This window comes from Orcinus orca, chromosome 12, assembly GCF_937001465.1.
Source record: "Orcinus orca chromosome 12, mOrcOrc1.1, whole genome shotgun sequence".
NCBI classification, from domain to species: domain Eukaryota; kingdom Metazoa; phylum Chordata; class Mammalia; order Artiodactyla; family Delphinidae; genus Orcinus; species Orcinus orca.
In genome coordinates this window covers 28,708,675-28,852,853 of record NC_064570.1, presented here as the reverse complement: position 1 = coordinate 28,852,853, position 144,179 = coordinate 28,708,675, and the positions used below count along the sequence as shown (strand labels likewise).

The following is a 144,179-nucleotide window of genomic DNA, read 5'->3' as shown; positions in this document are numbered from 1 at the left end:
TTATTTTTAAGATCTTTTTGATGTGGACCATTTTTAAAGTCTTTACTGAATTTGTTACAAATTGCTTCCGTTTTATGTTTTGGTTTTTTGGCCACGAGGCATGTGGGATCTTAGCTCCCCGACCAGGGATCGAACCCACACCCTCTGCATTGGAAGGTGAAGTCTTAACCACTAGACCACCAGGGAAGTCCCTTAACTAGCCCATTTTAAAGTAAAGCTAGAATGGGAGAGGTCCAGCAACTTGAAAAGACCTGCTATTGAAGATGGCAACTGAGTAAGAATGAGTTGGATTACTTGCTAAGGGGCCTAAACTATGACATTGGGAAGATAATTACCCCTCCACATACAAGTAGAGAAATCTTAAAACAGCAGCAGTTTCCCAAGGGATCCTATGTCATGATGAGGAGGGATTACAGGAAACTTCTACTAACACTTTATTTTCCTTCCTGGAGTGCCCGGAGAGGTTTCAGTAACTCGGTGGACAGGTCAATGGCTACTTACACTATAGAGTTACCCACAGCCCTCATGATAACTTATGCCTTGCCTACTCCTTTAAAAACCCTCTTTCTTTTTGTCAGAGGCATTTAAGTTTTGTGTTTCCACAAGTTTGCAACTCTCAGTTGAGTTTGGTTTGTGACCTGGTAGTTGTTCATTGAAATAGGACATCACACCAAACATGCCTTGAAAGGAAAACAACTATAGAAAGCCAGGAATAAAAGGATGAGTTGGCCAAATGGATCCCACTCTTTTGGATATAATTTTAAATGAAACAGCATTTTTATCACAAAATGGACAGACCTAAAGCTAAAATATAAGAAAAGAAAGCTAAAATATTCAAGATTTTTAAAAAATTTATAATTATGTTTGTGAAGCAGAGAAGGAAAGCAATTGGTTAGATAATTTAAGCGTGTTCCCGAAATACCAGTTTTGTCTCAGTTATCTTGATATTTCAGGAGAAAAATATTGGCATGGATTGTGCTAAAGATGAAAATTCTTCTAATTGTTTTGCATATGTACAAACAATGTAAGTGAAGTATATTAGTGTAGAGTTTAACATTCTAGGAGCAAGCAGTCAAAAAAAGACATTATCACTGTCAACATTTTCCTTGTAGAGAAAATTGTGAGATTACAGAGCACGTAGCCATATGACAAATAGCCATCAGCCTAGTTTGCATGACATTTTTCTTTTACATTATTAAAAAAAAAGAATCTAATCTCAACAGGTTTGAGTTTCTATGGCACCGAATTCTTTTTAAATAGACATCAGTTACTTGATTTAAAAATTCATGCGCTCTCTAGGATTTGAGAAAGAATGTTTTATTCTTACATGTCATTTATTTTCCATAGTGAAAGATATAATAATATCTACAGGGGCTTTAAGATAATATTATTCTTTTAACTAGTTTCACTTGGTATGTGTCAATACCACTGCAAGTATCAAAGATGGAAGTCTAATACAACGTGAGTTGTTTTTATATGCCAATGTTTTATCTTAAAACACACACACGTACATCTGAACCACATTACTAAATAATTTAGACATGATAGCGCACCTAGAAAATTCCTCAGGAAAGTCACTCTTAAACATTACTCCCACTGATTCAGTGGATTTCTATGTTAGTATAAGTTGCTGTTTAAGATCTAAATCAGTTCTCATATCTCACCAATGAACCCATAATAAAGAGAGAACTGTGGAAGAAAAGGGTTTGCTTGCCATCCATACCCTATATTCAACTCATCTAGGTCATGTGCTGAAATTATATTTTTCCAAAAGAGGGCAAAGCATTAAAATATACATTCAAAGAAGCCAGACAGCTCATTGTATGATGGCCCCATGCCCTATCTAGACCTCTCAAGGCATTCCATAATTCTTACAAACCTGCAGTGCAAACAAAGGACATTTGTCCAATAATACCTCCACAAGGAAAGAATAGAAACATACTTTTATTTCCATATTAAAATTGTAGAAAGCAGTCACAAAGGTTACTGCCACTAGAATCTGATCAAAATCATTACTAAATAATAATTTTAACAGATTATCATAAATGTCATAATTAAAGGTAAATACCAGAAGAAATATCTGTTCCCTTACTTTCAGACAATCCTTAAATTAATGTTTTGAAAACTTTTATTTTAGCAATGGAAACCTGGACTCAAAAACACCCTTCTCTCATTTGTAATTGTAACTATTTGATCTACTTATTTTCAGTTTTACAATAAATGATGCTTTTTAAAGAACAGATGCTCTTTCTTTTCTTAATGTGTATTTGTCAATGTTAAGAAGAAAATGTTGTGTACTCTAAAAGTTTGCTACATCCTGACAAAGAAGAGAAATTCAGGGTTAACTCTCTGCTGTTGAGTGGTGAATTGAGTGTGAGGGCAGAGACGGGACAGAATAGTCCTTGAGTAGGCAAAGCAGCTGGCTGGAGAGGACACAGGCCCTCACTGACTCTCACCTCCACCAAACATCCCAACAATAGGGACACTTCCCTGTGCCCAGAACAAATTCTCATTAGTTGTATCAGATTCATGTCGTCTTTTAAATTGAAGATTTATTTTAAAATCTTTAAAGGAGCGTATATATCTGACCTTTCAGGGTATGTGTAGAAGTAACAACACAAATCAAAACAACCCAAAGGAAAAAAGACATCTGTTTGATCAAGCATCTCTGTCTTCCACAGTGAGAAATATTATCATAAATAAGAAAAAAAAAAAAGAAATACCCCCTAATTTGCATAATTTAAGTAATGTTCTAAGGCTAACTCTTTACTGTTTGGGAAGTCTATGAGGCATTTGGTCCAATAGATAGAAGTCCACAAGGAATGGGAAGTGGCATTACATTTATTATAAGATTATCCAGCATCAGATATTGACTTCGAACACATTTTAAAGAAAGGCAATTAAAGGTGGATCTAAGAATGCAAACTAATTGGAATCAAGTAGAGTTACTTGGTAGAAATAAAATTTGAAAGTGAAACACTTAAGCCTTTCATGCTTTTCTTAACATTACAGTAGACGATAATTTTTTAAAATTTCTCCTATTGAAGGCAAAATGATGAACAATACATTCAATAATTGGTTCAGTTCTTAGATGATTTTTTAAGACTCGATCTTCTGTAAGACTTAAAATGTATATAAATATGAATACATATATGAAAATAAAAATTAAAAAGTATGTGTTTGAGTAACACTAAAATAGAGGTTTCATGATTCCGTTACTAGTCTCCATTTAATGAGAAATCATATGTATATATATTATTGGAGAGGCATGATGATTTTTTCCTCCTGTTCTAAAAGTTTAAAACCTTTATTCCACAGTGTCCTTTTAAAAAGCATTTGTGTGTGTGTGTTTGGTTGGTTTGTTGATTGGGGGTTTCCCCACCATCACCAGAAGTAAAGGTTGGCACCATTTTCCATCTGTATAACGATCCAATGTAAGTTGAAATGTCTTCATGATGCAAACTGGTGACTATGTGCTTTAACCCATTTTAATTCTCTCACTCCATGGAAACCCAACCTGAGACTTTTGCTCATGGTCGTATGTAGTGTAAGTCACAAAGTAAAAATGGAGACATGTTGAATAGTGTCCCCCGCAAAATTCATGTGCCACTCAGAATCTCAGAATGTGACCTTATTTGGGTATAAGATCTTTACAGATGTTAATTAAGGTAAGGATGGAAATGAGATCATACTGGATAAGGGTGGGCCCTAAATCCTATGAAACTATGCTTATAAAAGATGGGAAACAATACAGAAAGAGACACAGAGAGAAGCCCATGTAAAGATAAAGATGGAGATTGCAATAATGTGACTGAAAGCCAAGGAACATCTAGGGTCACCAGAAGCTGGAAGAGGCAATGAAGGACACTTCTCTAGAGCCTTCAGACAAAGCATGACCCTATGGACACCTTGATTTTGGACTTCTGGTCTTGAGAACTATGAGAGAGTAAATTTTCATTGTTTTAAGCCACACAATTTGTGGTAATTTGTTACAGCAGCCCTAGGAAATTAATACAAGACTTGTGCTTTAAAATCTCTAAGTTCATTCTTTAGTTATGAATTCAAAAGACAGGGGCTATTCAAGGTGTTGGCCTTTCTTAATAAGAATGAAATTTGAGGCCAGGATTATAGGATGTGGCCATGTTGGCTTTCAGTTAGAATAAATTTTTTTTACTGAGATCTAATTTTCAAAGTTTGTAATAGAATTGCCAAAGAATAGGCAGCAGATCATCTTCACTGTGAATAGTCCATTTTCTTTTCTAAGAAACTCGAGCAATTATTTAAAATTAGATCTATACCAAGGCAAAGAGGAAATCATTTATTAATAGAATTCCATCACAAAAAAGTCAAAACAGATGATAACGCAGCATCAATTTTAAAATAAGTATCCCAAATAAATATAGTTGTGTCTGCAACTATTATATATAAATATAGTTGTGTCTGTTAATCTTTGGCAACAACTTTTATATCAAAAGTGTAGTTACTTTCATGATAAAGAAAGTTGTGATTTTTACCTATAGAGTCAAACACTTGGTGATTTCTGTGACCTACTATGAGGCCTTTGCAAAACATGCTATATCATTATTCCACCATGGTCTAGACTTCCTAAATTTAATTTTGGGGAAAAAAGAATGATTGCTAATAAAGCAATCATTTAAATCACCAGAAAGTGAAGGGAAAGACTAAAGTAGTTATAGCTTAATACTGAATAGAGTTTTAATTTTGAGATTGCCATCATAAACTGCTTTTCATCCAAAATAATAGAATTCTAGATTTTATTGAAATTACTCCTGTCCTCCCCACATGTTTTTAGGGCTTAGTTGTTAAAAAGGGATTTCTTTGTTGTTGTTCTATGACTGTTGAAAGTCGTATCTTTTATAATCTTACCCCTAGCCTAAAGTGAAAATGGGGGGAAAAAATGGAATGCAACTATTGAAAAGGGCCATAGAAATAACTGTCATAGCAACAACCACCATCACAACAACAACCATTATTTATAAGTGTTTATCATATGTTAAGCACTAAACTAAGTCATTTTACATGTACCATCTCAATTAATACACCCTAAACACTATGGGACCCATCCCTGCTGTCATCAGGTTAAATAGGAGGACTCTGAGACCCAGTGAAGTTAAATTAAGGGACTTGTCCAAGTTCACACAACTAACTGGTTGTATAAGCAGAACTTAGTCCCAGTCCCTTAGTGTCGTACTTGCCACAATAACTTAAGAGAAAAACATGAACAAAAATCATAATTCTATTAAGAACATTCACATTTTATAATTTAACAGGATGTGAGCATTACACTATACATCCAACATTTAGTTCACTCTTCTGCCCAAATTCATTTGAGAAGTGTTATACCCTACCCTTCCTGGGTAGATTGTCTCACTGTGGTCAGTTCTGGAATTGAGTTAAAAGAAAAAAGAACTTATTCATGTGAGGGGCAGTTTAGTATTTGCCTAAAATTCTGGCTGAAAATAATACTGGCTTTATCTAAAATATGTCACAGTGACCAGTTAAAAAAAACCCAGTACAGTCAATCAACTGTTTGTTTTGTCTATTGAGTAACCCCCAAAAACACATTTAGCAAATTTCAGTACTGAATTGATCTAACCCATGTCTGTTTCTGTGTGGGAGCTATGTGGTATACTCAAATGCAATGGATGAAGAATTCCTAAATTCTTCTACTAATGGGTTCTTTAGAATTGATTTAGAGCTTCTAACTAAAGAATGGTCCTCCTTTCTCTAGGAGGATTGCCCTTTGTAAATTTTAAGAATAAGTATCAGATGACCCTTCTTGTCATAGACCATGGATTTAAAGCTCTTCATCCTAATGATTCCTCAGAAAAATAAAACAAAGACAAACAAAGCCTGAGGTGTGTTGTTCTTATTGTTGTAATTGTGGTTGGTATAACAACATTGGATGCAGTAAACCCTCAAATGACAGAAGAGTCCACGGCATATCCTGAGTAGATTGAAAGTTGGAAATAATAATAAATAAGAAAAACCATTTTCCAGTTGTAATTTCCAAAGATAACTGCTATGGGCTGATTTGTGTCCTCCCTGCCCCCAAATTCATGTCAAATTTGTAACTGTAACTGTATTTGGAGATAGGGCTTTTAGGAGTTAATTAAGGTTAGGTGAGGTCGTAAAGGTGGGGTCCAACAGCATCGGTGGACTTATAAGAAAAGGAAGAGAGAGAGACCACTCTCTTTCTCTCCCTCCTCAAAAGTACTCAGAAGGAAAACCATGTGAGGACACGGCAAGAAGGTGGCCACTTGCAAGCCAGGAAGAGAGTTCTCGCCAGAAACCAACCAGGCTGGTACCAGGATCGCTGACTTCCAGCGTCCAGAACAGTGAGAAAATAAATGTTTGTTGTTTAAGCCACCCAGTCTATGGTATTTTGCTGACTAAGATGATAAACTATTAGCAAACCTTAAAAATATGTCAGAAAAGTAAAAAAATTTTAAGAAGCTTTCCACTTGCTCTAACCCCTTATAAATTTACCTGCTGCGTGATCAGATTGATAGAAATTAAACAAGCAATTTACAGGGTTTCAGTTAGGGCCAATAGTAGGTAGTAAACAGCCTTAACAGCCTGCACATTTTTTCTGGCCATTTCTCAAAAGCAGTAACTTTAAAAAGTTATTTTACTGAGAGTAAGTTAACGACAACATTTGCTGGAACGGCTCATATTGATGAGTTTTCTCAGATGAGTAGTCAGAGGTAGATTGTTAAATATTTTTCAACTAATTCTGAGCTCCAAATAAGAAGTGAAGCCCACTGGTACTTTGAACAAATTATAAACTTCATAGAGAACTTGTGATCTGCCTTTTCTATCAGAATCAAACAAAATATTCTACTCTAGCTGTGGTTAACTTGATCCTTTATGCTACAAATACACTGGCAGAAAATAAATTGGCTCCCCTTGTTTCTACTAATGGATTCCCCTTATATTCAGAGACTATATTTCCAAAATTTCCTTGTACTAAAGAGGCTAATAGAATGGAAGCAGAAGTGATATGTATAACTTCTAGATCCCATTATTATAAAGAACCTGCTCGCCCTCTACCCTCTTTTTCCTCCCGAGGGCTGGTGAGGGTAAACTGACTTTACCTATGTATATGAAGTCATCCAGCTCCCAAAGGATTACAGAGTAACAAGACAGAAGGAACCTGGGTGCCTGGGTATCTTTGTGAAGTAGAGTCACCCATCCTGGACCACCTGCCAAGGTCTACACTATAAGGAAGAGAGAAGTAAATCTGTGACTTGTCTGAGCCACTGTACGTTGGAGTTGTGTTTAGTCCTCTAAATAATGTGCATATCTTACAGTTTACAGTGTGCCTTCCATATGCTATGTTCTAGAACATCCATCCATTCATTCAACAACTACTTTTTAAGTACATCTTATGTGTTAGCTCTACTCTAGGCTCTAAGCACACAACTAAGCCAAGCACACAAAGTCCCTGAACTCAGGAAAACTTTCATTACAGTGATGGGGGAACAAAGTAAATACAAATAAACACAATAATTTCAAAACAGTAACAGTTGTTTAAAGTGAAGGCTCTACACTCAGATTGGCCCATGTTTAAACCCAGATTTTGCCATTTATCCCCTGTAGTGGCCAGCCTCCAAGAATGACCCCCCCAAACAGAAATATGCACACTGAACCACACCTCCTCTTTTATAGACCCCTCCCCTTGAATCTGAGCAGGTTCCATGACTCACTTTTGACCAATAGAATGAGGCCAAAGTGATGCTGTGTGTCTTCCAAGGTTAGGTCGTAGAAGACTTTCAGCTTCCACCTGGATCTTATGGAATGCTCACCCAGAAAGGGGTCGGCTGTCATGTAACAAGATCAACTGCCTGAGACTGCCAGGCTGAGGAAGCCATGTGGAGAGGCTGTACAGAGAGAGATGCCCGGCCCGACCAACCCTAGCTGTTCTGCCCATGCCAGTGTGTGAATGAAGAAGTCATCTTTGATGTTCAGCCTAATCAAGCCTTCAGCTGACTCAGCTGCCTTCTGACTGCAACAGCATGAGAGACCCCAAGTGAGAACCAGCCAGCTGAGCCCAAGCAACCACAGAACCAAGAGAAATGACACTAACTTAAGCCACCAATTTGGGTTATAACACAGCAGGAGCCAACTGGATCACCAGCTTCATGAATTAAGCACATTTCTTACTCTCTCTGTGCCTCCACTTTATCACCTCCAAGGTTCCTATCTCATAAGGTTGCTACTAGAACTAAGTGAGTTAATCTGGAAAGTGCTTACAACAGTGCCTGGTTTGTGGTAAACATTTAGTAAATGTTGGCTATTGTTATTTATGATCAATAAATAAAATAGGATGATGGGACAGAAATATTCATAGTGGATGCTCAGGAAGTTCTTACCTAGAAGATGACCCTTGAACTTAGACCTGAAAAATAAGGACTCCACCACGCAGAGAGCCGGAGAGGAGCCTCCAAACAGAGAGAGGAGTGAGGACAAAGATCCTGGGGTGGCAATGATACAGTGTTTTTGAGAGATACAGACATGGCCAGTGTGATTGGAGGGTGGTGAGCCAAACAGAATCATGTAAGCCATGATAAGGAATTTGGATTTTGTATTAAACACAATAGAAAGCTTTGAGGGATTTTAAGAAGGGGAATGGCTTGGATCACTCTGTTGGAAGACAATTTTAGAAAGGCAAGAATGGAAGCAGAAAGAGCATTTAGAAGACTTTTGTAGTCATCTTAGTAAAAGACTTTGGTGACTTGAACTAGTGTTTAGCAGGGGAGATGGAGAGAAGAGGGCAGATTTGAGGATGTGTTCATTGAATGAGTGGCCCTTGGGCTGCCCATCAGGTCCCCATGGTAGAAATGAGATTTATTTTAACAAGGCCACTTCGGAACTTACATTACTTTAACCCCTTAGACAGAGTTCAGATCATTATACCCCAGGACGGCTCGAGTTTGTCTCATTTTGGATAGTTCAGGGTTCAGTTGCTACAGATTCTTGTTACTAAATAGGGGATGATAGAATATAAGTTTTCTCACCCATTTCTTATTATTATTCAAACAGGAAAAGCAATTCAAAGCAATCTAGCTTAGTGGAAGGAGCATTACAAGGCAAATCAGGACACAGGTTCAAGTGGCAATACTGTAGCTGACCACTTATGTGAGCCTGCACAGAATTCTTGACCACTTAGGGGCCTTCTTGATTCTCAGCCCCTTCCAATTCTGAGAGTCTAGCACTTTGGAGCTCTATTTTAAAATACTACATTACCTGGACATATTTTATGCTCATGAGGTCAGGAGTCACATTCTAAGTACTTTCTTGATGGTCCCAGGATCTAAACTCTATGACTCATGATTTTTTGCTCCTTGAGGCTAAAAGCACCTGCCACAAGGACATAATTACAAGTAGATCATCACCAGAAAGAAGCTGTGATTTTATTTTTTGCCCATCTTATCCTAACCTGATAGGAAGGGGCCTGACAGTAAGTTGGCCTCTTTGTTTTATTGCCATCAATAAGCCATATTTAACATAAAATGCTTTATAGGTATCTTTCAAATAATCCATAAAATTTATTATTTTTAGGAAAACTTGGGAGGTTTTGCTCAGGCTTTACACTAAGACACAGAAAAGTCATCACTCAAGCAAGTTTTTCTAAAACTTCATTGTTACGGGTGGAAAGCCTCTGGCACACATTTCTACTAGGATTTCCATTTCATAGACTCACAGACATAGAAATCAAACTTATGGTTACCAAAGGGGAAAGGGTGGGGAGGGATAAATTGGGAATTTGGAATTAACAGATACACACTACTATATATAAAATAAATAAGCAACAAGGACCTGCTGTATAGCACCGGGAACTATATTCAATATCTTGTAATGCCCTATAATAACCTTATATAACCTGTAATGGAAAATAATCTGGAAAAGAGATATATACTTGCTGTACACCTGAAACATTGTTAATCAACTAAAAATTGCAAATATAACTTTAAAAAAAAGATTTCTATTTCATATAGCAGCTCTTTCTTTAGTGGTGACAACAGAAAAGAGAGATTCTACATAAAATGGGAGAATGGAGGCACAGAACCTCACATGGCACCTGACAGGAGAGTTGTTCAGTTTCTTCTCTCTTTTCTCCTAATATTGAGCAGGTCTAATAAAATATGCTAGTGTTAGAAGACTTAGGATGACATCAAACTCGATTTGTAAAAATTTCACTTCTCACTATCTGCCTGAGTTTTTTTCAGCTCACTTGCCCCTTAAGGTAAACTCTGTCTTTCACGTGCACAGGCCTTGTTGCTTTCAGAGTTACATTTTGGAGCATGTGGGATGCAAGGTTAACTCTTGGATCTGAAAACCATAATGAGTCTTTCTTTGGACTTTATTGTTGCTGTCTGCCAGCTTTAAATTTTAGTGCTGTAGCACTGGATATACAATTCATTGAATTAAATGAAAAGGAGGGGACAGTAAGGTGAACACCAAGAGGACTTCTGAATACTGATCATAAATGGTGCCCCGTAGGAAAAGAATATGAAAAAGAATGTATATACGGTATATGTATAACCGAATCACTTTGCTTTACAGCAGAAATTAACACAACATTATAAACCAACTATATGTCAATAAAATAAATTTTTAAAAATGGTGCCAGGTAAAGATAATAGCATCACCATCACTGATGTCCTTACATAGCCACCAATCTCACTCACTGGTGCTGTATTCACTTTGGCTGCCAAAATATAACAGGCCAGCATCATTATAATTTGAAATCAGTAAGGGGAGATAATGCTCACCTGACAAAATAAGTTAAAATTTAACAAAATACAGTCAAATTCCAATAGTCTTATAAGCTGAAGATGGAAAATAATCAATTAGCAGCAAAGGATACAGTGGCAATTATGTCCAATGGAGAAAGAGGTGTCAATTTGCATAGAAGGTCAGCACATCGTTGAAGTGGTGTTGGTTACCATCAAACAAAGAGAATAACACATTTGGAGGTGTTAATTAAAAGCGAAGAAAGAAAGATAGAATTGGCAGTTTCGCCAGTTTGCCAGCCTGTGTGCCTCCTGGCCAACTAGTAGGGAGTATGAGAAAAGGACTAAAATTCGAGTTTAAAGACATACTTCCCTGCCCCCCGGAAAGAGAATGTGATGATGGTAGATGAAGTCAGTTCAAAAGAAGCCCTGATGTTTTTCTTCTCATAAAAAAGGAAGCAAATTATCCCATCCAAGTGCAACTGAATCAAATTTGAACTTCCTGAAAATTTATCAGTTGATAAACGAGGATTTACGTTCAAGGATACATTCCATGCCTAATCTTCATTTTACTACTTTTGGAGATAAATCTTCCTTAGCATTGAAATCTTTCAAAGATAGCCTTTCTTGCAGAACAAATTGTTAGAAGTGTGCAACAAATTGGCCAGATGTCGCTGAGGCATAAATTCTCTCTTAAAAGTAAGGTAAGAACTTTTAGTAACTACCTCATGCTCTCACACCACTAGTTTTCTACTTAGTTCTTTGAAACTGTAATGTTCAAAGGATTTCTTTTGTTATTGAAAGAGTTAATACAGTTTCTCAAAAATGCTTCTCTTCTCACAGAATTATAGTTTATATTTTGGGAGAATCTGGCACAGCTTAAGTTACAGCTTAACTGATTTTCTCAGTAGAATCCAACAATAAGTCATTTCCCCCACCCATCTGTCCCTAAGTGTTTATTAGTAGGGTAGACACAAAATGTCAAGAGGAAAAAGTATTATTCATCTTAATCTACTGTCTTCAAGACTGCACATCAGGTACCTAAATAACAGCCTTCTTCATAGCTTGCTCCCAAACAGGTAGCTATCGCTTAGAGGGTTTTTACAAATACCCCAAGTTCATTATCAACCCACTAGCCCTTCCCAGACTAACTGTATCACTGCAGGATAAGTGGACTTAATTCTTACTTATCTAAAAAATAATACTCATTGCAAGGCACAAAAAGCAGCTTGTGGCATGAAGCTAGTTTTGCTCCTTTCCAGAAATTTTTGTTTTTAAGTTTCAAACCTTAGAAAAATCAGAGAGCAGAAATCTATTCGGATGTATATATTACTATGATTGTTACTATCCCCCAAACAGCCTCAGCAGCTTACCAACTGAAGGGTAGCAGAAAATCAGACCTTCTCCCTCCAGTAAGAAAAGTACTCTAAGCAAAATCTTCCTAGCTTACTAGCCTGGTATGTGGTAAGGCCATAGTTCTGATTCTTAATTATCATCCCATTCCAGAGCCCAAATAAATAAATTACCTGTGGTTATTCCGCAGATATCTCAGTAGCTACACACACACACACACATGTTTCACAAAGTATTGGCCAATGCCCACTTTCACATAGCTCTTTTAGTCTAAAAATAACTTAAACTTTCATGTCTTACCAAGACTGAGAAAAGGGAGGGAAAATCAAAGAAAACTAATTTGGGAATCAGAGGGGAAACATTTAACAGGCCTGTTGGGTGTTCTCTTAATGCTGTCTTGAATCTCAGATTAAATTATTATACTTTCTGTGTTGTAGTGCTGGGTCATTTGTGCATGAGGACAAAGGCAACTTCAACTTGATATTTCTATCATCCCTGCTGTGTGAAGAGTCCTTTTCCTGGTTTATAACATCAATCACTCTCGCAATAAATCTTCGTAGTGGATATGGTCATTTAAATCTCCACCTGCACAAACAACAGAAAATAAGAGAGCCCATAAATCTCTACACCGGTGATTAACAAATTTTGGATCCTGGGCAAAGATATTATGGGGGCGGGGAGGGGTCTCACTAATTCATTAATAAAGACTGATTTGCTGACAATCTGTTTAGTTTACAGCATAGGGGGAAAGCAAACAAGACCCTGCTAACAAAACAAAATGTTAGAGGTTAGTGAATTCCCAGCTGAGCCCAGGATTAGAGATATGGTATCTTAACGTAGGAGAGGGGTGCAGATTCCGAGCCAAAAGCTCAGAATCCGCTCTTGCATTTTGCTCTAGCCCCTCATTGTCAATGCTTAATTGCAAGGAAATAAAACCTGGAGAACTAGTAAGAAATATTCATGCATTCTGTCTCTCTGATTTCATTTCATCAATGTCATTCAATCCCTTGGTTTCTGGTTCCCTTTGCTTTTCTACTGACTCCCCAGATTTTCTTCTTCTCCAGGAAAGATGGTTGGGGCTGGAGTTAGAGATGGAAAAAAGAACCTTCTGAACAGGACATTTTGCTTAACGTTTTGTAATGTCAGCTTTACATGCAGAACCGTGGTAGCCAAGAGGATGTAAGGAGAAGGCGAAGGCAGCAGGCAGCACTGGGAGGGAGGAAACCAGAAGTCCTGGACAAGGTGATGTCTGAGAGCAACTAACATTCTTAAGACAATATTAACTGCATTTCTAGAAAGAAATTTAGGGAGAAGTTTTAATTTCATTAAGAAAAGATTATAGGTTTTAGTTTCATTAAGAAAAGATTATCGACTAACAAAATGTTTTCCACACACCAGTATTACTCTATCTCATTTCCTCCACTCCCCCTAAACTGTGTGTGGTTGTGTGTGGGTGTGCAATGGTCATGTCTGTTCGTGTACACACCGGCAGTTCCTTGATATCTTTAACGTGACCAGGTGTAGATGGATTTTTTGGTACTTTCTCTGTCATCACCCTAATGATCCTAGAAAGCACTTATTGTCTTAATTCACCAGAGTTAAGGTGTGAAGATATCTTGGAAAAGCCACAGAGTCTTATAGGGTGTTGGCAGGAGGTGGTTGATCCCTGCCTGCATTTTAATTGGTGTTTTCTGGGGGGAAGCGGGGAGCCAGAGGATGCTAGTGAGATTTGTGGGTGGAAGGCCCAGAAACAGCAAAAGGATGTGGTCGTGTTCCTAAAGTTCTCAGTTTCAGGCAGCTATGACCTGTTAAGAAGGAAAGCGGGCCTTAGGAGATGGGCCCCCCCGGAGAAGGCGCTTCAGTAGGGCCCGCTCCTCCCCAGACCGGCCAAGAGTGGGAGAAGGTGACTGGTATTTGCGTCCTGCAATGTAGTTGATTCACATTGCAAGCTGGAAATCAGGGGCTGTGCGTGAGTTTCCCTCCGGTTGTGAAAGGGGTCTAAGAGAGTTGCTGGGGCCTCGGAGGCCCCTCCCCTGGGCTGCAAGGATCCGCCTCTATTCCCCAGATAAATTCCTAGTGTCCACCAAATTCCTCAGCGCTCTCTCACACTCCTCTACGGCCACGACTCCGGGGGTGGGGAAACAGCGTCGGCTTCCTGCCCGCATAAGCCCTCGCGGCTCCTTCTCAAGACTGCGAAGGGGAAAGGGGTGTGAGACCCAACCAGACCCGCAACTCCCGGCTCCCAAGCCGAGGTGGCTGCCCCACACTCCACGTTCGGGGGGTCCATTGGTTTCGGGGTCTCTCTCCTCTCTTCCCTTTCTCCTCTCTCCCTTCCCTGTCTCTCTCATCCTCTCCCCCAAACATGTCCACCGGCTCCCTCAGCGATGTGGACGACCTTCAAGAGGTGGAGATGCTGGACTGCGACGGGCTGAAAATGGACTCGAACAAGGAGTTTGTGACTTCCAACGAGAGCACCGAGGAGAGCTCCAACTGCGAGACCGGCTCTCCCCAGAAGGGCCGCGGCGGCCTGGGCAAGAGGAGGAAGGCTCCCACCAAGAAGAGCCCCTTGAGCGGGGTCAGCCAGGAAGGGAAGCAGGTCCAGCGCAATGCGGCCAACGCGCGCGAGCGGGCCCGGATGCGGGTGCTGAGCAAGGCCTTCTCCAGGCTCAAGACCACGCTGCCCTGGGTGCCCCCGGACACCAAGCTCTCCAAGCTGGACACGCTTAGGCTGGCGTCCAGCTACATCGCCCACTTGAGGCAGATCCTGGCCAACGACAAGTACGAGAATGGTTATATTCACCCGGTCAACCTGGTAAGTTCTCCGGTGCGGCGGCGGCGTCCCGGGGAGGGGGGCGGGGGCGACCCAGCGCGGCTGCACTGGGTCCCCGGTGAGAGGGTGCGCGCCAGCCTGGGAGCCGCGCATCTTAGTCACCGCCAGCCAGCGTCTCTAGGGAACCGGGGCAGGCGATCCCCACACGGCCCTCACTCTCTGCCTTCCAAGCCGCGGGAATGCGTTGATTTATGCGAGTATTTGACGTGGCAGCCCAATTAGGAGTTTGCAGGCGTATCGAGCTGGCAAAGAGGAGGGATCCCTCCGCACTCGCGCCAGCGCCTTCAGGGCCGGTGCGGGACAGCGAACACGGACAAGATGCTGCGCGCTGAGGCGGCATTTTAGTAATACTTTTATTCTTTCAGCTGAAGAGTAGAACTTGATTCCCCGCCCCCTCTAATTCCTGTAAATAAGAACAGCCAACTCTGTTTCTTTCCCAAGGATATGTAGAACCTTTACATATGGACACATCATGCCCCCCCATAATTGTCACATAAGTCCCCAACTGTTTAAATATTCTGCACTTCTCCTACAGATGGATTAACATTCTCGAATCCCAGAATTTCTAGCAAATACCAGCATAATCAGAACATTATCACGAGTATTAGTGTAATAAATAATATTAAAATAGGTCACTCTCCTTCAAGTTTAAGAACATGATACTTTTTATCTTAAAGAATAATGCTCATTGAGTCTAATATTTTTCTCAACCGCATTTTACTGTTTAAGAACTATATTTTAATTCCTTTTTCGTTTGATTTAATTTTAAGCCTTCCAGGGGCTAAAGAAAAACAAAAACTAACTACCACCTCTGTTTATATATGATAAGAAGGAGAGGTTTTCCTCTTAAAAGTCTTCTTATCGGTGGGCACTAGAGAGAGAGGTTTGAAGGTTTGAATTGTCTTCTCTCTGAATTGGTTTCAGGAATTGCAGGGGGGATGCAAAACCACATTTTGCTGTGAAAAATATTTTTCCTTCTAATTAAAAGTCAGGGTTTTTGAATGAGGAAACAGCTTTTTAAAATCTGGAACGAAAATGAAAGCAGTGCCTTCATTTACAACTGCTGCTGCCTTCATCTTTGAATAAGAAACTTAAGGGAGCTTTATTATACACAGAACGGGGAAGGGAAGAGAAAGCTATGCCTGCTCAGCCCAGTAGGAACACAATGTGAAAACACACGGCTATATTCTTTTTTTAACATTATTTGTTTTTAAGAGCTGGCGATTAATTTAGAAACTGTGGTTAAAACCGGCGTTTGTGATGGAGGAAACTAAAGATAGAAGTAGGGAAATCCATAGCGGTGAAAGAGAGAGGGCTGGGAAGCCTGACCAGCACGTCAGAAGAGGGCCAGCAGGGCGCTTCACCTTGAACCCGGCGCCCAGTGGCGCGAGGTCCTTCTCGGCTTCCCTGCTCCGTTCACCCTAGCATCTGCCTCCGGGCTGTGGCAGGGCAGGAACCACTTTGGGCTTTCCAAGGGTCTCCTCTCTTGGGTTTCACTTCAAACCCAGGGCGAGCCCCTCTTTGCTCTACCACCTCGAGCTGTGGCTTGGCGCCAACGCCGCTTTCTGCTTTACCCAGCCACAGGGCGCACTAGGTCACCGGGAAAACTGCAGAGATAACGGGCCTCTCCAACTCACTGCCTGCCCCCCACCGCGCCCTTTCCTTTGGGCGCCCTTTCCTTTGGTCTCGGGCTCCCGCCTCATCCCACCCCTCCTCCATGGCCACTTACCTCCTCCACCCTCTTCTCTCCTGCAGACGTGGCCCTTTATGGTGGCCGGGAAACCCGAGAGTGACCTGAAAGAAGTGGTGACCGCAAGCCGCTTATGTGGAACCACGGCGTCCTGACCTTGGAGGTGCGAGTCTGGGAAAGGCGCGCTCCCGGGGCGGGGGGGTGGGGGGGAGCGGGCCCCGGGAAGGCGACCCTTGCCCTCCCTGCTCTCTGTCTCTTCTTCCCCCTTGCAACTCTCCTCTCCCTTTCCCACCCCTCGAGAACACTTTACAGCGACGAGGAGATTCGTTTCCAAACCAGAGGACATCAATTGTACTTACAACGATTCCCATCTATTTAACTTTATTAACTTCTACCGTGAATGACTCTGCGAGCCTTGCTGGTCCAAGTGCAATATGTAATTATAAATATATAAATAGATAATGAGAGCCTATCAATGTGTATCTTTTGTACAATATGTTGTAAAATGTAGATCATAGAATAGCTGACTTTGACAGTCACATTTATAAAGTAATTCACTTAAAGATATATATTTTTTTCAAACAAGTTTTGCTACTTTCAAAAATAAATCTTTCTTTATATTGCTAAAAGCCCTGACATTTGGTGTGATTTTTTAAAATATATATTTGGAATAGAAAGATGGGGAACTATGGGGGAGCTATAAAATAAAAGTGGTTCTTTTGAATCTCAATCCAAACTTCTAGAGATAGTCAATGATTAAATACGATTTCCACTGTGAAGGTGCAGATCATATTTTGCACTGAAACCTCAAAAAGAAACTAGTCCCTCAAGTTTGCACGTTACTTTTCAGACAACTAGAAATAATGTAACTGTAAACAAAGAAAGGGAAGGATTAAAGTTATTAACAGTTACACGATTCAAGAGAAAAACGCACCAGAAAAGAAAAATCTGATTTTCAGTTATTCCACAGTTTAATTGCTAACACGAGCAGGAAGGTAAACTCCACATTCTATAACTTTCCAGGCGCGTGCGTGAACCCAAGCAACCCATAGCTGCAAAACAGTGAAGAAGTACTGGGAGCGATGAAGAACATAAATGCCATACCTTTGGAATGTGTTTTACGATTTTCAAAGGGCTGCAACGTGTATTTTATATTTCTTATTAATAATTGATGATTACTTATAACAACGCGCATGCCTGCCTTTCGGTTACATTAGCCAGCGCGTTCAGCTCCTCTCCACGACTTCCGGTGGATTGGGTTTTAATTTAAACATCTTCCAGGCTACGGAACAGCTCGTTGGGGAAGATTAAGTTGAGATAAACAGAGAGGCGCGTCCGAGGAGCCTGGGACCGGGTTCCCTCTCTGCCCCAGCGCAGCCAGCGGCGGCCGATGCGCCAGATGCCACCGGGGCTGTTTAATGTTCGGGGTTATGACCGCAGTGTTTACAAGACGTCTTCGGTTATTTATACTGTTATTCCTCGCAGAGGGCCTTGAAACTTCCGCTTCATTTGCTCTTTCTTTTCGATTTTTTTTTTTTTTTTTTCCTTTTTCTCGGCTCAGTTAGGTACCTTGAGTAAGGGCTCCCCCGCTCTTGCACTTACCTTCAACCAACACCAAAGGCCGCTTAGGGGGTGGAGCCCTCAGCCTGGACAGCAGGGAAGGAGCCGGCGATGCTCTTGACCCAGGGAACCGCTGTGCCAGGAGGGATGTTCTCTGCCAGAGACAGTTACCACGTTACCAAGTCCACATCTCCATTCTCCAAGCGCTGGGCACGCGGGTGACTCTTCATCCACGTACCTGCCATTCGCACGTCGGAGGACCTCTCAGGGTGTCAGGCTTCCCTCCCAGCCCCTTAACACCCTACCCGGACTTGACCCTCAAGAGAGCATTTTAAGCTCTGGCCACCTCCACCTTTCCCAAATTCGCTTCTACCAGAGCGATGGACCGTCTACCCTCACCTCACCGATCCACAGTTCAAGTCAGAGATGCGTCCCAACGTGATTCAGTTGTCTGCGTTTCACGTTCAGCAAATTTTCCAAGCTCCCACTCACGTTTTTACAATAAATACTCAAAATTCTGAGCACTCTACGCAGGCGGCCCCCTAGAGAAGAAATTTCTGCTTGCTCATTCTTTGACGACCCCCAACAGCAAAACAATTTGTTAAAAAAGTCCTCATGCCTCCCACCGACAACTTGCAGTCTGTGCTTTCAGCGCAAGGCCGGAAGCTGTGCACGCGGGACGCGCAAGTTAAGCCCTAGTTTTGCGTCCAGTTCTTTCCTCAAAGTGTTTGGATTCTCAGTTCTCTCATCTCCAAAAGTGGGGATAAACGTGATTATAATGATAATAATAATCGTACTCATACATTTCCTCTTTCACCTCACAAAGACTTAGTGGTGCTCAAATGAAGTTATAGTTTTGCAACTGCTTTGTAATGGAAAAGATCCGTGCACATATTGGTCACTTGTACTAAGTGGCTGGCGGTGAGCTGCCTATACTAGACCCGACCAGACCTGAAAGTACTCAGGCAGGAAGCTCGAGAGCATGCACAAGCTAGGGTCTTTTTACTGCAGGAACCAACACACCCCTTCAATGCAATGTTGAAGGTTACAACTTCTCTCTCTCTCTCTCTCTCTCTCTCTCTCTCTCTCTCTCTCTCACACACACACACACACACACACACACACACACACACAACCCTTTACCCCTCCTCCATGTTCTCCCATTTTGTCCAGAGCTTTATACCAATGTGACGATTTCCTAGAAATCCAGAGTCCAGAAAAATTCAGAGAACAAAGATACGGAGTGGGACCAGCAAATATACGGGCTACACTGGTGCCTGGCTGTCTGGAAACCCTGAGCACAGGGGTCTCAGCCTTTGAGCCTGGGCACACTAGGGGACCCAAAGGTTGTCCACAGAAAGGAGCAAGCAACATGGTGGGAATGACAGGGTTGTGGCTACCACTAGCCCCGGCGCAGGACCACCCCCCTCCACACACACATCCACAGTCTAAACATCTCTCCTTCCCATGGACCCTTCTCTTCTGCCAGATCGTCAGTCCTCCTGCACCCACCATGCCCTACGTCCCAATGTCTGGTGCTCTTCTCAAGCCTGTCCCAGCGGGGTGTGACTTTGAGCCTACCGTGCCAGCACAGGTCCTTGGCATGTCTCGATTGTAAAGGAGGCAAGCGGTATCGGAAGGAGTGGGGGACCCCCTTTACCACAAGCCAGATAGTTAGGGGTGAGGGAGGTGTGACCTCTGAGTTATAAAAAATATCTTAGAAGGTGCTTTCTAAGATAGTCTAGAAGAACAACCAAAGCAGGTTGTAGAAGCCTGGAAGGAAAATGACATGTTTCAAATAAGCATGTCTGTGTGTTCTCAGGAGGAGGAGACAGATACTGAAAGTGGACTGAAGCTGGGGAAGTCCCTTCTCCTCCCTTCTCTCTCTCTCTCTCTCTCTCTCTCTCTCTCTGTCTCTCTCTCTCTCTCTCCCCCCTTCTGATTGCTTCTATGACTTCTTATAGGCAACTCACTGTGCTTCCAGCAGTCTTCCCCACTGTCACGTCAGACTTCTTTCTAAACAGATAAGTAGTAAACAAGGTTGGTACCTGCTAGTTATATTTAGTGATCAGTGGGAAACACTGCCCAAGGAGGCTTTTGAGCCAGTGATTCCTGGGCGTGTATGGGAATCACCTGGACAGCTCCTGGAAGTAGAATGTTGGGCTCCATCCATCGAGTTCCAGATTCCAGAGGTGTGAGGTGGAGGTGAGGCCCCAGAATTTCTACTTCTAACAAGTTCCCAAAAGATGCTGAGGCTACTGGTCGGGAAACCACACTCAGAATCATTGTTTGGGGATCTGTCTCATTAAAGAAACAAAAGACGTTGAAGCGGAGAGAAAGAAAATATTTGGGAATTACTTTTTCTTAAGAGGCTGCATGTTCTGGGCTCCAGTTTCATTTACATTTCTACTTGCTCCACGGTGGCATGCAGTGTATTCTTAACGCTGAAATGCCGATCAAGACATCAAACCACTCGTCCTCAGAAAATATTAATAAAAGATTTGTGCAACCCTGGTGTATGGATGTGTGTGCGCGTCCGTCTTGAGCTCTCAAAGAGATTTCAGGTGATGGATTAAAGGCCTGGATGGATTAGGGCCCGGCTGCTCTTGGCTCCGTTGCGACCCCTAAGGGGGAGAGAAATCCGAGCGCGCGGGACTCATGCCCTTTACAACTTCTCGGTTGCGCAGAGGGTCCCCGCGGTCCAATCCAGGTCAGCAAAGCTTTCCCCTTCACTCCAGGGGGAGTATGAGGGTTTGCTCTGGCCTGGGGCCCTGTGCTTCCGGCTGGTGGGAAGTCAGCCTGGGGTTGAGGTGCAGGGTCTCGAGCTGGTAGGGAGAACGTGGCAAGCGCCGGGTGGGGCTCTCGGGCAGGAAAGGGCCCCGAGCCAAGAGGCGGAGTAGGGAACGGCTCCTCTGAGGCTTTTCTACCCGGGAGACAAGTTTCTGGAAGTGGGCGGGAGGAGAAGGATGGAGAATCCGATTTCGAGCCCCAGCCTACACTGCCTCCTGGGTCCGCATCCCTTTCCGGGAGCCGCCTCCGAGACAGCCGGGTGCGTGTGCCAATGCGGACTGACCCAGCGCAAAGACACCGCCCAGGGAAGCTTCTAGGATAATGACCCTGCTCAGCCAACAAGGAGAGGCGCAGACTCCAGCCAGCTGGCGAGAGGAACTTCCTTTCTTAGCTTTGCATCCTTTTCTCCAAATTCTGGCGATGCCCTAGGAAACTCGCACGGTGCCAGTGGCATTCTTGAGAGCCAGGCTGGCTTCCTCCAGGCGTCGGGGTTCCGGGCGCCTTTGATCTTTCTGTCTGGCAGGCTCAGCTGGTCCACCTCCAGCCCGTTCATGGGAATATTAACCACCCCAAGGACTAGGCTACAGATCCCTTCCCAGGGCAGAGGGAGGAGAAAGGGGTGGAAAGGGCAGAGAGAACAGTTGAGAATGTCTTCGAGTTATGAGACCAGACTCCTTGAGGCGACGTCATCTCATCCATTGTACCCAGCATCCAGCTTAGCGCCCGACACCTCAATACACGTTGAACCGCCAGTGAATCATTAACTCTCTGAGGCTATGGTGAAGGAAGAAGTTAAGATACAAGGCAGGTGGAGCAAAGAAACTGACAGTGGGGCTGTTGCCATGGTTAAATTGAAACAAACCGGGACGTCCCTGGTGGTCCAGTGGGTAAGACTCCGGGCTCCCAGTGCAGGGGGCCGGGGTTGGATCCCTGCTCAGTGAACTAGATCCCACATGCACGGCACAACTAAGAGTCCACATGCTGCAACTAAAAGATCCCGCGTGCTACAGTGAAGATGGTGCAGCCAAAATAAATAAATAAATAAATAAAATATTTAAAAAATAAAATTTCTGAAAAAAAAAAAGAGAAAGAAACGGAACCTTTTAGTTGAAATCTGGTTGTATATTTGAGAAAAGAATAAAGCAAGCAGACATCTTGGGACCAGATGGCATCAGCTGGGGATGGGTTGTTTGAATTGCCCTTGCCCCTGACACTCAGATGAAGTCTGTTCTTTCCCCTCCCAGTAGAAGATGACATTATTAGTTTTGAATTTATATGGCCCTTAGGTCAGAATCATTAGCTTAAAAGGTGCTTTGAAGAGTGGAGATAATTTGAGAGACTTTATAGGATAAAATGTAGACTATACAACTGAAAGGATCCTTATTTTAAAATTAATCCAGGTGGTGATAAGCAAGTAATTTGTTGCCATTTGTGCGGGTTAGATCTACATCTAGTGGAGGGTATAGCGGAAAAAGCTTTTGACGGAATTCTTGGGTAAGAAACTTGACCATTTAGGACCTAAGTTCTTCCATCTGAAAACATGGGTATAATAATGACTGCTTTGCAAATGCTACCCAAAAGGCAAAGATATACGAAGCAACCTAAGTGCCCATCAACAAATGACTGGATAAAGAAGATGTGGTATACATATACAATGGAATACTAGTCAGCCATACAAAGAATGAAAATTTACCATTTGCAGCAAAATGGACGGACTTGGAGGGCGTTATGCTAAGTGAAATAAGTCAGAGAAAGACAAATAGTGTGTGATGTCACTTGTATGTGGAATCTAAGAAACACAACAGACTAGTGAATATAACATAAAAGAGGCAGACTCACAGATATAAAGGACAAACTAGTGGTTACCAGTGGGGAAAGGGAGGAGAAGAGGGGCAATATAGGGGTAGGAGATTAAGAGGTACAAACTATTAGGTAGAAAATAAGCTACAAGGGTACATTGTACAACATGGTGAATATAGCCAATATTTTATAATAGCTATAGACAGTATAACCTTTAAAACTGTGAAGCACTATATTGTACACCTGAAACTTACATAATATTGTACATCAGCTATACTTCAATTTTAAAAATTATTTTTAAAAAGGTAATGATTGCTCTGGTAAGATAATGTATGTGGGCGATGTCTGGTACATCATGGGCACTAATTAATATTGGTTTTCTTCCTTTCCTCTCTTCTTCTTCTGGTCATTAAGTTATAAAAGTGCCTGAAAGAATGATATGCATCTCCCTTAAATAGTTATCTACCCAGTAGTAATTATTGAGTAGAATAATTATTATATAGAATTATTAAATTCTCAGGAGAACCCAGTTGCTTCAGGTCATCTTGAATGTGATCAAAGCAGACCTCACCACCTTGTCCACAGTGGATCCTGATCCTAATTTCCCCCATAACCCTGACCAGGGATCGAAGCCATGCCCCCTGCATTGGGAGTGTGGAGTCTTAACTGGATCACCAGGGAAGTCCCCGGTTCCTAACTCTGTATTTCAACATTTATAACATTATCAATAACAGGTAATCATTATTTTCTTTCATTTCTCTGTTTCTTTACTTAGTTTGTACTTATCCTCACTAGCTCCATGAGGGTAGGGACCATGTCTGACTGATCCACTTTTGTTTCCCAGCCCCTAGCAGAGTGACAGGCATGTGGTAAGTGTTTGAAGAGGACTGAATGTATAAAGCTTAATAATAGGCTTCTTAGAGATACCTCTGTTTTCTAGGTAAGTTCATATTGCATTGCTATAACCAAAGGTGGTTTAAATACATCATCTAATTTTAATTTTAGAATTTGGTAATGGACACGTATTCTAAAACTAAAAATAAATCTATAATGAAAAAATTCACCATCAATTCTGTTGATGGGGAATTAACCTGAAACATTAGTCCTCACCACATGCGGATTCTCCTTTTAGCACTAAATCCCAGGAAAATGTCTATAGTAAGTACTGTGTCTTTCAAAACAATGCATGTCTCCCTTCAGTATTCTTACTATCCCTGGGGACCAGTCACCTCTAAACTTTTCTGCTTGGTTCCTGGAATTATTCACTAATGAATCTTAATAGAAAGTTTTTGTTCTTCTTTTGCACTTTATGTGAATACCATCTTCTTCTGCTGCCCTCTAATCTCTCACTTTCAGGCATCTGTCACCCACTCAATAGCTCCTTCAACTTTTTTTTTTTTTCTTAACAAGCATTCTTTCTCTCCCCACCAAGGACTAAAAAGAAACCCAAGACATCTCTAAACCCAGGAGAATTTTTTAAACCAACAGGGGTCATTTGGTTACATGGAACAAAAATCCCTTCAAACTGGCTCAAATAAAAAGGGGAATGAGGCATTGTAAAGATAGTACAAGGACTCTGGCTGACATCTCCAGGCAAAAAATAAACAGTAGGGGAAAATCTATTGGGAAACTGAAAGTCAAGAGTACAACTCCCTTCCTCTCTCTCTGGAGCTCTCTGGACTCTTATCTCTGCTTTCTCTGCCAGTCTTCTGCATTTCCTCTTCTGATTTTCTGTGCTGACTTACTTTCTACTTCTCCTGAACTTTTTATTTCAGATGGAACTTGTTTGTTAGGTTGCTATGGCCCCAATTCTATAAGAACATGCAGTTGTAGGCTCTACTATCCAAAATTTTAGTCTCAGCACCTCTTAATTTGAATTCTTAAGATAAGGAATATGCATATGGACTACTATAGACTCGTTCTAAGAGGCTCTGATTAAATTCCCCAGGTCAGTTGTGCGCCTCTTGTCCTGTCAGCTCTGGTTGGCTGGGGATGGATGGACAGGTTGCCTGATGGCTGGGGCAGAGTCTTTTGAGATGTAGGCTCTGGGTGAGACAGGAATCCCAAATCTGTTTGCTACAAATGTAATCTAATGCAATCAGGGTTGAGGTGTCTGCATATGGGCCACCTGGTTTTATTCTGCTACACCAATGGTGAGCAACATGTGTTTGGAAAAAGGTCATGTTGTATTTGTAATGGGGGGAAAGGGTAGAGATACCAACATCAAGAAAACATATATACATATAACCAAATGATCTACTTTATGGAATAGAATAATTTTATTGAGAAAATCACCACTGGTATGCCAGTGCTATTACTGGGCATATTTAGGAAAATGCTAACTCGTATAGATTCAGCTTTATTAATTTTCTTCATCCATCTGCATTACACAGAGACCATTCATGTGAACAATCATATTTCATCTTCAAAACAACCCTAACTAGAAGGTATTATCATCCTTACTTTTCATGTAAAGCAGCTGAAACACAGAGAGGGGAAGTAAATCACCAGAAGATATACGGTGGATTAGTGGCAGAAAGCTGAGTATAGAATTTTTCTACTTAATTAAACTGAAATGGTCTCCTGCCTTGAAAATAGGAGACTCCCCGGGATAAAAGAAATTAAGGATGGGTTATGGGATAGCCCTATAAAAGAAAGAAATCCTTACAAGAAGGGCAGGACATGATGCTTTTTTCAATCAGAATTTTTGTTTTATACTCATTTAAAAAACTCTTTTAGACTTACTAATATTTTTTATCCTCTACCACTGTTAAAGATACAAAAAAGGAAACTATAAGCAAAATAAGTTAGTTAAAATAGTCCAAAAACCTGTTTTGTAGTCAGAGTGCAATTCATTCTGAATTATTTATTTACTCCATCATTAAAATCTAGTGATTTTCCACCCATTACGTATCAGTTTTTGTCATGTAATAAACTACCCCAGAACCCAATGGCTTAATGCTGTAAGCATTTGTTATTGCTCATGCGTCTACAAGTCAGCTGTGCAGTTCTGCTGATCTGGACAGGGCTATGCTGTTCTCACTCAGCTTGCTCATATATCTGTGGTTGGGGGGCAATTTGTCTGAGAGCTAGCTGGTCAAGGATAGCCTCACTCACATGTCTGATGGCAGGCTGGCTACTGGCTGAGGTGATGAGGGTGACAGAGCCACGTGTCTCTCATCATCCAATAGGCCCGCATGTACTTTCGTTCATGGTGACTGCGGAGGGAAGAGAAACTCACAAGCTTCTTGGACTTGGGTTCAAAACTTGCTAGTGTCCCTTTGGCTGCGTTGTATTGGCTAATGCCAGTCACAGAGCATCCTAGGTTCAAGAGGTGGGGAAATAGATGCTACTTCTTAATGGGAAAAGCTGCAGTCACATCGCATAGAGCATGGCTACAGAGAAGGGTGAGATTTGGGACCACTTTTATAATTAATCTGCCATATTAAGGTTTTCCTAAAACTTCTTCATATTCAGAGTCTAGCCTTTCTGAATTATTTCCCACTTTGAATTGTCAATATCTAGTGCTGTACCACCCATTTTGTCCTCTGGGTTACAAAGAATATTTCTTAGAAGATTTTTCCTCTATAATTACTGTGATTTTCTTCCAAGCCACTCATACACATTCTGCAAATTTCAGTGCTTACCCTTTCTTGATTTTGTCAGAAGGGAGGATAAAGAAAATACCAACAAAAGTTAATCATACCGGGCTTCCCTGGTGACGCAGTGGTTGAGAGTCCGCCTGCCGATGCAGGGGACGCGGGTTCGTGCCCCAGTTTGGGAGGGTCCCACATGCTGCGGAGCGGCTGGGCCCGTGAGCCATGGTCGCTGAGCCTGAGCGTCCGGAGCCTGTGCTCCGCAACAGGAGAGGCCACAGCAGTGAGAGGCCCACGTACCGAAAAAAAAAAAAAAAAAAAAAAAAAGTTAATCATACCCACCTTTCTTTTACCTATTCTTAGAAATTTGGAGGTTCTTCTGACACTAGTTTCATTACTTGACATGTATAAGAGGATGAATGGTGGCCTCAAAGACATCAGATCCTAATCCCTGAAAACTGTAACTATTATCATAATTGGAAAAAAGTCTTTGCAGATGCAATTAAGTTAAGGATGTTGAAATGGAGAGATTATCCTTGATTATTTGTGGGCCCTAAATGCCATTACAAGTGTCCTCATAAGAGAAAAGGAGAGGGAGATTAGATACACAGAGGAGGAAAAGGTCATGTGAAGACAGAGGTAGAGATTAGAGTGATGAAACCACCAGAGGCTGGAAGAGACAAGAAATGGATTCTCCCTTAGAACCTCCGGAGGGAGCGGGACCATACATACACCTTGATTTTGACCTAGTGAATCTGATGCTGAACTTCTGGCTGTCAGCCAAGAAAGGGTAAGTCTCTGTTGTGCTAAGGCACCAAGTTTGTGGTCCTTCGTTACAGCAGCCACAGGAAACTAATACAGCATGTGACAGGCAATCTGTTGCATGTATCTCAGTAACAAAATGTAACAGGGTTATCTACTTAGGGTTTACTTCCTTTCTTAAGCTCTATAAAGCATCTGCACGTGCCTTTGCAAGAAAGTACAGAATTATGGATATTCCTCCAATGAAAAATGCATTGGTTCCTATACTTTGGTTCTCTATTTCCATGCCTTGCTATGCATAACAAAATTATATTTATTATTGATATCTATATACCAAAATAAAATTTCTTCTGATGCAGTATAATCTTTTTTTTTTTTTTTTTTGCGGTACGTGGGCCTCTCACTGTTGTGGCCTCTCCCGTTGTGGAGCACAGGCTCCGGATGCGCAGGCTCAGTGGCCATGACTCACAGGCCCAGCCACTCCGCGGCATGTGGGATCTTCCCGGACCAGGGCACGAACCCGTGTCACCTGCATCGGCAGGCAGACTCTCAACCACTGCACCACCAGGGAAGCCCAGTATAATCTTTTAAAAGACATTTTCCATGGCAATTTAACCCAGCATGGATAATACCAACAATATAGAAAATTCAAACAAATAGACCAGTGTTAAGGTGCATCTCAATTTTAGAAATGTGAAAAATAATGCATCTCAGAATGATGATATACAGTAGCTCATTTCATCCCATGCATCATCACTGAGTACCCACTGTATGTAGGACCCCGTGTTACACACTGAAAATAGATAAGATGACACCTTTCTTATCTCCAGCTTAGGTCTTACTCTCCAGTAGTTGCAGACTTTCTTCTCTGCAAGGACCTGAAAGAGCAGGGCAGTCTTGTACCTGTTGTACCAGTTTCCGGAAGGGTGGGCTACTGGGACATACTGGCTGCTTCTGCCACACTCTAAGTTAGTGCTGCAGACAGCTCAGCCTGTCACTCATTAAGCTAGTCCAACATGGTGCACTGCCTCTACCCCAGACTAACCAATCTCCCAGGAGTGAACAAATATCTGGGGAAGTTATTTCAAAACGCCACTTTTTGCATCCAAGGTGGTTGTCCTGGAGGCTTTTATTTTCCCAAAGCTAGAACTGGATCTCAGGCCATTTGAAGGTTGGCTATATATAGTGGGCCACCTTTCTACCACACTGATATAGGAAGTCATTTTGCAAATATGTGCTCTCGGTCCAAAGCAAAACATTTTCAGGATATGATAGGTGCATTAGCAGAAACTTATGTTCACTACTGGAAAATCAACACCAGAACTATGAATGATAGACCATCAGAGTCAGCCATGCCCTATAATAGCTGAGCGTAGCTTTTTTATGCCTTACCTGCCAAGCATTCTGCATCATCTCAGGGGCCTTCCCCTCAAACAAGTACGAACTTCCCAAAGCTTTTTATCTACAGAACCTGTCTTTTGCTTTTTCTTCTCTTCTGAATCTTATAAAGCAACTCATAAACTATATGACACTGAATTCCACTAACTTTTTCAATATTACATTATCAGGTATACTCTAATTTATTAGGATATTTTTTAAGTGATATTTTCAAAAGCTCATAGACACCATGGTACTCTTCCCCCAAACCAATAACACCAGACTAATTATTTTAAAAAATCAGACATATCCAAATTAATAGATATTCTGCAAAGTATCAGTACTCTTCAAAACTATCAAGGTCATGAAAAATGGAAAGACTAAAGAAACTGTCATAGATCAAGGGAGATTAAGGAGACACAATGACCAAGTAAAATGTGGTATCCTGAATAATATTTTGGAATAAAAAAAAGCCATTTGGTAGTGATAAAGGAAACTAAATAAAGTATGGATTTAGGATAATTGTACCAACGTTAATTTCTTAGTTTTGACAAATTGTGTATGTAAAAAGTTTTAAAATAGGGAAAGTGAGTTAAGATACAGAGTCTATAAAAAATTTTGCAACTTTTCTAAACATCTAAAAATTTCCAAAGTAAAACAATAAAACATTTATTAAAAAAAAAAAAAAACTCATAGGCCTGAGCTTTAGGGGCTAAGCTACTCTGACCCCAAGCTAATCATTAATCATTTAATCTCACTGTGCCTTGATTTCTTCACCTGCAATGTTTTTAAAGTTCCCTTCATCATTAAATTAAAAAGTCATAACTCTAGAAAACACTTTCATGTGGTTTTTGAGCCAGACTTCTGGTATTTGGCCAGGAAAATGCCCAACCACTCTCAACTAAATGTAAGAAGACCCAGAAACTCTTGGTACCATGACTAGTTTTAGAACCTCTGCTGGCCCTGAGTACAGAACCAAGAAGAACATGAGACTCCTTCTAAGACTCTCTCTCTCATTAGAATGATTTCCTTTTCTGCATGTTACATAATATTTAGAAAAAATTCAAAAACAAATGATATGTGCATATCTATTTGGTTACCATTCTGACCCTGGTCTGGGCTTATCTCCACCAATGGCTGAACAAGCAAAATAGGGCTGAAAAGAGGATGATGGCCCAAAGGCACGGCACTCTGAAGAATTACTGAACCTTCAAAAGATTTAATGTCTTATCAAATTTTATTTATCCTATCCACAGTTTACCTAACCATTCCATGATTTTTAGATATTTAGATGGTATTTCACTTTAGGCCATGATACCCATTTTTTTTTACATATATATATATTAGAATATTAGAATATATATATATTCTTTTTCAGTTTCTTTTCCATTATAGGTTATTACAAGATATTCCATATAGTTCTCTGAGCTATACTGTAGGTCCTTGTTATTTACCTATTTTGTATATAGTAGTGTGTATCTGTTAACCCCCAACTCCTAATTTATCTCCCCACTCCTCCACGTTGGTAACCATAAGTTTGTTCACGATACCCATTTTGGATCTTTGTCTGCATCTTCCAGAAGTAAAATTCTGGGCCAAAGAGCATGACCAGTTTTAGGCTCTTCATACATTTTGCCAAATTGCTTCTCACTTTACACCCCATCAGCAATTACCTAGATCACTACTTGGACTAAATTTTAAATTTAACTGTTTTTTTCTCTTGCCCATATAAGGAAGTCTAACCATTGAGTAGGGAAAGAGAATGAGGGATTGAGATGAACAGATTTTTCTCTTCTCTGCTAACTTATACCATCATCCCCTTTGGGGTCAACTTACAACTTTAAAAAAATAATATTTGTTTTTGTGCAAGGGCTGAAGGAGAACATGAAAAAATTAAGACTATTATAACTGTGCAGCTGTTGGGGGAGGGAGTAGCCTTGTTTCCAAATTTTTGCCTTTCTATTGCATCCTCAAGAACTTTTAAAAACAAAATTTTACCTCATGTGCCTTATAGAAAAGACTTTTACCCCCAAACCAGAAAGTCCGAATATAGGTGTTGCCAAATTAAAACAAATGCTCTTAAGTAAGTTTTTTTCTGATAATAAAAGCAATCTATGATTATTTTAAAACATTTGGAAAGAAAAGGTTTACTTCCAGAGATATAGGTTGATAAACATAACAAAATTAGGTTAATATTGTATATGCGGTTCGTACTCTACTGCTTGTCACTTAATATTATGAAGCAGGCTTTTTGCTACATCATACAATTTTTTGGAAACATGATTTCTAATGACTGGGTAATCTTCCATTTAATGGGGAAACTATCATTCATTTTTGGACATTTAAGTTGTTTCTAATTTTTCCTATGATAAATAATTCTGTTTGACCATCCTTATGCACCCTTATATCTCTGATTACCTCTTAGATTATTACTTTGGATAGATTCCAAGAATGATTCTTTGTAAATATTGCAAAATTGCTTTACAGAAAGGTCGTACCCATTCAAACTCCCACTAGCAGCATATAAGAATACCCATTGCAATGAACCATTATGAATGCTTAACATTATCTTCTAGGTCTTTGTCAAAGATGTCTCATTATTTTTCCAACTTGTTTTCCAGCCAGGTCGGGGTAACTTCACTTATTTCTTTTACAGCTTTTACTGAGAGAGACTGTGAGTTTCTGCCCCCAAAATTGTTCAGATTGCTAGGAAAGGCAAGTTATGTCCCTTGGTAGCATTTGGGTTGGGTAGTTGCTGAGTTATATGGTTTATTGGAGTTAGTCGCCACCACCCCGTAGAGTTTCCCTAAATGTTCTGGTCACATTTGCTGCGTGATTAGCTTTACTGCTATGAAATACTGAGGGATGTATAGAACAGATGCCCAGGCATACCCCTTGGTTTGCATGGAGCTCAGAAGTCCTGTGAGAAATCACTTGAAACTCTCTTTATAGTTGGAGTTAAGAGATGTACAGACCTGATAACCTGCGGGTCCCCAAAGTAATCTGGAGCGGTGGAAAGACAGTGAAGGCTGAGTGAAAAGGAGTGGACCAGCTGTGCAGCAGGGTACAGATATTGAAGATAGCATTTTTTTCCAGGGAGAATAAAAAACTAGGCTCGACCATCCTCTGAACTAGCCACTGAGGGCTGAAAGAATAGTATTCCAGATGAGCAAATTACTGTGCTCTGGGAACCCCCTTTTTAAAGAGGGAGTCACCAGAAATAGAAGACTTCCAATAGTTAGTGTAAAAAGAATACCAGGAAACAGTCCCGAGATTAGCAGAGGAGGCAGCAGAAACCCATGGGAGGAGAGGGAGCCTGCTCTTCCAAAGAAGCTGGTTCAAGGAGAAGAGTTGACAGCTGTCAACCTCAAACCGAGCAGGAAGTTAGAAGTGCTAACACTGGCTCAACGGAGCCAGAAGCCACTGTTTCTGATTACCTTGAAAGGACAGCCCTGATGCTTCAGTCTACCTCCTGCCCTCACCCAACCAGTCCCCCAGAGATTCCAACATTGAAAATGACCCTCTACAGGGTCAAACTCTTAGAAATTCATTAAGAAAAAGACTATAGATCACTAGGCAAGACAGTGGGGACTTAGCCCATTGGGATGTGTGGGATACAAATATGAAAGATTTATTCTCATCAATTGGTGAAGCCTTTTCAACTTTGTGAAATTTATGGACATGCTGTTATCTGGCTGGAACATACAGTGCGTACATCCATTATTGATAAAGAAAACCCTTTTATTTCTCAAATTAAAAACCTATTGGTTGTTATAAATTCCATTTTATATTGGCCAGATTGTGGCCACTGTAAATAATGGAGCACAGAAACTTCCAAACAGTTCTTTTTGCTTAGAAAATATATACACATATAGACTAATGAATATATGTGCACACTTGCATACATGCATACACACATGAACATGTAACATGTTGATTAACAGTTTTAAGTTCACAGGGATAAAAACGAAACCAGTTTCAGTTTCCTCCTGTTACTATGCTATGTTGAATTTCCTCTTCTGAGTGAGAAACAGATCCTTAATGATATCTTGGGCAGATACCATAGCATTTCCAACACTTCGTAATTAAAAGACAAATTCAGTATTGTCCAGTTTAAAACTCCAATCTCTTCTGATGCAGATCCCATCTCTGCTAGCCATGGTCCATGGCTCCAGAGACCTGCAGTGAGTTTGGTTATTGACTTGGATTGGAGTCAAGGGGGACAGAGGTCTGGCTTATCTCTTCCTCTACCTATTTAAGAACTTATTTTCGGTTGTGCGGGTTGTAAGGGAGGATGAGAGAGGATGTTCCTTTATTGACTGCCTACTGTGGTGGTCCTCTGCTGGTTGTTGCTTCTCACTTGCCTTGGCTGCCCTCTATGTAACAAGGGCCCAAATATATCTTCTCACCTGGGCTCAAGAGTAAGTTCTTCTGCAGGCTTTCTTCTGGGAGGGGGATATTGGGAGGGGAGAGGATGCTATGAGGCCACCCTTCTGCACAGTTCCATGAAGTGGAATTTGTCTCTACATCTTCATGTCTAGCTTTCCCAACCTCTTCAGCACCTTCCCTCTTGCCTCTGGTGTCCTCTCACCCTGTGGTCAGCTCTCATCCATTTACCATCTGTCTCCAGTTCTGTTTTCCCCTGTTCATGTATGTATATGGGCCGATTGATGGATCAACTATTTTAGCCCAAATCCCAAAATTTCCTTCAGGGGACGAGATGCCAGTCTCACAGTGTTTCACGCAACCTTAATGTCTGTAAGCAGTTCTCCTGATGCTTCTCTCCCTTACCTGATTTGTGTGGATGGGGCAGTGGGGGGTAAGCATCACCTCTCCTTTTTCCATGGAAATCAGTGGGGAATAAACAGATATCCCACATAAACCAACAGCATCTGACTTCAAAGACTTTTCCCAACCCTATCACTATCCCTAGGTCTTCTTTTTATAGGACTGTAAGGGAACACTGAGATGATGGCTGAGGCTGGAGGAAGGGCAGGGGATGTACTAGGATAATGTTTGGAGGCAGCAGAGCTAATTTTGCCCACTTGTTTTTAGCCTTAATAGAGAGGTCAGCCGCAAATGTTCAAGGTTCCCTGGAGGGTATCACTGTAGAATAGGTTACTTTATGATCCTTTGCCCATAGCCTGTAGCCTTAGTTGCCCAAAGCAACAGGAAAAGCCTCACTTAACAATTTTAGTATGTGTACAACATTCAATAAGTTTTATTTTTCAGCTTGCTTTTAAAAAGTCATACAATTTCATTTATGGATACCATATTAAGCATTTCTCTATTTTTGGATAATTTTTTTCTGATTATTTTCCCTATTATAAAAAATGCTAAAATAATCACCTTTATTCTTTATGTACTCATGTTAGTATTTGCGTAGAATAGATTCTTACAAGTAGGATTGCTGATCTTGTTCAAATTTTTAGATGCCTACTATCAAATTGCTCTCACCAAAATTTGAAAAAATTTACACTCCCAGTACCAATTTCCTCATACCCTTGATAATATTCAGTGTTATAAAGTTTTAAAACTTTTGCTGAGGACTTCTGCTCCCAGAAAGATGAAATAGATGTATTTTTCTCTATCTGACTGCTAAGTACAGCTAAAAACTCTGGACATTTTGTATAAAGCAAAAATAGACTTTGAAACCAGCCAGAGACCTTGGAGCCTAAGAAACAACATGGAGTAACTTTCCTGCAGTGTCAGTGGAGACCATGTGAGGAGACTGGACTTCCATTCCCACCTGGCAGTAATGCGGTGTCCCTCCACTTCCCTGCTGAGGTAGTGTTAGAGGTCTACTGGAGAATCAAGATTTTTACCACCGTCCAGCAGTAACAAGACCACTGCCACTGCATTGTCAGTGGAGGCCATGTGAGGTACCAGAACTCCTACACTGTCCAAGCAGTAACAAGGAGCACCGCACCTTTGAGTCTCAGTGGAGGCCAAGTGGGTCATCTGGACTTTTACCTCTGTCTGGCGGTAACAAGGTTTGATTACAAGTAACAAAGCATTAACAAGGAACAATGGCACCCTGCCAGAGTAGTGTCAGAAAAAGCCAGCTAAAACAGAAGGCTTAAATAAGATCCATTTTCTCATTACAAAAAGGCGCAGGTTTCAATAAAAAAATTACTATACTAAGAACCAGGAAGATCTCAAAATGAATTTAAAAAGACAATCAATATGGCAGTTCTAACTTATGCAATAAGACAAGAAAAGGAAATAAAAGGTATTCTGATTGGTAAGGAAGAAATAAAGCTGCTTGTTCTTGATGATGTGATCATCTATGCAGAAAATTCAAAAGAATCAACAAAAAAATTCTAGAACTAATAAGTGATTACGGTAAGGTAGCAGGATACAAGGTTAATATATGAAAGTCAATTGCTTTCCTATACACCAGCAATGAACAAGTGGAATGTGAAATTAAAAACACAATACCATTTACATTAGCACTGTCCAAAATGAAATATGTAGGTATAAATCTAACAAAACCTGTACAAGATCTATGTGAGAAAAACTGCAAAACTCTGATGAAAGAAATCAAAGAACTAAATAAATGGGGAGCTATTCCATGTTCATATGTAGGAAAACTCAATATTGTAAGGTGTCAGTTCTTCCCAACATGGTCTCTAGATTGAATGCAATTCCAATTAAAATCCCAGTAAGTTATTCTGTGGATATCAACAAACTGATTCTAAAGTTTATATGGAGAGGCAAAAGATCCAGAATAGCCAACAGAGTATTGAAGAACAACAAAGTTAGGGCTTTCATAATCAAGGCAGTATGTATTTGTGAAAGAATAGATGGATCAATGGAACAGAATAAACAGCCCAGAAATAGACCCACCTAAATATAGTTAACTTATCTTTAACAAAAAAAGCAAAGGCAATACAATGCAGCAAAGACAAACTTTTCAACGAATGGTGCTAGAACAACTGAACATCCACATGTAAAAAAAAAGGAATCTAAACACAGACCATACACCCTTCACAAAAGTTAACATAAATGGATCACAGACCTATATGTAAAATGTAAAACTATAAAACTCCTGGAAGATAAAACAGGGAAAAATCTAGATGACCTTGGGTTTGATGATTTTTAGATACAACACCAAAGGCACAATATATGAAAGGAAGAATTGATAAGCTGGACTTTATTAAAACTAAAAACTTCTGCTCTGCAAAAGATACTGTCAAGTTAATTAAAAAAACAAGCCACAGATTAGGAGAAAATATTTGAAAAAGATATATCTGATGAAGGACTGTTACCCAAAATATACAGAAAACTCTTAAAACTCAACAATAATAAAAAAAAAAAACGATTAAGAAATGGGTAAAAAGAGGGGGTAACGGTGAAATGTGTAACAGGCCCAGGTAGGTAGATTTGTTATTTTAATTGCTCCCACACACCACAGTCTTCCAGGGGACAGGTTGCTTGCAGTTCAGAGCTCTGCTGCCCCAGGGGAACCCATCCATCAGTGGAGCAGGCAATGTGAGGGCTGGGAAGGGGAAAAAACAAAAACTAAACAAACGAAAAAAGGACAAAGACCTAACAGATACCTCACAAAAGAAGATATACAGATGGCAACTAAGCATACAAAAAGATGCTCCAGTTTATATGTTATCAGGGAAATGTAAATTAAAAACAACAATGAGATACTACAACACAGCAACAGAATGGCCAAAATCCAGAATACTAACAACACCAAATGTTAATGAGGATGTGGAGCAACCGGAACTCTCATACATTGTTGGAGTGAATACAAACTGTACAACCACTTTGGAAGACAGTTTGTCAGCTTCTTACAAAACTAAACATATTCTTTTAGCAGGAGGAGGAGAAAAGGAAGGGGAAGAGAATGAGGAAGAGGAAGAAGAAGAAAAAGAAGAGCAAGAAGAGTAAGAGGTAGGAGGTATAAGCAGCGAAATGGAAATTTTAAAACCTAAAAATACAATAACCATCAGTGGATGGGCCCAATGGCAGAATGGAGGGCACAGAGGAAAGAATCAGTGAACTAGAAGATAGGACAATAGAAATTATTTAATCTGAACAAAAGAGAGAAAATACACTGAAAAAAATTGATCAGCTCCTCAGTGTCCTGTGGGATTATAACAAAAGATCTAACATTTGTATCATCAGAGTCCTGGAAGCAAAGGAAAAAGAAAACAAGACTGAAAAAGTACTCATATAATAACTAAAAGGTTCCCAAATTTGTCAAGAGACATAAACCAACAGATTCAAGGTGCTGTGAAGATATTTTGTAATTAAAGTCCATAATCAGTTAACTTCAAGTAAGAGAGATTGTCTGGATAACCTGGTTGGGCCTGATTCAATCACTTGAAAGGCCTTAAAAGCAGAGCTGAGGTTTTCCTAATCAAGAAGAAATTCTACCTGTGTACAGCAGCTTCAGACCGTGCCAAAGAGTAGACTTGTAGAATGAATGCCTTATCTGCTATCATGGGATTCTATACAACAGTGCTTCTGATAAAGGAACTCACTTCAAAGCAAATGAAATGCAGCAATGGGCCCATACTCATGGAAATCGCTGGTCTTATCATGTTCCCCATCAACCTGAAGCAGTTAGTTTGCTGGAATAGTGGAATGGCCTTTTGAAGACTCAGTTACAGCACTGGCTAAGTGACAATACCTTCCTGGGTTGGGGCAATGTCCTCCAAGAGGCAGCATATCCTCTAAATCAGTCTCCCATAACCAGGATTCACAGGTCCAGGAATCAAAGGGTGGCAACGGGAATGGCTTCACTCACGATTATCACTGATGATTCACTATCAAAGATTTTGCTACTTAACCACACAAACTTATGTTCTGCTGGTCTAGGCTGGTCTAGAGGTCCTAGTTCCAAAGGGAGGAATGGTTCCACCAGGAGACACAACAATGATTCCACTGAAATGGAAATTGAAACTGACATCTGGCCACTTTGGGGTCCTCATGCCTCTGAATACACAGGTAAATAAGGGGTTATTCTAGTGGCTGGAGTGATTTATCCTGATTAACAAGGGAAATTGAGTTGCTACTATACAGAAAGTAAAGAAGAATATACAGGAGATACCCTAGGGCACCTGTTAGTACAGTCACTTCTCTTTATTTGTGGTAGTTATGTTCTACAAAGCCCATACAAACACTGAGTAGTAAATATTGAACCATTGTTTCCAGGGGAAATATGTCTGTATTTCACATGTATACATACATTTCTCACATAGATTACAATCTTAAATCCTAAAACAACTCATCCTGGTAAACTCCATTTTCTTTATTTCACAAAAGGAAAAATGCTACAACTATTTCAAAAAGTTTCATTTTTTTGTAAAGTGAAAATGAGGTTCAGAAATGTTAAGTGACTTGCCTGAGGCCACCCCACCAGCAGGTGCCAGAGTTGGAATTCAAACCCTGTCCAACTGGCCCCAGAGCTGGAACTTCTTGTACTATCATTGCATTGTCCTACTGGCTATATCTTCTGGTTATCTTTTTTTTTTTTTTTCAAGGTATGCGGGCCTCTCACTGTTGTGGCCTCTCCCGTTGCGGAGCACAGGCTCGGGACGCGCAGTCTCAGCGGCCATGGCTCACAGGCACAGCCGCTCCGCGGCATGTGGGATCTTCCCGGACCGGGGCACGAACCCACGTCCCCTGCATCGGCAGGCGGACTCTCAACCACTGCGCCACCAGGGAAGCCCCGTCTGGTTATCTTTATATTAGAGCTGCAACAAAAAGCAGAGTGTAGCCTTGTGTATAACCTAACTTAGAAACATGCCCAGAAATTGATTCAAATTTTTCTCTGCTCTGTCCATATCTGCAAATGACCACAAAAGCCTGCTAGTCTTGATTGGAGGATTATAAGGGAATTGAAAAATACAGAATCCCTGAATAATGAGGGTCAACTGTACTATCATGCCCAGAGAAACAGAATGTATAGGATTATATAACTATGTATAAATATAAATAATATGTATATATGATTTATTATAAGAAATTAGCTCATGCAATTATGGAGGCTAAAAAGTTCCATGATCTGCCATCTGCAAGCTGGAGACCCAGGAAGGCCGGTGGTGTAGTTGTAATCTGAGTCTGAAGACCTGAAAACCAGGAGAGCCAATGGTATAAGCTCTAGTTCAAGGCCAAAGGCCTGAGAACCAGGGGAACTAATGGTGTTAGTCCCAATTCAAGGGCAGGAGAAGACCTATGTCCCAGTTCAACAATCAGGCAGAGAAGGTGAATTCTCTCTTTCTCTCCTATTTTGTTCTATTCAGGCCCTCAGTGGATTGGATGATGCCCATCCACATTGCGGAAGTCAATCTACTTTACTCACTTTACCGATTTAAATGCTAATCTCATCTGGAAACACCCCTAGAGACACATCCAGAAATAATGTTTAATAATGTGACCCATCAAGTTGACACATAAAATTAAGCATCATATCCTGTAATTAAATCAATGGAAAGCTGTAAAAAATCGAATTCAGCCAGGACCACTGATGGCCCAGACCCTTCAGAAATGAAGATTTGGGTCACTTCACCAGGTAAAGAACCACGACTAGCTGAGGTGCTTGCTGAGGGCCAAGGGAATATGAAATGGATAGTGGAAGAAGATAGCTATAAATACCAGCTACAACCATGTAACCAGCTGCAGAAATTAGGGCTATAATCGTTACGAGTGTTTCTTCCTGGTTTTGTTATAAATATTTTGTATATATTTTAAGCAATTATTTTTGTTTTCTTCCCTCTTATTCCTTTATCATCTAAGATATACTAATGACAATTAACTTTATATCACATTTTTAAGAATATCAAAAAGAAGAGTGAATATTACCTTAGGATTTTGCATCCTCTTCTGGAGAAAGGGTTTGTGTGTTTGGTTGTATGGAGTATGTGTGATGTCGGGTGGAAGTACGATTCCGTTGATGTCTTTATGTGGAGGTTAAGTATGGTTTATGGAGTTGTGTGTGTGTGCCAAGTAGACAACTAGTGGACTGTAATGGTCTTTTTGACATGTCCACTTGGCTAGGCTATAGTCCCCGGGTACTAAATAAAAAATCCATGATCCATTCAAGTTGACTTAAAGTAAGGGCTGTTGTCCTGGACAATTTGGATGACCCCATTCGATCAACTGAATGAGCTTAAGGTGGAGCTGAGGCTTCCTTGAAGAAAAAAAAGTTCCTCCTGTGGACAGAAATTTCCGCATATGCCTGAGTTTCAGCTGCCCTTCATGACAGCCTGCCCTGTGTATTTTAGACGTGCCTAGACAGCCCCCACAATCGCATAAGCCAACTCCTTGCCATAAATCTCTTAATATATGTCTCCTACTGGTTCTGCTTCTCTGATATACGTGCCAAAAGAGAATTAAGGCTGCAGATAGAATTAAGCTTGCCATTCAGCTGCAGCTGACTTTAAGATAGGGGGCTTTAGCTTAGATTACCCAAGTGAGCCCAATGCAATCTGATGCAGCATGAGAAAGACTGGACTGCCATTGCTGGTGTTGAAGGTAGCAAGGAGCCATGATCCAAAATGGTGGCAACCTTTAGAAACTGGCATCGATGAGGAAACGGATTCTCCCCTAAGCGTCCAGAAGGAATGCAGCCCTGCTGACGCCTTGATTTTAGCCCAGTGAAACCAACTGCAAACTTCTGACCCCAAACTGTAAGATAATAAATTTCTGTTGTCTTAAGCCACTAGGTTTGTTTGGTAATTTGTTACAGCTGCAATTAGAAACAAATATACCAAATATATGAAGTCTGTCTTAAAGTTTTCCTTAGACTCAGAGAGCAATATAGATACATACACATATATAGTTTAGAAATATATATAGTTTATAATTATATTGTTTATATATAAATATAATTTAGATTATAAATATATAAATTATTAATATGAATTTTGATATAAAAATTATAGCATTGACTTTATTCTTTATAAAAGAAATTCATAAAAATAATTGCCATTAGGATTAGTCTCCCATAAGAGAATGTTCATACAGAAGCTTTCACTGAGGCAGTACAAGATAACAGATGTTAAGATTCACAACAGAGCCCTCTATGAAGAATCAAGAATATGAAAGGGACAGGGAAGTATGGAGAGAAAGGAGATTGTCATGTGAAGACTCTCTTTGGAAGAAGATATTGCATGTGGTGTAGGGCTCAGCTGAGAGCCCCACCTCACCCCAAACCAAGGAAGCAAGGAGGAACCTGCCATACTGGGGGATGGGGAGCCTCCCCAGAGCTTTAGGTGTTATTCCTGTGGGGGGAGGATAGGACTGGCTCCCCCTGAGGTCATAGAGATTAACATCCCCTGTGGCAGGTCCAAGAGTCGGATACTTGCTGGGATCTATATACCCAGAGCCTGTCCCCCTATAGGAGAGAGTAAGCAGGCATGAGGTTACCATGGGTCCAGTCCCAGCACACCACCTGGAGAGGCAGAGGGGCAGTAAGTTACAGTCCACATATAGAAACTGAAGTGGCCACCTGATGTAAAGATGCATCTGTCTGCGACAAGGGACAGTGCCCATAAGAGAAAGGTTGGGGTCAGGTTATAATGATACTCTGTTCCGATAATATCTTTCCTTTCCCTTACTAGTCTCCAGACCCACTGCTTCCTGTTTCAACTTTTGGGGGTCAGGAACTGGCAGGGTGAGGGGGTTAGAGGAAGAGAAAAAAGGGAGGAGAGACTGAGATGAAGCCAACTATAATTCTAGAATGCTACAAGTCAGCCAAATTAAATCAACTAATAACTGGTACAGGCATAACATTTGCAGGTTCCCATCAATATTGATTTGCCCATTTAGTGAAATGTATATATCTGAGCCAAGGATGGATTGACAAAAGGGACGTGATCGACATAGAAAAGCAAACTCTCCATTCTATTCAGAACTTCCCAGAAAGATATAAGAAACAGAGGAAATTTTTTCACAAGAAAGGTACTTTGATGGTAGAGCAGAGTTCACTGGGTTTCCACAGAAGTTGGATTAAGGACCCACCTTTATAGTCAGTGTCCAATCAGAGAGCAGAAACCATATAGTTATCTGAACAGGGAAAATTTAATTTAAAAAGTTATTAACTACAGCAGAGGATTAACTAGAAAGGGAGAACCCTGGGGCTGATGGGGCTTACCCACAGAGGGAAGAAACTTGTAAGAGAGGCCCCCTTCCCAAGGCTAGGATTCAGTTTTTACCGCAGAAGTCCACCAGAGAAGATTTCTGTGCTGCTCTGGACCACAGCTGGTCCACAGGTGCTTGGAGCAGAGGCTGGCAAGCAAGGAATTTCAGCTGGGACCAGCATGCAAGGAACGATCTTCTGGGGTGGAGGCAAACAGAGCCTGGCAAACTGGAATCCTTGGCTGGAAGTCACTGGGAATTCGACCTCTGGGAATGCTACAAGGGAAAACCATCCACAAAAGGTGCCACACCTCAGAAGTTGTTGTAAAGCCCCCAGAGATGCTGGGTGGAAGCCCCTGCAGAGAGGTGCTATGTTCTGTTGGCCACTGGGCTCTGCAGGCTGCCACACACGCTGCAGGAGCCTGGCCTGCAGAAGCTGGCCCACGAAGGAGGCTGCTAGAAGGAGCACAAATGGGTGAAACAGAAAGGGTGCCTTTCCTCCTTCAGTGTCCCTCCTGCGCCCTCTACTGACAAAGCTTAATATCCCGCCAGCTGCAAAGGAGAGATGCTTATAAAATCTAGCTCCGGAACGCTGGATTTAGAGCTGAGCAGGCAAAAGGGTGGATTTGGAGCTGAGAGGCAATACCTTGATAACTGGAACACTGGCAAAACCATTCTTTTCCTGTGTTTTTATTTGTCTGTTCATCAGACAAAATGGATCTGTAAATCAACCTCCCAGGTATCCAAACCCTAAGGTTTCTTTTAGACACCACCATCACCACCACCGTCATCAAAGAATTCCAGAGCAACAAACTAGAGATTTGCTCTAGGACAGATGCTTGCATACATTATCTCCCTGATGCAGGATAACACAATCTACAGTGTTATATATTGAATAGTAAGCAGTATGTAAGTATATGCTACTGTTCTTCTTACTTTAACAAACATATGAGGAACTAAAGTTCAAGAACACACAGCTAGTAACTGATGGATCTAAAATTCTAAGCCTAGGACCATCTCACTAGAAAATTGCTGCTGTGTTCACTAACTCAGCCTTTCGCACCAAGAGACTAATTTTTGTGTGATGTGCTAAGAAATTCCATGTTCTAGGCTAAAACGTGGTGCCTCAACTAAGGTCCTGCCTTTGAGAAATCCTGCTGGCAAGAATCTGTTACTTTTAGGACAACATCTTTTCCAAGAATGCGTTAAAAATGAAATAGAAGTGCTGGTTTTCTTTAAGAAATTTGATAGCTTCATTGTGATTACACTTAAAGTATAGTTGTACACACATGTCCCCTGCTGGGAGATTTTATCAGCCTAACATCTATGGTGCAGTGAGTAAATGCTAGGCATTGTGCTAAGTTCTGTGCATGCCTTTTGCTTTGTAATCTTTGCCACAGCCCTGTGAGTACGGTTAGTAGTCCCATTTTCAGATAAGAAAACTGAACATTGGAGAAGTTGAATAATTTCACCAAGTTATCACATAAGTGGTGGCACTGGAATTTGAATACAAAATAGGTCTAACTGCAGAGCTCAAGTTCATGATCATGAGGCCAGGGCCCATCCAGTTACCCTGTGTTGTACACTTTCTTTATTTCAATATTCTATATTTTTAAGTTTTAAAAATAAAAAATGGGCTTAATATATTTTTCAGTTGCTTTTGATTAATAAAAGAGATTGCTCCCTTGAGATGATTAGACTTCTTTAAGAATGTTAAGCAGTCTTAGAGGGGGAAGCCCATTTCTAACCCTGTTAGATTAGCAGGGAAAGAAGAGTTTCTGATATGGTGCCCCTTGCCCATTTTCATTAATTCCAAGTGAGGTAGGGAAGACATGTGGATACTTGACATGAGCAATTTACAGTTGTCTAGGATGAAGATAGCAGCTGATACGGCAAATATTTTGGCGAAATTATTTTTCATTGCCTTTCTTCTTACCCTACGTCTGGTTATTAGTAGCATCCCAGCCACAGAGCGGGCCTCTATGCAACTCAAGCAGTGATTCCTCTTGGGCCCCCCTTTATTTTTAACCAAAAAAAGATCTCAGTGCCCATTTCTGTGACACTCAAACTAGAGCAAATCTATTTAAATATTTGCTTCACTTGGCATTCATTAAATTCTGTTCAGTTAAATTATCTCATTTATATAACATGGCTATCATGCCAAAAGTATCTGATTGTGAAAAAGGTAGGAACAAAGAGAATTTTAAGAATTTAATATCTTATATTTTGTTTTATCAAATAAAATTATGCATATCTAGCCATAATTTTAAATGAAAACTATAGATTCCTAAGTGCCTTCCATAGACCTTTCAATCTATGGACATGGGTCAATTATAATATCTTCCTGGGACTTCAGGCAGCTACATGGCTAGGTCCAAAAGTTGTAATTACTAAAAGTTGGTAATTACTGTTCTAACTAATGGAAATTTCACCTTGTGTAATTTCCCCAATTCTCACACTTCTCTGTATAAACGCCACTTTTCTGTTCAAGTATCACACCACACGATGGCAGCCTTGTCTCTCATTTCCTCTTCTGTATTTTCAAGGAGGGATCCTCATTGTTACTGAATGAGTAGTAAGTTTGGGAAGAAACCAACTGATTCAGACCGAAGTTTCTGGAGGACACTAGTAGGAAAAATAGTGTGGGCCCTTATTTACTTATTTATGGAACTGAATAGATCTCCAAACTCTGATTTATGATTCCAAAGGTGACTTGCCACTGAACTTGAATCTACGAAGATTGTGAGAAAAGGATGATGGGACAAAGCCTTCAGGAGCAAGCTGACCAGCACAGGTGAAGAGTAAGGAAGTAATGAGGGAGGGCATGAAGTGAGGTGTTCCCAGCATTTCCCCAAAGGAAGGTAAGAAAACAAGCTCAGCAAACCTCTTTGAATGTTTGAGGGTCTCCAGGGCAAAAGAAATTAGGGAGATTGTGATGGAAGTTATAAATGACCTAGAAAACACTGGTTGTGTTCAATTTCCATACCCTAGAAAATGTACTAAAATCAATCATTATGTATAAAACTACCATCTCAGAGAAAAACCAGAAGGCATCAATTCCTAATGAAAGTAACTCTAACAGCTCCTCCTACGAAAAATACAAAAACACTCCAATCCAATCAGGGCATAGTTTCAGAGGAAAATCAATAACTAATCAGTAATATTGTAAATCTTCTGAAGAAAAAGTAAGATGATAGGAAGATAACAGGTTCTTCCCTGGTGGCGCAGTAGTTAAGAATCCGCCTGCCAATGCAGGGGACATGGGTTTGATCCCTGGTCCGGGAAGATCCCACATGCCGCAGATCAACTAAGCCCATGCGCCACAACTACTGAGCCTGCTGTGCTCTAGAGCCCACAAGCCACAACTACTGAGCCTGCATGCCACAACTACTGAAGCCTGCACGCCCTAGAGCCTGTGCTCTGCAACAAGAGAAGCCACCGCAGTGAGAAGCCCGCGCACCACAACGAAGAGTAGACCCTGCTCACTGCAACTAGAGAAAGCCCGTGTGCAGCAACAAAGACCCAGTGCAGTCAAAAAAATAATAATAAAATAAAATTTATAAAAACAAAGAAAAAGAAAGATAATAGTCTGCATGGTGTCTAAAATAGGGGAGACAGAGAAGAATTTAAAATGTCTTTTGCAGCATTGTTTAGGAGAGAAGGTCTTGACTGCATTACATATATATTTGGTCCATTTGAAATGAATGTATTTTTTCAGCTTTCTTGGAGTTTCTTCTGTTTTTCTTTCTCTAACTTGATACTTCCCATATCAATTTTCAGGCTTTCTTCTTTAAAGCAAGTAAAACTTGTTAATTATGTTGATTAAAACTTCTATAGCTCTATTCACAGATGTAGAGAACAAATGTATGGACACCAAGGGGGGGAAGTGGTGGGGGTGGGCGGGGCAGGGGTGGTGGGATGAACTGGGAGATTGGGATTGACATGTATACACTAACATGTATAAAACATATAACTAACAAGAACCTGCTATATAAAAGATAAAATAAAATTCAAAACAAAAAACTATAGCTCTATTAATTTTTAACTGCTTTATAGTTCAATAAATCAGAGAGATTTATAGGGATATCTTCTCTGATCTAAATTTGTCAATTTCTCATCATCAATTTTGTTTTTGTTTTGACAATATTAATATGGCTACTGGTTTTTAATGTTTAGCATTTTTCTGGAATCATTTGCATTTTTTAGCTTTCACTCTTTCTGTTCTTTAAATGTAAAGAATATTTTGCAAACAATATAGTTCTCTTGGTTTTTTTATTTTTTAATCCACCAGAACAATCTCTATTTTTTAACTGGTGATCTTAATATATTTATAGACAGAATATAGTTGAATTATTTTTAATCTATTACTATATTTTCTGATTTTTTGCATGTGAGGTTAATCTATTTACATGTATTATGTTTACTGGAAATTTAGAATTTGTTTCCACTCGCTTACTTTATGATCTCTTTTGCTCTACTATTTCTGTGTTTTCTTTCTCTCTTGACTTTACATCCGTTTGTTTTGTTGTTTAATTTTGGCCTTCTATTAGATGGGAATTTATAGTCTATTTTTTACTTTTTATAATAGCAATAGTCTTCTAGTGATCTTATTTAACAACTCAACAATGTGTAACGTTCAGCATACCTTAACTCCTCTTTTAAACAATACAAATCTAAGGACACTCTTTTTGCATCAGACTCCACTTTGCTCTCCCAACTTACTTGAACTGCTAAATAGCATGACAGGATTTCCAGAGTAGAAATCAAGTAGATAACTTTCTCACCACTAGAGGGCAAGATGCATTTTCAAAATAATTTTTTATTTTATATATTTCAAAATAATGTTATTATTTATCTAAGTTGTGAATTGAATTATTAATCAAATGACCAAGTAAATTTTGTTTCAAGAAGGTGGCCTAAAGACATATTTACCTCCTTAGTCTTTCAAAATTCAATTAAACTAACAGAAGAAATATAAATAAAAATTAATTCAGAGCACTAAAAAGGAGTCTATGATGCCAGAAGACTAGAGCACTGGAGAATTTCTGAACCATATAAAGGAAATGTCACACTACAGTGTTAATTTTGAGGAGGGATGGGATGGCAGGAGGTGGGGGACTAAAGGAGACTTCACTTTGTGTATGTTTGTGTTGTCTGAATTTCTACTGAGAAATGTATTCATGTATTACATGTGTCGAATAAAAGATTACGTAGTCACTTTAAAATAAACTATATGGATAGAGATTTGATGATAAAACCTAATAGAGCTGAGGATCTTTGAAACCCATGCATTTGACAAATGTCAAGAACTTCTTCAAAACGGAGCTAAAATCAGAGACAGTGGAGATCCTTAATCCATGTGGAAATTATTTTTGTTACTAAATAAAGATATGACTATATATTTTTCGAATGGATAGCCAACTGTCTCAATACCATCTATTGATAGTTTATCCTGTTCCAACAGAGTTGAAATGTCACCTTTATCACTTTGTAGATTTCTTTAACTACATGGATCTGTATTTTCTATTCTTTTCCACTCATATTTTTGCCCATTCCTGCCCGAAGTATACTTCATTAATTATTATTGCTTTTTAATGTGTTTTTATATCTGGCAGTATAATATTCCCTCTTTTGCAAAATTGTCTATGTTATGCTCTTGCGTTTTCTTTTTCAGATGAAATTTAGAATCTGATTAATTTCATTAAAGAATTATTGCTGGCTATTGATGGGGATAACATTAAATTTATAGATACAATTGAGGAGAAATGACTTCTCTATACCACTGAACTTTCCAGCCAATCACTTGCTTCTCTTTTCTCTCCATCTTCTGTCTCCATGTCGGCTTTGTTACCTCCTAGTGATTATCATTCTCTGCCTTACAGAAGAGGATACGTCAGCCTGTTGCCCTCATTTCACACCTTCCCAGTTTCACTACCAAAAAAGGAAATTGTTCTTTTTCCTAGCTGCATCTCAACAAACAAAACTCTTTGATTTGACTTGGTCATATGTCCTCTTCCCAACCAATCACAGGAGCCAGGAAAGTGGAGTCGTGAATCCAATCAGGAGACATAAATCACACAGTAATTTGAGCAGAGACAGTACAACGTAATTCTTATCTATAACAGGGGATTGGAGTATTGCGGAATTGGCTAGTGTGAAATAAAGAAAACTCTAAGGAATACAGGAATAGTGCAAATAAGGAACAGATGCCACCTCTAGGTCTGAGATGGAACACCCAAGAGAAAAGCCCTCCATGGCTGAGCTCCAGACCTTGCTGGAGAGGGCATGGCCATGGCTTACCAAGTGACACAGAATTTGCTATGATACTTGACCGAAAAAATTCACTAGAAACTGACCCTGGGTGCTGGGGAATGTAGTTCACAAGGTGATGACTGACTGGAGGCAATATCCTACAATATCAAGTGATGAGGAGATTTGGAGGTAGCTGCAGGAGCTAGGAACTGCGGGAGCTGCATGTTTTGCAGGAAGCAGACACTCAAGCTACTCACTTTGTAGGAGCCCCGTGCACTACAGGAACTTGTGACTACTTAGCTTCCATATGCACCTGTCTATGATAAATCAATGCTGTGTTTCTATGTATTCTAGTAAGATACTGCTATCCTTCTTACAAGTGAACGTCTCACCTTTTCCCCAAAATGAGGAGACAGACTCCTAGGAGTCATTGTATCCACTGCTACCTCTATTGATTAATCCTCAAATTCAGTCACAGTTCCACTGAATATTCTGTTACCTAAAGACTTGATTGTAAAGCTAACTTCTATAGTAAGTTGCACTGTGGCCTCAAAATATATGTCCAAGTCCTAACCCTCAGTACCTGTGAACATGACCTTATTTAGAAATAGTATCTTTGGAGATATAATTAAATTAAGGATCTAGAGAAGAGATTATCCCGATTTAGAGGGGGACCTAAATCCAATGCTACTGTTCCTTATATGAGAAGAAAGAGGGGGATCTGAGACACAGAGAGACTCAGAGAAGACGATATGAAGATGGAGGCGGGATTGGAGTGATATGTTATAAACCAAGGAATGCCAAGGATTACCAGGCAGCCAGTCGCCAGTAACTAGGAGAAAGACATGGAACATATTCTTCCTCAGAGCTTCCCAAAGAAACCAACCCTGCCGATACCTTGATCTCAAAATTCTGTCTTCCAGAATTGTGAGAGAACAAATTTCTGTTGTTTTAAGCCAGCAAGTTTTTGGTACTTTGTTATAGCAGCCCTAGGAAATGAATACAACTTTGACAACTTTGATATAAAATAAAAATCGGAAGGAGAGAAAGGAAGAAAATGATTAGTAAATACAAATAAACACATGGATATAACAAGTCAATAGATAATATACAAAGATACTGCAGTCCCTGTTTCTGTAATTGTTCACAAGATCATAATTCGTATCTATGGCTTCCATTTTCCTCTAACCATTCCGTATTTCCCCGCCCTCAGTCAGAACCTCAACTGGTTGGGATCCTTTACTTCGTGAAATGACCCAGATCTTCATTTTCAAAGGTTCTGAGTCCTCAAGAACCCTACTTTTTATTTTTGGTTGCTTTAATTTTTCATTATCCTTAATACTAGACATGCAAGTACTAAGACAATGCCCAGAAAATCTTTTGGGCTCCAGGCTGTCCTCCTTGCCTCCATTGTGTAGAATAAGCAAGCCAATTTCTCCTTGGTAATCAGGATCAATCACTCCAGCCAGTAGATTACCCCGTTTTTGCTTTTTGTTTCAGTGGTATAAGGAACCCCAAATGACCAGTTGATAGCCTCATCTTCCAATTTACTGGAACCATTGCATCTCCTGAAGGAAACATTCTCCCCCTGGGGACAAATATCTCCACACCAGCAGCAGTCAAAGTTTTTAGGTAAGGGAAGAAAATTCCTCAGAGTGAAAAGAGACACTCCCACTGCCATACCTTGATTCAAATGTATTCTGACTGTAGGAGGGAGAGTACCATATAATGGTCTCTGATTCAAAACATATCCGGTAAAACAGAATCCCATTTCTCCAGAGTGTTGCCTCCCAACTGGATCATAACAGTGTCGTCAGTAAGTCATTTCACTTTTCAGTTAAGCCAGCTGCTTCCAAGTGATGGTGTATGTAGTAAGATCAGTTAATTTCATAGACATGGACCCTTTGCTACACTTCCTTTGCTGTAAAACAAGCACCCTGATCAGATGCAGTGTTGTGTGTAATGTACCAGTGGTAGATAAACCATTTTGTGAGTTCACAGACAGTGGTGTTGGCAGAAACATTATGAGCAGTCAAGGCCAATCCATTTCTAGAACATGTGATTATTCCAATGAGGATGAATCTTTGCTCCCTCAATGATGGAAGAGGTCCAATGTAATCAACCTGCCAGATGGCTGGTTCATCACCCTGGGGACTGGGACTGTATCAGGGAGTCAATGTTGTTTTCTGCTTTTGCCAAATTAGGCGCTTGGCAGTAGCATCAGTTAGGTGAGCCTTAGTATTGGAAAATCCAGGTTGCTGAGCACATGCACAGCCTGCATCCCTACAACTATGGCCACTTTGTTCATGAGCCCATTGAGCGAGCACTGGGGTGGCTAGGCAAAGAGGCTGGCTGACACCCACAGAGTGCACCACTTTATCCACCTGATTATTGAGTCTCCTCTACAGTGGGTACCTTTAATGTGCATTCAGATAGGACACAGATATCTTCACAGTCTGTGACCATTCAGAGAAATCCATTCATATACCTCTTCCCCATACTTCCTCATCTCCAATCTTCCAATCCCATTCCATCTAGAAAAACCATTAGCAACTGCCCATTCTAGTCATCCCTCACTCCAGACATGGTGAATAAACAAATATACTATTTGAATTATGCCCACTTAGAAGATTTTCCTTCACCACTGACTGTCCTTCAGACCCCTGAGTGGGGCTGGGGAAGCCACCTGTGCTGCAGGAGGTGGATTCTAGAAAAACCTTCCATGCTTCAGGTGCCTGGCAGGGAAGCACACTGGAACCAGGAAGCAAAACCTTTTCCTCCTTCAGTGTTGCTCCAGCACTTTTTCTACTGACAAAGTGTAACACTGTGATAACTAACAAAAGAAGAATATTCAATGGGTCGAGATCTACCTTCACAGAACAGGCACAAAGACTGAATTTGGAACGAAGAGCCATAACTCAATTACAGTACAGATACTATATAGTTGCCTTAGCTCAGCTCAGAAACCCACTGCTCTATCGATCACTGTGGCTACTGCACGTCCCATTTGGACACATGTTAGATTGGAGGTAGATAAAGAGTAGAAGTAGTTGCCCCAAATAGGAGGGAAGAGTATTCTTTCCAAAGTAAGAGGGGAGTTCTGGGTTGACAAAACAATAAATGTTCCCTTCACATCACCCTTGGCAGTTCGGTGTATACATACACACACACACACACACACACACACACACACACACACACACACACACACTGATTTCTCCATAGCTATAGTTTCTCTTAACATAAAGCAATGATCCATACACAATTGACAATGTACTCAATCCCTACCCAGTGGGAGGTGAAAACTCAGTCATACCCAGCCCAGATTCAGGGTCTTTGGGTGTAGTCAATCTTGATCAGGTCCAAATGTAGCTAAAGGATGAATAATAAAATTTTCCCCAATGCACAGATATACAATAAAGGAGGTGGGAGATAGGATAACAAAAACTAACGAGAAAGGGCAAAAAGGAGACGTAATATGTGATGGCTGTGAGATTACACCGTATCCTGGTGGACAAGAGTAACAGGGTAAGAAGCACCTCTCTTCTCCAGCAGAGGACTGAGATATCTGGTGAGCCAATCAAAGTGCCAAGATTTCCTTTATCTATTATCCTGAAAGACCCTGCCTTAGAGGAATAGTGAGAAGGAATCTCCTGGGACTGCCCCCGCAAGCGAATTCATCTTTCTACAGAGACAGAGACTGGGACATTGTCTTTGAGACAGCATACCAGGAGATGCCTTCTGCCAGGCTGAGGATTTTCTGGCTATACCTTCAAACAGTGTCATTTGGAGGAAATCCATTAGCTTGTTAACAGAAATCTCACTGAGATGTAAGCTTTGAATATGGACTCTGCCCTTCCTGCTTCTCTCCCTTGGAAACTGGCCTGGCCTCTGTATCATTCTCCCTAGATCTTAGTTCACTGTCTTTGCCACAGACACTATGCTATCTGAGCGCAGAGGGAGGGAACAGCTGGGGTCATAAAGCCAGGTTACAGTATCACATTCTGTCCTATAAGTTGCACACTACTCAACTGGCATAATGGGAGGAATTACTTTTTCAGTTGGTGTACAGAGTGTACAGCAGGAGATAGTCGAGTAGAATCCTGAGAAATGAGGATCCCCAACTCCACTGTTCTGCTGGGACTCTGCATTCCTAGTTAGTATGTTAACTTTATGTGGGGCAGAAAATTTTGTTGTTTCAATTGGCAGAGTAGATATTATCTAATCCCTACCAGTATAGGATAACTAAATCACTGGCAGAAAGGACTCCTCTTAACAATGCTGTCTAAGTACCACCCCACTATTGCCTGTCTCTTCAGAAAGGCTGTGCTGAACCACAGTTTGTCTCTCTCAAAGCACTAAGGGAGACAAGCAGTAGCCAACATACTCCAATAACCTGATTTTTTCTTAACCAAGTTCATAAAGCTGGAGCCTTAGTGGGCATAACTGTGGTGAAGGATCAGTGTTTTGGTTTGTTTGTTTTTATTTACCAACCCAACACAGACAAGTGTTTTCATAAATACAAAACTGCATGCTTAGATGTCACAGTAATGTCAGATTATTGAAAGTTTCAAAATGCTCCTCTTGATTTCTATACCTATTTTATTGTTGATCAGTAGTTTACAAACTGGCTTTTGTCTATAAATCACATTTTTAGTAGCACATACCTAACTGATAAGGTTTACTGTTTTCCCAGCCTAGATATCAATTTCTGTATTAATGGGGAGGCTTGGTTCAGAACATACGCTGTATATTCTAATCTTACCTGGCACCTGAATGATGAATAATATTATAATCTTACCTGGATCTTGAATAATGGAGCACATTATAAGACCAGTGAAGCCCATGGGCTTTACCTCATTGTCTTACTTCTTTCATCTTGAAATGAACTCCTGGGTCAGAGGAATGGTGTTTGAGCTAAAGCGTTCAATGAGTCTATGGAGAACGGTGCCTGCAGTAAAATCAAACCCAATTCCAGAATAAGGAAATACTGTAATGAGACAGATTGTGGGCTGATCTGTGACAAAAGGGGGCCCAAAGCAACTGACATGCTTGATACCAGGTATATTGCTGGTCTCCTGCAAGGAGGGTGCCTCATAAAGACCAGTCACCATTGCTGTAAAGCTGACTTTTCAGCAGTGGCAGTAATTGTTGGGACAGAGCCTTTCCCCTGCCACTTCCTTGGTAAATCAGACCATGCCACTCTACAGCTTAAACACCTTCACTTCCACTAGCACTTGAAAGAAAATCCAAACTCCCTTCTGCATGGTCTGCAAGGCACTGAAGGTTCAAGGCCTTAGTTTCTCTCCAACTTCATCTCGTGTCCTCTACCCCTAGCTCTGATCATGATGCCCCATCCACTCTAATACTCCAGCACAGCAAATTCTAGCCCATACTGTTCCCTCCGCCTGGAACACTATGTGCATCCCTTCCACTCCCATCCCTTTCAGATAACAGTTAAAATGTTACTTCCCGAAAGTCATCTCCTCACTACCCAGCAGACATTACTCTCTAGCCCAGCCTCTTCTTCATCACACATATTCTTGTTCATTTTCTTCATTAAATAATTATAATACAAGCTATAATTATTGAATATTATTCAAAAAATAAATTAGTAAAGAAAATGAAACAAAATGGAAGTTCCATAATTCTACAGTGCTTTTAAACGTCAGATATTTTACTGAACAGTCAGAGTGGGAAGCAAAAGATCTAGAGGCATCCTTGAAGACCCCGTAAGTAGTGAAACACTCAAATGATTGTCTACTCCCAAATCCCCCAGAAGTCAGCCCAAGTCTTTCAAAAGGACTGTGGTGTTATCATTTTTCATGCAGGATTCACACCAATCAGAGGCCAGGTACTCATGAGCCCGCCTCATGGCCTTTTATTAAATTAGAGCTGCCCACTGGCCTCATCCAGGGCCAGAGGCTTCTGACTGCAGCCCAGCCCTAGAGCAGAGGCCTGTGCCGGCCTGGGAGTGGGGCTCGGGGGGGGGCGCCGCGGGGCCCCGCGCTGCCTGGAGTTCCCAGGGCCGTTACTCGGGTCTCGCTCCCACAGGCAGCACCTTTCACGTCACCCCGCGAGGGTCCTCGAGGACCCCAGCGCAGCCGTTCAAACGGGCGAATGTGCACCCCTGGGAGTCCCCCGGGTCAGTTCACGGCTACTTGGGAGCACAGCCGAGGAAGGGTCTCAGTCCCAAGCGCCCAGCTTCCACGTGAGCCGAGCCGCCGCTGCTCCTGCCCAGCGCCCCAGTCCCAGCCTGCAGCCGCCCTCTCCCACCTCGCATCCTTCTTGGATCCGGCTACGCCGCTTAGAAGCCTCGGAAGTGCCTCCCGGCTCCCAAGGCAGAATCCTGATCGCAAACCCAAGCTGAGTAAGGAATATCGAAGGGACAGGCGACAGAAGTTTGACCTAAACTCCCTGCGTTATCTATCTATCTATCTAATCTATCAATTTACCCGTGTATCCATTCTTTCATCTTTCATATCCTATCGCTCTATTTTAGGACTAGGATTAGAATTCATTCATGAGAGTTTGATCGCGAAGTCGTAAATTAACGCGAAAAAGCGAAGTAGGACTTTTTCACAGAAAATGTCTTCGTTAGAATTAGAAAAAAAAATAGTTCTTAGGGCTAGCTTCGCTAATTATGTTGAATGGTGGACCTTTTCTATAAATTGAATGAGCTATCGAAAGTTCCAAAGTTTTGACAAAAAACAAAATACCCTAAAATCCGTTTATATTATACTTTACGCCAGAAATTACGTGCTCATGTTTAGCTACCAGCTAACGATGTACAAGGGATACCTAGTTTTCTCGAAATCTTTTCAAGCGGTTGTCAAGCACAAGTCTAGCCTAGTCCACACCCACCAGCCCCACCTCGCCAAGGTCTCCAACAGGCCGGGCCGGACCTGGGCACCAGGAAGGAGGAAAGGAAAACGGAGGAAGGGGCGGGGGAAAGTGACGGGAGCAGTGAGAGCCGGAAGTGGTTGGCTAGCGAGGAGCCCAGGAGCGCCCTGTCCGGCGGCGCTCTAGCCTCCGCGCGCTGTCTCTGTGCTCCCCCGCGTCTCGTCTATTTATTGTCGCGGGGAAGCAGCGGCCGCCCTGTACCCGGAACAACAAAGCACGAAAGACTGAGCCCGAGCCTTGGGGGCTCCTAGCAACGGGCCGGGGCGGGAGTTCCATGGAGACTGGGGAGCGCGCCCGCCTCATCATTATCCTTGTCCTCCAGCTTATCCTTCGCGCCCGCCGCAACCGGCAGCAGCGCTGCCGCCGCGTCCTCTGCCGCCGCCCGCTCTTCCCACGGTAACCCGGTCGGCGACCCTGGGCGGGGGGAGCGCGGGCGACCGAGCTGCCTGAGTGCCGGGTGCGGGGCGACTTGGCGCGGGGCTGCGTGTGCGGAGCCGGGGCCGTGCTGCGGGTGGGGTGTGTGCGGGCGGATGCCTGAGGGAGAGGCGCTCAGATGTAGGAAATTGGTCCGGGGGCCGAGGGAGGGTCCAGTTCTTAGGAGGACAGGGTGATATTTGGGGGTCTCATCAGGGATAACGGGTTGGGGGTGGGGCGTCACTGCCTGGGAGCGTTATCCAGCGAGGTGTAGGATAAGAAAAGAGGTATTTTATTTTTCCTGTTAGCCACCACTGGGAAAGACAGGAGAAGGGAGATTCCCCATCCGTCTCTATGGAGCCCTCCCCCAGGGGAAGAGAAATCGTGCAAAGATGCTAGCGGGTCCGTTGCTTCCCAGAAAACTTCCAACGGCCTTTGCCGCGGCGGGCCGGCTCCCAAATAGCACCTTCGTCGGTTCCTGGTTCTGGCAATGCCAACAGCCTCGCTTTATGTTATTATTAGTAGTAGAATTAACAGAAATTAGACTTGATGAAGAAGGATCTGGAACTGAGGAAGATAAAATGGATAGTAGGTAGGGCTAAGCAGGGTTGAGAGTCGGGATAAGCAAGCGCTTAATGATAGCCAGTAGAAGCTCTAAAAGTAAATTTAATTGGGAATGACGGTTTTTAAACTCTCTCCTTCTGCCGAGATGTGCATCTGCGGGCTGTGTCAGTGTGCTCATTGCGATAGGATTCAGACTGCAGCCAATCCACATCTGTGAGCTCTCTGACTGCATCTGTCACCTGCAGTTCCAGAGCGACACTGGCAGTTAACCAGCGTTAGGCTTGTGTATTTAGGGTTAAGAACAGTGCCTTAAAACTGGCTCAAGGAAAGAAACGGAAACAAGCTTGGTGTGATTATTGTGTGGAGAAATAATAACAGATTCCTTGGGGAAACTGGGAAAGAGAAATATGAGAAGGTTCAGCTCTTCTAGTACAATCTGCAGTCTCTTGGAAAGTTTGAGAAAATGGCAGTTCATTCAAATCGAGAAAGGATTTTTATCACTGTGTGGTTTAAAGAATTATTCGCAGTTGATATGTTAAATGCCAGTTTATGCTATCTCTTTAAGCCTTACGTCTCTAACTATTTAATGGTTTTATGCTTTCCAAAACCATTCTAGGTCAGTAAATGAGGTTTTCCTGTGGCGTGCTGAAACGGCCATGTATGCATACTACAGTAATACTATTTTTGTGTCCAGTGGGAACAAAGCTCTTTATATAAAGCTGAAGATTAAAGATGAAAATAAAATTGATAAATAACAGAAGCAGTGATGTCAACCACAGTTTCTATTTGTTCCTTACCTTTTTTGCTAAGTCTGGCTTGTCTTAAGCAAATAGGTTTCATCCTTGTCCCCCAGCCCGCTTTTTTCGTAATGATCTGCCGCTCTGTGCTCTTGATTGGTTGATGCCAGAACAGAGTTTTTGACTTTGGCATTTTCATGGAATTGAGGTGCAGCATCTCTTGTTACGGAATTTCATATATGTGCAAAGAGGTGGGCAGTTTCCTTTGACAAAGATGGGAAGTATAAACATTGGGAAACTTAAAATTGCATTTTAAACCTCTTAAGAAGAAAAACCTAATATTGTCATCTTTAGGTTAGTGAATCAAGGACTTTTTCTTAATCTCTTCATGTAGCTGAACTTCTGTGAATGTTGTTCTGGGGGGTGACCACATTTGAGGGTATTGGACGTTGAGTCCCAGGATTTTCTCAGTGTGTATGAGACTTAGTGAGTTCCCTCAGTCTCAGGGCTGCCATCACACTCACTTCGTTTAGATTTTATTTGCTGTTGCCTCTATCCCTTACCCCTTCTGTGTTTGATGGGGGAAAGGATTTAAGCCCCGACTTCCACCTTTATTAACAATCCCTGCTTTCCCTGCTCTCTGCTCCAACACTCCCAACGTTTTGTGTTGTCTTAGTTCCTCTCCTTACTTAATCACATCCCAATCAAAAGTGATTTTTTATGATATTTGTATTATTTCTGTTTCTTATGGAATTTTCAACATATATCCTTGGCCTGTATATCCTTTTCATTAATGTTACTTTGTCTGTTGCATTTTCCTTCTGTATCCCTCCCCTGATATGGAAAATAGAGTGATCATGTCAGATGCTCTGTATTTATTCTGAATACAACAGGTAAGAGCCTTAAACCAAGAATCAAGACTGCATTGAAATAAGACACGTAAAAATATTTGAACGTTTAGGAATAAAAGGTGTTTCAGAAGTCCAAGTGGTAACACTGTAATTGGAGATGTAGTCACTTTTTTAAAAATAAAAGAGTATTGTAGAGCCTGCTGTGTGTTTTTAATTGAACCTTAGATTTTCATAATTTGTACTCTAAAAACCTTTTCTTAACATCCATCTTTTCTGATCATTTTGCATCTGAATACTTGACTGAAATTACACTTTGCCAAATTAGAGGGAACAATTTAAGTGAGTCCCACAATTTTGTTTCATGTGGAAAATTGTCATGTCGAAATTTGTGTGGATGTATACATATATAGAATGTGCAGAGTTTGCTGTAAGGTAGAATGAATACATGCAGAATCTATAGCTGAATAGTTTTGGAGAGTGTTCTTTCTTAGCACGGGTGTGGCACAGTATTTAAAAATCAGCAAATATTGTATAATCTAGTTGAGTGGGTATTAGTGCTGTTTTTAGGTGAGGAGGCCCGTAATTACCTGGTGATTGATTTCTTTCTGTTGCATCATAGACCATGTGATGAATTATTATTGCTATGAAAAATAAAGTGTAAATTGATTGTAGAATTGATAGTAGAATGTTTCCACAATGGCTCAACACCTGTAGTGCTTTGAAAATTTAGCTGTATTGTGACATTTGAAATAATAAATAAAGATTTCCTGAAATTTACACTCATGTTTGTTGTACCTTTAATATGTTTGATGCCACGGCAGGTGTACAAAGCTGGATGGAAGTGTTTCTCTTCAGGTGCTTTTTGTGCACTTGTAGATAGCAGAGAAATGACATGCATAGATACTAAAACATGACAAACCTAAATTTGAATTTTAAATCCTTTATTACGTACTGCCTGGTGCTATAGTTATTGATGTATGGATTTCATCGTGCCTGCTAAATTAGAAGTTTCTTGGGGATCGGGACTGTAAGTCGCCATCATATTGTATGTTCATGTTGCATATGTGTGTATTTTGAAGATTAACATATTAATAAAAGGATGTATATATATTTCATTTCTTTCACTTCAGGGACTTATCTAGTGGATGAGGGGAACCTTTAGGCATCTAATCTAATTAGGAATCTAATTCCTGATGCCTAAAATTAACTTTTTATACTGGCTGCAAATTCTAAACAGCAAAATTTCTCAAACATGATTAGGGCTTTTTTTTTTTTTTTTAACCAATTCAAATAATAAAAATAATGGTTTACTGCCTTGAGTTGATACAGTATTTGCTCTTGTTACATGACTGCCACTTCGGGTAATTTCAGAAGGGTGAAAGAATATATTTATCTGAGGTCTTTCCAGGCCACGTAGACAAATTTGATTTTTGTATTGTGACACAATTTATTTAGAAGAAAAATGGAGTGTATGTGTTTGTACAGTTGTGAAAAAGCAAGATTCCAGAAGTACGTCATTAGTGGAAAGGAATCAGGTCATATCAAAAATTGTACTTATCTGGTCTTATCTTGTGACTAAAGGGTGACAGAATTCACAATTTGGTTTAAATGGCTTGTTTTGTAATGGAAGGTGTGCTGCTGACGATCCTATTAAATGCTAAAAAAACACAAGGTGAATTCTGGGACAGTTCAAATCAGCCTTCATATGGGAGTCCGTAATGAAGCTGTTTGAAATTTCACCAAAAAAATGCAGCACAAAACTTTGGCTGGCGATTTTGACCATGCAGTATTCATCCGTCAAGAAAGAATACTGAAAATCAGATTGCATCTGAAGGACAGTCTTCTCAGGACATGTGTGGATGACTCTTGGTACTATAATTGTGTTTACCATCATAGACTTCTGTCCATAGACCTTGATCCATGATACGTTTTTGTTTTTTAACTCACTAGGTGAGAACTCACAACATTTTGAAAGTCAGAATTTGTTTTTATTAACTAAATGGTTCCAGAGATCAGGCATTAACCTTTTTCCTTCTGATAAATTACAAGTATTTTCGTTGTAAAACCAGTTTTTTTGGTTTGTTTTTTTTTGTTTTTTTGCGGTACGCGGGCCTCTCACTGTTGTGGCCTCTCCCGTTGCGGAGCACAGGCTCTTGGACGCGCAGGCTCAGCAGCCATGGCTCACGGGCCCAGCCGCTCCGCGGCATGTGGGATCCTCCCAGACCGGGGCACGAACCCGTGTACCCTGCATCGTCAGGCGGACTCCCAACCACTGCGCCACCAGGGAAGCCCTGTAAAACCAGTTTTGATCAAAATCAGTTACGCTTTCTTGGGATTAGGGTTAGTATAGCGCTTAAGAGTATGGACTCTGGAGACAGGCTGCCTGTGTTCAGCGTGGTGGCGATGCTGCTTGTTAGTGGTGTGGCCTTGAGCAAGTTTTTTCACTGCCTTCGTTCCCCAGTTTCCTCATCTTCAAAATGGGGTTCATATAAGTACTACCTCACAGGGTTGCTGTGAAAAGTAAGTGTAAAGCACTTAGCACACTGTTCTGCAGAGTTAGCTGAAAAAATACTAGCTGGTGCTTGACTCAGTGGTGTGAGGTGTAGTACGTTAAAGGTGAACCATTAGACCACTCAGATGCTTTGTTTCTTTCCTTTGGAGGCTATTAAAACAGTGAAATTGTTTGTGATGCTGGCTATTGGACTCATCTCTGCTGTTAGGTCTTGGGAGGGGGAAGCACTTTTGTTTTAATTTTGGATCATCACACAGACATCTGGTTATCACTTATGGCAGATGGATTCAGTAAAAAGAGACATCTCTGTTTCTTGGAAAAGGACGGCCAACAAAGCCCGGTCTGGCACCATGTTGCAGCTATTGAAATGCTATTTCCCTGTGGACTTCACTGCTTGTTTAGTTGTGTGGTACTTCTGAATAAAAGGAATAGACCCCAGTGGTTTCATTTAGCAGAATTAGCCCTTTTTTAGAAGACACTGTTTTTTACTTGTATAGCCTTAGGTGGTGGTAAACTTGAAACTTATTGGTGTCATTATCACTTGGGTTTTCTGTGTCACTATAAATGTGCTCTACATAGTAGCTTTCTTGTAATTTTAGAGGTAGCTGAAACTACTGCTGTGCTCCAATAATTCAAGTGGCTCGGGAATGACTGCATATGATTGCAAGATTATTTGTTTATGGTAAGGCTGACACCAAATACTGAGGCTGCCTAGTAGGGGATAACCTGATCATTATAGCTTTGTTTATTAGGCTGCTATTGAAATGGCTAACTTTCTAATGTTAAATCCAAATGTTTTAGTTTAGTTGTGTGGACCTTTGAAACTGTTGACTAGAAAATAAATATTTCTCTTAAGTACAATATATCACAAACTGTTCTTTCCTATATTGGCTAATAGGTAGGTCTTGGTTTTTAGTTGAAATATTTTTTATAAAACATATAGAAGTTTATATAAAACATTATTAAAAGTATGTTTTGCTTTAAATATACAGGAATAAAGTTTTATAATCTTTCTTCTATATTGTGCAGTTTTTGTTTTAGTTGGTTTTTATAACCACCCCGCCAAGAAAATTGGCAAATATGCTTGTATTTAGAGGCATGACTTCTGTTTTCCTGATTGAAGAGAGTGACATTTAGTTGATACTGTTGATTTCATTGCGTACTAATAACTACATTGGCCAGAATAGATGAGGTATTGATATAATATTGTTAACATAATTCCTGTAGCCATCATGGATTCTGGGTCTAAAAAAATATTGAGATAAGCAAGGAAATGATCATGGCTGTTTCATATATATACTCGCACATGTATATATCCTTTAATTTTAGATATTCTGAGGACTGTATTGGGAGATTTTTAGGACAGCAGGTCTCCAAAGTGTCAATACTGTTGCCCAGAATAAAACCTGGGTATTTTATTCTGTCTAATACATTGTTAACGTTTCCCCGGTGTTCTTAACACCACCCTTTTTCAGGGACAGATGTTGCCATCTTTCAGATATGAAGATAATAAAATCAGTGTGTAACCCAAAAGTGCAAATCTGAAGATGGGCATTTGGTTTATGAGTATGGCCAACACTTAGAGACCGTATCATTGTTTGAACCTCTGTTAAGATTCACGATGAACCTGCAGCTTATGTGGAGCAAGAACCTCTCCATTCTTTTTAATTTGCCACATACTTTTGTTGAACCACAAAACCTTTTATCTTTCACCTGCTTATGGCTGGAGTGAACCTCTTGGGCATCTCCAGTTTCTTGTATGTATGTGCAACCTAGTGAGGTTGTAATGAGCAACCGTTAATTGCTCATGGGTTGACCACATCCCAGGACGTGGCAGGTTAGGGTGGTGGTAGGAGCCACAGCCATGTTGAAGGCACAGTCACCAGTTCATTAGATCTTCCTCAACACCAACCTGGTGTGCTCATCTCAAAGGTCCACCAGATTGCTTAACTCAGTTCTCTCCTCTTTTTTGTTGTTGGTGGGGGAGGACCTGAAGTAAGGGATGTGATGTGGCTCAGCAGTTCACAACTGATAAAAAGCTCTATGAATAATACTTTTTCCATTATCTCAGCAGCATATTGATAATGTAAGTCTTTAGAGAAAACCTTTGGCTGGCCGGTAATGTTGAAAATTCTGCTTCAATGCATAGTGTAAACCTACTTAGGTGATAGTTTAATTTGTCTGTACATTAAGAATGTGTGCCTTTTAGTTACTGTTTGTAGGCTTTTTGTTTAGGGCCTGTTAAATTAGAAGAGTTTCAGATGTCTGAAACTATATTCTTAACTTAATTTGTCTGTATTGTATCCTCACTCTCACTTTGTAAAGAGAGGAATAATGGCTTTATTATCACACCCTGTTTAAAGGATGGTTGTTATGCTGAAGGTAACTGACAGGGTAGCTAGTCTATAACCAGCTTTCATGGAATAAACTTAGGATATGGATGAGTTAGGACCCTTGGGGCTGAAATGGAGAGTGTAGCTTAGGAAAGGGGAAAGAGAATATATACCAAAAGTGCTAAGGGTCTGTATGTGTGTTTTAACCAAAATTATTCTTTCCTTACATCAGAACTGTATTATATTTCTGTATTTGTGAAAACTCCTAGAACACAGTTGCCCTTTAGGACTTGGGGGTCTGAACTAAAACCGGTCTATTGAGTTGATGACCAAGTGCCAGCCACTAAGCCACATTCTAAAGACACACATTTATATTAAATTGTTCTCTTTAAGGAGCATGGTGCCTACAGTCTAGTAGAGTGGACAGTTATAATACAGTCAGTGCCCTTACATTTGTTGGGCCCTCACTTGGGGTCTTTTCTGTCAGTGTTGCATGTGGCTGGCTCCTCCTTAGCCTTCCAGATCTCATTTTAAGAATAATTTCTCATCTCTGAGGAAGTTAAGGGACCTTCCTGGATCACTCTAGAGTTTCTCTTTATAACATAAATCACATTCTCTAATTATTTTCACGGCTTGTCCTTTTTCATTGTCTGTTTCTTCCACTGGAATACAACTGCCATGAGGGTTTCTTACCTGACTGTTTTGTTCTGGGTTGTATTCCCAGTGTCTAGCCGTAGTGCTTGGTTCACATCCATTGCATGCTAATGAATACAGTTGTGAGTAAGAGTTTGTTAGTTGAAGGAGTGGGGAAGGGGCATCCTAGGCAGATATAAAATCAGGAAAGGGTCAGCTGTTGCAAGAGGAGTGGTAAAAAGTTGTGAAGCAGTTAAGGTGTGTTGGAAGTGGAAGATTAGGTTATAAAACTTAATTTGGAGACATGAAACTCACTGCATTCCAAGCTGTCTATGTAAGAGAGCCAAGAGATATTTATTTAAGCAGGGGTGTGGCACAGTTAGGAAGACAATTCTGGTAGCTTATTTGGTAGATGGACTAAATTGTGGAGACTGCAAGCAGAGAATTCCACTAGAAGGCTGTAGCCTTAATGGCACGTGAAAGCCTAACATCAAACACTGACGCTTGGGATGCAGAAAAGAAGCTAGACGAGAAGCTAACTGGGTGTAGGAGAAAAAGAAGAAATGAAGGATGATTCTGAAATTTCTGATTCAGGTTTGAGAGGGGTGGCGGCTCCATTAACTAAAATTAGGAATCTGGAGACAGCAGGTGTTTCTGAGGGGGTTAATTATTAGTGTTGGATGTGTTGGTTTACCTTAATGAATATGCCTAACAGACAGGAATATGGTTTCAGATCTCTGATAGGTCAGGACTGAAGTAAGAGCCATAAATTTATGGGTAGCAGTCGAAGCCTGGAAAGCTTAAATTGGAAAGGGATTTAAGGCAGTTGTTTATAACCTTCAAGGATCTTAAACTCATTTGAGAATATGAAGAAAATAATGGCCTCCTCAGATGTACATCCACATTTGTGTGGATATGATTTCAAGGGGGTTTGCACCTCTGGAACCAATTGTTGATCTCTTCAGGGACTGTCGTGGACTTCCCTGAAGAATTTATGACATAAGAGGCAGACAGAGCAGTATTTGAGATGGGGAGAACCTAGGAAAGGTGCCTCAGAAGCCCAGGATAGGGGATGGTGAGGAAGAATCGGGGGAATCAGGGGTTCCCAGGGCTTTATGCTCTGGAGAGGTCCAGTAGGAGGGAGTGTCAGCTGTGACATTGGATTCAGCAATGAGCAGTTCATTTGTAACATTTCATCCCGTGCAGAGGCAGAAGGCAGATTGTGACCGTTGAATGCATGAATCCAAGTTAAGGAAACAATGCATGGGAAAGAGTGCAGAAGTCTTGATGTTCTGTATGATAAACAGTCCTGATATGAGAATATAACCCATTTTAAGGACCTGCTGAAAGGGAAATTCCATTATTTTGTTGACCTGTTGTGGCGTTTCAGCCCAGTGGTTCTCAACTGACTGCCCCATTAGAAACAACTTGGAAATGTTTTTAAAATCAGGGCCCTACAAAGGTTAGTTAATCAATATCTTTGGGGCTTGTACCTCTTTATAGCTTTTAGTTTGTTTGTTCTGTTTTGGGTTTTTCTTAAAAGTTAAGAACCAATGTTCCCATCAGAAAACCTCCTTATCACTCTTTTTATGCGTCTGTGTTAGAATACTTTCTTTAATTGTACGTTATTATCAGTTACTCAGTTTACTGTTGTGCTAGGTTTAAATCAGTGCCCTTTAGTCCTTCTCACAGACCTTAGTTTCCAATTTAAAAAATTTTATGGCTTTCTTCTGATCTTCAACCAAGTTCTACATATTTATCTTTTTTGAGTGATACAGCCCTCAATCAGTGAAAGATCTGCCCATTTCTGAGTAAGACAGGAAATTCTTAATGGTGCTTACATGTGGAAAGAGTATTCATTCTGCAGTCCCTTTTGCTTTTATTTAAGTATGTTATATTTTTTTTACTAAATAGTAAAAACTGTTTTTTAACTAGAAAAGTTTGAACTCTGTACACTATTTTCCAAGTAGCTAATTTCATAATCTTACCTTCCTTTTTTTAAAAAATGGCAGTCATACGTGACCTAGACCTTCAACAGGTTGTCTCCATTAGAGCAGACATTTTATATGAAGGGTAAACCTATAAAATCAGTTGAAAGGAAACTGTCAAAATAGGAAATTCCACCTGTTGTGTTTTCAACTTGCAGTGTTTTCTCTGGATTAAATTCTTGATGAGCTGTCAGCAGTTCAAGTTTGAATCCTGTGTTCATACCCTTGAAATAAAAATCAGATTATGGAAAAAATTGAACTTTATGCATGCCAACCTTGACACCAACCACAAGCTGAAAGGGGGTTTATTCCGTTTTTTAGCAACCTAATTAATTAATATTTTTACTTGCGAAGAAAATGATAATCTTTAAAAAATTCTGTTGTGTTATTAGCATCAGCTTAATGGCTAGAGTAGTCTCACAAATTGTAGTTGCTTATTATGGGTAACTTAGGGCAAATATTAAGATTCTCTGTAAAGAGACAAACTTCGTTTTTTAAATAATAGCTCATAATATGGGAAAATAGGGATGCATGTAAGACCTTCTGGGAAGAACTGAGGCCTTACACTTAAAATGAACATGATAAATTTACACTTTAAATGAAATGAACAGATGAATAGTTTTGTTACAATTTAATATTCAGTTTTCCTGTTTTTGCAGGTACCTAGCTAAGTAAATGTTGGCAAAATGTCCGTTTTGTAATTTGTAGTAGACTTGGTCAGACTCTTCTCCCCGTCTCTTCTCTCTCCTTCTCCTCCAGACTCCCTACTCCCCACCCCCCAAAAAACCCACACAATCAACAACTACTTTTTGTTTTGGTTTGAAACGGTTTTGTTATTGTTGTTGTTTTAATTCACTGTTAAATTTAGTTGTTTTTTAAATACTGATTTCATTTACCAGATACATCAAAATTGTATTCTTTATTTTTACCCTTGCTTTTAGCCCTGAAGCAACATGATCTGTTTTTGTGTTCCAAAGCTGGAGAACCACAATGAATAACTGGAAATCCTTTCCATTTTTGAACATTTCTCTATCTGTGGAAGATGAAGAAAGGAGATAATTATAGTAACAATAAGAATAGCTAAATTTGAATGCTTACCGTGTACAAGTACTATGCTAAATGCTCTGCATGAAATTTTAGTTTTCCCAACACTTGGCACTAGGTGCTGTTATCTGCCTTATCCTACAGATGTGGACATTGAGGTACAAAGGCGTTGAATAACTTCCCCAAGGTCACACGACTGATAAGTGGTAGAGTCGGGATTTAACCCAAGTAATCTGCTCCAGAGCCTGCGCTCTTAAAACGTGTGTTTGTGTGCGCATGTGTAGAGATGCTGCTTTTTAATAATCTCAAGCTAGCAGTTAACCTCTCATAGACACTTTATTGAATGTGTCTCATGCCTTGGGCACTATTCCAAGACTTGGGTACAAAAATAAGTAAGAATTGATCACGCGTCCAAGGAGCTTATTGTCTACCAAGGAGACAGAAATACAAAATTTCACTATAGTGTGGGAAAGTGCTGTGTAGTAGTACAACTAGCAGCGTGGTGATGAGACTCGGAGCATTCATCATGGTAATGGACGCTCTGGCTCAGTCTTGGAGATCAGATGTCTTAGTTCCTTTGATTTCTTATTTTACCCATCATGGTTTTAATTACCTTCTGTATGAGGGTTTCCAAGTTTTCACCTCCAGTCTAGACCTAGGCCTGTCCTGAGCAGTGGCTCTTATCTGATTGTCTGTATCTCCTCTTGGATGTCTCACAAGTTCCTTCAAGTTAACATGTCCAAAACAGAATCCTTACCCCTCCTCCTTTCCCCATCTCCCCTTGCAAACCTGCTCTCCCTTCAGTGTTCCTGTCCCAGTAGATAGTATCTTAGGCCACAAACCTAGAGTCATCCTCCATCTCCCTTTTCCTCTTTCCCATATCAGTCACAAAGCTCTGTTCACTCTGCCTCCCAAAAATGTCTCTCTTCAGTCTACTTCTTTCCGTCTTCATCCACCCTGCTCCCACAACTGTCCTCTCTCACCAGGACTGCCGCACTAGACCCTAACTGAGTTTTCTGCCTGTTCTAACCTTGCAGTCCATTCTCCTGTTACAGAAATGGCAGTGATAGATTTTCATGAAAAGCAAATACATTATGTCATTTCTTGCTTCTCTTTAGCCCACCATTATCTTGGGATAAACATGAAAATCCTTAACTTGGCCTAGAAGGCATAATTTAACCCCTCCCTGCATCTCCAGCCAGGTCTCATGCCACTTTCCGTCTTCCCGCTCTAGCCAGGCTGGCCCTTCTTCACATCTGAACACTTCACACTGCTCACTCACCTCAGAGCTGAGAACACCAGCTGTTCCCTCTGCCAAGTCTTGGTCACTGCTGGACCCCCATCTGCTGGGACTGGGCCTGATGCTTAGATTTCCGTTTCATTGTTATAGAATTGATTGAATGAAGGTGATGCTGAGCTATAGAACAAGTAGGAATGAGCTAGGTATAGAAATCGGGATTGATCATTTTTAGCAGAAGGAATAGCATAAGCAAGCAAAAGGCTGATATTTCTTTACATATAAGAGCTTTTTATAAATCAGTAGGATATCTCAGAAGGAAAATGAACAAAGGGTATGAGGCAATTAACATAGAATAAATACAAGTATTCATATTTGCAAAGTTCACCTTCATTAGTATTCAAGGAAAATCAATTCAATATTGCTATTTTTCTTATCTCAGGTTGTCAAAGGTTTTTATAAAATCCTTTGTTGACTAGATACACCACCATATGCATATGATCTCAATCTTGTTTAATATGCACAGATAAATATATGGATTTAGCAGGCTCATGTGCCTACATGAGCATAGAAAAACAGCAGTAGTTATCACTGTGGTGAGATTATGGATGACTTTTTTTTTCTTTAAGTATTTCTTATGTAATCAGAAAATGACATGCCATCTTTTAAAATCATATATTAAATCATATATTAAGACCGTGTAATTGAAATACTAAGAAATCTATCCAAAATAAATTTTGCTTTTACATAATAAGGAATCTGTAAGCCAGATTTCAAGTTGTATTCAGTAAAATACTTTTTTCCTCTTATAATAGTACATTAGTTAAAATTAATATTAATGTTAGCATTGACTAATGTGACAACACTTTAATAGAGCATATTATAATTTGTGAGGTGCTCATTAATCCCTCAAATCAATCATATGGTGAGTAAATAGTGTTGTTTGTATTTTGCAAATAAGGGGAGAAACAGTTTAGAGTCAGCCCCTAGTCACATAGCATCCATTAGACATCCAAAATTTCTTACTTTACAGATACATATTAGCACATATTAAAATAGTGAAATTTGGGCTTCCCTGGTGGCGCAGTGGTTGAGAGTCCGCCTGCCGATGCAGGGGACACGGGTTCGTGCCCCGGTCCGGGAAGATCCCACATGCCGCAGAGCGGCTGGGCCCATGAGCCATGGCCGCTGAGCCTGCGCGTCCAGAGCCTGTGCTCCGCAACGGGAGAGGCCACAACAGTGAGAGGCCCGCGTACCACAAAAAAAAAAAAAATAGTGAAATTCTTAAGCAGGCTACTGTTTAAGCATTATTAATATGGGGTAAGTATTGATTATGTATTCTTAAACTGCAAAATACTTTTTTATACTGGAACTTTTTCATGACAGTGTAAACCATTGAGTTATCTTTCCTTAAGCAGTCATTTTCAGAAAATCAGCATCATTTAAATCTTCCTCCACCACCTTTTAGGCATCATTACAAATATGTTCATTGATTAAAACATATTAATATACTCCTCTTTACTATTTTTTTTAATAGATAGTTGCTGGCAACCCTCAGAGTTGTTTAAAAAACAGTATCTTTCTCTGTAATAACCTGTATGGGAAAAGAATCTGAAAAAGAATAGATATACGTAAAAACTAAACTAACTAAACAACAAACTAAATCACTTTGCTGTACCTCTGAAACTAACACAACATTGTAAATCAACTATGCTCCAGTGTAAAAGAAAAAATAAAATAAAAACAGTATCTTTGTAATTCTCTTAATGTAGATTTTTAAAAATTGTAATAACCATTTTGCTACCAGTCTTCAGAATTGGTATTTAGATTAAGTCAGAGATAGAAGGTGGAGACATATGTAATGAAGATAGTTTAACTTTCTGTTTAACTTAATGCAGTGATGGTTTTGTACATCAAATACTTTTGCTTTTATTTAAGCACTTAACTGTTTTATATGAGTGGTATACTACATAATCCTTTCCTTTGGAATATACAAGGGTTTTTGTGCCCAGGCATACTGTTAATAAAACTTTCTTTCTTCGTGTGGCTAGAACACAAAAATGCCAACCCCACGGACTGTTGGTATAAAGTATAAGCTGTTGGGCCGTGCAGAGAAATGTCTTCATGATATGATGTCACCATGCCAAACAAAGAATTTGCAATTTGGTCATCTGCCTCCGCTGTTGCCCCTCAGTGCGTCTTTCTCCCTTTACTGCCCGTTTGAACACGAATGCTTGTTGAAGGGAAAGTGGGAAGTTCAGAATTGGGATGTTAATTTAACTAAACTAACATAGTAGTTCTAGAATGAAAATTGAAATTTAGTATGTAATTCTAGTATGAAATTTAGTATGAAATTTAGTATGTAAATTTGTCTATAGTATGTCTTCATGTAAGATGTTAGAATCCTGGGATTTGAGAATTAGATGGCATCTTAGAAACCATCTAGTGGCATCTTCTACCTAATAAGAGAATCATTCTATAACATTCCTAACTTGGTTAATATTTTGCCCTACCTCCCCTTTTTTGGGACACTTACCTTCTGTTGAGGCTTCTGCTTTGCAGGTATTTGCTTTTGGGTGTGGCTTTATGGGGCCTGCTTCCGTGCGACTTCATTTGGATCTTTCAGTTTCCTTTTTATTCAGACATTTGAGAGCAACTGCTATCTTTCCTTTCTTGTGCTAAATGTCCTGAGACTCTCCTCATACAACTATTTTTATATCTCATGCCATCCTACTTTCCTCTGGATATCTGGATATCAGTGCCCTCTTTAAATGATAAGGTCAGGATATTCTAGATGTTTTAGTAGCAAAGAGGCTAGTAATTCCTTTGCTCTGAATAGTCCTTTCTAACGTAGTTTTTCTTTTTTTTTGTAAGTAATATAATTAAAATCCATGTTGTCTTAGTGTGACTTACTGTAAGGAAATTCTTTTTTTCTTTTAAAACAGCTTTTAAAAATTATTGTGGAAATTTTTAGACAGAAATGTCGGGAGAGTAGTGTAACGAATACGCATATATCCTATCACCTAGATTTAATCATTAGTAAGAGATGAGGCAGTAGTATGGTACTTTTTTGTCTTAAAATAAAATTATACCTACTATCCAGATTCATTCTGTACCTCAGAATAGATTGTCCAAATTTGTTTGGTTCCTGTGGTAAGATTCCAGATAATGAGGGACTCATCTGAAACTTTATCCAAATCTATTTGTTACCGAGTTCAGACAGTGGAAGATTCCTGTATCTTAAATTACAGACATGGCATTTCCCCCGTGAATATTTCAATATGCATGTCTGAAAAATAAGCATAATTGTCTACATGACCACTCTATTATTTCACCTAACAGAATTAACAGTAATTCCCTAATGTCATCTATCATACCCAAATTTCCTCTTATAACTGTTTTGTTCAAACCAGGAACCAATCAAGGACCATGATATACAGATGTTTTATTCACTTTATTTATTTTTTTATTGGAGTATAATTGCTTTACAACGTCGTGTTAGTTTCTGCTGTACAATGAAGTGAATCAGGTATATGTTTACATATATCCCCCCCGCCCCGGACCTCCCTCCCACCCCCGCCTCCCACCCATCTAGGTCATCACAGAGCACCGAGCTGAGCTCCCTGTGCTATACAGCAGGTTCCCACTAGCTATCTGTTTACACATGGTAATGTATTTGTGTCAAACCTAATCTTCCAGTTCATCCCACCCTCCCCTTCCCCCCACCCCAGTGCCCACACATCCGTTCTCTATGCCTGCGTTTCTGTTCCTGCCCTGCAGATCCGTTCATCTGTACCATTTCTCTAGATACCACATATATGTGTTAATACACAGTATTTGTTTTTCTCTTTCTGACTTACTTCACTCTGTATGACAGACTCTAGGTAAAAATGTGAGCTTTACATTTATTAGCACTAAATTTTATTTTATCACTGTCGCTCCATTGCACTAGTGTAGGGATCTGCACACTTTTTCTTAAAGGACCAGATAGTAACTATTTTAGGCTTATAGGTCATTTGGTTTTTGTCACAACTACTCAGCTCTGCCACAGAGTCATTATGTAAACACATGAGCATGGCTGTGTTTCAGTATGACTTGTTTTGTTTTTTTTTAACAAATCAGGCCCTGGCCCATTGGTTGTAGTTTGCTGACCCCTGCCTAACCTCTTATGATCTCTGTTTTTTTCTGTTAATGTGACTGTTCTCAAGTTTTGTGTCAATTCACTAAATCATACTATCTGGTTGCGATATTCTACTACCTGTGAATCCTTTAAACAGTTATAGCTACCATTTAGTGAACACATGCTGTATGCTGTGTACTTGACATAAATAATCATATTTAATCCTTAAAAGCACCCGGGGAGATGCAGTGATGTTATCGCCGATTTTCAGAAGAAAAAATTAAGACTTAGAAAGAGGTCAGGTAACTTACCCAGTATCACACACCTAAATATAAACACTAAGTCACCCTGCCCTTTTGTAAGGTTTATGCTGTAGTATTAAACAGATATGAAAGAAGACCCTCTTTCTAAAAGGCTTTTGTCCATCTTAGTCCTAGGCATGTGTTGAGAGACGATCGAGTAATCTGTTGGGATCAGGAACACAAAATGTCTCTTTCCTAAGCTGCTGTTTTGGGGGCTTTATAAAGAATACGAGGTTAGTTTGAATGGCGTACCTTATTTGTAGAAGAATGATCTCTAGGACACCACCTGGGTTCACACTGTGTTTGCAATTGTACTATGTCCAGTCATTCCCTCCTTCTGCCATTTCTCAAATCATGGACAGTAGTTCCGTGGTTAAACCTTTGAGGACCCGCACCCACAGTATCCTCAGATGCAATTTGAGTACACTTAAAAGTAGCTAGAATCTACTTTTCTGTATTCTCATGTTTATTTTATTCTTTTGGCTTTTAGTTAGATTTTTAGGGTTATTTTTGCATTGTTTTTATAACAGTGTTTATTGTGCCCTTTTAGTTTAAAATGTCTTTCCTGGTGTGGAAAATTTTAAATGTAGTAGTCTCGGATGTAATTTGTCTTAAAAACCAGGAGGTGGCGATGTTTTCCAGGTGATGCTTTAAGGTTGTAGTTGGAATACCACTGGAAAGAGGATCTAACTTGTCCATAAAAGTCAGTGAGCAGGGAAGAAGCTGTTTCAACTTCAATAATGCATTTTAATACAGTGCTAGAAATGTTATTTCTTGAAGTAGGACAGCTTCAGTTTTCAACTTTGCTTTTTATTAGAAGGAAATATTTGACAAACACATGTTAGGCATTTACTTGAGAAACAGGACAAACACATTATTAAACCATGTCTTAATATTAGGCCTTGGGCAGTGGGGAAATTACCAAAGTCACTCTGTTGCCAATTCTCTGAATAGAATAATTGTTAACATTTTGGCATTTTTAGTACATACAGAGATATATAAACCAAAATGAACTCTATCAAACATATATTTATTTTTTACATTATGAACCTCCGTCTACATCCATGTAGTTGTAATTTATAAAGTCTGTTCAGTAGTCTGTTATATGAGACTGCTATACTTTATTTAACCAATCCCTTCTAGATGGGCACGTAGGTTTCTGTTATTAACAGAATTGCAGTGCATATAATCTTATTTATACTTTGCTCAGTTGAATAATTTCTCAAGACGCATTCTTAATGGTTGACTGCAATTCATCATATACACATATTTTTAATTATTTGAATACACACTGCCAGATTATCTCCTGTAGAAATTGTTCCAAATTATAAGAGAATGCCGGTTTACTTACATCTTCATCAGCAGTGTTTGATACTTACCAGTATAAATAGTGGTATCTCATTCTTTTAAGTTAGCACTTCCTCATTACCAGTAAATTTAAAAACTATATATGTCTAAAGGCAAAGACTTTCTAAATAAATAGCTAATTAGTCTAAGAAAAATAATAATGGAAATGTAAATATTGTTAGAATCAAGGGATAATGGAAACATAATATATCCAACTTCAGATGTACCAAAAGCACTTGGTTATAATCGCCTTAAATGTTCATACGAGAATAGAGAAAAAGTTCAAAACTGAAGTATTAAGCATCCAACTTACTTTCTAATATAAGAAATTAGGAAAAAAATAGATCTGTAGAAGGAAGGAAATAATGAGCATAAGGCAAAAAAATTTAATAAAGAGGATCAACTAACTGCCGATAGTTTGTCCTTTGAAGAAACAAAAAATAGAAAAACTTTTCAGCAAGATTGATGATAGGAAAAAAAGCAGGGATAAATGATACTATGATGAAAAAGAGATAAGTATACTAAAGTTGAGTTTTTAAAATTTATAAGAAAACCATGAAAAATTGTATGCCACAAAATTTTAAATTTTAGAAGAAATGCAAAATGTCCCAAGAAAATTTAATTTAGGAAAACTGATTAAAGAAGAAATAGAAGACATCAAATGTCTTAAAACTCTTAAATTGAATTAATCTTTTAAAATCCCCCAAGGAAACAAGAAACAGGTCCACACAATTTTCAGATAAGGTTTTCTAAAACTGTCTTCCAGAGGATTTTTTTTTAAAAAAAGAAGAAGAAACCTCACTACAAGTAACTCAATTTCGTTTCTTTTTATGGCTGAATAATATTCCATTGTATAGATGTGCCACATCTTCTTTATCTATTCATCTGTCAGTGGACACTTAGGTTGCTTCCATGTCCTGGCTATTGTAAATAGTGCTGCAGTGAACATTGTGGTACATGACTCTTTTTGAATTATGGTAAGTCAGCAAGAGAAAAACAAATAGTATGTAAACACATATATATGGAATCTAAAAAAAAAACGGTTCTTATGAACCTAGGGTCAGGACAGGAATAAAGACGCAGATGTAGAGAATGGACTTGAGGACATGGAGAGGGGGAAGGGTAAGCTGGGACAAAGTGAGAGAGTAGCACTGACATATATACACTACCAAATGTAAAATCGATAGCTAGTGGGAAGCAACCGCATAGCACAGGGAGATCAGCTCAGCGCTTTGTGACCACCTAGAGGGGTGGGATAGGAGGGAGGGTGGGAGGGAGACGCAAGAGGGAGGGGATATGGGGATGTATGTATGCATATAGCTGATTCACTTTGTTAAACAGCAGAAACTAACACAACATTGTAAAGCAATTATACTCGAATAAAGATGTTTTAAAAAATAAAAACTGAAAAAAAAAAGAAATCAACCTAACTTGTATAATAAGTCTAGTGTCACCTTGATACTCAAACCAGATAAAGACAGTCCAAGAAAGGAATATTATAGGCAAATTCTACTTACAAACATAGACATATCAATCCTAACTGAAATATTAGCAAACCAAATCCATCAATGTATTTTTTTTGAAAACATGACTTACTGGGTTCAAGGATGTAATACATATGTCATAACTTTAAGAGGAATATATGAGAATGATAAAACAATTCAGCGACAGTAGAGATTTTCTCCAGAGGGAAGGAACGAGCATGTAATTTGGGAGAAGTGCATGAGGAGACATCAATTGTATTGTAAATTTTATTTTTTAAGCTGGGTGGTAGGTACATAGATGTTCGTTTTTGCCATTTATGTATCTTAAGTATTTCATGTTATAGTGTCAGCAGGCTTAACAGCTTTGTAAGTTTAAATGCCACTCTAAAATACTATTCTTTTTTGTGGAGTTGCTTAAACACATTTCCCTTGGAACTGTACGAACAAGTTTAAAAAGTTTCATGTGTAAACCATCAAGCAATATAGTAAAGTGTACTACATATGCATTTTCATGGATATCATATTAAGGGAAAGAAAAAGACTTTTAGCGCTTCTTCATTTATATGAAAATGAGTGCCTTTGGAAGTAAAGTTTCAGACTTGCTTTTAGTTTTTAAAAAGTTTTTCCATGCCTAGTATTAACAGAAATAGTTTGGAATTCTAGGTGGATGAGAAATTGAATATAGGCTGAAGATTGAAATGTTGGATTTTCTAGCATTCATTCACCAAATAGTAAGAGAACATTTACTATGTGCCAGATATGGTGCTGAGCCATGGGTGTGTACAAACATTTAAGATGTAGTCTTTGACTTTCAGAATTTAGTAGGTGAAATAAATGGTCCAGATGTTTAACTGTAGGTACCATAATAGTTACAAGCAATTTGGAATATTTCTTCCCTAGTGGGAATTAATTGTCCCCATGTTTTTTATAGTTGTGTGTGTGTGTGTTTAAACTGTGTTTAAAAAGTTATGTGTGTGTATTTTTAGGAATAATCTAAGCCTTTTGAACTACTTTAAGAGGTAATCAATTCATTCCTCTTTAATGCTGACAATAAAGTTTCCTCAGGTAGAATTTTTTACCCATTGATAAATGATTTAGCTTCACTCAGAATTGAAAGGGGTATGATGCTCTGTAGAAGTTGAGATTTGTCTCTTTCACTGGATTGCAATTTGAATTATCCTATTTAAAAGTGATATGAAATGCTTTAGCTTTAAGAAGTTAATCTTTGTTAATATTTAATACTACTCTTGTTTTACAAGATAGATAAACTGCAAATGGGCTTTTTTTTTTTTTTGGTACTGCTTGAAAAAGGTGGAATCTTTCATGTAGTATGCCTTGCCTCTTTTTTTTTTTCCTTAAGTACTGACTTCTTCATATTTTATTCTTGATTTAAAACCTATTAAAGCAATGATATATCTTCTGAGACTGTTTGACAGCTTACTCATATAAATACGAATATTCCTAACATTGATGATCTATGCCCATGACTTCATTTTTAGAATTTAAGTTGCTTATGTATAGAAACAATCATGAATTTTGAATTAATTGCAAATTAATTAAGGCTTCTTTGCATTCTCAAATATTTGCTTTACCCCTTCTTTCTTGACTTATTTTTTACCTTATATGTTATCCTTGTATTCTCTCCCAGACAGTTCAGCAGTTTAATACTCAAGAGTAGTAGATCTGAGTCAATTTGTTTTAGCCTGTTTGTTGTAAAAAGTCTATGTGAAACAGTAAATTTGACATCGTTTCTTCATATGTAATTTCTCTGTTAAGTAGTGCTTTTTGTGGCCTCTTATCATGGGATGTGTGTCAGTCAGGCTGCATATAACTAAAGTCCACCGTGGGGCCTTAAGATAGAAGTTGATTTTTCTCTCACATTTGTAAAGTCTAGAATTAGAAAGTACAGGGCTAGTAAGGAGTTTCACAGTATCAGGGACTCGGGCTGCTTCTGTCTTACTATTCTTCCATACTCATCTCATAATCTCATGATCCCAAATGGCTTCTTGAGTTCCAGCTCTCACGTCCAGACTCCATGCAGCAAGAATGAAGAAGAGCAGAAAGGCAAAAGGGTTTTCGCTGGTTAATTTGGTCCCTCTAAGCAGACTTCTCAAAAGACACAAAACCATTTATTGTACGTTTCTTTGACCAGTACAGAGTGACCCTAATAGATGTTGGGGTGAGCAGCCAGGAGCCTCTACCTCACAGTTATTTCCTAATTTTAATAGGAAAATAGTAGGTGGCTCGATATCTGGGTTGTGATGTAATCGTGGGAAGTAATGCTAAGAAATCTCTGCTCTGCCTGTGGCTTTGAACTTATTTTTATCCCTAATCACTGTTATTTTTGTGTTATTATTTTCCAAGTATATGTGCTAAGTACTTTTCATACATTTTATATAATTCCCATAACACTGTCTGGTAGGCACTGTCTTTTCCATGTCACAGGTGAGAAAACCAAGACACAGACAGAATGCATAACTGGCCTAAGTCCTGAGAACTTAGTCGGTGGTGCGTCAAACATGGAGTCTGCACTTAAGATCACCACTGATAACTGTTTCTGTCCTCTGCTTATTAATCTGTCCACCTATATATCTATCCCTCAGACTCCACTGCCACCCCTGCCCCGCCTCTTGTGCATAAGAATCATATGAGGTTGCTCAAACATACACAAAGAACAGAAAAACAAAAAGATAAGCAGATTGAAGGGAATATAAGATTGAGAAAATAGAATGACGTTGAGGTTCAAGTAGTACAGAGTTCAATGCTATATGATCCTATAGAGATGCTAAAAGTTTCGGTCTGACTTCTCATTGTGTCCTATCAGAAACTAAAAGGCAGGAAAACAAAACTGAATTTTTTTTATTTGGACTCTTGGCTTCTTCATTTTTTAGTCATATAATAACTTGAATCCTTAGTCATATAATAACTTGAATCCGTATAAAGAATCCTAGCTCATTTTCATATTGTGGCTTCAAGGAATTGTAAAGATAATTATAATAGTATTGTTACTATTTTCTGATTTTCTCTTTGTGGGGTAGGTAAGCTGAATTACCATTACTTATTTTTTAAGCTGTGGAAACTCAGAGAATATTTTATCTGGACATAGATCATGTGCTTAGTAAAAACAAGGGCTTGTTCTTGTTTGTTTATAGAAATTCAAATTGAAAAGATACATATTTTGGAAGATTGGGATCTTGATAAAAATGCTGTTGTGCTAAGTAACTGTTAGAGCTCCCCCATACACACACAGGTTTGTGAGCTCCTTCAGGACAAAAGACCTTGCCTTATTCCTTTTTTCCTCCAGTATCCTCAGTGGATGGAGGTGTTCAGTAAGTGAATAATGAATGAATGACTAGTAAGTGAGAAAAGTCTGTTAATAAATGTTATAATTAATATTGCTGCCTCTTTAAACTTAAGTCAATGACTCTACCCAAAATAGCGGAAAAGTAGGTCATTCTTTTTATAGCCCTTGCAGGTTGTATGAGGTGGGTTATAGTACCATTAATGGTTGGACATTGGGACCACAAAGTCCAGCCCTTGAACATGGTGTAAACGGAGAATGGCCATAACTGCAATACGCCTGGAGCATGGTGGTTGTAAAGGCGAGTTGCTGCAGTTACGTCTGGCAAGCTCCTGGCGTGTAAAAGTTACTGATTAATTTTAAGGAATGAAAGTTAGGTCCAGATTTGGAAGGATTTTATATGACATGTTATCTTTTAAAAAGTGACATTTTTCGTGGGGAGAAGAAAGGATATGATTTGATTTGAGTACCATTTGAACAATAAGTAATGAGATCGACTTCTTGCATTTTAGTTTTCAAGATTACTTGTGAACAATATATTAACAAAACATTTGAGTTTAATTATTTTATTTTGTTTTATTTCTCAGGATGTGATCTTCGTGGTGGGAAGCTAAGTTTTTAAACTACCCCAATGGATGCAGACAGTGATGTTGCACTGGACATTCTAATTACAAATGTAGTCTGTGTTTTTAGAACAAGATGCCATTTGAACTTAAGAAAGATTGCTTTGGAGGGAGCAAATGTAATTTATAAGCGTGACGTTGGAGTGAGTATCTGAATTTTGTCGTGCGTGCTACATTACCCTAATTTTATAGTGCTGTGAAGATACTAAGTAAACAATGATGACACTACCTTATGCATTTATTATAAAAACTAAGAATGTGTATGAAGGCTCTGTTTAAGCTCTAAAAATCAGGTGCCAGTATACCTTGATAAATTTTCATTAGTTCTTCATGCTAGAAACTAAGTAAAGATGAATTAAACTCAATTAAAGATTTCAGTGAATCACAATGAAACGTTTTCAGGTTCATCAATAATGCCATCTTCACTTTAAAAAAGGAGCAAATATATCTGCTAAAAAGAGAGGAAAAGGCTTATGCTGCGTTGGAACTTTAGCATGCCATATGGTAGAGAAGTCATTTTTTCTAGGAAGGTTAACTGAAAACTGAGTTGATGGACGAGCTGGTAGTGCAAGACAGTTAAACGTAGAATAACCTCAATGTTTCTCAGCCACAGCCACTTTACGTATGAAATTTTATAATGTATTTTAGCTCAGATTTTATTTTGCATCTGTGGTAAATTTTGTCTCCCCAGATTTAATAGCTTTCTAGTTTGATAATATGGCATATGACAGAGAAAAGAAGGAACTAAAAATGTAACAAAGAGTTTTAAGAAGAAATGTCTCATTCATATATTTGTTACGTATTCAGTAAACATTTATCTCTTTTATACATAATGGCCATATAATAAATACTGCCATAAATGAAAAGCTGCAGTGAAAATTTAAATTCACATTTTATCTTGGACCTTAGTCCTTGACCTATTTATACTCACACTGTAGGTAATTTCTTCTAAACCCATAGCTTTAAGTGCCTTTCGTTTCTAAGGAATCTAAAATTACATCTCCAGCTCCAGCATTCCTCCTGCATTCAGGATTTGCACATCAACCTTGAATATGTAATGGGCATCTCAGCTGTAAGATGCAGTATAACGTAGTGGCGGGCACCAAGAAGCAGAGAAAAGCAGGGTTAGAAATCAGCGAGGGGTGAAGGGATGGGTACTTTGGTGGAATGATCAGGGAAGGCCTCTCTGTGGAGATGACATCTGGTACGAGACCTGAGTGAAGGGAGAACATTGAAGGAAGAATATTCCAGATGAAAGTAAGCTAGGCAAAGCTCCTGAGGCGTGGACAAGTTTGGCATGTTTGAGGATGTGTGCAAATTGCAAATTCCAGTTATGTGAACAGAGTGGAACGAGAGTTGGAGTGTGTACATCCTTGTGGTACATTGATTTCAAGTATACAGTGAGAGGTTTATACAGGCCTTGAATTTTTAATTGATTAAATGTCCTTTTGGATTAATACGTTCTTTGTGTTCAGCGTGGTTCTTGGTTTCAGAATGGGTGATTTGGAGAACAGTTATTTCAGTCTTGGGTAAGCTTGGCATAGTACTTAAACATGAAATGGCCACATAGAGTAGAACCATGTGTGAAAATCAACACTTACTGTGTAATCAGGTTGTTGGAGTTCTGGTTGTCTTTTTTTGCAGAAAGTATTAATGAAGCTTAGAAAGCCTAGAATTACAGCTACGATTTGGTCCTCAGGAAAAATTATTTGCACTGGAGCAACAAGGTAAATGTTACTTGGGTTTTCAATTTTCATTTTTTAATTTTCCCCTCATGGGAAGGACATTTTTCTAGACTTAAAAACAAAATCACGTGTACAGTTTGTTGTGTTCCTCAGTATAAAATTTATTTCCTGTGTAACTGATCGTCTTTTTCTTTCTTTCAAACCACAGTGAAGAAGAAGCTAAATTTGGTGCCAGACGTTTAGCCCGGAGTCTCCAGAAACTAGGATTTCAGGTAACGTTTTCAAAAGCTCTCCGAGCTGCAGATACTCAAGGATTTATTTTTGTAAAGTGAGCATTTTTTTTTAACGGACTAAAGAAATCTCCACGGAAAGTCCTCTTATGATTGACCTCTTTCTACATTGTACAATACCGTCCTTCAACACAAAAAGTTAGTGGCAGACCTTGCCCGTGTGGGTATTTGTCAGGAATCCTGGCTTTCTCCCAAATCCTTTCGCCATAGAGAGAGAGAGAGACTTGTTTCCTTACAGATTAACTGCCTTTTCAACTCTTTACATTTTTCACTTCTCACCAAAAAAAAAAATTCTGTTTTTGATCATCACAAGAATGCTGTATCAGGATGATGAGCGAGAGCTGCAGGACCCTGTTGACACGTATACACTGGTTAGCAGGCTCTCACACTTGTAAAATGACTGTTACTAGCAGGCCAGCCTTATCAAATGTGATTTTGTAGAGTCATGCATTTGAATAAAATTAATACATATCCTGGACTTGCTAGGTCACCTGTAAACGATGAGTAAATGAAAGAAAAAGATGAGCTGTGGTTCCTGAACAGGTGGGCCTAGGCAGTTTGGGATTTGGGTGGGAGGTGATGAGAGGTTGAGTTTCTCTCTGATGACTTCAGTCTCCTCTGAGGTGGAAGGTGCTAGGAAGGCACTGAGGTGCTGGGGGGACATGGGTGTGTGTTGGTGCTGGATGGGAGTGCAGGGTAGAGAGCCATGATTGACAGCGGGGCCACTGTGCACGTTTTGTGACTTTCTCCCACTGCCTTGTGCCGGTACTGAGTTGGAGGGTAGTTCATCCAGATTTGTGGTTTTACTAGGGGCAGTTGAAAAGATGACAGGGTAAAACCATTAAAATCTTGGTAGGAGTGGCTGAAGTTATTAATATTGAGAGGACTTTATTTTCAGCCTTGGAGCCTCTTTTCTTAGCATAATATTAGAAATGTTGAGAGAAATCCCAGTGAGTTAAAAACACAATTCTATCACACTATTCCTCATTTTGTCCCCCAAAAGAAACAAACATCTAACTAAACTTGCAGAAATGCCATTTTACCTGACTGCATATAAGAAAAAGTCAGGTGTTTGGAGCTCAGTGTCCAGTACTTTCTGAGTTTTAAGTGATGGCTTTGCATTCTGACACTTCAAGGAGGACTCTGCTTTAATTTTTTCCTCACTGTTCTCCCTCTTATCCCAGGAGATTAAATATTAAATGGGTTTAAAGTATTGAAAAATTAAACTGAAATAAGATTCAGAAGACCCCAGATGTAGCACTTTGATCATGCAGTTATCTCAGGCATTGTTTATTTTTTTAATGAAGTTTTTGACCCTTTTTCCCCCCTTTAATTATAGCATTAAGGAGCCCCCGATAACTTAAAACACTAAATCCATGCTTTAAATGTTTTTGTTTATCTTGTTTGTTCTTATATTTAAGGATTACAATTCAATGATTAAGATTGCCATGATGAGCAGATTTTTTTGTTTGTTTCAAAATAATTCATTCATTTTACTTCTCTCCTAAAGGTAATATTTACAGATTTTAAGGTTGTTAACGTTTTGGCAGTATGTAACATGCCATTTGAAATACGTTTGCCAGAATTCACAAAGAACAATAGACCTCATGCCAGGTAGGTCTTTGAAGAATCAAGATAACTTAGCAAATTTGAAGTTACTTGTCCGGCTATAAGTATTTATATTAATTTTGGCTTTTTTTGCATAGTTACGAACCTGAACTTCATCCTGCTGTGTGTTATCGGATAAAATCTCTAAGAGCTACATTACAGATTTTTTCAACAGGAAGTATCACAGTAACAGGTATTTTATGATATTGAAACCAAGCTTGTCAATTATGGATTGAATGAGATAAGAGGTGTCCGTACCAAAATAGAGATAAAGTCTGCTTTGTCCCTTTTAGCCACTTCTGCCCTTCTAGGGGAACCAGTCTCCTCACTTTTAACACAGTAGATTAGTTTAACCTGCTTTTATATACTATTTTGAAATCTTATGTATACTATTTCGTGTCAGTCTTCTTTATCTTCATCATAACCCTAGTGAGATTCATCTGTATTGCTGCATGTAGCTGTAGATCAGCCATTCTTACTGCTATTTAGTACCCAGTACGTGAATATATTGTTCCATGGGCATTTGGATAGTTTTCAGTTGGGAATTTAAAATATTCTAGTATGTATTTTTATATATGATTTTTAAGTTTATGACATCTTGCATTTAAAATACTCAAGAGAAACCCATTCTATGAACTTCATAGAGGTTTTACATGAGCAAAATATTCATATATAATTGGTACCTATTTGGTATGTTTTATGTGTATTTTGTTATATCTTTTGAATTGTTTTAATTACTTGGAAGGGGTAGTTTCAGAATACTAGGTAGGCATAGATGTCCAACGGTAGTATTAGCATGCAGGATGATTTTTTAAATGGTGCTATGGTTATAAATTGTTCAGAGACATTACTTGAGAGTCAGACCCAACCTTTGGCAAAACTGAGTTAAGGAAAATTTCTGTAGTGTCCTTGAATTTTCTTTTTATTCCTTCAATCCTTAGAGGAAAATAAAAATTATTGGCACCTGTAAGCCTTCAACAAAAAAGCTTTAGTTCTGATTCAGCCATGGATTTTCACATCTTCCTTGGAGACTTACAGGCTCTTGCCAGAGTCATGCCTGAATCTTAAAAATGGGGGAGCAAGTCCATTTCTTTCCTTCTTTGGACTCTCTGTTTCTACACTTTGGAGCCCAGACCTTACAGAGGCCTCCAGATCTATTGACAAGTCCCTACTAAGTATGGAAGAAAATAATGCATATGTAAAATATATATTAAGTTAATAGATTTAAACAACACAGTAGCAAACTGAAGACCATTGACCTGGTTAATTAGTATGCGTTACATATTAACCTCTGGAATACCCTATGAACTGTTAATTCAGTGGACATATACTGAGTGGTTCCCATGGGCAAAGCTGTACTCTGGAGGGACTGAGGTGAGTCAGGAAGGATCGGCCCAGGGTAGGACGTGGTCAGTACCTTCAAAGGGTCCACAGTGGATGCATATGGACGTTTTTTAGGATCTTTCAAAAGGTAAGTTTATGTTAGTAGAAAAAACGTATTTATTCAGAATAAGTTTTATAAAAATATTTTTTCATTATCCTTTTTATATATTTTTTTAGCTATTTAGATGAAAGGCTACACATTTTTAAAGTCCTAGCATTATATAGATTAATTAATACATAACATAACCTCATCCCTGGTGCTTTTTTTTTTAACGGCCAGAGTAAGCTGTAAGGGTGAATGGCCAGATTAGTAGTAAACATGTGAGTACCAAATAGCAGTAAATTTGTGGGGATGTTTAGACCGTGCAGTTTATAACGGCCCTCTGGTTTCCCAACGCTCTGGTAGCAGCTTTGTTTAGCTCTGCCGGGTTCCTCGATACTCCTGTGAGCTTCAGTCGTAGCCTAACCAAAAGCCAGGCTACGGTGACCAAAAGCATAATAGCTGTGTAGTCCCGCTTGTTACTCCTTCCTTTAATAAGCGTATTATAGTACTTTGTGATTGTCTGTGTGGTTTTCTTATATACTCCCTTTTCACAATGGTGCCCTAAAACAAGATGAATATCATCATTTTGTGTTTGATTCCCTTTAATTGTCCATAAAAAAATCTTATTCTCTTGGTTCTTGCTGTGACTGTGTGTATAATTATGTAAGTGTAGATTTTTTAAAAAACAACCTGACAAATTCTAAAGTACTTGGTTATTTGTAATTCTGGGAAATCAGCTTTTCCTAGTGCTCTTTTGCCTCTTCTCACCCCTTCCTCCACTGTGTTGTTACAGGGCCCAATGTAAAGGCCGTCGCTACTGCTGTGGAACAGGTATACCCATTTGTGTTTGAAAGCAGGAAAGAAATTTTGTAAGTCATCACGTAATTGGTTAGAATCCCAAACTGAGCACCTTTTAAAACCTGCTGCACATTGGACTCAGAACAAAAGGAAAACTGGACCAACAGTAATTGAGGAAATAGACTCTTTTATTCATTCACGGCTACAGTGTAAGCTCCAGTCCCTTTGGATTTTATTTCAAACCTTGCTGTAATATAAAAAGGAAGTTTACAAGACATGACATTGCTGCTTTTACAAAAGGACATTCTATTTATTTTCGCAGTAATTTCATGTCCCCACGAGCAGAGCTGTCACAGTGTGCACTACCTTAAAGTGTTTTGTTGTTGTCATTATTTTTTTCCAGTTTGAGCTGATGTGTTTTATTTGTGAATAGTCTTTTACATTTTTGTATGCTGAATATGGGCACCAAAGAACCTGTAAAAGTTATCTTTTTCAATTGAATGTGCACAAATAAAAGTTTGGAAAAGATCACTCTTCATATCCATTCTATTCCCCATTTTCTATTTTAACAAAAATTGTATTCATAATTCTTTTTTTTTTAATCTATGCAAGCTTAGACTTTTGCTAAAGTGTGTTGGCTTCTTTTTGAAGTGTATTTTGTAAATATATATATGCCACATGTGTATAGTATCTTTTAATGCTCTGTTACCAAATATCAAATAGGAATTTTTTTCTTGCAGATTAGAAATAAAAACATGTATATAAATTCTAGGGAACTGGAGTAGAACTTTATAAATTCAGCGTAATGTTTTATGTTGCTAATTTAACATGATAGAAAATGTTAACTATCTTTTAAAAGTCATAAAGTTGTAGTTTTAAAAAGAGAAACTCTTACCTACAAGATGAATATAAGAAAGAAGCTGTGATGGGTTGTACCTCATATGTACCTTTGTTATTCTGGAAAGACTCAACTCTGGTTAGAGGAAAGTAAAAATCTTAGGTTGGTACTCAAGGCTTTACTAAGAGTCTTGTCAGAAGTTGAAACATTGTGCTGTTTTAGCAAGAAGTGCCCAAAAGCTGATTCTGTGCCACAGTGTAATTAATTATACTACAGTTCAATTTGAACTTGAAAGCCATTTTGCAAGATAAGTCTTTCCTCTTGCTGTGTCTTATTTAGTGAAGCTAAAGAGCGACTACTCAGTATATGGGATTGCTCCTCTTAAAGTTATAATAAATATGCATTTGTGAAACAGTGGCTCTCTGGCTCACCCATGGGCCCAGGAATGGTAATATAGGATCAGGCTGCAGTGGTGCTTGGCCATTTGTGTTTAGGAGTTTAGTATTACTAACAATGTAATTACTAACAATTACTAACAATGATTTTACCTAGAAATAAAGCTGAGTGGAGCGTCATATTAGCTTCTCAGTTAAAATTAATAGAGGTAATAGTACAACACAGTTTTCCACTAAAACCGTGAATTTCCAAAATGTTTGGAAACCTTTGTGAAAAATTGGAACATCTTAACCTCCATTTTCCCTACCATATTCTAAAATCTTGAAAGCTGCACTGAACAATATGTATTATTTTTTATGTTTATTTTTATCTTCTTTCTTCTCAATGCCTTCCCCTACCCTGCCTCTCACTCCCTCATAAGTTGGGGCCAATGGCTAACTTTTATATTTTCTTTCTTGGGAAAGACTTAATTGTGATTTTAAGACTTCTCATTTTTTACATTTGTGTTTTTTTGCTTCATTTTGAGATCCAGTGGGATAGGCAACCTCAAAAAATATACAGAAGAAAATTCAATGAAAGTTATAGGTTCTGAGCAGACTGTTTCAAAAATTTGAGGTTTTCCACTTAGATTTAATTAACAGTAATTAAGTGACCTCCTGTTTGGCAGTGTTCACAAAAAAGAAATAGCGAAAAGGGGGGGAAACACGATTATATAGCCAAGGTGCAGATCCAGATGTTTGTTGTAATATTTTTAAGTATTCGAGTGACTTGAAAACTATGTAGATCAGTAGCTCATCAAAATGCTTTCTCAGAAAAGAGGGAGAAAGACAATCTGACCGGGTCTGGTTTCAGGGCTGCTTGCTTGAGTATCGCCTGGCAAAGTGTCATGGGTGACCCACTATACTTAACAAAGCTGGTAAGAAATGAGTGTGTCTGATGTCTTCTGGCTTTTCACAAGTGCTGTACATTTTTTTAATAAATAAAAACTGTGAATATATACATATAAATTATAAGTATTCCCCCTTTTTTATTTTTGAAAGTCAAAAAGCTCTACTTGGGTGCGTATTGGGTAAAAATTAGTTTGAAAACAGAACTGTTTCATTATAGATTCTGGATAATAAAAGAAAAACATAAGACAGTGTTTAAGATACTGAAGTTGAAATCACTTAGTGATAAACCTACTAGGTTTATAACAGTTTCCTGCCCATTTACAATGTATGGCTATGCCAAGAGATAGCTAAAGTATATACAGTGTTTGAACTGCACAGTGAAATATGTAACAATTTTGTTAAATATCTTACAATCTGTGATGCTTGGCAAAGAAAAAGAAATTCATATTGATTACCTGTCTTGACCTTTTTTAATCTCAGCGTATAATTGCACTGAAGGTTCATAATAAATTTCTTAAATTGATCCTCTACAGAACACACTTTCCCTTCTTCCAAAACAAGTGAACCATGCATGTTCTAACTTGCATATGAAATGTACCATGCAGAATGAAGACTGCAAATCTCCCTTCCTGATAACTTCCCCTGCCAATTTAAATTTAGATAGTATGTTTCAGCACCAGGACTTTTAGTCATTCTCCTGAGTTCCTGATAATACAGTTTTACTATTGCTTACATAGGTTGTAGTCAGATCACTTCATTATAAGGGAATGCAGTAGATCATATTTTCTTATATCAAACTGGGACAGTTTGTTATGGGCCAATAGAAAATTTTCAAGCTGAATAAAAAGGGCTTTTGACTCTTAGGATTCTCCTTTCTTCAGGTTAATCATATTTTTGTGTTCTTTTTCAAGTTAGGTTGTTCAGTACTTTTTGTGTGTGTCTCCCATGGTTTATAATATTAGTCATTTAATGGGTTACTGCATAAGTGGTTTGAGATTCTTTATTGTAGATTTTCTATCATCGTATCCAAATTCTATTGGTAAAATGCCTCCCCACGTCTTAAAATTCAACTGGTGAAATACAGAAGAGAGCAATCCATTGTTGCGTGGGTGAAAACCCAAGTTTCTGGTATGGTCGGTGATCTCTGTTTCATCCTAGAGAAGACCATATTGAGGGAATTGTCCCGATGTTTGGATGTCATTTATCATGTTTGCAGGCATCTGAAAGTCAGCATCAGTTATAGCCTGTAGGCCATAACCTGAGGTAGTGATGATCCTGAGGAGTGCGAAGAATCACAGGAAACTATGGATCGCTATTAAGGTATCAGGAAAGCCTTACAAAGAGGGAACTGTGTAAGCCTGACTTAGTAACTCAGACCTAACTACTGACAGATTTGGATAAATAACCTACTGGCTTGACTTCTTTTCTCGTGTTTTACTAACAGCTACTTCTAAATAAATATGGTCCCAGGATTTTGAAATTGTCCTTTCTAGCCGTATTTTTTTAAAATGGATGGAAAATGCTTATTTTTCTCAACTATTGCAGAGTTGTTTCTCTTAATATTTTATAATACTAATACCAAATTCATAAAAGGATATTTTGAATTACATTGTAGTTCATTATTCATAAAATAGGATGTATAATCTTTATCCTTGTTGAACTGTAATTAGAAATTGATCGCTAAAATCCTAACCAGGACCCTATCCTAACCTAGAACATGTTTGCAGTTGTCCACATTGTGTCCTGGTTCTTTTTTACACAAGACCCAGTGCAGGTAGTGTCTTGGTAGGTAGGCAAAAAACCATAAGCTTATGTTCAGACAGCTTCTGTGTCTTAATGATAAAGCCGCAACTGGCCTCTATGCATACAAACCTTAAGGTAAAAGTTATTCTCGTCACTAGTTCATAGTCTTTCAAAGGCTGCTCTGTGAAGAAGGTGGAAGATAACCAACCGGTATTATTTTTTAACCTGGTATTCTGCTCAGAGTAAGAAAGGGATCACTTGGGACCTTGTTCCTCACGTACCTTTCATGGTTCCTTTTGGGCGGGTAGAGATTAAAGATTGTCTCTATAATTTCAGGGTGTCCCTTTTAAACTAGCTCTGTGATACTGAAGAGAAAACATGGGAGTGGCCAATATGTATTGGTAGGAAGACACCCTAAATGTTCTCATACTGTGTCAACAGTTGTAAGGTTTTGAGGCCATTAGGTCTCTGGAGAAAGCTGCCTTGGCTGTCCCCTACCCCGTAGCTTTTTAGACTCCAAGAACTGATCTTGGGGTTTTCTTTTTTGAAGCTGTTTTGGCACTAATTCCTCTTGGTGATGACTCATAAAACAAATATTGTTTTTCACATAGTTCCTGAAAGAGAAAGAGGCACTAATGAAAATGTCATTCTTAATTTACAGTATTTAAAAATGTGCAGGCTATAATTTTTTAAATCACCCTGGGGCTTTAATGTTTTAGCTCTGCAAAAATAGACCAAGGTTTATTGCAGCGTTTCCACGTGCCATGAAATTCAGTGCACCACAGACCTTTGATCAATCTCATGCAAAGGGTAAGGTGGGGTGCCTTCTTCTCAGAACATAATCATGGCATTCCTGTCTGCAGGGAAGGATTCCAAGGATAGTCTTACATAGAACTACTGAAGATTACATCCCAGATCCTCTTTCATTTCTTCCCTTTTCTCAAACTCTGCTTACCAATATGCCTATCTATATTTATATCTACATATTCTGCTTTCTGCATTATCCCCTCGCCCCTGCATTAACCAATTCATTTCTGCAACATTATTCCCATCAGCATAAAAACATGCTCTAGTATTTTATGTTTATTTAAATAAACACCTTTGAGGGCTTCCCTGGTGGCGCAGTGGTTGAGAGTCCGCCTGCCGATGCAGGGGACGCGGGTTCGTGACCCGGTCTGGGAAGATCCCGCATGCCGCGGAGCGGCTGGGCCCGTGAGCCATGGCCGCTGAGCCTGCGCGTCCGGAGCCTGTGCTCCACAACGGGAGAGGCCACAACAGTGAGAGGCCCGCAAACCGCAAAAAATAATAATAATAATAATTAAATAAACACCTTTGAACCTGTCTCTCCCCTTTCAAATATCCTGTCCTATAATTTAACCAGTTCATCGAGTGGCTACAACATGCCAGGTGCTGTGGATGGAGGAGATAAAGAGTCTGGCTTTCAAGGAGCTTACACCTTAACAGGAGCCAAGCACGTAAGCATATAATTTCAAGCAGTAAGAGTGCTAAGGAGAAAAGTAAACCAAGAAAGGGAAAAAGAATGACTTAGTTGGGGTCTGGGGGACTGTATCATACTGCTGGCATCTCTAAAGATCAGGTGACATCTGATCAGAAACTGGAGTGAAGTTAGGGAGGGAACCATGTGAAGGATTGCAGCTAAGTGCTGTGTTGCGGAAAGTCCAATATGGCTAGAGCATGGCGAGTACCTGAATGACAGACGTGAGGTTGGAGGGGAGGGTAGCAGCCATAGTTAAGAAGCTTGAATTTTATTCAAATTGTAGTAGGAGCCATGGGATTTTGAGCTGAGGAATGACGTTTTTAAGACCCATCTAGGGACTTCACTGGTGGCACCTGGATAAGACTCCGTGCTCCCCATGCAGGGGGCCCGGGTTCGATCCCTATCAGGGAACTAGATCCCACATGCATGCTGCAACTAAGAGTTCTCATGCCACAACTAAGGAGCCTGCCTGCCCCAACCAAGACCCGGCACAACCAAATAAATATTTTTTTAAAAAATTTAATCCCTGAGCCTCAGTAAAGTCCTCAGACGATTGCAGCCTTGACCAACAGCTAGATTGCAACTTCCAGGACCAGAGCCATCCTGCTAAACCACTCCTAAACTCCAGACCCGCAGACACTGTGTGAAATAATAAATGTTTATTACAAAAAATAGATAAAAGATCCATCTAACTGCTGCATGGAAGGTAGCGTGCAGAGCGCAGGAGTTGAAAGAGGAAGACTAGTTCGGAGGTGAGTAAGTCCAAATAAAAGATGGTGGCTTGGATTTAGAACAGTACTGGTGGAAAGCGTATATTCATATGTTTTGTTAACAGCTAACAAGACTTACTGATATTAGCTGTGGGGTGAAAGGAGTAGCGTGGATGAACCCTAAGCCTCTGGCCTCAGAAGTTCCCCCCAAGCAGAAGACCCGTGGAGGAAATGTGACTGGGTGATCAAGGGGACTGGAAATCAAGAGTTCTGTCAGATTAGAGATGCCTGTTGGATGTTCCAACCACAGATGTCAAGTGGACAGTTGGATTTCGGAATTCGAAAATCAGGTAAAAGGTCCGAGACTAGAGATAATCATTTGGGAGTCATCAACTTATGGATGGCTGGTAAAGCCACGGGAATATATCCAAGAAGTGAGTGTAGATGGAGATCTAAGGATTGAGCCCTGGGCGTTATGGTATTTGAAGGGAGGGAGGGAGGAAGGGGAAGCAGCAGAGACCAAGGAATGACTAATGAGGTAGGAGGAAAACCAGGAAACTAATACTCCAGAAGACAAGTGGAAAAAAAAAATGTTTAAAGATAGGGAGCATGAGGGCCTGGGCACGTGTTGCTGGAAAGTCACATGACACGGGAACTGACCCTGAGGTTTGGTAACTCGGCAGAAGTCGTGAGTAGCCTGGGGAGTCAGAAAGCAGGAAAGAAAGCCTGAGAGCAGTAAGTTCAAGAAAGAATGAGAGGTGAGGACCTGGAGACAACAGAGCGCTCTGGAACTGAAAAGTGGGCAGGGAGTGAGTGGGTACCGGGTGGGGAATTTGAGATTTGAGGTCTAGGGAGGTATGTTGTTTAGGATGGGGAGTACTGCAGCTCTGTGTGTGTGTGTGTGATGATAATCCCATAGAAGGGGGAAATTGATGACATGCTCAAGACAAATGAAAGAACTGGCTTTTGCACCGAGAGAGAGAAGGTGGGCATAGATGTAGGTAGTTGAATAGATGGTGTGCAGGATGAAGTGGGCTCTTTCTTTCTGTTTTCTCAGTGAACTAAAAACCCAAGACCATCAGCAGAGAGTGAGGAAGTGGGAGGGAGTGCTGGAGGCTTGAGAGGGGACAGGGTGTGAGGCCACCATCTTGGACAGTAGGAAAATCAACTGACCAGGGCCATGTGGTAGGTTGCAGGACATTCCTGAAGACCTACTTGAGACTTATGTTCATCAATTTAAAACTGGACTTGTCAGTATAGTTGGGTGTATCTCAAGCCAAGTTCCTTGGACGCAGGGATAAAACAAGCTAAGAATTGGCTTAATCAGAATTAAGGTTTGCCTGAATGGAGGGAGAGAGGGCAGGGTAGAGGAAGGGGTGGTGCATGGGATCTAAGGAAGGTAAGAAAGGAAGTGAGGACACGGGTGATGACTCTTCAGTGGATTCCCAGTCCTGGTAGGTGCTTGAGAGAGTGAGCTGAAACGCAGAGTGGGCCGAGGGTGAGTGGGATGCTTGTGAAAGGAGCAGCAGTGGGTAAAGACAGTCGAGGTTATGATCATCCTGTTTGCTCCCCTTCCCAGCATCATCCAGTCCCTCCTTCTGACAACACTCCTCTTGGCTTCAGTGATACCATATTCTCCTGGCTCCTCTCCAGCCTCACCGTTGGCTCCTTTTCAGTCCTTTCGATACTCACTCTCTGCCTGTTCTCTACGTGTTGGTGTAATCCAGGGCTTGGTCCTGCACCTCATTCTCCTCTCTGCTCTCTGACTAGATGATCTCATCTGGTTCCATAACCTAAATACCACTTACCCGAATCTGACCCTGACTCTGAGTGTCTCCGGAATTTCATACTTAACATATCCAGCTGCCAACCAGTACTATATCCATCTGATGTCTAATGGACGTCTCTGTAATCCTTCCAGCCCTGAAACCTAGTTCTGAAAGGGCTCCCCTGTGTTACCGTCCATGCAGTTTCGCAAGCTAAAAATTTAGGTACCACCCTGACTACTTCATTGCCTTACTCCTATATCCAGTTAATTCATTAATTTATTCATTTTCAACAATGAGCTTCAATTATATGCGAAGAAATTATTCCAGGTGCTGGGAAACAACAGTGAACAAAGTATACAAAATTCCCTGCCCTCAAGGAACTTAATGGAGTGAGAGGAGGTAGACAAGAAACCAAGTGAAATATAGAAGGTACCAGCTTTGGGGGAAAAACTGAAAAAAGAGAGTGGATGCAGAGTTGGGACATGATTGTGATTTTAAATAGGGTAACAGGACAATTCAGAAGGAGATAAAGTGGTGAGACAAGTGGATATCTAAGGGAAGGGAACTCTAGACAGAGGAAACCAGGGCAGAGACCGAGTCTTGAGCATTGCGTGGTGTGTTTGGGATGCAGCAAAATGGCCAGTGCAGCTGATGAGAGTGAAAGAGGGGGAGAGTAGAAGGATATGTAGGCTGTACGGGCCATCAAAGCCGCTGGAGGATTTGAGCAAAGGAATAGCTTGATCATATTTAAAGGGATCACTGGCTGCTGTGCTGAAAACAGATCAGAGGGGATGGAGGCTGAAAACAGGACCAGGCAGGTGGTTACTACAGTAACGCAGGAGAGAGCACGGTGACTCAGATCAAGGGAGGGGCAGTGCAGGTGGCAGGCTCTGGATCTATATTTTTTTTTAAATACATTTATTTATTTAATTTATTTATTTTTGGCTGCGTTGGGTCTTCATTGCTGCATGCAGGCTTTCTCTAGTTGCAGCAAGCGGGGGCTGCTGTTCGTTGTGGTGCGCAGGCTACTTATTGCAGTGGCTGCTCTTGTTGCAGGGCATGGGCTCTAGGCGCACGGGCTTCAGTAGTTGCAGCACAGGGGCTCAGTAGTTGTGGCTCACAAGCTCTAGAGCACAGGCTCAGTAGTTGTGGCGCAGGGCTTAGTTGCTCCGAGGCATGTGGGATCTTCCCAGACCAGGGCTCGAACCCGTGTCCCCTGCATTGGCAGGTGGATTCTTAACCACTGCGCTTCCAGGGAAATCCCTGGATCTATTTTTAAATTAGAGCCAACACTGTCTTCTGAAAGATTGAACATGGGGTGGGAGGGAAAGAGTCAGGGGAGACGCCAAGGTTTGTGACCAGAGCAAGTAGAAGGATAAGGTTGACATCAACTGAGGTGGAAAAGTCTGCGAGTGGAGTAGGTTTGGGGAATATTGGGGTTCAATTCAGATCATGTTTGTAATATTTGTTAGACATTTGAAAAGAGTTGGAGAGCAAACAGTTGAATAGACAAGCCTTGTGTTCAGGAGAGATATTGAAGCTGGAGATGTAAATGTTGGATTCAGTGGCATATGGATGGTGTAAAGACCATAACTTTGAGATCAATGAGCCAGTGAGGGGATAGAGGAGGGGTCAGAGGACGAAGCCCTAGGGCACACCAACTTTAAGACAGTGAAAGATGAGATGGAACCAGCAGAGGATGCTGAGGAGGCGTGACTGGTAGGAGACAGCCAGGAGGCCAGTCCCTGAGGGCAGTGAAGCAAGTATTTTGGGAAGGAGGGCGTGCTCACCCCAGTCAGTGCTGGGGATGGTCACTGCATGAGCTATTAAGACAATGGATGAGAACTGATCACGGGGTTTAGCAACATGGAGGTAACCAGGATGTTAAAAGGAGCAATGACAGTAGAGTAATGGCCATAAAAGTCTCATCAGAGCAGGTTCATGAGAGAATAGGAAGAGAGGAATTGCTGACAGTGAATATAGAGACAACTCTGAAAGAACTTTGCTATAAATGATGGCAAAGAATACAGGTGAAAATAAATGATAGCAGGGCAGGACTTCCCTGGTGGCACAGTGGTTAAGAATCCACCTGCCAGTGCAGGGGACACAAGTTCGATCCCTCGTCCAGGAAGATCCCACACGCCACGGAGCAACTAAACCTGTGCGCCACAACTGCTGAGCCTGAGCTCTAGAGCCTGCGAGCCACAACTGCTGAGCCCACATGCCACGACTACTGAAGCCCGTGTGCCTAGAGCCCATGCTCCGCAACAAGAGAAGCACTGCTATGAGAAGCCCGCACACGGCAACCAAGAGTAGCCTCCGCTCTCTGCAACTAGAGAAAGCCCGTGAGCAGCAACGAAGACCCAACACAGCCAAAAATGAATAAATAAAAATAGATAAATCTAATTAAAAATATGATACAAGAGCAAAACCTAGGGAGGAAAATGGGATCAAAAGATTTTTTTTTTTTAAGCTGGGGAAAAAAATCACACAAGGTTGCTCTGCTGATGTGACCTAGAGATCTAGGAGAGAGGGAAGGTACGGATGATGCAGGGTGATCAGGGAGGACTATTGGGGAATGTTCTGGAGAAGGGAAGGGCAGAGGGCATGAAGTGGTTGGCTTCACATAGGAATGAGTTAAAAGATAGAACCCAGAGGGATGGTGGTGTATTTGGATGCAAATACTGATGTGTGGGTTGAGGTGGAAGGGTAAGGAAGTTCCCTTTCTGATTGTGTTCATTTCTTCCGTGAAGTCAGGAGCAAGGCTGTTGGCGGGAGTGAGGACGGCTAAGGAGGTGGGAGGTTTCCAGAGAGAGGCTGGCATTGAGCAGTTGTCTAGGAGAGACAGTTCATGGACAAGGGACATGGGTGATTGCCAGGTAGCATGGAGGGGGCCTCTTGAGGTCAGTCAGGATGATTGAACCTGGGCCCCAGCCCTGTGCTCGTGTGCTTTCTCAGCCATGTTCAGCTGTGTGCCTGCAGACGCTGGCTTGGCACGCCTTAAAGTAAATGAGGTCACGTCACTCCCCTGCTGAAAATACTTTAGTAGCTTCCCATTGCACTTAGAATGAAATCCAAACTCAGTCTGTAAAGCCCCACACGTCAGTCTCCACCGACTTACCCACTGGATCTCAAAGATCGCAGCCTCCTGAGCATCTTTTGGTTCCTGGAACAGGTCCAGTGTGTTTCTGATTTAGTCTTTGCACTAGCTGTTCTCTGCCTGAATTCTCCTTCCCCCTACCTTTGCAGGGTTGGCTCTTCATTACTGCTCAGATTTTATCTTAAATGTTATCTCTCAGATCACCAATCAAAAGTACCCCCCTGGGCTTCCCTGGTGGCGCAGTGGTTAAGAATCCGCCTGCCAGTGCAGGGGACATGGGTTCAAGCCCTGGTTCGGGAAGATCCCACATGCCGCGGAGCAACTAAGCCCGTGCGCCACAACTACTGAGCCTGCGCTCTAGAGCCTGTGAGCCACAACTACTGAGCCCGCGTGCCACAACTACTGAAGCCTGCATGCCTAGAGCCTGTGCTCCGCAACGAGAAGCCACCGCAATGAGAAGCCCGCACACTGCAATGAAGAGTAGCCCCCACTCGCCGCAACTAGAGAGAGCCCACGCACAGTAACAAAGACCCAACGCAGCCATAAATAAATAAACAAATAAATAAATAAAGTACCCCCTACAATAATATACCACCTCAAGCCATTAGGTTGGCCACTACCAAAAAAAAAAAAAAAAAATAGAAAATAACAAGTGTTGCACTACTATACATAAAATAGATAACTAATATGGGCCTACTGTATAGCACAGGGAACTCTACTCAATACTCTGTAATGATCTATATGAGAAAAGAATCTAAAAAATAGTGGATATATGTATATGTATAACTGATTCACTTTGCTGTACAGCAAACACTAACACAACATTGTAAATCAACTACTCTAATAAAAATGTACAACGAAACAAAAACCCCAAAAAACAAAAGTACCCACACACACACACACTTACTATCTTAATTCTCATGGCATTTTTGCTCACTGATTAATGTTATAGCACCTAGAACAGTGCGTGGCACGGAACAGGTGCTCAGTAAGTATTTAGCGAATAAATGAATTTGGGTGAGTGAATGAAGGAATGACCACATAAAATGAGCTGCTAAAAGTGAAAAATAACCTAAGTCTCAGAACTAAAATATTTACAAAACATTAACTTGTTAGTTTTCTCTAATTGTTTCCACTTAAACTGGGGAAAAGAATGAAAGTCACAGCTGAAACAGCACATATGGCAAATGTCCCATTTTGTGTTTGTGCTTGTAGCTGGCAGGGCACAAGTTCAAAATGAAATCCTTTCAAATTACATTATTGCTGAAATCTTTTCTGACCTCTCCACTGAGTCATTGTTTATCTTACAAGAAACTTAACAACTTTGGAAGAATATTTGTTTTCTCAGCCTTGTAGAAATAGAAGGAAAAGGAGCCAACTCCAAATATGAGAAAGGAAAATATCAAGCGGTATGGAGTACCAAATTTGAAGTTAATTTGATATTATAAATAGTTTCCTTTCTTGCTGCTTAGAAAATCATCGGGACATACACATCTGGACTCTTTCCCTGGGGACAAAAGTTGATTAATTGTTTCATTAACTCCGAAGTTCATGAAGACTCCCTTAGCTCGGCAGTAGCCGTCCTCCATCTCTGAGTTCACTTCAACTTTCGTGTCCTCACAAGTCCCCGGGGGCTTTCCACCACCCCCCACGTTCACTTAGCTAGTTCGATCACTTTTCAATACCATTATGTATTTTATTTCTATTTTTGCCTCTGCCATTTCCCTCCAGGGAACCTCGTTTAACACACATACTTCATACATAACTTTGGTCAATTTATATCATTCAGGCTGCTTACATTTTCATTTTTAAAGCATTTGCCAACCTACTGCTTCAAGCTAAGGCATGTCCCAGGCTCTTTGATGTTGCAGAAATCGGAGTTAGCCAAGATTTCTGAAGGCAACTGTTTCCTTTCTGCCCTCAGGTACTGGGCTTTCCCCACAAAAATGCATCCCTGGTAGACACTGCTGCTTGCTCCTCCTAGAAATGAATTTGAAATGTTTGCAGAATTGTTTTGCCACCTCGTCTTTCATAATTCTCACCTGTGCCCTTATCTCTATTTGTTCTTCTACACCAACCTCCTGGTACTTGTGGAATCTGTCTAGGGGTGGGTAGTACTCGGGCTTTTGGATCTCTCCTAATTTGCAATTTAAAACTTTCTTGGAGAGGGTCTGGATTTAAGTTTGAGTAATTCAAAAACATTTCATAATGCAGAGTTTTGTTAATTTAGACAGATTTCTTCCCCACCCCGAATTCTGAATGAATGAATATGTTTTGTTGAGTTTTAGACACCCAGATCACTATGTTCTTACGGAATGTCTTATTCTGGAGGCCTACTGGATGGAAAGATTGGCTTAAGTTTTGTCTTCAAATTTGGTTTGAAATTTGATCCATTCTGACAGCCCCATATTAAAAAAAAAAAATCTAAAAGTTTCTTAACCTTAATTCGTTGAGTACATTCTGCCTTCAAGTTAGACTTTTTAAAAAAGAGGGCAATGAGGAGTGATTCTTAGTTTCGTTCAATGAATTCATTACTGCTTTCTCCCTGCTTCAATTTTTTAGTTAGTACTGCTCACAAGAATTGTAACAAACCTTTATTTTTAAAGGCATTCTCTACCCCAGTACATATGCCCTTCCTTTGCACTTGCCAGCACAGTGTATTGCAGTGGTCTGTTTTCTGGTCTGCCTCTCCAAATAAAGGAGCTATGGGTTCTTTGTCTCCTATATTTTCAGTCTTTTCCTAAGACAGTGTCTACTCCATAGTAGATAATCAACAATGAGTTGAATGAATAATCTCTGAAGTTGCGGGCAGGGAGTGGTATGGTGCAGGCCATATGTCTCCCTTTTCTGAACACATACCTCTTGCTGTTGCACAGATTGTTAGATCATAAGATTAAATCTCGTCTGTGATCCACAGATCAAAACTTGTTGTGGTTTATATTGTTACCCCTAATCTAATCCCCACACACAATGAATTCAGCATTGGATTGACCACAAGGTATCCAACTGAACAGTGGCTACTTTTTAATCATCTGCTAGGAATCAATTTCAAGCTAGGCACTGTAGAGGTTACATATGAAAGGTAATGGGCCAAGACCATTCCCAGATGCCAAAACTTTATAACCTACTTAATGAAGGAAGTGAAATCACTGGAGTTTTAGCTAAGGCAATATAAAAAGAAAATGGGGGGAATTCCCTGGCAGTCCAGTGGTTAGGGCTCCCCATGTCCACTGCAAGGGTCACAGGTTCGATCCCTGGTCAGGAAACTAAGATCCTGCATGCCCTGTGGCGTGACCAAAAAAAAAAAAAAAAGTGGAATTAGAAAATATTGATGATCCTGGTGAAAGGAATACTATCAGGGCTAGGGTTACTCAAGGCTTTGAAGATGAGGATTTGCATTGGCCCTTAAGGCATAAGGCTATAGGGTTAACTCTTCAAAGATAACTCTCATGTTACAGTTTACAGATGAATGCACTGTGTTATCAAGGTCTGAGGCTGTTAGTTATTTGAATCATGTATGTGTAATTAATTGTCGTTCAGTTTCTGTGCTCTCCAAGAAATCCAATTATTTGACTTCAACTTGAATAGAGCCAGGCAATGCTCTGGCCAGGCCAAGGAGATAGCCGGCTTTCCTGACAATTATATTTCTCTTTGTAAATGAATACTTTTCATTTTCATTGAAGGCTTTCAAAATAGGACCTTATCAGCATCAAAAATTATCCCTACAGTTGACATTTACCTTGAGTTAAGAGAAAAGTTCTTCTGCTTACTAAAATGAAATGTCTTTAAAATGTAAACCTTTTTTTTTTTTTTTTTTGGCCACCCCTCTCGGCTTGTGAGATCTTAGTTCCCTGACCAGGTATTGAACCCGGGCCCTGACAGTGAGAGTGCCAAGTCCTAACCACTGGACCGCCAGGGAATTCCCTGTAAACCATTTTAAAGTATATAAGGTACAAAGTAAAAAACATCCATATTCCTACTTACTTCATACCCTAATAATAATAAAAAAATATTGTATAATACTAATAAGCCAGGATTAAGAGCTCAGTCTATATATTTGTACACATACCTACGATCAATTCACCTATCAGGTTTACCCTTCCTTCAGACAAAAGCGGAAGAACCACTACGCCCACAATTTCTGCAGCCATCATACATTTCTCTCTACTGTAATGAAAGTTGTTTTAGAAGAAAGGCACAAACTGTAATTATGTAGTTTCCTCCTGTTATATTAAAGTCCACGAACAAGTATCCCTACATTTTTGGGCAGAATGATTAAATCCTAGGAAGAGCAACAAGTTCCCCTTCATTCCTGGCCCCTGTGCATCCTCTCCTCCCCCAGGCCACAGTTTCAACAGTCAGAGCTGTGAGACCTGCTCCTAAACGGGAGTATTCTCCAGGCCGCTGCTATGTCAAATTGTTCAAGCTGTCTCTCCCTATGAATTTTATTTAACCAGTGTTCTAACTGCCTATTCATGTAGGAAACTCTTTATCTTTCTTAGTGCACTTTGTGCCATATTTGGAATAATTGTAGACATTTAAGCCCAAGAGTTTTCCTGGTAACCTTAGCCTTAACAAGTGTTTAGAGACCTACAAGTGTGATAGAGGTGGAAGGCTGAAGCCCACGGTGCTAGCACAAGGCAAGCATGACATTCCAGGACCACCTGAAACCCCAAGCAACTCCCACCCACTGTGTGGAAAACCAGAGATGGGCGAGGTTCTTCAATCATTACTGCAAAGAGCTTTGAAAGTTTCACTTGTTAGAAAGCTCTGCTTATTCTAATTCCTTAGCTGAATTAGCCAAATTAAACGCATGGCAGAGAAGCTCGAATTATGCTTTGAGATATGGTTTCTCCACCAAAGGGAATATCCTAAAAAATTTCAGATATTATTATTATTCCACTGTATATAAAAGCTGAAGTTTTGATCAAAGAGTGTTGTTTGGAGAGCAGTGCACATAATACTCACTCTTTTGCCAGCTCCATTGATATTTGTTCCAAAGAGCATCCCTTTGTTTCGGGTATAAACACAACAACAAAAACCAGAGATGCTAGACTCATAATTGTATATATAAAGCACACACATGGCAGGCCAATGAGATCTAGAGAGGACAAAAGAAATTGGTTAGAGATGCATTTTGTGTTGCTTTCATCCCATTTGTGGACAGCTGCTTCTTACAGCATATATGAAAACATGTATTTTCAAACATGCTGGTTGTACCCAGGGAAATAGCAATCACAAATTAAAAATATAGCCAGCCTCTGAAAGTTTCATTTTCACAAACAACCCCAGCTTTCTCTGGTAAAGTGAATAGCAGTCTTGTAAATATCACAATTTAAACCCAATGCCATCTTCTTGGTGAACATAATACTTTTCGTTTTCAAAATGGTAATAGAAATGCTCATTGCCAAAAAAAAAAAAAAAAAAAAAAACGCAGAAACACATAAAACAGAAGGTAAACTATCTCCTCTCTCCTCATCCTCTACCATTCCTCTCTTGGGAATCCCCGCCATAGCAGTTTGATTTCTACTTGGTAGACATTTTTAAAGACCTATTTATACAGATGGACTCTTCTTGGAATGAGCTCCCCCTTCTTTTCTCTGATTTGATAAATCGTTTCCTGTTGGCAATATTTCATCATTTTAGTAGCTGGCAGTATTTGTAATACTGCTTCCTGGATTCAGAGAAAAAAGGTGATAATGGTTCGAATGAAAGGCATTGACTTGCTAAGATGCATCAGCAAGAAGCAGGACCCTCCAAGTTCTGATGGATCTCACCCGCCAACCTAGTTTTCCCTCTGAGCGCTTCTAGCCAGAGGTACAGTCCCTTTGTAGTACTGACCAAGGTCAAGGTATGTTAGCTGGTGAGAGGTGGCCCCCGATGCGCTTGAGTCTGCCCTTGCACTGCGGCACCCCAGGCTCAGCGGAAAGTCCAGTGTGGCCAGGAGCAGGGAGGAGGAGGCTGGATTTTTTTGAACACAGGCTCAGACCAGCCACAGACTGAAACAATGCAAATAGCCCTTAGCGGCCACAAATCACAACTGGTCAGTCGGGAACATGGACTGAGCAGTTATGCGGAAGGCATTTGGTAATGCAAAGTGGAAGGAGCTATGCATATTAACCACTTATAGGTCAGCTGTGCTGAGGTGGGGAGAAGCAGGGAGAAGGAACAGCTCTGCAGTCCTTCTGGCGATTTTAATTGAAGTCCGCTCCCTCTGTGCTTTTCTTGCTGCTAACACAGGGTTTTGTCCAAGACAGTGCTTAATAAAGTGCTTGGAGAATTGGTCCTTCTTTCCTCTCTGGGGCATAAAACCAGAAAATAAAAAGTGGAAAAAAAACCAAAAACCCAAAACGTCATCTCAGCAAACTTATATGCTCTTCTGTTTGAGTATTTTCAGTAACAAGGAGCTCATCACTTATCAAAAATGCACACTACATTGTGAGTCAGCCCTGTCTGTTTCAAACATATTCCTCACTCATTCCTAAGCCCAAGCCTACCTTCCGGGAACTTGGGTTCAGAGGTTCTGCTTTGTCCTCTGGATCAGCCTTCCTCATCCCTTCTTCACGAAAATGGCACAAATATTTGAATGCACCTCCATCCCTTGCTGAGCATCCTCTTGTCCAAGTCAAACTCCCAAACTCTTGCAACCGTTCTTCACAGACCATAGGTCACCTGCCATGTTATCCAGGTCGCCCTCCCTTGGTGGGCACACTGCAACCCTCGTCAAATATTTTACTCAGAGCTGAGAGCAATACTGCAGTACATACATTACTGCATAATACAGTATATACTGTATTATGAGCACAGCAGAGTATGTCTGTGTCTCTGGTGCTAAAAGTTGGTGTCCAAGGGCTTGCCACCAAGCAGAACCCTTATATCTTTTACTTGGAAAATTGATTTTTGAAAAGAAGTACAGAATTTCAAACTTAGTCCAATGAAATGTCATTTATAGGTTTGAGCTCATTCCAGAATTTTTTTTTTAATGAGTATGCTTTCCCAACATTTGTTCTAAGAGCCCATGCAGAACTTCTGAATCTTCATCAAGCTCGTCCTATGTATTAGCTATCCTTCCCAGAAATTCGTGTCGTCTTTATTCAACCTTCATCATTTCCATTCTTTCTTTTATATTTCTCCTTCTCCATATAAACAGTAGGTAAGTGTGTGTGTTGTGTGTGTGTGAGAAGGTGAAGAGCACGGGTCTATGTGTGTGATCTAAGCAGGAGACGTACGGTTGATGCAAATGACCAGTTCCTGTGTTTCCTTTCATCTTGGGCTATTTCCAAAAATGTAGGACATAAATATTTTAAAATTTTGTGTAAAAACCCAAACTGTGCTTAATTAATAACTCTAAAAGTTCATTTCCAAAAGTAGATATACTCCAAAAAAAGTCAACAAGATTCAGAAGTACTACATATAGATATATACTTTTTTGACTATACATCCACTTTTGAAATGGTATCAATATATATTATCTCTGTATTATAGATACTATTTAATATTTATGCATTATATATATACATATAAAAGGAAGGGACGAAAACTCAGCTCATTGGTCAGTTTTGGAGGATGCTGGGGAACTACCTCATTATTTTGAAAAGTAGAAAATAAAGAGAAAGTTTCAAACATTAATCTTGGCTTTCTTATATGATTCATACTTCGGGGCAGGCAAATAACTAATGAGAAGAAATTTCTCCTTAAGAGAAGTATTGCTGATAAAAAACTTAGTAGGAATAATGAAATGAAGATAACGGATCTGGGAAATGATCCTCAAAGGATGCAGGCATGACAAAGTGGGAGATAAGCACACAGGACATGCCTCTGATGGCAGGACACAGGCCATCACCTGGGAAGGAGTTTGCAAATAAACAAGAAAATCTAAATCTTTGTCAGCCTCTACATCTAAATAGCAGTTTACAGGAAACACAAAGGACAGAGGGTCACGTGATGTGACTACAATCGGCAAATCCAACCCCGGGGAAAACCCTATGAAACAAACGACCCAGTTTCTTCATTAAAAATATAAAGTGTAGGGGGAGGAGAAATGGAGGTGAAACGTACAGATTATGAGACATATCAATTAAGTATTTGGATTGTGATTCAAACAAACTATAAAAAATAATTATTAGACAATTGGAAGGATGTGAACACAGACTGGATACTTGATACCAAGAGACTATTAATAGTATAATATTTTTAGGTGTGATAAGGATGTTGAAGTTATAGTGTTTAAATGTCTTATCTTTTAGAGGTCCCTGCTGAAATTTTAGAGACAAAATGACATGTTTGGACAATGACTCCAAATAATTTGGGGGGCAGAGCAGGTGGGGTCATAAATGAAGACTGATAAAGTTTTAAATTGGGTGGTCAGTACATCAGGTTCACTACCATTCTCTTTACTTTTGAGTGTGTTGACGAGAAAATGTTTTTCAGGCGAGTGTGCTTCCCTAAGATTTGTCCTAAGAGCACAAAAGGCGTTAGAGGAAAGCGAGTTCTTACCTGTCACAGTCAAAAAGGTCAGAGAGATGAGGAGATTGATGCCCCAGTTCATGCTAGAAGTTAGAGCCATGGCTCGTCCTCGAATTCCACCAGGAAAAATCTCACTCAGCACCAGCCAGGGCACTGGAAGACAAGGAAGAGTGGGTGGGGGACAGCAAAGTGCTCAAAAAGCCATTGAAGCTGAGGGCCAGCCCACTGACCTCTGCCCTAGTCCCTCGTGATCTGTGGTTGGAGAGCAGGGCCATGTCCTTTTACAGGACGAGGGAGGAGAGAGTGTGCTTCCTCCTCACCTCCAATCAAGTGAGAAGGGATTCAGGAGAAACACTGAGAGAGCTTGACAATGGTCCCTGGAAGTAGAGGGAGGGACATAAAGGGCTGGTAGGGGACACTGGCCTGAGACACGCAAACAGAAAGGGCAGTGGCTAGGGCCATCTGCCCACGACAAGGGGCAGCTATGAGCCTCAGTGCCAGAACCCGGATCTATCTGCTTTCCTCTGGACCCTTACCTGTAACCTCCTCTGCCCCCGACCTTTGCCAAGTCCAACATCATAGCTACTGAGTGGGTAGGAAGTAGAGCCAGGAGGGCGGAGGAAGGAGGCTGGCTCCTCTCCCCTCCCCCACTTGGGCTTCCTGGCCTGTGGCAAGCTGGGTGGAGAGAAGCTCTCAATTAGACAGAGCTCCAGGATTCGGTGTTACGCCAGGCCAAACATTTGACTTTCTGAAAGGAGACGACTCTTGGCACGAAAACTGATCAGAGGACTTTTTATGATCTGAGAGTGACACAAAACATTATAGGACCTGCCTGACGGGATTAGAAAGGGCAGCAGAGGAGCAAATTAACTTGTCTTCTGCTCACAGCCTATCAAATCCAGTTTGCCGAATAGCTACCAGTTCTTCCAATGGGCTGAGACCTTTACAAACCTTATCTCATTTGATCCTCGCTGAATTCCTACCAGATAGGAACTATATCGCTCTCCCTCTTTTATAGAAGAGGAAATGGAGGCTTAAAGGAGTTCATAATTTGCCAAGGTCCCAGAGCTCAGAGGTGGCAGCAGAGGCAGCGCTGAGCCTGGGCAGCCTCTGGAACTCATGCTTTTTCATCTTGGTGCTCTCTTGGGGGTGGCTCAATAAATATTCGTTAATGAATACATAAATGTGGAGTATCAGCACCTCTGATTCTGAGGAAAGAAGGGCTTAGGAGCTGTCCCAGCCCTGCTCCCTGCTGGCTAAGTCACATTGTGTTGCAAAGCCGGTGTTCAGATACAGACCAGATGCATCTTCTTGCCCGAGAGGAGGCGGTGTGAGGGAAGAAGCGAGAGGCCAGGGAGCGGCCCCCCGCCAGCAACCACCTGGGCTGCCAGGGCCAGCCAGAATCCTGGAGCAGTCACCTGTGTCTCTGATTGAAAAGTCACCTCTCACGACAAGGTCATGCTCTGTAGAGAAAACACCTGCTTGGAGTAAATGTGCTGTTTTAAAGTAAGAAAAATATTTAAATTATACAAGAGGGCTGGAAACACATTTTTTTTCTTGATTATCTTCTCCAAGTGAATCTACGTAGGGCGGGGGCGAGAACCGTAACCAAAGGAACATGATTATTATTGTTCTAATTAATAGGGAATTCAAAAATAACATTCCAGATCCCTCCCCTCCACTCTTTCCCCCAGAAGACCTTCACTAGATTCTTGCAGATTATATCCTTGGAGACGGGTGCAAAGCTCAGGTAACCTTGCCTTGAGGTTTGCAAGACAGGGGATCTGGATCTGAGTAGAATGACAGCTGCATAATTCTGGTGAAGCCTTTGTAATGACCTGTCCTTGGGCAAATACAAGATGAAAGTATGTAAGTCCACTCTGTTGAAGATAAATAATCTATGCTGCAAGCCAATCCCCAGGCCCCTTCCTGCCTTGGGTATTTGGTGAGGGTAGGGGTGGAGCAGAGCGTTCCTTATGGTCTTTTGCTCTAGCAGCCGTGAGGAAAAGGTGGGGGAATGGACATGCTGATTTTCTTTGACAAGAGTTAGCACTGGTCTTCTTGATCTACTTCCATCCCCACTTCATCACCTCTGATATACCCCACTTCCCCTCCCCACCTTGCATCATGATGGCTTCTTGGAATTATTTGGTGGGGTTTGGGGAAAATCCTTTCCACGCTGTCCTCAGATGAGAATGAGTTGATCCTGCTGTTACAGAGAGTGGTGGATCTTACCAACAAGAAGATGGGACAGTTGCACAAAGCACTAGTTATAAGTGCTCAGTCTGAACTGTCAAGGGCTCACCTAAAAGCACCCAGCAACCACACTGAAGCCTGTCCTAGACATGCATTCAGTGCAGCAGCTGAGCCAAGTTCTTGGGCAGTTTAACCAGTCAGTGAGCAATGAACTGAATACTGAAAAACAGACTTCCGTCAGTCTCTGATGGGCCCTTGTTGTCAGGCAAAACTTACACCTGACATTTCCAAAAGTAATATATCATTGCTGAATGCGACTACTTCTTTTTTGATCTAGTGGAGAAAATTCAAGAATCGATGCCTTGGTTTTTGTAATATTGACAAACTGGATGTTGCAACAATTGACAAAGGTTTTGACAAGGATGGTTTCAACACCCCCAATATGGAACCTGTCAAGTCAAAAATAAGGAGAGTAAATAATTAATAAATATTTGTAAATTAATTTAATTAATTAATTAATTAATAATAATGTTAAAATAATTTTAACAATGATCTCAGAACCATAAAAATCGCAGGTTTTCAGATCCAGAGAGTGTGAAATAAAAATCTGAAAGTGGAACTTGCAGCAAGATAGAATTTACTGAGAGGGTAAAGTCTTTCCATGGAAGACTTAGGAGCAAGATGGTGCCAGAATCTTATAGGCCTCCATGTTGCCTGAAAAAGGGCTGTGAGCACCCAAAGCAGAAGGAATGGAGAAGCTCTTTCAATTCATAAGTAAAGAGCAAAGAGGTATAAATCATCACATGCAGATATATATTGGTATTCAATAATAACAGGTGGAAGTTTTTTTGTTGTTGTTTGAATCCCTAATGTTTTTCCAATGAGATGGCCTAATTTCTCTCCAACAAAAATCAAGCTATTGTCACATGCCACAGTAAAATGGTGGCTCTCTCTGGCTGTCCTCATTATCCCCTTCCCTGATGACAGGCCCACAGGGGGTGCTTTGCGCTATCTGCTCGTGAGGAATCCACAGAGTAGTCAGAGATATAATAACTCTTCTACAGTGAATGAAGCTACTCACTGCAGCTTAGCAGGCCCTGCAACAATTCTCCTCTATGCCTGTTATTTCACCTTTAACCCCATTATTCCAGGCCCACCTCAGCAATATGTACTTGTGTAAATGTCAGAGTCTGCACGTGTCTTTAAAGTCTTCTCTAGGTTACAAGGGTTGAGGAAATTTTGGTCTTGCTGGGAGCTAATTGTCCACAAATATTGAACCTCATATTTCACATGGCATTAAATCACCAGGGCTGCCCATCAGAACTTGCCTGATCCAGATGAAATCTGCAGAGTTTATGGCTGCACAGAGTGTCATAAAAAGACCATGAAGGACAAATACGTTGAAATGTCTTTGTTTGCAATGGAGGACATGAACTTGAATGAATAGGGCCAATCAGTGGAAATGGCTGAGCTCTGTCGCATATCAGCAGCCACACTTAGCTCCTCCCTCCTCCATATTTCAGCCACTGCTGAACATTTTTTTCCACTGAGGCTGTCATTTCTCTCCCTGTGCTTTCAGATTCAACCCCCGCAGCATTTCAGGCATGCTTTCCATTTGGCTTGAGCATTTTCTGAACCACCTGGCATGGCAGCCTCAGGTTTGAAAGACTCATGGAGGCCTTGAAACTCTTACCAGGGAACTCCTAGTAACTTTGGAGGAAGTTCTACACTTAGGCTGCAGAGTTCTCAACAACTTGATGGAGCCAGTGTCCTATACTTTGTAGGAGTGAAGCCAGTTAAATTATGGCCCTATAAGTTCCTTGAGTGGGAGAGTCTTGTCCTTTAAAAATATACTCCACCGTAGGCCACCATCTCCAATATCATCAGTGATACTGTAGCTTTACTTTATTTTTATTTTTTGTATTCTCCCTTTTCTCAGTCTCTCTGAGTTTTGCTTACTCCTGGCCTCTTTTAAAATACTTTTTTTTCAAGAATATGGTCTTGGATTACTTAACAGGAAAACAATGAAATAAAACCTCAATGTTCCCAATCTTTCTATCTTAATGATTTCTAGTCAGAACCAACCGAAATGATTTCTTAAAATATTTTTTAGGAAATTGGATTAAATGAAATAACCCTTAATAAAAAATGCCAGAGTTAAAAATGGAACCCTTTTGTGATCAGGTACTAATTGGGAATAAGAACGGTGGCAGTGGTCTCCAAACTTTCTTGCTTGTGTAGCCTTTAAAATAATTAGAAAAACTAAGTACTTTCTTTCATTTATAAATCAACATCTAACATTTTTTTACCATAAATTTAAATGACAGCAAAAGATGCAATTTCATTTTTAAACTCTATATTTACAGTAGAGAATAATTATATCACTCAAGTATTTCCAGTGGAATTTAAATACAATACCTATTTGATACTCATCTTCATCCATTTAAAAATATAACAATAAGGCATTTAACATAAAGTTGACATCATTTTCAAATAGATGAAATGTGGGGGACTTCCTTGGCGGTCCAGTGGTTAAGACTCCGCGCTTTCGATGCAGGGGACGCGGGTTCGATTCCTGGTCAGGGAACTAGGATCCCACATGCCCCGTGGCACAGGCCAAAAAAAAAAAAAAAAAGGGAGATGAAATGTACTGTTTTCAAGAATAATAAAAATAGATGGGGAGTTGAAAAAGTTTTTTAATAGGAGTGTCACTACATTCTTTAAATTAACAACAAAAGTTTGTTGTAATGATATATCAGCTGATAGCTTGATTAGGTCATCCTACAGTTTTGTTGAAAGTAAATTATTAGAAATATCTAGGCTTATGAGAGAATTATTATCTAGTCATTAGAGTCATTTTTCCATACCACACCTACACCAATATTTCCAACTGTCTTTTTCATTAGTGTTCCTAAGGTTTTTATAATTGGGGACATATATCATAATAAGATTTCTGGTGGGTAACAGGTGTGCTTTCTTTTAAGTGGAAGAATAGTTATCACTGGCAAGACAAGGAAGAAGAAATTTTAGGAAACAGACTTTTCCTAAAAATCGAAAAATTGATTTCCTTTGATGTATCATTGAAGGACTATTCCAGAAAGTAGCCTCCAGGATTATGCTTATCCCAATTTGCAGATCACTGAACTAGAGTTCAAAAGGCAAAACAAAAAAGGGAAGGAGATACAAGAAATTAGTCTTTTCTGGTTTACACTATAACTTGAATGTCATACTTCACATGTAACATTTTATGCTGTGCTTTTTTCATGAATGATGCTTCAGACTCCAATGAGAAAAGTATTAATAGTTTTTAATGTTACAGGTGTTCCTTGGAAAAATGCTTAACATTGTGTTCTGAAAAACAATAAAGTAACAGGTGAATGCTGTGTTTATTAAGATAGTGTTAAAACCCTAGTCTGTTTCTTTAATGTCTTTACTGTCTGATATTCATAATTTTCAAGGGCATGGGCCTATGATCATAGCGTGGGATGGAGAGGAAAGTTAAACACCGATGTATTATATTATGTGAAGAGTTGCCTTTGGTAATGTTGTAAATGGTGTTACTTCTCTTTGTTTAGCTGTGTTCATGCTACAAAAATGTAGTTTTAGACTCTTTGGTTCTATTAGGTACCACTGTGCATCATTTAACTCCAAAGAGGAAAGTGAGATTTAATTAGCTAAGGCACATATTTCTTTAAGTTTTTCCTCTTGCTTGGGTGCAAATTTAGTATAAAACCATTCAGATACTATTATTTGTTTACTTTGCATTATTGCAATGACTAACACCAGAGGACCATATAAATCACCACTTTAATCAAACAAAATCACTCTTAATTAACTGGGAAAAAAAAGGAACAGTATTGGTGTGAATATTGATGATAACTGAAATGTAAGATTTAAAAGGAAAAAAAAAGATTTGAAAGATATTAAAGGTAGACACAATTAACACAAACCCATTGTGTGAATACGATTGTATAATGGCTACATTTGATAATAAAATTCTCCTGTTTAAAGAATAATAATTTAATCAATATGCCTCTTCTCTAAGAGTATGTGATTATCCAAGAAGAATGATAGAAAAAGAGGGTGAGCACTAAAAAGTCTTTGACGGTGATGGTTTGGAATATTAGAGGCCTGGTGTCTAGGAGGAAATATGAAGAATATCAAAATATCTTTGAAAACATTTGATATAATTCTGGTCTGCAACCCTTTGTTCTAAACCCTGTATATCTTAGAGTGAAGCAGCTGAGTAAACTTCCAAATTAGAACCTGCTGTTCCACACCCCTGGAATTGTCATAATTTTTAGCTGTACAAACAACACATAAACAATTGCTTTTGGAAGAGCTGGAGATATTTAGGTATAAAGTCTAAATTCAAATGTTATGGCAGATGAGTCATATGCTTCCTACTGATAACCATCCTCCAAAAGACTGGTTAAACTCCATAAAACCAAACAAAACAAAAAGCTAGGCTCTACACTCTTTGTACCTTAAGAAGTTCTAATTTCTTGTTCTAAACAGAAAATTGGCCTTTTCAGAGTGTTTGAGTTGAAAGACGATTTTTCATGGGTCTCACATTTCAGCATGTCTCATGAGAAAAGGCACCGATTTTGTTCCAGGCTGTCTTTCTAAGGATGTTCATATAACAAACAACTTTGGAAGACAGAGTGTCCCCTCTAGAGCAAAGTTTTATTTACTATCCAGTAAATTAAAGATAATGTCTCCCTCCAGGGGAAAAATCAGGCTGGCTTACTGTCTATTATAAAAGATTTGGGTTCCCTAAGCTTGGGGTTCCTCTCCTCTAAAATAACCCAGTCTAGGTATAGGTGTCACCTGGCCTGGTTCATAATGCCCTGTGGGTATTGGGGCCTGGGGAATTTGTGCAAATGCTGGTAGTCTGGCTATGGCTATTGTTATGAATAATAAACTGTCCTTTGTCTCTGACCAAGGAGTCTTGTGTCTTTTGTCAAAATCCATGAAACTGAGGCTAACTTGTAAGCTTGCAAGTGGGCTCAAATATCAGCCAGTTTACAGTTCTTGAGAATTTGATTACTTGTGGCTATGGTAGGATTTTTCTACAAAGATCTTTTATTGCTATCATTAACTTTAGACTTCCAGCTTACATCTGAGAAATTTAACGTGATTGTTAAGCCTGAGATAATCCACTGAAATATTTCTATAAGCTCTAACACTAATTAAGTAAACAAATTCCAGGCTCAGACTTCTACATATTTCTCTTAGGAAAACCAGGAAGGAGTTGTCTCAAATCTTTTTTGGAAAGAGTTAAGTTCTAAAACATTAAATTACTAAACCAAGGTAGGAATTATTATCCCATGATATGACTAATCTCAATCTCTCTCTCTTTTTTTTTTTTTTTTTTTTTCCCACTCCAGGGGAAAGGTTGAATCTTGTATTTGGAGCAAATATGGAAATTTGGAAATGAATATTTTGGCTAACACCATACATTTTTTTAAATGGCCTTAATTTTAGTAAATTTAAAACATGAAACTTCTTTAGTCATCAAATGAATTAGAGGTGGCCACACATCCTCAGTTGAATAGTTTTACTCAGATATAACTTTTGGTCAAATGTGCATGGGGTTCCCCACAAACCACTTTTATTTCTGATGGCCTAGATATTGACACAGATTCATACTAGAGAAGATCAGGATATGTCAACCCTAGACTAGAGAGACAGCTCCCCTTCATCACAGAAGCTGAGAGAGTTCCAGAAACATTTTTTGACTCATCTAACAAATATTTCTTGAGTCCCTATTGTGGGCCAGGCCCTAGGTTAGGCTCAAGGAAACAACAATGAACAAGCCAAAGTTTGTGTGCACACAGGACACAGAGTCTAAATTAGTTGCACCAACTTAGAAGAATGGACAGTTTGGTGTTTCTCAACCTAAATCACACCTTTCACCTTTTGCCGAAGACTCAGAATTTTCTGTAACACCTGTCTGATAACCTAGAAAACTCTCTTGACTGTAGGTAATGCAGAAATGAACCATATTTCAAGCAACACATGTATTTTCTTTAGTCTTGACCTAACTGGAATGGTGTGCATAGAAGGGAGGTGAGGAGGACCATGGCATCATAATTCAATATGTGGCTATGGAGCATCTGCTGTGTCTCCTGATGTGCCTTAAGCAAAATGACTGCTGGGGTCAGTGCTGGCCTTACCAAAACTATACATCTCTTGTCTAGACTACGGCCAGATATTTTAAAATAGCACTAATGACTAAGTGTATTGAGTCCATGCCACACACCAGGCACTACACTAGGTACACGTCATACAAATGGCTTTGTTCAACCCCACAGTTACACTGTGAGGTGGATCAGGAAGCTGAAGCCTGGGGAGATGGATTCACCTGCCTGGAGTCCGACACTGTAGAGCTGTGATTCAAGGTCAGGCAGCCTAATGCCAAAGCGTAGTCTGAATTCACACACTGTTGTATAGCCTCCACAGGCTTTCTGCTCTTCTCCTAAACCTCCAAGCTCACGTCTCCCTTAAGGCCACTTGATGTTACCCCTGATCCTTCTTGATTTTTCTTCATCACTCTTACCTCCACCTAAATGTTGACACTTCTCTCTCCTGAAGTTGTATTATACATGTATTCATTTTCTGGCTTATTGCCTGTCCCCACCACTAGCTCCATTGGGGCGAGGTGTGGCTCTCACTCATCCATCCCTGAATCACCAGCAATGGGTACCATGCCCAGTGGGTTGTGGTGAGCAATCCACACGTGCTGGACAAGTAAGTGAGCAGATGAATCCCTACCACTGTCTCCCTCTCTCCTCTCTTCGTAATCACTCTTAGATGCTTTCTTGATGGAACTCCTGCCTATTTGGTAGAAGAGATTGGGGGAGGTGATTTGCTGTCACCTGTCATTCAGTCTTCAGTGTAAAGTTCCGCTTGAACTTGTGAATACAAAGGCAGTTAAAGGATGACAGTCATAGCCTCATTACAGAACTTAATATGTGACCTTGGACAAATTCCTTCCATCTGCTCTAATGAAAAGATATTAGTCATGAGATGGAAGAGGAGTTTAATTAATTTATGGACATAGGAATTTTTGGATTTAAAAAAGCCCTAATAATTGTTCTTTTTAATTAATTTATTTACTTTTATTATTTATTTTTTATACAGCAGGTTCTTATCTATTTTATACATATTAGTGTATACATGTCAATCCCAATCTCCCAATTCATCCCTCCACCACCCCACTCCCCCGCTTTCCCCCCTTGGTGTCCATACGTTTGTTCTCTACATCTGTGTCTCAATTTCTGCCTTGCAAACTGATTCATCTGTACCATTTTTCTAGATTCCACATATATGCGTTAATATACATATTTGTTTTTCTCTTTCTGACTTACTTCACTCTGTATGACAGTCTCTAGGTCCATCCACGTCTCTACAAATGGCCCAATTTCATTCCCTTTTATAAAAGCCCTAATAATTGTTGTGAAAAGAACAGTCACACACATTTTTCTGAGTTACAGAGACTGTTCGAAGGAGGGCAGCTACACAAGTATTACCTCAGATGAACTCATGAAATAATAACTTTACGCCTTGGGCTTGGGCTTGGGCTCATCTCTGCTTTACTTTTGAAGCCCAAGAAGAAGAGAAATCATTATGTGGCTCTATGTCCTCATAATGTCAGGACTTTTTGGTTCTACCCTGAAGCTTGAACCACAATAATAAAGTGTTCAGTTATTAGAAGGAGCTAAAATGATCAGGACCACCCCAGAAAGACTGGAAAGTCAAGTTAAGATTTAGAACATATTTTAAAGTGAGAGATGAAGCGTGGAAAACGGAATGTTTCATAAAAATCTCCACTAAAAGCAGTGGGGTATAGTGATTTTTATTTGATGGAAGAGTTTTGGTATTAGTTACAGAGAAATGAAGGGCAGAGATTCTTAACCTCGGGCTATGAAACCCTTCAGCAGGCTAGTGAAGCCTACAGATTCCTTCATAGAATAATATTTTAAATGTATAAAATAAAATATATGAGATTACTTGGTACCAAATTTATGCCCCCTCCTGAATTCTAGATTCCAGGGTACCCCTATTTATGCTAAAATCAGGGAAACAGATGACCAGAAAGTAAAATGATGTAGGGCACACACTTTAACCTAAAAATAGAAATACTTTTTGACAAGAGAAACTATGTTGTGATCTAATACAATGAAGGAATGTTGTTCTAAGCCAACACATATTTTAAAAGATTTAATAAAGATGATTTAATCTTGCTTTGATTTTGCTTTGGAACAGCAAGTACTTTTCCCTTTATGCCCCTATTTACACAAAGGATTTGCTTCTATTACAAGTAATAAACTCTCTAAATGAAATACCTGAGCAATAATCGCATCAGGTTAATAAGTTTATAATGCATTCACGATCTGGTATGAAAATTTGCTCTTAATAAAAATCTTCTTTAAATTCCAACTGGTTCGTGCCAACGCTCTAGAATACAATTTGGTGACTGAATTGGAATTCTTATGGTATGTTTTCTTTAGAAAAGAAAAAATGAACTGCAGCATGAATATAAACAGAAATGGCTAACTCTTAGCAAGAAAAATAAAGGACAATTATTCAGATCTCTTCTAAAAACCCTAAGAGAATTGACAGTCTCAAGCCACCCACGTGAATTAACTGCTTGTTTTCCTTAGAGGGAATGTTTGGGATTCTGTCTCCGACTGCTTGCCTTCTACCCTCAGGCGTGACTATCCGGATCAGTGCTTGGAACAGCAATTACAAGTTGAAGAAACCGTGAGATGAAGGGTTATTTCCCTTTCCCAAACCCAAACCTCCTTCAGACTGAGATTCTCCATCTCATTAGCATTGCTTTTGTTCTAAGAAACGCTCAAAAAGACTCTCTTCTCCATGTGAAAGCAGAAAGCAAAGGTGTCCAAAAAAAATCTGGGACTACTTTTAGATACTCTGTGTCTAAAAGTGGGAATTAGTGAAAGTCCCAAATAACTCTTTATGACCTGACAAAGAAATGCCCTAAATGCCTCCAACTACTTATTTCTGAGCACTGCTAACTCTCCTGCATCTTTTCTTAGAGGCAAAAACAGAAAGAGATTTTTAAAACTCACGCCACAGTTGAGACAGGAGGGAAGGCGGCAAGGCACAACCTTTAAAAGAATGACATAGCTGTTGAGGATATGACAAAAACTGGTTAGAACAGATTATGTGCAAGATGGTGGAAGATTTGACTTCCAGAGGACCTTGAGCCTCATTATAAGCTCATTATGAGACACTAGCTATGCTAAATGACATACACACAGGCACCACGACAGTTCCAAAGCCAACCATTAAAGGCCAAAAAGTGGGCCGTGGCCCAATTCCTGGAAATCTCTGTCTCTTCCCCAAAATAGTTGTAATAATCCTCCCACTTGTCCGCCTATGAAATTACCCAGCTCATAAAAACTAACGACCCCATATTTCGGGGCCTCTCGCCTTCTGAGATGGTCCATGCTCTGTCTGTGGAGTGTGTATCTCCCTAAATAAACCTGCTTTCCCACTTAACTTTCAGGGCAGAGTCCTCTTGCCTGCCCTCTTGTATCCTTCACAAGCGTCCTATATTAATAAATCGACTTGCCTATCACTTCGCCTCTCACTGAATTCCTTCTGTGCTGAGACGTAAAGAACCTGAGGTCCATTAAATCCTGTGATCAGGTGTGTGGTTTCAGCTGGGAGATTGTGGGTTTGAGTCCCCGCCTAAGCCAGAAATTTTGGGTTCAAGTCCCAACTGAAGTGCAGCTGGATTCGAGTCCCACCTGAAGGAGTGAGATTAGAAGATTGTGGGTTCGAGTCTCAAACTGAGGTGTGTGGTTTCAAAGTGATGGATTGTTTTGCAAAAACATGATGGTTTCAGGAGGAACAGGCACTTCTGTGGCAACCTAGTGTTCCCAGCTTTCCTGGTACTTAGCCTACCCACTAGATAGCTTGACACAGATAAAGAAGCACACTTCAAGATTTTTCCTGTATATTCACCTTAGTTTTAAAGTTCTTCTTTCCCTCTCCTCCTTAGAAACATAAATGTACCCCTGCATGGTTTTCAAACAGATATATACAGTGCTGACTTAAAGGGACAGAAGGAAAAAATGTGAGATGTCGTGTCTTCCCTCAAAGAGCTTACAATCCAGTAACCACATTCTGGTTAATAAACCAAACAAGCATACAAAAGCAGTACACTATATCATTAAGGACTAAGTTGTATTATCACGTGGTAACTTCCATTTACATCACACACTGTAACATCCAAAACTCTTGCACATGCATTAGTTCCCTTGATGCTCACCTATACTCTGTGAGATAAGACAGGTATTATTATGCCCAATTCATGGATTTAGAGAGCGCTTCAGAGAAAATAAATGACTTAAAAACATATAACCAGTAGGCAGAAGAACTGAGATTAGAGCCTAGGTTTTGTGATTTTAAATTCAGGCTCTTTGTAGCCCAGAACTGAACTAGTCTACACTAGAAATAACTAGTAGTTCATACAAATAAAGACCTTGAAGAAATGGAGTGAATTCATAAAAGAGAGAAGACTTTCACTGAGCTTTCAAGATAGGAGGGACTTGGGTAGAGTAGGGGGGAAGGAAAAGAGGCCACAACAGATGCTTTCTGTCTCTTGACCTGGGTGGGGAGCAGTGGGAAATAAAAATGCCCAGAGAGGCAAAGCATTGCCTCATGTCACAACGCCATGGGGCATCATTCTCCTTATATCCCATGTGGAATCTATATGTGTTTCTATATGAATGGTAGCCCTGAAAGAAAACTCCACAGACTACGATGTAAATGGTGCCCCTTGGAGTTGTGCAGACACTCTGATGGAGTTGGGTGGGATGATGGAGAACCTTGAAAATCACACATCTTTTCCCTCCAGGATGAGTGATATAGTCATAGAAAGAGCATGGAATTCGGCTTCAGATGTCCAGAGTTCTAGTCCTAAATCTGTGTGATCTCAATCTCTGAGAGTTTCTTGTTTCTTTCTCTAAAAGGAAAATGTAGGACTAGGTCATTTCTAATCTTTTCATCTTGAAAGGCATTTGGTTCTTCTGATATGGAAGAAAGTGGGAGGCCGTGGAAGATTTGTGAGCTGTGGTGACATGGGGAAGATGATTACTTAGGGAATACTGGTATGGAGGATGGTTGGGTGTGGGAAAGGCCTAGAAGGGGAAAGAACCACAGGAAGGGTCTCCCAGTAATCTAGGGGTGAGACTGAAAGGGGTAGACTAGGATGGCAGAAGTGGGACAGAAAAATGAACACAGGAACCCTTTGTGAGGGAAAGTCCAAGAGCATTTATTTGGTCATTGACTGGATTGGGAAACGGGCCCAGAGCGTCAGACCTGAGTGACTGGCAGAGTGACTACCCCATGGAAAAGAAAGACAAGTCCCCTTGACATGAGGGGAATAAGAATTCAGCCTCAGCTTCTTTGTGTTCAGCGGACGGTGAAGCATCAAAATGGAAAAGTTCAGCAACCATTGGGAAAAAGGGAACAAGAAGTCACGTGAGGCAACGGAACTGGAGATACGTGACAGTGGTCAGCTCAAGGGAGACAATTAACACTCCTGAGAAAATAAATATGAAAGCTTTTATGCATTAGCAAAAGAGTGTTTTTTGGTTTTATAGCTAAAGAAACAAAAGCCAAGAGACAGTAATGAAATGACCTCATGGCTTCTTTAGAACTAGATGGAATGGAAGCTAGTCATATAGTTTAACAAGTAATATTTTAATGAAAAGAAATCAATGTCTATCACAGAAACTGAAGACAGAATACAGAGGCTTTGACCTTCTGAAATATTTCTTTCCAGATTCTCATCTATTCTCTTAGTCAAGTTTATCACTCTGGCCATTTTGTACTGTGTCAGTTTAGCTAAGCTGGAACTACATTTCCTTCCCTGTGTAGTTCTGGGTAAGGGTTGCCCAGAAGAGAAGTTTGCCTGAGACTTGGAAGGCTAAAGTGACACTCAGCCCTGTGCCTGGGGGGTTGGTGCCCTGGACATCAGTGCAGACTGTACACATTGTTGTGATCTGCTGGTTCTCCTTGTTGGCATGGGGAGCAGCCAGTGCACCCAGATCCCCTCCTCCAACTTCTCCAAGTACCAGGCCAGGCACATGGGCAGGGCTCTGTGGAGAAGGATATCAGTTTTTCTGCAGGTGGACTGCGTCATCAGAGTTGACATGGGAGACAGATGTGGGTTCCAGGTTCTTCTTATGGATTCCAGTTTGCCCTAGCAGGGTCCCTTGTCTTTGCTGCCCCCTGCTCTGCATCCAGCTTTTCCTCCCACCTGCCCTGCTGACCTGCAGAGACTTCAGGCTGCAACCAGATGCAGAAGCCACAGGCTTCACAGACTCCACCGGCTTTTCTTGGCGGCCCTGATTAGTGACTTTCTCCTTTGCCTCTAACCGTCCCCTACCAGACCTTTGCTTGCTCAGCAGCTCTCACAGTTATGCAATGTCTAATCCCTGTAGAGAATTCCTTATCTCATATCACTCACAGCAGTTCTGCTTTTCTGCTAGGACTGCTCACACTGTCTTCTCATCCAGGCCTTTCAATACCTAGCCTCCCTTTAATTGACTGTACTTTGTGCATTTCACTTATTCTCAAGGGATCATTAGCTATCAGAAAAGGGTGATGAAATTTTTTTTTTTTTTTTTCTGTACGCGGGCCTCTCACTGTTGTGGCCTCTCCCGTTGCGGAGCACAGGCTCCGGACGCGCCGGCTCAGCGGCCATGGCTCACGGGCCCAGGCGCTCCGCGGCATCTGGGATCTTCTCGGACCGGGGCACGAACCCGCATCCCCTGCATCGGCAGGCGGACTCTCAACCACTGCGCCACCAGGGAAGCCCGGGTGATGAAATTTTAAACTTCATCTTAATATCTCTAAATAGGCATCACGATAGACTGGGAACCAATATTAAACCATGGTGTCTGGGGACATTATCTATAGGCTTCTAGGGCCTGGGCTGGAAGCCTCCACGGCACCCAGAACTACCCAGCTCTGTGAACAGAAAGAAAGAAGCTGCTATCTTGTTTAAGCCACTGTTATTTTGGCCTTTATTATAGCTGAGCTTGAATTCCAACCAATATACACACTAAACATTATCTTAATCAGTTTAGTTATTCAAGTAAATGCACATCAAAAACTTCTGCATTCTCATCATTATTTTCCTTCTCTTTTATCCTGTAGCTCAGCCTTATAAAAACTGTTCATGCTCGCTTAGCTAGCAGAGCTTCAGAAAAAGAGAGACTGTCTCTATCCTGCATAAAATGCAGTGGCCCATTAATAGCCTCATGTGATGGACAATAATACACTATTTTCATTCATTCTTTTTTCTAATATATCTTCAAGGAGAGGACTGAACTGACAATTAACAGTTACTATCAAGACCAACACAGTTCTGCCTATTCTTGTCTTGGCCATTTCAGAAGACAAGGGATGTTTTCATGAGAGCAAGTCACTTAACTTCTCTGAGATTCAGTGTCGTCATTTATAAAATTTGGTGAATACTTTTCTTCCCAGGCTTGTTGTGAAGGTAAAATGAAGTACTCCAAAATATGTAAAAACTTCCTAGAGCAGTGTTTGACATAATAGGTGCCAATAAATATTAGCTGAATCTAAAGCTTAAATTATGTATTTTTAAAAATTAGTATAGAATACTATTTAAGGAATTCTAGAAGGTAAATAACAAATAGCCTCCAATAATTTTGTCCAAAATCAGATTGAGCTTCCTGAAAAGGGGAACTCTTGCTCTAATACAATAAAGTATCAAATGGTATGTGAGTGACTGAGGATTTACTGTACTTTTCAATGTTGCCCAAAAATTAAAGAGAAGAAGAGTATCATGAGCTTGGGAGGACTCTTACCATGAATAGGTTGGCTCTGGAAGTTTAAGATCAATGTCTCTCATATTATAATGTGTGTCATGTCATAACTTCTGCCAACCTGAGAGATCCTCTGAATGAAAACAAAGAGGGCATCCTTTTCTTAATTGATCTGTGATATTTCAAAAGATTGGATCAAGAAAACTGATGCAAAAAAGAAATATTTTTAGTTTTATGATGAATATATAGGGAAAAAAAGATGTCAGCAAAGGGAATCAATGGAACAATAAATACCACCTGAAGTTTATCAAGTAAGCAAACCTTATTGATATAGAAAGGTTCACAGACAAGGTTAAGTTGATTCCTTGGTACAAGGTAGCACTCATATCTTGCTCTTCTAATAGACTTTAAAGAGTTTCTGAAAATAACAATTTTTAAAAGGTGCTTACTCAAATTTCGTTAACTTCATGTATCAGAATGGCCACATAAGTATTGTTATTGCTGCATGTTACGGCTCCCCAAAATTCATATGTTGAAACCCTAATACCCAATGTGATGACATTTAGATATGGGGCCTTTGGGAAGTAATTAGGTCATGAGGGTGAAGCCTCCATGGTGGAATTAGTGCCCTTATGAGAAGAGACACAAAAGATCTAGTCACTTTTCTCCTCTCTCTCTCTCTCTCTCTCTCTCTCTCTCTCTCTCTCTGTCCCATACAGCAAAAAGTCTGCCTCTACAAACCAGGAAGAGAGCCCTACCAAGAACTGAATCTCCTAGCACCTTGATCTTGAACTTCCCAGCCTCCAGACTGTGAGAAATAACTGTTTGTTCTCTAAGCCATGGCAACCCAAACTGATTAAAACAAGTGTCTCACAGGTGCACACCCAAGATAATTGAATCTTGAAAGAATGGTAGAAACCTGTTTCCAGGAAACTATTCGTTAATGATGTTTATCATTTTCAGTCTTAAGAAGCAGGGTCAGGGTCCAGGAACGGGTCAGAGAGAGCAGAGGTTGATGGTATTGTAGCATTTCCTCTATCTGCCCATGCACAACCCCTTATGGGGAAATCTGTCTACTCATAGTGCGAAAGGAAGGGCCATCTTCTGGACATCAGTGCTTTAGATCAGGTAGTCCAGTCTAGCCATAGCTGCTTAGACTAAAACAATCCCTTATGACCTGGCACAGCAAAAAGCAGTGTACAGATTCCCTCTATGGGATTTGAGTGAATCAGTATCTAGAGACGGATCTCACATAGACGTAGGAGTAGAAACTAAAAGATGAGGAAGCAGAGTTGAAGGAGAGGCCGTATCGGCCATGTGCAAGTCCAGTTATTAATTAACTGAGATTAAGCAGGTCAAACCTGCTGGTTGCTGACCAGAAAGAATCAGACACAGGGAGCGCAGCTCAATCCATTCAACCAAAATCTCCTTGAAGACAGGAACAGTATCTGCCTTGTTCATTACTGTTTCCCTAATATTGAGCATAGTTCATGGCTATTAAAACAATTAGTCACTGGGTACATATCATTTGAATGAAGAGTTAAGAGTGGATCACTAGGACAAGCCCTCTCCAGAAACACTGTCCAGCGTCTGGCACCAGAAACCTGCACGTGTTCATGAGATTCCTTCTCCCTCAACACAGCCTATGTCTTCTCATTATTCTTGAACCTCCAGCATTTCCCTTTATGGGAGCAAATTTGTCTGCTCCTTGATCATTGTAAACAAAAGTTTCAATATCAACTCTGTAGGAGAGGAAAGGAAGGAGGAAGAAAGGGAGAGAGATGGAGAGGAATGAGAGTGGGAGGGAGAGGTGACAGGTAGGAGTTGAGGGTGGTAGAGAGAGACTACCCTTGATTTTTAAGAGCATCATTTTCTAGTGAGGTGTAAAAAAGAGCCTTCACAACTTCCCTACAGAGAGGTTTAGACTTTGGATGTGAGGCTAAAAGATGAAAGAACTGCAACAAACAACCTATTCTAGCAAACTCGAGTTTGCTCAAGAGAAGTGATTAAACTTTGTCACTGCAACAGACTGACTATATCAAATAAAACAACCTCGTAGCTACCTCCCTGTAGATTGTTTGTACTATGTTCAATGGGAATGCATTGACTCCCATTCTCTTGTTTCATAGACAGAGTGAAGTGCCCCAGGAGGTTACTCTAGCGATCAAATATACTTCAATAATGCATTATCCTTCCCATAATAATTCCTTCTTAATTCCCTTCTTCTTCTTTATTACTGGAATGCATCTACTATTGTGTCTTTAAGGAAATCTAAACACAATTTTTTTTCCTTGCACCTATGAAGAAAGTAGAGAACGATATAGAAGATAATGTCCCAGTCAACTTTGTTTTCATAAAACAATATATTCTCTTGAGCAACAAATATTTTTCAAGGTCTGATTCATTCCTAATCAACTGATATTAAAGTATCCTCATGTGACAGATAATGGGAAGCTAATCCTTGGTTGAATACTAGCCCTGCGCATTTCACAAGGCAGATATAAGCCAGCCATACTTTCCTCATTAGCAGAAGCATCAGGTGGCCAGTATCATCCCCATCTTCCTTCTAGTAGTTCCATGTATAAGGTACTATAGCAGTAGGATGCTCTGACGGGTCAACGATAATATATAACATTCAGGAGAGAGGGAAGGAACGAAAAATGAAATACTTACTTGGTCCTAGACCAATTGAAAATGCAGCAACATAAACAAGCAAGCTGGCCAAGGACAGCCATTTCAAAAAAGCTGGGACGTCCGCAGGGTCTGTGATGACCTGGTACTCAGTTTGGCTTAGTCCAGCATTCGCTAAGGATGCCGAGGTTGTTTCTCCTCTCCTATCCAGGTCATTCCTCGTGGGCCTTAGTGAGCTTCTGCTGCGGGAAGCCATCCCTTTAAAGGATTCTCTAAGAGTGTCATTGCTGGCTGACAGGTTCCCTGGTCCATAGAGCACAGACTCATCCAAAGACTGGTTGATAGGACTATGGTTTCTGCAGATATTGGTAAAGTTCATATGGATGTTGAGATTCACGATGCCCATGGTTACCAACGAAGCTGCCATCACAGAGGAGCCGACGCAGAGGAGGGTTTTGCTCCCGACATGGTCTACAAGCAGGGTGGCCGGGATGGTGCTGAGGACCTTGACAACCCCAACCCCTGTGGAGGCGAGGCTGGCTGCCTCGTTGCTTTGGAAGCCAACGGACTTCAAAACAGTGGATGCATAGAATAATATGTTTGGCTGACCAGTGATTTGTACAAAAAATACCAATGTTAAGCCTATCATGATTCGGGTCCTCATGTTGTCCTTTGAACGAAACAGATCCCCAAAACTGTACTGATATTCATCTTTTAGGGAAGATTTGATCACAGTGAGTTCCTCCGTTGTATCGGAGATGGCTCTCAGCTTTCCGAGAACCTTGCTAGCAGCTTCCTCGTGTCCCTTCATCACCAGAAACCGAGGACTTGGAGGAAGAAAGTACATCGCAATCGCCTGCAAAACTCCCAAGGGAATAACAAGGCCGAACATGTATTTCCAGCCGTGGGAAACATTGGCAAACGCGTAGTTTGAAATGTAGGCAAAAAGGATGCCAATGACGATCATCAGCTCGTTCAGCGACACAAGAAGGCCTCTCTTGTGTTGGGGAGCAATTTCTGCGATGTAGACACACGTGGCGATGGAAGAGAGTGAAATGGAAACCCCAATAGCAATGCGTCCCGCTATGAGAGCCGCATAAGATAAACTGATGATCAAGACCAGGCTCCCAAGTCCAAGGAGGCAGGATGAAAGGATGATGGCGGCCCTTCTTCCGCACCTGTCAATCAGGACCCCTCCGATGAGAGAGGCCAGTAGGGCCCCGATGAGGAGGGAGCTCACAACCATTTCCTGCTCGTGGCAGGTCAGGGCTAACAAGGTTCTTATCTGCAGAAGAGCCCCAGAGATGAGCCCAAGTTCATACCCCACCAGGAAGCCGCTGACAGCAGCCGTGACAGATGACAGGAGAGTAAACATCCCGCAACCTACGAGCAGAGAGAAGAAACAGGTCAGTTCTGAATTGTGTCTGATGGAGACTTAAGCTTGTCTAAGTACGTTTTTCATAGCACTGAGTATAAACACATATAATCATAGTCAAATAATACACTAACCAAAACATGAATAAAGAAGGAAAAATCCTTTTTCTTTCATTTTTGGGGAGGAGAGGGGTGGAGACATTTAGAAAGTTATTTCTACTATTTGTGATGTGATATTGGTTTTCGTTTTGAGCAGACAGATATGCAAGATAAGCAGATGACAGATGATGAGGACTGAACAAACAAGAACATGGTTTCATTCCTGCCTTGGTGTTGGAAGAGAAATTCAGAGAGCGTGGCTCCTCGGGTCCCACTGTCTAAGCCAAACCCTTGAGGGCAGGACAGAGAGTGAAGCAGCCTCCGGAAGGGCCCCAGTCTTCCCAGCATGGAACCTGGGGCAAAATAAAGCACAGCCTCCAGGAAACCTGCCCTCCGGTCTCCTTGGCTGCAATCGGGCCACTGCTGGCTTTTGCTGAAACACATGAGGGTGTTGGGGGAGGCCAGGATGTGAGCGCCTCCATGAAGTCAGAGCTGCATCAGAAAGAAGGAGGCGGAAGTAGGTGCAGGGAAAGGACCCGACAGCATCCATCACTCACTCTGAGGAAGGAGGAAGGGGCATGGGACAGGGGGAAGAAGAACAAAAGGGGCTTTATATTGTTCCATTCTTATAGGGTTAACATCTGAGGGAAAATGGTGAAACGTTAAAAGTCATTAATTTTCGGTGGTAGGTGCATAAGTGTTTGTTACATGTCTGTAACTTGTCATAACAGAAAGGATACAAAACAAAAAGACAAAGGCTTAGAGAAGAGGATCACAGGTCCAGGAAGCACTAGTTTCCAAGGCCGGAGCACAGAAAATCGCTCGTCCTGTTTTAGGAGCTATGAGATGCCAGGACGTCATGTCATGTACGGGGGCACAGCATGAGCTTGGGGAGGGAGGTGGGAGGGGGCATCAGTGAAAGTGGGTAGGTAGAGAGGGAACACTTCATGCAAGGCCTGGCAGGTCACAGTGACAACTTTTTATTGTATTCCCAATACAGTGGGGTCCATGCCCACTGACCAGTAAGAGGGAAGACACTCCGAGCTTCTTGCTGCTGTGTGGAGACTAGTTGTCAAAAGGCAAGACCGGTAGCAGGGGGTAGTTTGTCGCCTTCGTCTTGACAAGAGACGGTGCCAGCTTGCATTTGGGTGTGAGGAGCGGAACTGATGACAAGCAGACAGATTCAAGAGTTAATTTGGAGGTAAAAACGATGACACTTGCTCGTGAATTGGTGTTGGAGGGTGAGGAAGTGGGTCAGAACCCAAGATGGCCCCCTGGTTTGAGCAGTCTGTTGGGTGGTTTTACAATATTCAGTACCCGGTATGCAGGCTTATGTACTATATGGGCCACAGGTGGACCTAGGGAAGAAGCAGAAGGGACCTGGCTATGGGCGGAGGTGAAAGGAGAAGGGGAAATCAGAAGTTCCATATTAGATTTACTAAAATGGTTTACTTGTTTTACCTGTAAGGTGTTCCGATTAAAATATCAGGTAGTGGATTGAGAATACGGATTTGGAACTGAAGAGGTAAGTCAAGGCTGGAGAGATGTATTTGGGATCCAGCAGTGTGTATTTGGTATTTACAGCTACAGGGACAGGAGAGATCACTTAGGGAGACAGAATAGAGGAACAAGAGAAGCAAGACGAGGACGAGGACCTAGGGAATGCCAACATTTAGAAGAGGAGGCAAAAGCAAAGGCGATGGAGAAGCAGCAGAATGAGATGTGTGTGAAATGGACTAGAAACGTGTGCTTGGACACAAAATTATCACAGGCTGAGCTAAGGCTGTTCAACTATGCCATTGCTGGAGTAGGAGGTGTGATTTTAAAATGCCATTTAGGGCTTCCCTGGTGGCGCAGTGGTTGAGAGTCCGCCTGCCGATGCAGGGGACGCGGGTTCGTGCCCCGGTCCGGGAAGATCCCACATGCCGCGGAGCGGCTGGGCCCGTGAGCCATGGCCGCTGAGTCTGCGCGTCCAGAGCCTGTGCTCCGCAACGGGAGAGGCCACAACAGTGAGAGGCCCGCATATCGCAAAAAAAAAAAAAAATGCCATTTAGCTTTGGTGAAAGGAGCAGGTCAGATAAAGGTGATCTGACATCGCCTCTCACCACAAGTATCCAAAGGTATTTTACATCTCTGGGATCCTGATGGCATGTGGAAAATGGGAGACTTCAAAAATAAAATTTAAAAAGCATCAAATATTTAGATGGAGGAGCAAATAAAAATGCAATAATTCACAATAAAATAAAGTTGATGTATGAGCATTGCAAATACAAACCATTAAATTGAAACTACATCAGCAATTTAACCAGCTAATCAGAAAACAAATATTTAACATCATTACACAGCAGGCATCTTCCTAGGTACTGGGAGATATCTATATATATGTACAGATATCTCTCTATATATGTATCACAATGAAACAAAACAGATGTGGTTCTCGCTCCCCAAGAAACTTAACATTCTAGTGATATCTCTATTTTCTATTATTTCTTATGTACTCTTTTAATTTTCACATGCAAAATGACTTTGAAGTACTTTCATGCTCTCAATTTCCACATATTCTTTTTTCTCACTTGATCTTAAAATCCTCAACAACAAATTCTTCTACCACAGGTGATCTGAGTCAGATTCTCACATTTGGATAAGAATATCACATTGCTCCGTATCTCTTCTTGTCATCGTTCTTTACACCTAAGTTTGATGTGCTGATTAGGGTGTGTGCTCTGGTGGTTGGTCTCCAATATTCAGGTTGGAGAAATAAGCGGCTCTGGAGAATGGGGCACTTGAGAGGCAGGTTGAGTGAGGCACCCCAGAAGCAGATTTAGAGGGACAGAGCGTGGCATGGGGTACTGAGTCAAGGACACGGGGGAAGAGATGTGAGAGCTGTGTGAGTAGCAGAAGACAGTCTTTGCCACCCTGTCCTTCTCCTTAGCCTTCCTTAGTTTCCCCGTTTTGTTGGATGGGAAATAGTGCCTCCCTAGAAAAAGAAAGACCACTTGAGATACAAGAGTTCCTTCCTTTGATGCTCTATTATCTTACTTTATTTTTATTTTTACTTTTTTAAAATAAATTTATTTATTTATTTTTGGCTATATTGGGTCTTTGTTGCTGCTCGCGGGCTTTCTCTAGTTGCAGTGATCCGGGGCTATTCTTCGTTGCGGTGCGCGGGCTTCCCATTGCGGTGGCTTCTCTTGTTGTGGAGCACGGATTCTAGGCACATGGGCTCAGTAGTTGTGGCTCGTGGGCTCTAGAGAGCAGGCTCGGTAGTTGTGGCACACGGGCTTAGTTGCTCCGTAGCATGTGGGATCTTCCCAGACCAGGGCTCGAACCCGTGTCCCCTGCATTGGCAGGTGGATTCTTAACCACTGCGCCACGAGGGAAGCCCTCTATTATCCTACTTTGGAGAGAGTCGAGGCCGTGGGTTAAGGAGGAAAGGGGATGGGGGGGAGGGGTGCAAGTCCCAAAGCCAGCTTCTTGTGGTCTTGGGGAAATATCCCCTGACAGAAGAGAGACCCAGCTTTTTCTTCTGCTTTCTGGACTTAACTTCATATGCCTAGTTCTTTTATCCAGGGTTCATAGGACACTGACAGACTGGGATGTGTGCAAAGGGTCTGGAAACCATCCTGGTTTGTCAGGATCAGACCCTCTTGAGACCCAGCAGCTAGCACTGAGTATAATTCTTTAGAGATATAATAAAATTGTCTCCATATGAATAAAAAATTCTCTTTACAAAATTACAAGTTTTTAAAAATTATATATCACAGTATTATCTATCTATCTAGGCAATTTGCCTTCAAAAGCTTATACAGTTGCACTAGGACATTCTATGACCCTATACTCACATAGGTTGGGGGGAGGATACCAACGCAGGTTGTATGCTACAGAATTAAGCTATGGTCTTTACTGACTGAATTTTATTTGAAGGATATATCTTACCATTATATGCTTTAAGGGCTACTGACCCAAACTAGCTTCCCCACTCATCTCACGACTGCTGTTTATTACTGCTGAGGTTCCATTACAGTCCTCAGGCTGTCCATTCAGGATTTGGAATTCTAATTCAGTGTGGAAGGCTAGACCCTAGCGCTTCCAGGATCTCAACCGTGTGACACCTTAGGACTTCCACCATGGGAAATTTTCCTGCTGCTATTTTACCATATAAATAAAATGAAGAAAGACATAGAGTGGGTTTTTCTTTTTCTGTGTCTACTTTTTGGTTGATGATGATAGAAGCAGGATGCTATCCTCTGGATGCCAGAAAGTAGAGATGACGTTTCCAAGAAGTCTGACAGAGAATGGGAGGAACTAGAGAGGATGTCTGCCTAAACATGAATGGCAGAGTCTGGGGCAGCTGGGTGGACTGAGGAGAAGCAGCCAGCACTACAGGGGAGAGGAGGGTGAGGAATCATAATTAGAGCCTTTTCAATAAACATCCAGCCCTGAAGCCAGTCCACACTTGAAGTTCATGGTGAAGTTTAGCATTCCTGGCCATTTGGATCATGGTCTCGATCCACGAGGGCCCTTCTTTACATCCCAGTGCCCCCCTCAAAGATGCCATAGGGAATTCTCAGCCTTTTGTGGACATCACGGAAGTAGAAACTATCTAGAAACTTGCAAGTGGTACCCACAGGCTCCTGGGTCATGCCTACCCTCTGGGTCCGGCTGCTTTGTTAGACCAGCCGTGTTCCTTTTGATGCGATGATAATTCCTTAGTAAGATAATAAAGTAAAACTGTTCCTATTGAAGATGTGATCACAACTCAGAGGCTTTATGCAAATGAGCACTGAGACCCACATCCAGGGCACAAAGGACAGGCAAGCCCCACTGGCTAAGAGGCTGCAGCCGCTTTCACAATAGCTGCATTGTCTCCTGCTCACGGTGACTCAGACAGAACCACAACTTTAACAGGCAAGCACATGAAACACTCCATTTTTCACAATATTTGAGTTTCTGCCCGCTTTCTTCTTTCCTTTCTCCCCCATGCGCCTATTCTAGCGTAGGTACATAATGGACACACAGCAAACGCTTGCCAGAGGACTGAATCCTACAACAGACTGGAAAGCAGCGTGCATACACAGGTCTTTTTTCAGCAGGCAGCCAGGTCATTATACAGCTTGACCAACTGTGAAGGCGTCACACATTTCAAAGACCTCCTACTTCATGTTTTGCTCGAGAAAAACTTGCAGTGGCCCCCAAATGGCCTTGCATTTGTGTTCTCCTCTTTCTTTGCTCCTTCCCTCTGAATACCTTTAATCCCAACCCATCATTCAAGAGTCATTTCAAGTGCCACCTCCCCCATGATGACTACCCTGCTCTGCCACCTTCTGCTGTCCCATCCCAGCCCCTCTGCACTCCTGCTGTGCACAGAATGTAGGGTTTCAGATATATGAAGGCATACTTCTGTCACTCATTTATTGACCTGTTTGTCTTCCTCTCTTACACAGAAAGACCTTGAAGGCAAGACCCCACTTTCTTTTTTTTTATTATTTTTATTTTTATTTATTTATTTGGTTGCGCTGGGTCTCAGTTGCTGCAGGCAGGCTCCTTAGTTGCAGCTCTAGGGCTCCTTAGTTGTGGCATGCGAACTCTTAATTGCAGCATGCATGTGGGATCTAGTTCCCTGACCAGGGATCGAACCCAAGCCCCCTGTATTGGGAGCATGGAGTTTTAACCACTGCACCACCAAGGAAGTCCCCAAACCCTGCTTTCTTTACATCTGTATTCTTACCTCTAGTCTTTGGCACAAGGTCAATCCTCAATAAATATCTGTTGAGTGAATAAATAAATGAATGAATGGTAACACCACTGCAAATGCCAATCCTTGGTCCTCTCTTCCCCATGGTTGGTCAACAGACTAAGGTTAATACCTAGTATGACTTAAGGGTTAGCACCTGGAACTTTATATTTACATAAATGCTTAGCATCTGAACAACATGCAATCAGTATTTCTATAGCGCTTTCAGCACTGTTATTAGCCAGTTAATGTGGCACCATTTGCAGGGACTCTAAAGTGTTCCACTGTCACTCGTATATTTATGTTTTATTTAATGTCAGCCCCATGCACAGGCTTGTTCACTAGTCACTCAGATTCCATGTTTAGCAGTCTCCTTTCTGGGGACCAGGTTTTCACGTCCCAACAACAGTCTTCAGGCACAATTCTCAGGCCTTCTGCACCACTGGTTGTTTCTGGAAAATGCCTGCCCTTTCCCAGACTTGTGTTTCTCTTCATGCTGTTGTCCCTCATTTACGGCACGTGGCACATCTGGCCTCCCTCCTTCACAGCCTAGGGAAACCTGAGTCTCTGAAGATCCGGCTCAAATATCCCCCCTCTACAAAATCTTCCAGACTGCCTCTCTGTGGTTAGCATTAATCTCTCTTCTCTGTTCTGCCTTTGTGTCCAGGGCCTTACAGCACTCTGGATTAGTCTGTCTCCTGCTTAGATTGGGAGTCCCTTGAGAGTAGAGTCTGTATGGGGGGTCCACACAGGACCTGATGCCAGAGCTCTGCAGAGGCTATTGAATGCCCAGGAAGGAGAGCGCTGGCTTAATCAGATAGCTCCTTTGTTCAGAGGGTGTGAGGAGAGTGTGGTGTTGTGGTATGGTGTTTCCAACAGCTGTCAAAAGTTCCAGATGCTGCCTCTTGGCCTTGGACCATGTGTGGTGCTCCCTGTGATGGTAAATATTGGGCACTATCCTTTATCTAACCACCCTCCCCCCACCTCTCCCCGTACCCCCATCCTCTCTTTAACATGCAATGGAACTCAGAACAACAGAAAATGTGGCCTTCCTCTATACCTACTATTGTTTGGACTTTCTAGGACAAAAAGGTAGGAACTTTACTTTCTTTCCTTTTATTTTTCCAACCCCAGGTAGTACTTTCACAGACACACTTTTCTGAAACTAATCTTCTCCAAATTCTGTTGACTGGGGAGGTATAAAGAGGGGGCATAAGGACACTTCCCTGCATTTTGCTCTGTTGTTAACACTCCTTTTCTGCCTGATTCCTTGTAGGACTTTCATTCTTTTCTTTCTTTCCTTCCTCTCTTTCATCTTTCCTTCAGTTTGAAACTTTCACCAGGACAAGTCAGAGTACTTGTTTCTTCTAAATTTTTTTTGCTACTGGTTGAGTTCTCCTACTCAGAAAAGATTTCCTCTAGTATTTTGAGGGGTTTTTCCTTCCCATTTGTTTTGGAATAATAATTTATATGTTAGCTAAATATATTCATTTCCTCATCTCTATCTTATTGTTCTTTTTATGTACATCCTAGAATAGCTTCTCTTATTTATCCTCTGAATCACAGATTTCAGATAATAATTCTGCTCTTGCAGTTTTAGACTCTGACACTTTACACATCTCATATTAGGTCTATTAGCATCTCTGATCTCAGCTAGTTCCATCTTCACCTCAATTTACTCTTATCACCAGATGTTGTCCTGCATCTCTTTTTTCCACAGAGTCCACTTTTTTTTAATTATAGAGAACAGAAATCAGATGCTGTCCAAAACGTATTTGTTTCCTGTAAAGAGAAATCTTAAAACGCATGCTTTGCCTTTGTATTTAAAATGTGCCTGACAATAACCAGATTGCCACATTCTCTTTACCCAGCCCCCAAATCATTTATGATATTTTTGATGGCAGGAAACCAAAAACCTGAAAAACATGGGCATTTATTGTTTACTTTGTGAGAAGACCAAGTTGAATTTGGTGTCTACAAGGATTCACACTCTATGAATCCTTCTGTTCCTGCCTCCTCAGAGGGTTGGCTTTTGTCCCCAATCTGTCACCGTATGTGCAAGGTGGCTGTCACAGCTCTAGATATTAGACGCTTTCACAACCAGACTCAAAGGCAGCAGACAATGGAAGAAGGCTTAGGGCAAGGGGTTATTCCCATGTGCCTCTTTCCTTTTATCAGGGAAGGAACTTTTCAGAAGCACCTTGGAAGATGATGGGGTTCAGGACATGCTACCCCAAAATACAACCCCTTGGCATATTGAATATTTTAAGCTGAAGGAATTTGAGAAAATGCCAGTTACAGGAAGGTGGCTCTAGCCTTCCCCCTGCCCTTCCCCCCAAAGCAGGTCATAAAACCCTCATGTGAGAGGTGCTCTCTGTTATACCCAGAGGAAAAGAACATCCTTATCTCAGAAGACAAAGGGGCACCAAGAAGAATTCAAACAAACAGCCTTGCTAAGTTTCCCCTGGCTCACTACACTTACCTCATACTCCTTGACCTGTCATATTTTCATGACTGTCCACTGTTCATCAAATCTAGCATAAAAATACTCAGGCTTAGTCATGTCTTTGGGTCTTTATTTCCTTATGAAGGTTTCCATGTCACATAAAACTTATATTAAATAAATATGGATGCTTTTCTGTTAGTCTTTGTCAGTTTAATTTTCGGACTCAGCCAGAGGCCCTAAAAAGGTTGAGGAAAACTTTTTTCCTCCCCTACAAAGACTTGCCCTAATGTCTCGTTGACCAGAACTAGTGAGTTCCACAGTCAAACTTGGCTGCAAGAGAGACTAAGTGAGTATCTGAATCTTCTAGTTCTCCAGATGGGAAAGACCAAGAAATAAGAAGGAAGTTGGAAAAGCTGTTGGGTTTTCAGTGTCTGACACACCTTAGTCTAGCCACCCAGCTGCAGTTGGAAACTCTCGTAGTTAGACTTGAAGGAGCAGTTGATGTGCACAGCTGCTAGCCAAATTTCTGATGTCTGGAAGTTATTTTTCTGGAGTGACCCCACTGGACAGAGAAAGGAATTTTTTTTCTTCCACTTTTTGGTCCCCTGACTATGAACAGACTCTCATTTTTTGCTTGTCATAAACAATACATGCAAAATTACAACTTCTAGAATGTACCATTCCAGCGGCTCATTTGGATTTTGTCTCTTCTTAACACTGATTTCACATTCTAGAATGCAACGAGCCAGTCAGAGTTGCTGAAATCTTGAAAATTGTAGCCCTTGAGAGATATAGAAAGAGAAGTGATGGTGACAGGATAGAGTGGGAGGAATTGGACTATGGAGCAAAAACCTTCTGACCCTCCGAAAAAGCAGCTCCGGGGGAGTCTGTGGAGATGTCATCCTTTGATTGATGAAAATTCTCTCATTAGGGGTGCTGAGTGAGAGTTTGTGGAGAGCTAAAATATTACCGCCCTAGTTTATACATTAGGCCGATATTTGCATTTTATTTAGGGGTAAGTTCTAACTCATTGATGAATATATCTGGCTTTAATTCTATTGTAATTTTGCATCTCTTTTCATCTTTTCAAGGGGATTTTCAATAGATAGTTAAGAGGGGGTGAATCTGGAGAACAAACCAGCAGCCATTTTACCCAGAGGCCTCTGATGTTTCCAGAGATTTTTCAGCGTGTGTGAGTTGCGGTGAGCGAGGGACTTTTGAAAATTGGCAAAGTCTTCAGAAAGGATCCTCATCCCATCAATGATTATTAAACATTGGGAAAAATAGTAACATACATATTTGTACTTCAAGATTTCATACATATGTAGATGTGACTGAAAAAAAGGTCTTAATTCAAAGTGCGAGTGAATGCAGAGTAGCTTTCTGTCATTCTATATTTTCTAATCAATAAATATAAAACTGTGAAAACTATTATGTGAGAATTTGAAGTTGTTTTTCTATTTAAAAAGGAGTCTAGGACTTCCCTGATGGCGCAGTGGTTAAGAATCCACCTACCAATGCAGGGGACACCAGTTCGAGCCCTGGTCTGGGAAGATCCCACATGCCACAGAGCAACTAAGCCCGTGCACCACAACTACTGAGCCTGTGCTCTAGAGCCCACGAGCCACAACTACTGAGCCCACGTGCCACAACTGCTGAAGCCTGCATGCCTAGAGCCCGTGCTCCGCAACAAGAGAAGCCACCGCAATGAGAAGCCCGCACACTGCAACAAAGAGTAGCCCCCGCTTGCCGCAACTAGAGAAAGCCCGCGTGCAGCAACAAAGACCCAATGCAGCCAAAAATAAAAATTAATTAATTAATTAATTAAAATAAATAAATAAAGGAGTCCAGGTTTTTCAATTGAAAAAAGGAGTCCAGGTACTCAAAAATGGTTGAGAATCACCCTCAGTGCTTTAAAAATTCTTTAGTTAAGGAAATGAAATGCAGAAAAAATAATATTGTAAAGCCTGTGGATGTAAAGTTCTTAGGAAGAGCACTTTATTTACTAAAAATGAATACCTAGAGGGCCACCTCAGGGTCAAGGGGAAAGCCCGTGCGTCATGTTGGTAATACAGTGGTGGGCTATAGGAGAGAGAGGGAGAACAGGAGAAAAGGCCAAGAAGCAAGAATTTTCGTGTGTGTGTGTGTGTGTGTGTGTGTGTGTGAGAGAGAGAGAGAGAGAGAGAGAGAGAGAGAGAGGGAGGGGGAGAGAGGGAGGGGGAGAGAGAGAGAGAGAGAGAGAGAGAGAGAGGGAGGGGGAGAGAGAGAGAGAGAGAGAGAGAGAGAGAGGGAGAGAGAGAGAGAGAGGGAGAGAGAGAGAGATCAAGAAAGAATGGCCTAGGGCTTCCCTGGTGGCGCAGTGGTTGAGAGTCCGCCTGCCGATGCAGGAGACACGGGTTCATGCCCCGGTCCGGGAAGATCCCACATGCCGCGGAGCGGCTGGGCCCGTGAGCCATGGCCGCTGAGCCTCCGCATCCAGAGCCTGTGCTCTGCAACGGGAGAGGCCACGGCAGTGAGAGGCCCGCGTACCACGAAAAAAAAAGAAAAAAAAGAAAAGAAAGAATGGCCAACAGAACCCAGAAACAAGATAAATGAAAGAAAAGGTCAGGAGAGTTTGTCAAGTTCTGGGGGATGGGGAATGAAGACAAGGGAACAATAGTGCAAGAGGCCTGTAGCTTTTAGAAAAGTTGGTTTACAAGAAATTTCCTATGGTGGATTTGACAGGAGAATTTTATGAATGGGCCCACCTAATATTTAATTGCACTATAGCTCTCTTCAAATTGTCAGTAAGAATCGACAAAGAACTTGTGTGAATGGGATTTGAGTATATGAAGGAAAAGGGCTGTGACCCACGCATGGATTGGAGCAGGGATAAGAGAAGAGACAAGCTGCAGGAACTGAAGGGCAAGAATCCAGGGGAAACAGGAAGTTGGTGCAAAAAGTGATCAGAGGGCTTCCCCGGTGGCGCAGGGGTTGAGAGTCCGCCTGCCGATGCGGGGGACGCGGGTTCGTGACCCGGTCCGGGAAGATCCCACATGCCGCGGAGCGGCTGGGCCCGTGAGCCATGGCCGCTGAGCCTGCGCGTCCGGAGCCTGTGCTCCACAATGGGAGAGGCCACAGCAGTGAGAGGCCCGCGTACCGCAAAAAAAAAAAAAAAAAAAAAAATAGTGATCAGAAACCACAAGACTCCTAAGGTGTACTGGGTGTGTTTGAGGATGGGCAAGGGCAGAAGGGCAAGGGCAGGGTTTGAGCAAGGTGGAGGGCGTGTGGAAATAACGTTATGGGGGCTGGAGCTACTTTTGTTTAAATATTAAAAGAATGGTGATCCCATAGAGCTGAAGGATTTACAGCCATGCAGGTGGAGCTTTCCAAGATTCCCTAATTCTTTCACCACTATCATCACTTTCAGAAACTTTTCTTGATTTCTATAAACCAGTAGGATCTCTTCCGAAGAATTCCTCCTTTCATGATACTTATCACACAAAGGTTTCATAACATGGTCCCTACTTACACCTTCAGATGTTTTCATAACCCTCTTTCTCCTGCTTTGAGCTCTGTGCTTTCATCAGACAAAAATATTCATAGTTCCCTGAATGTGCTTGTACACAGCTTGTATACAAGCTATCTTCTCTGCTTAGAATTCTCTCTGTAAATATATTGGCCTCAGTGATACTTTCTTGACTCAGCTTAGCCATACTGTCTTCCAGGATCCTTCAAAAACTGGCTGAGCTGCCCCCTGTGCTCTACTGTGGCATTAGGTGTCTGACCACCTCCTCCCTTGTAGGTTTCCTGATCTCTTCTCTCTCATCACCAATTGTTAGTAAGTATTTGCATCGCATGAATGTCACTGGTTCACCATTGGACCCAGGGTCTAGCATCATGTCTGATTTCTAGGAGACACTCAATATTTGCTAAATGATTGTCTTGTCATTGTTTAGACTCTTATGTCTCTGATGAGTTGGTGAAACTTATGGACCTGGATAATGTCTTAGATATCTTTCTTTTTTTTTTTTACTGTGAAGTATCCAGCACTGTACCTCTCACACAGTAGGTGGTCTCACACAGTAGGTGGTCAATAAGTATTGCAGAATTAAATGCTCTTTAGTTCAGCTCAACAAACACTTCTTCACTCACTCACTGATTTAACAATTAAGCATGTACTCCATGGCAGTACTGTCTTGGACACAGATGGCAAACAGTTTCAACTATATGGACAGTGCAATCAGCACGGTGGTCAATCCAATCACAGTGCTGACACATTTCCTAGGTTACAAGATGGCTGTACTTGTGCCATTTGCATGTGATCCCTAATGGAAATACAGAGGAAAAGGCATAATTCCTCCCTCTTATGAGCTACACAGTACTTTGTAAACACTTGCAGTTAGCTCAGAGCTCTGATAAGTACAAGAATATATATTTTATCTGGGAATTTATAATCTTATAGAAAAAGACATGTCACATGGAAAATTAGAGAATAGCTAAAACAGAATGCAAAAAAGTTCTGAAAGGCGTATACTGGGTACCCAAATTCACAGATCAGATCATGGAACAGACCAGGCAGTAGAAACATTGGTGCTGGATGGTATTATCATTCAAGTGGGCAAAACCCTGGCTTGGATTTAGGATACTGAGGCTTGGATCTCTGGGCTATTATCCATGCTACATGGAGCAAGTCACTTTGCTTCTCTCCCAGAGGTACCTTGGCTGAATGCTGAAGGTACAATCTGGAATCAGAGCGTCTGGTTAGTTACCAGCTAGACCCTGACACGTCCCTTAATTTTTCTGTTCCTCTGCATCCTCATTCCTAAAATAAAGATAATATTACATAACTCATAAAGTTGTTATGAGAATAAATGAGATAGATGAGTGGCTGGTGCATGCTGGTAAGTGCTTGGTAAATGCTAACTGTTGCTCTCTTAGCCTCAGTTTCCTTATCTGTGAACTGGGGGGTAATATTACCTCATTGGGTTGCCCACAAAAATCATTCAACAAAGATCTGTTTAGTCTGAGTCTATGGGGGAAAATCTCCATAACACTGAAGTAGAACTTTGAAACAGTCTCTTACTGATAGCAAAGGAAGTAAAGTGATACCTTGCTTCCAGCGTAACAATTCTGCCTTTTCATAAATTCTTGAATTCCTCTGTTTTTTGGCAATACCTACACAATTGGGCTTATATCATTAAAAACTCTTCCTGTGATTTTGCCTTGGGCTTTCCACAATTTTGTGTCCCAACAGAAATGAAATATTCATTAGCTTACGGATGTTCTTTCACGATACCAACTGATTAAAATTACAACTTTTTCCCCTATTCCTTTTTCGTCACTTCTCTATTTTATTTTATTTATTTTACTTTTGTTTTTTGGCCACGTCACGCGGCATGCAGGATTTTGAGTTCCCTGACCAGGGATCGAACCCTTGTCCCTGCAGTGGAAGGGTGGAGTCTTAACCACTGGACTGCCAGGGAATTCCCTCCCCTATTCTTAAAAAACCTTGCACATCTGAGGCTGAGATGTCACATCTAAATTAGCATTGCACATGGCTCCCAAATTCCACAACGTGTGGGAAACAGGTGCATGCAGGAGCAATACATTATAAAAAAAAATAATAATATAAATAAAATAATATGGTTGTAGCTAACAGCCCCAGAGCCTAGTAATGCCAGGCAGACCTGTGTCATGAATGTTTTTGAGAAACAATTACTTCCAAGGGAAGCACAATTTACCAGTTTAAAGTTTAATAACCCTTGATTTACTTAAGGGAAAAAAAAAATACTCCTGTAAGTCAAACAAAGGACTGCTTTTCTCCCTGATATTTTGGTACAACAGTATACAGTGAGTCATGCTCAAAAAGAATGAAAACTCCTAAAATGAGAATAATGTGATAAATTATTTGTCTTATTACTTCTACCTAAATTGTATACAAAAATTAGTATATCCCTGAAGCATAGCCATTGTGCAAATGCAGAAATGAATGTGCTGCGACGCAGGAAGAGAAGTAATACCAAGGAGCCAAAACGGAACAAAATAAAATAGAAACAAAACCCATGTGAATCTATGATTTACTATGGAAGTAATATATTTGGCTTAACATTTCATCTGGGAGATACTTGGAGGGATTTCAGGTTCTGTGCCTTTTTTTTTTTTTGTATGGCTGTTCTGCACAGCTTGTGGGATCTTAGTTTCCTGACCAGGGACTGAACTCGGGCCCTGAGCAGTGAAAGCGCAGAGTCCTAACCACTGGACCACCAGGGAAGTCCCAGAGATTGGGTACTTTTTGAGGGAAGATGGGATGGGAAATTATCCTCATTTGGTATTTGGTCAAATAGCTCCTTGGGAAGAAGCACATTTCAGCTTTTCTCCTTTCTTACCACCGTGACTTGGTGTACTTTCACGTGGCTTTCATTGCCTTTTTTTTTTTTTGCGGTACGCGGTTCTCTCACTGCTGTGGCCTCTCCCCTTGCAGAGCACAGGCTCCGGACGCACAGGCTCAGTGGCCATGGCTCACGGGCGCAGCCGCTCCGCGGCATGTGGGATCTTCCCAGACCGGGGCACGAAATCGTGTCCCCTGCGTCGGCAGGCAGACTCTCAACCACTGCGCCACCAGGGAAGCCCTCATTGCCTTATTTTATTCACTAACTCATCCTCTTGGGGAAGACTTCATGAGAAAAAAGTTGAACTTGGGAGTCCCGACTCTGTTCAATTTAAGAATCTTATAAAGCCAGTTCTTGCTCATACAACCTGAATAAAAAGCTGCTTCAAACCTTTAAAAGCCCAAAGCTAATTCCACACCCATGCAGGCCTGTTTGGAGCTTTTAGAACTTTTTGAACCCTGAGGCTAAACAGTATTATACTTCAGTTCCTCCTAGTGAGATGAGGCGATGAAGCCAGGTTGAAGAACTAAGTATTCTTGAATGAAAAATACCATACCACACATCTACAGCAACGAAAGACTGCATCTTCAGATTCACCTCAGATACATACGTGTAAATTGGAGTTTCCGCAGGCAGTTCCAGGGTGGACTCATTGTATTTTGAGTTGTGTTTTTATCAGCTTCTACAAGGTCTAGACCACTGAAAAGCACCTCCTTGAGAATTCACAAAAAACATACCTGAGGGATCACAGTAGGGTCCTACCAGCTACCACCAGTCTCTTTCCTAAGAACGCAGCCACTCAGGTCCCGCTGGCAATGTTACCGGACAGAAGGGTAATGTTTAAAATATTTAACAACTGTACAGAGGCACTGACCTATCGGAAGAGTCATTGGCTATAAAACCTGTTCAGGCATGCTGGTGTTTGCTGGGTAATTTCAGGCCCTCTGGGTCAATGGCGCTGTTGGTGGCTCCTTGGCCTGGCCTTGTCTGCCAGGCCCTGCCAACACAGGCACTCACAATACATGCCTTTTGCTGCAGCAGCCTAGAGGTGGTTTGTGGCAAGCGGCAATCTCTCTGCTCTCTCTGTGATGTGATATTAGAGAGGAAAAGAGCCCTGCTGCGCGAGCCAACACCACCCAGAGTTGGCGGTGAAACAGCTCCCGCCATGTTTATTTAGAGCCTCTCCCTTCTGAGATCCCAGAGAAGCCATTTGCCCATGCCTCACTGTCACAAAAAGCCTCAAATTTAGACTTTTGATATGATTTCCAAGTGAGGTTAAATGTACAGCCCCAGAGATAAGCTGACTGAAGAGAAAGGGGAGATGGTTATCTTTAAATCTGGTCTTATTCCCAGTCAAAAAAAATCTATTGTCCCTCATAAATTCAAGTGTCTATAAATTCCGTCATTTCCTTGGGAATATCAAGCTACACAACATTTTTTTTTGCTGCTGTAACTGCCATCAATTTGTTAAATGCACATGTTTTTAAGGACACGATTTTTGTCAAGAGTTTTGTCACTTTTTCTTTTGATACTTAATACTGTATAGATTTTATTAAAATTTTTATCTCTGCTTTTTTTTTAAGGTATAGCTGATTTACAATATTATATTAGTTTCAGGTGTCACTTTTTAATATATGGAAAGCCCGGAAAAATGGGAATGGCCAAGGCCTGGGTCTTCCCAATGTGACCAGTCTGTTGGTCTCACAGCCAAAGCTCTGTGAACAGGTCAAGCTGGTCAGTCTGACCTTCTCTCCCCCTGTGATGTTTGTTCCCCAAAGTCTCCTCAGTCTGTCTTACAAGTAGACTTCCCCTTGGGCTGCCTGAGGAACCCTGAGAAAGCCAGATCTGACTCAATTCAAGAGGGTCTGTTTTAGGCTAATCCTGAGAGCCCAAGGCTTACAGCAGGAGCACAGTAAATATGCCCCAACCTCAAAAACATGGCCTGCATAACCGGAGTGGTGATGGACCTGAGGTTTGCTAATGTGATGCTGACCCAGGAGCCGGCTCAGGGCCACAAGGGATGAGAGAGGAGCAGGGAAGCAGCCAGGCTGCAGGTCCTTCTTTCTCCACCTCTCCCCTTTCCACTAAAGAGGCACCACGTTTACTTGTCTTAACATACTGACCACCTACTCAGCTTCCATTTGCAAAAAGGAGTTCACAGCTTTAAACAAGTTTGAGAACAACTGCCATAGGGTATTCACCTCATTAGCAGAAGTGTGCATTTCTTAAATCTCAGCTGGTTCGGAGTCTAGTTCTAGCGATCTGGGTTCCACTGCTTTCGGCAGCTGGATCTGCAGCGCGGAGAACCGACACTCATACGGTGAATATTGTTCTTGGTTTCTGACCTTTTGGGCAGATCTGAGAGGAAAATGCAGCGCTGGTGGGGTAATGGGGGACTTAAGGAAACCCTCCTCCTAGCCAGTTGTTTGAATCATGAATTAGAAGAGCCTGGGAGACCCAGATCCTGAGATGAAGGAGCAGGCCCCCTGGGCCACAGGCCACCAGGGTCAGCTTTGATCAGCCACCGCGTGAACGTGGGCCAACCACACATCTTCTGGACTCATGCTCTCCTTGTGTAAGATGCCCCAGCAGTCCATGTTCCTCACCTCACCTATATCTGTTGTTGGCTCGAGGTAGCGAGATTTAAAATTGAGCTCAACCTGCCCTACAAGGTCAATTATAACGTGTCTATGAACACTAAAAGGTTTACTAAAAATGTACCCACTTTGAGCCGTAGCTTTTTGAAAATGAATTTAAATTCATTAGCTTCTAGCCATTGAAACAGAGCATTCTTTCCAGTTTAGAGGGGTTAGCCAAGGAAAACCTGCCAACACTTTTCATTACCCACAATAACATTAAGGGGGTACAATCAAAGAGATTAAGGTTTTTGTTTTGTTTCATTTTTCAATATCTCAAATGTTTTAATGACCTTGTCCTGGGTTGTATAACTCATTCCTCTTTGCACGTTAATTTTTTCATCTAGGAATATAGAACAACTTGCTATATTGAAGAACAACCTTCAAATGCAGGAAAAGTAGGATAATTTAAGCATGTTTTAAATACTCAGAATTTCCTGGATGAAACTATGGAAGTTTAAAATATAAAGAAGTTGAAAGGAGTATTTGTCAAATATTTCATTAAACCTCAACATCTTCGTAAATCATACAAAAATACAATCCCAGTTGGAGAGGTGAAATAACTTGTCAAAACCATAGAGCAAGTCCGTACTATGGATTCATTATACACATAGATCTGTATAATGCCTTTGGGTACCAAGAAAGCTTAAGATAATTTATGAAAACTTACAAAAGTAATAATAAAAGGTTTGTATTTGTCTAAATATAAACGACATACAGCACCCATCAAAGCTGTACTAATTAAGGATTTAAGAAAAACATTTAGGTTTCCTCTTCTACACGATAAAGGTTCATTTAAAATTAAATGTAAAAGATAATTTATGGTATTTGTTCATTTATCATTTCTTTTCAATGGCATAAACAGTTGCACTATAAATTGAATTTTGTGTGTGTATTCAACCTTTACAAGCACACATACCTGTTACCTTCCTTTGGGATCACTGTGAACTTGGGCAATTTAACCTATTAAGAGTAGTACACTGTGCTTTCAAAGACATATCAAAACTAAATAGTCCATTTTTTATTGTTACCATGGAGGCCCCTCCAGGACAAATTTCTTTTCATCTTCTTTGTGACATTTATCAGTGACCCTATCTAGTTAACCCTTTTGTCAATATCACCACCTCAGCTCACCCTAGAGCTCAATCTTGCCGGAATTCAGAGAGAAGAACTTTGCCACTCTTTCTCTTTACCCCTGAATACAAGTTTCTTTTGTCTCCTCTTAGACTTAGGAACCAAAGATCACACTTAGACAAAGGGACAGCTCTGCTGAAGAGAGGGCTGAGACATAGTGTAAGGTGACCCCAGATATTCATTCTTGACTAGAAGGAGGGAAGCAAGGGAAGGCTGAGCAGGGAGAGGGCAGGGGATAAGGAGAGGGTCTCAGTTCCCAAGGAGGGGCCGCTCAGTTCCTCCTTGAGAGGGGTTGTGGATTCAATTCCCGGATCATCAAACCCGCTGTGCAAACATAAGTACACAGATCCATCCCAAGGTGAAAGGTAAAATGCCTTTCATATCATTTAGTGTTTTTGGTTATGCATGAAATTCCAATATATGGGGTGGGAATGTATTATATGACTAGAGGGAGCAGAGCTGAGGGAAGCGGTGGGAAGAAGGGCAGTATTTGTGTTTGATTTCATTTCATATTACGATTAGTTCCTATTCCTTTGAGAACAAACTAACTGAAGAGGAAAAGGCAACTAAAAGTGTGCAATGTGTTTGTGAAAATTGTAAATGTGGGAGTGAAGAAAGGCATTTGGTTTAGCAAAGATAACTGAAATGAATTAAAACTTTTCCAAATTTCACCTCCGCAAGGAAAAGTATGAAACAAACCTCAGCCTGAAAGGCCAGTTTTAAAGAAAGCAGGAGCGACGAAGCAGAGGTGTTAGGCTGTAAATAATGCTCAAATTCATTACAAACAGATGCTGGGAACTTAAAAAGAAAGTTGTATTTATTCATTATATAACTAATAATTTTATGAAGCTTCCTTAAAATGCTGATTTTTGGAATGGTGGTTATAATGTCCAATTGTTACAGATTATCCATTTGTGACAATAAATGAAAAAGTGTGTGTATGCGGGGGTGTGTGTGGGTGTGTTTACACGTGTGATTATCTTGCCAGTCAATTTCTCCAATATGAAAAATATTTATACATCATACCGTCAACACGGCGGAGGGCACCCAGCTTATGAGTAGTGGGACTTCAACCTTCACATCAGAGTTCCTTGTCACTCCTCCCAGCAGATCCTGTCCCCTCGTCTCCAGGCACCTAGCACGCTTACGTGCGCGCGCGCGCACACACACACACACAGACACACACACACACACACACAGAGTGAGACACGCGCCCAGCTCGTTCCTCTCGCGGTCCCCGAGCCCTGCAGCCTCGCTTTACCTCTTGCCCAGGGAGGATGCCGGCCGCCGCTGTCTCTGTCGCTGCCATCAGTCTCGGCTGCTGGCCCCTTCGGTTTCAGCAGACTGGGGGCCTCTGCGTTTTCAACAGGTACCATGGTCACGTAGAAGTTACAGCCGTTCCCTGGGCACTAAACCACCCTGACTTCCCCCACTGACACGAGCGGTCACTTTCCCCATGGTCGCATGCTAAAGAAAGGTGAAAAAAAACTTCGGGCAAAGCCAATGTGATTTGTGACCAACTTTGTTTCTATTTCCGAAAGCTTTGCCCTTTTCGGTGACACAGGCTCTTGCTATTCCAAGCAGCCTATCACAGGCAGTGGGAGGGCCGAATCTCCGGAGGATTGTTTTTTTGCCTTCAGATGCAGAGCTGGAAGCAAAGGATTTCCAGGCTTGGGAACCGGAGCTCTGACAGTGTTTGGCGCTTAGCTGGGGGCGTTGGGGGGGCGGTGGGCAGCTCTTGTATTCCTGCACCTTTGAAAAGAGGCACAGAAAAGAATCAGGCAGATTCAAGCCCAGGCTGAGAGTGAGGGCCAAGAATATTCACAGATGGTATTAGTTAATCTTGCACAGGGAGGAACAATTTAGGCAAAGACATACCAGAAGGAAAAGTGTGTCAGTTTTTCAGCAAGACGGTTATTCCAAGAGCAGTGACACTTAGCATATTCAACAAAGCATGAAACATCTTCATTGTTTCAAGCTGATTTTGCCCTAGGTGAGTGCGGTCTATACTCTCCCTCTCCAAGGCCTGTCAGACAAATCAAGGCCTGAGACCAAGTGTACACAAACTCAGAATGCCCAGGTTCTTTGGACTTTTTATACCCTGGGGTTACAGCAAACTATCACAGTTTATTTATGCATAGCTGTCTTTAAGGAAGGAACCAACCCTGAATCTTCTGTCGAGATCAATGCCTGATAGCCTGATTGTAGGAGGAGGGGCATTTCCAGTTCTGAGCGTCCA

At 40.8% G+C, this 144,179-nt stretch overlaps 3 protein-coding genes and 1 long non-coding RNA gene across 7 annotated transcripts; 3 read left to right on the top strand and 1 right to left on the bottom strand.

The window, feature by feature from the left end:
* The first annotated feature begins 8,227 nt into the window (after window positions 1–8,227).
* LOC125960721 (uncharacterized) lies at window positions 8,228–13,047 on the top strand. Its single transcript, XR_007470692.1, has 4 exons — window positions 8,228–8,252; window positions 11,394–11,464; window positions 12,551–12,744; window positions 12,845–13,047. It is a non-coding gene; the product is annotated as an uncharacterized LOC125960721 (long non-coding RNA).
* A 1,063-nt stretch (window positions 13,048–14,110) lies between these two features.
* TCF21 (transcription factor 21) lies at window positions 14,111–16,925 on the top strand. The gene is made up of 2 exons (XM_004263808.3): window positions 14,111–14,925; window positions 16,699–16,925. The coding sequence occupies exons 1-2, from the start codon at window positions 14,476–14,478 to the stop codon at window positions 16,786–16,788; spliced, it is 540 nt and encodes a 179-aa protein (XP_004263856.1). The 5' UTR covers window positions 14,111–14,475; the 3' UTR covers window positions 16,789–16,925.
* Window positions 16,926–54,887: 37,962 nt separating this feature from the next.
* TBPL1 (TATA-box binding protein like 1) lies at window positions 54,888–84,602 on the top strand. 2 transcript variants are annotated; one of them, XM_033406908.2, is made up of 8 exons: window positions 54,888–55,170; window positions 60,452–60,534; window positions 78,229–78,407; window positions 79,909–79,991; window positions 80,158–80,221; window positions 81,750–81,853; window positions 81,946–82,040; window positions 84,067–84,602. In XM_033406908.2, the coding sequence occupies exons 3-8, from the start codon at window positions 78,273–78,275 to the stop codon at window positions 84,144–84,146; spliced, it is 561 nt and encodes a 186-aa protein (XP_033262799.1). In that variant the 5' UTR covers window positions 54,888–55,170; window positions 60,452–60,534; window positions 78,229–78,272; the 3' UTR covers window positions 84,147–84,602. The 2 variants fall into 2 exon arrangements, with proteins under 2 accessions (XP_033262799.1, XP_004263855.1); XM_004263807.4 differs by lacking the exon at window positions 60,452–60,534 and having other exon boundaries at window positions 54,890–55,170.
* A 2,579-nt stretch (window positions 84,603–87,181) lies between these two features.
* SLC2A12 (solute carrier family 2 member 12) lies at window positions 87,182–143,613 on the bottom strand. 3 transcript variants are annotated; one of them, XM_049695610.1, is made up of 6 exons: window positions 143,202–143,606; window positions 122,189–123,529; window positions 103,512–103,634; window positions 99,984–100,116; window positions 99,089–99,182; window positions 87,182–88,552 (listed from the first exon to the last, which is right to left on the bottom strand). In XM_049695610.1, the coding sequence occupies exons 1-6, from the start codon at window positions 143,314–143,316 to the stop codon at window positions 88,448–88,450; spliced, it is 1,911 nt and encodes a 636-aa protein (XP_049551567.1). In that variant the 5' UTR covers window positions 143,317–143,606; the 3' UTR covers window positions 87,182–88,447. The 3 variants fall into 3 exon arrangements, 2 of the variants coding, with proteins under 2 accessions (XP_049551567.1, XP_004263854.1); XM_004263806.3 differs by lacking the exon at window positions 99,089–99,182 and having other exon boundaries at window positions 143,202–143,545; XR_007470691.1 differs by lacking the exons at window positions 87,182–88,552; window positions 99,089–99,182 and adding an exon at window positions 104,018–106,126 and having other exon boundaries at window positions 100,105–100,116; window positions 143,202–143,613.
* Window positions 143,614–144,179: the final 566 nt, after the last annotated feature.

Bases quoted from the DNA above. Each gene is read 5' to 3' on its own strand.
- TCF21 (XM_004263808.3), top strand. From the start codon at position 14,476: ATGTCCACCGGCTCCCTCAGCGATGTGGACGACCTTCAAGAGGTGGAG. The intron at 14,926-16,698 runs GTAAGTTCTCCG...TCTCTCCTGCAG, and splicing joins ATATTCACCCGGTCAACCTG to ACGTGGCCCTTTATGGTGGC.
- TBPL1 (XM_033406908.2), top strand. From the start codon at position 78,273: ATGGATGCAGACAGTGATGTTGCACTGGACATTCTAATTACAAATGTA. The intron at 79,992-80,157 runs GTAAATGTTACT...TTCAAACCACAG, and splicing joins ATTTGCACTGGAGCAACAAG to TGAAGAAGAAGCTAAATTTG. The intron at 81,854-81,945 runs GTAGGTCTTTGA...TTTTTTGCATAG, and splicing joins AACAATAGACCTCATGCCAG to TTACGAACCTGAACTTCATC.
- SLC2A12 (XM_049695610.1), bottom strand. From the start codon at position 143,316: ATGGTACCTGTTGAAAACGCAGAGGCCCCCAGTCTGCTGAAACCGAAG. The intron at 99,183-99,983 runs GTGAGTATTATG...CTTTCATTACAG, and splicing joins TCAATGGAGCTGGCAAAAGA to TAGAGAGAAATGTATGATGG. The intron at 88,553-99,088 runs GTAGGTATGTGT...TTTCTCTTTCAG, and splicing joins ACCTGATAGGTGAATTGATC to GAACTATGTGAAAAACAATA.